This window comes from Antechinus flavipes, chromosome 3 (assembly GCF_016432865.1).
Source record: "Antechinus flavipes isolate AdamAnt ecotype Samford, QLD, Australia chromosome 3, AdamAnt_v2, whole genome shotgun sequence".
Lineage (NCBI taxonomy): Eukaryota > Metazoa > Chordata > Mammalia > Dasyuromorphia > Dasyuridae > Antechinus > Antechinus flavipes.
This window is the reverse complement of record NC_067400.1, coordinates 1,510,647-1,647,465: the sequence shown is the minus strand read 5'-3', so window position 1 is coordinate 1,647,465 and position 136,819 is coordinate 1,510,647. Positions and strand designations below refer to the sequence as shown.

Genomic DNA, 136,819 nt, shown 5'->3' with positions numbered 1-136,819 from the left:
CTCCCAGTGGAGGTAAGGGGGACGAACCATCTCTGGACACGCAGGCCCTCAAGCTGAGCTCCCGGACTTCCCTTGGGCCCTAGACCTGTAAAGCACATGTTGGGCAGGTTCTGCCATGCCAAACGACCTATCGTGTGCCCACCAGACATGCAGACTGTCGGCCGTTGGAGGGCCCGCCTAGTCCGTGCAGGGAGGCTCCGTGTCCAGCCAGGGCTTGGCTCCAGGGAGCCCCGATGGTCTCCTAAGGCAGGTTTCGGAAACTTTTTTCGCTCTCTCCTTTTGCCTGAGAAATTTTCATGTGACCCCGGGTACGTAGGTACATAAACGCACCATTTACTGAGGGATCATAATTTAGCGACCTTGACGTTCGGTAAAATACTCATTGTTTTAAATAACAATTTAAATTTAAATTAAATTTTAAAAATGTAATCTCGCCCCAGTTTAAGAAGCTGGGCCCCAAGGTATCAAGACATTAGGATCCATATCAATGAAGGGAAGACTCCCAGAAGAGGGTGTGGAAGGTGTGGAAACTGGAAGGCCAAAATCATGGGTCTCCCCTTCAAGCAAGCCCAGGAACAGCGGCAGCAGAAATACCCCGGGGGCCCGGAACCTGCCCGTTGGCAGCAATAAGAAGCCCCCCGCAAATGGGCCTCTAGCTTCTGCTTGGACCAGGCAGGGGGAGGGAACTGTTCCTCTCCCCGGGGTCCCCACTCCCCGCCCAGGCAGCTCACAAAGAGGAAGGCCCCCGGGGTCTCTGTGCGGCCGGCGGAGTCCTAACTCCCCGGGATGGTGAGGGACCAACTGGGGGCACAGCAGTCCTTCCTACCTGCCACCGTCGGGCACAAATCTGAGAGGGGCTCGGCCCCAGGGAACCTGGCAAGGTGTGACAGCTTCTGGGGCCCCCAGATACCGGCCGGGAGCTCCCTAGTTTGGACTCCTGGGCTGCCTGTGGAGATCCAAGGGGGCGGCGGAACTCTTGGGCCCCTGGAGGGCCTTCTGTGCTGTCCCGTCCTCCACCTGCTGGCTTGGGGAGCTGTCGGGGCTCTGCTTCCCTATTTCCCCGGCAACTTTTCTCAGATGGCAAGTCCTTGTCCCCGAGCCGAGGTCTCAGGGTTTACCAGACACTAGCTTACTGTGGATCACTTGCTGCCACGCCTTGTGTACCCGACCTCTTCCACCGCCATTTCCTAGGGACTCGTTTGCGTGACTGCGGGTGTGTTGGGGTTTTTTTAAACAGTTTGAGATCTAGCCCAGCTGGGCCGCTTCCCGCCACACTTCTCTTCACTGAAAAGGAAATTAATGTGGGAGAATTGTCCACTGTGCTGGCTCAGCTTACTCACAAGTAATTAATATTTCTCTGGTTGTTTAGACCTGACTTTATTGCAAGGAAACTTTTTCAAGCCCTCACTGTGTGCCAGACACTGTGCTAAGAGCCCCCCCCCAGCAGTTTAGGAGACCCCTCCCACAAAAAGGAGCTGAGTAATAGACTATGACTACTCATGGTAAAGTCAGAGAGCCAGAGGAAAATCCAGGATGGCTTTCCCGAGCCCATCCCCCAAATGGGGGCCCGAGAAGGAGCTCCCCGTGGGAGGGGGGTCAGCTTAGCTGCAGGAGGCCCTTGAGCTTGGTCACTGCCTTTGATCTTTCACCGACTGTCAGCACTGCCCCCCCCCCCCCCGCTCCCCCGGCCCGTTCCCCCCCGCCCCCCCCCGGCCCGCTCCCTGGGCCTGCTCCCCAGCTTCTCTGCTCGCCACAGTCTCTTAGCAGAACGCTTTCTCTTGGCCTGAGCAGCTGAGGACCCAGGATCTTCCGCCAACAGTGGGTCTCCTGTGGGAGCCATGGGGGCTTCTGGGTTTGCACAGTCCGGAGGCAGCGGGGGCTCGGCCCGGCCGGCAGGATCAGGTGCAGGGGGAGGCCGGTCCCCAAAGGGCTTTGCCGCCGTCCAGGCTCAGAAAAGGCCCGGGAATGTGGCCGGGCCGGACAGAAGGGCCTTGCCCCTGGGCTCCGGGAAGTGGGGAAGGCAGGGGAGGAGGGAGGCTGCAGGGAACAGCTGGTTTGGGAGGACTTTTACAGTCAGAGCAGACGCGCAGGTGGAGGCCACTCAGCCCCGTGAGGGAAAAAGTGACTGGGGCAGGGGGGACGGGGAGAGGAGGGTGGGGCCGGGGGGACGGGGTGGGGGGGACGGAGGGGGGATGGGGGGAGGGGATGAGGCAGGGGGGCGGCCCCAGCCAGAAATGGCCACCCGGAGCCACCCTTATTTGAGCCTTCTCGTCCCAATCCAACTCCCTGGTGTCCTCCGAGTGGACCCCCCCCTGAAGGCTGCCCTTTGGTGGCCGTTCTGCGGCCGGTTCCAGGCGGGGCCGGGGCTATCTGGGACCTCGGGGAAGCCTCCTCCCTTGCAGGGAGGCCCGGGCTGGGGCCCGTCCAAGGAAAACCACTTGTCCTGCCAGACACGGAGGTGATCCCGGGGGTGGGGCTCCTTCCTCTGAGTCACGCCTGGAACAACAGCCCGGGCGGCCGGGGAGCGCAGTCCCGTGGGAGGGGCCCCCGATGGGCGCCCGGACGAGCTTCACGCTGCCAGCTTGTGCTTGGGGCGGGCCGGACGGCAGACCACCGGGCGGGCCCTTTCGGAGACCCCCGACCCCGGGGAAAGCTAGAGGGGGATGGGAAGGGGCGCGTCCTCGGGGCCGGCTCGCCGATGCCCTTCTCTGGGCTGAGACCCTTGGTTGTTGGCTGTCGGGCCCACCCGCTCCTCGGGGTTGGAGTGTTCAGTTGCCAGTTGGTTTTTGGCCTGTTTCAGGGGGAGAATGAACAATGGCATGTGAGGGGAGGGGGAGGGATGAGCCGACAGGCCAGGAGGCCCCATCCAGGCCACAGCCCGCTTCGGCCCCGGGGAACAGCAGGAGCTTCGGCTCCGGTCCCGGCTTGCGGCCATCGCTGGGCGCCCTGAAGGCTCCGGAGGCCGACTCCCAGCATCTCCAGGCGTGGGCAGCAGTGAGGTGCCCCGGGCTGAGAACGTGGCGAGGGCCCTGAGGGCGGGGGCTTTGATCCCGCCACTGGGCGCTCGGCCCTCGGGCACTTCCCCGGCTGGCGCTGGCAGCCCGGCGGTCACCTGGGCAGGGACTCCGCGGTGCCCTCGCCCCTGGGGCAGGGTCAGGTAAAGGTGGATCACTAACGACCAATCCTCCCCCCAGCGTGGCCCCTCGCTCCCAGAGCCAGGGCGCAGATGGAGGCGGCTTGTGGAGGGACCCGCCGAGGGGCCGGGGCAGCCGCTGACCCTTCCTCGCTTTCCGGGAGTCCCCGCAGCCGGCGAACGGCCCGGCGGGATCGGCCCCGGCTCCCCTCTGCCAGCAGCTTCTGGGTTCTCCGCGGGGCCTCCGGCTTTTCAGGGTGCGCGCGCGCCAGCTCGTGACGTGCTCCCCCCAGCGTGTCACTGGGCCTCGTTGGCGCGCCAGAAGGTGCTCCCGCACAAATGCGCGCTTCTCAGTGCTCCCCCTCCAGGTACTTGCTGGGACACCTGCTCGTGCCCCCCCAGACTTATTTTCTGAGTCCCCGCTCGTGCCCAGCGGGCATCCCGGAGCTTCCTGCTGGCCACCCTTAGCTCTCTCCAAGGCTCGGCCCCCCCGGCGGGGGCCGCGTGCGGGCAGGGCTGTGTGCCCGGGGTCCAGCCCCGGTGCCTCGGGCAGAGCGGGTCACAGGAGGAGGCTCCCAGCTGCCCTGCCCGCGGGCCTCCTCCCACCCGCCTCGTCTGTAGGTGGAGCCGAGTCCGCGGGATCCCATTGCTGCCTCCGGCCCCTTCATCCTGCCAGGGTCAGGGCAAGGTCCACACCCCCCCCCCCCACTCTGTTTGCTCTAAGGCTAGAAGCAGATTTGCTCTGGCTGGGAATCCCAACCACGGGGGCCCAGGCTCGGTGTCCGGCCGGGGCCTGGTCTGTGGGCCCCGGACTCAGCGTGGGAGCCCCAGGCTTGGTGTCCGGCCCGGACTCGGTCTGTGGGCCCCGGACTCGGTCTGCAGGCCCCCAGGCTCGGGCTTGCCTCGTCCTTCTTACTGCCAACTTAACAGACACCGACAAAATGGCCATTTTAACACCCCACCACGAGGAGCGAGTGTGTGACGTGGGCCTGCCCGGCAGGAACCTTCCTCACCCACGTCCCTCCCGCTCCCTCTCCGGGGCCTCCTCCACAGCCGGTCACAGAAACTGGGCCCAGAGAGGTTCGACGGCTGCAGGTCCGGGCCAGGAGTCAAACCTGGGCCCTGGATCCTGCAGGGGCGCCTGCCCCCCCCCCCCCAGAATGCGTGTCTGGAGGAAAGCACGACTCCGGGCCCCTTCCTGGAAGGCGCTCGGCCTTCTGGTCCAAGCAGGGGGCCCCCAAGGCCGGCCCGACTGAGGATTTCTTACTTCGTTTTAATGGTCCCGAGGCCAAAGGGCAGTCGCATTGTGGGCCGCTTGGTGATGATTCACCTCTGCCCTTGGCTGTGCTGGCCCTGGAATAAAAGACATGGGATTGGTCACTGAACCTGAACTCGAAGCCTTCCAGCTGGTGGGACACGGGAGAGTCTCCGAACCCTGCCCGGACAAGCTCGGAGACCCCGGGTCCCTGAACCTCGTGCTCCACATCAAAAGTAGCAAGAGAAAAAGCTAATTATTTTATCTGTCCAGACATTAGGAAAACATGGAAAAATAAAATGTCAGAGACTGAGATCATCTTTATTTGCATCATAAGTACGTTGCCTTTTGAATCTGCCATCAGAACGGGAGCTCCTTGAAGATAGGGACTGCATTAACCTTTCTTTGTTCCCCAGAACTCAGCATGATGTCTGACATAGAAAATGCTTATTGATTAATTGGGGGGGGGTGATGAATATTTATTTATTACATTAAGTGTGAATAGTTTGGATTCTTCTATTTAAAAAACGTTATAAGAGAAATTTTAAATGCATTAACATTACTTTCAGGAAGTACAGGATCGAAAATAAGAATAAAAAAGAAAAATAAAATAACTAAAACTGCAAGTCGAAAGAAAAGTAGAAGCGACAGTGGCAATATCAGATAAAGTGGAATTCAAATCCTGGGAAAAGCTTCAGATGATAAAGAGGCGCCGGACACAAGGCAGCCATTCGTTATTTTTTCACAAAGGAGCTGTGATTTTGTCCACGTGGGCACTTCCTCAGCTCACGGCGGTCACGACTAATCTATGCCTTAATAGTAAGTCCTAGGGAGTTGTTTGAGACACAAAGTTAAGTCATTTGCGACTATGTGTCAGCGACAGGATTTTAACCTATTTCTTCCTGACTCCAAATTCAGCACTTTATCCATTATACAACAGTTTCTTTCTGATAAATATGGACTAATATTAAATGTATATGCACCAAACACATTAGTAGATCAATTGATGAAAAGTCAATAGCACTGCAAGGAAAAATATCTATCATAATAGACTTCAATGTTCCATTAGGAGACTATTTTAAATTTAGTAACAAAGACATCGGGTATGACAAATCGATTCTTGAGTTTTAAGTAACACATATTTGGGCCGCACAATGAAGAAGCCTCATCTTCTTGAGTTCAAATCCAGCCTGAGACACTTCCTAGCAGTGTGACCCTGAGCAAGTCACTTAACTGTTTAAAATGAACTGGAGAAGGAAACGGTAAACCACTCCACTATCTCTGCCAAGGAAAAAACAAAATAAAGAGTCAGAAATGACTGCAATGACTTCATAACAAAAACACACATTTGAGGCAATTCATTAAAAGAAGCTAGGAAAACTTTCTGAACAGAGCCCACATAACTCTTAACAGAAAGGAATTGGAGACTTGAGCAGAATGAAAACCTGGGTCAATTAAAAAAGACAGAACTGATACAATTTTTTCCAGTTAATAACGCAACAAAGCACAAAATAAACAACAGAAACAGGAGTAAAAGGTATGAGGCCGTGTTGAAGCAAAAACCAATTGAATCCGAATTCCTTTCGAGGAGACAGCAGAAAACCAAAACGGAACATGTAAAAGATAACGCTAATACCGCTTATCAGAATCTTTGGGTACAGCCAAGACCGTGTTTAGAGGAAAATGGAGAGCACAGAGACCTACTTGGACAAGAAAGAAAGGAAAAAAAAGAAAGAGAGACTTCCAAGGAATTTTGAAAGAATGTTGCACTTGCGGTCACGTAAGACATTTATTTTGGTTTGGTTTGGTGTTTTCCTTTATTAAAGCTTTTCATTTTTCAAAACGTATGCATGGACAATTATTCAACATTAGCTCTTGTAAAACCATTTAAAGACATTTTTAAAAGAACAAAGTGATAACATAAAGGATAGGAGCAACAACTGTTATAAATATTGAACCAAAAATAATTAGACCAGCCATGGAGAACACCATTACCTTGATAAACAACACCAAGTACTGTTTTTTTCAAGCAGACCAAAAGAAAGAACTAGAAAATTTAATAAACAACAGAGGACTTAGCAAAGTGAAAAAGAAAAAAGAGCACAATAACAAGTAGCAAAGAAATTCAGCCAATCCTCAGGCAGATCACACATATAAATGAGGTACTAATACCAGGGAGAACATAGATGAAGTGAACGATTAAGTGGAAAAAGAGAAATGGCTAACGTGAACACACAAAGAAATCCCAAAATTACAATTTCAGAGGAAAAAAGGAGACAAGTCATCAGAGAAATGGCCTCCCCAAGTCAGTTGCCACAATTTGGTCACCTGAGCAATGTTTCCAAAGAACAAACATTCTAAACTTGGAGTTCTTGTTAGGCAAATATGACTCGATCCTAAAAACCGGCAAGGACATGACCATCAAAGAAAATTATGGGCCAACTTCATCATTGAACATAACAATAAAATACTAAGTGGCTACCAGCAAATAATAAATCGATTCTTTTAAAAGCATCATTCATCATGACGAAATGGGATGTAAGAGGGGCTCTTACATGTAAGGAAAGCCACCAGGAAATGCGTTCAGGGTCCTGGCTTGTCCACCTCGGGGGAGATGAATGTTAAGATGGGGGTGGGGGGTTCACTTACCTATCCTATGCTGCTTTCTGTGCCTTGTAGCTTCTGCTGCCCTGTGCGTGACTATTAAAGAGCACCCGGTACCTGCTCTGAAGCTGACAAAGTACTTTGCAAATTTTATCATATTTTCTTGAATTATTTGGATGCTATTGTTATTTTCCCCCATTCTGAAGATGAGATTTGAGAAAACCAAAGCCGATTAAAGGACTTGCCTACTCTAAATCACCATTGATGATTGTTGTAATTGTTCAGTGTTTTCTAGTTGTCTGAATCTTCATGACCCCATTTGGGGTTTTTTTGGCAAGGGATGTTGGAGTGGATCGCCATTTTCTTCTCCAGCTCATTTTACAGATGAGGAAACTGAGGCAAACTTGTCTTCCAGCTGGCAAGTCTCTGAAGTCAGATTTGATTTCAGGTCTTCCTGACTCCAGAAGTGGTGCTCTACCTCCTGTGCCACGTACCTGCCCATCATATGACTAAATTGGAGATTTTGATGTGAATAAAATAGTTGCATTTTAGAGTGAATAAGAAAATGTCAGCTATCCATACAAAAAGAAAAGCGACAGATTGGGGGAAAATAAGCTCACGATGATTGACAAGAGTCTGTCTTTGAGAATCTGTCACAGACCAACATGAAATGACAAGCAATGTCTAGTTTTAGGTGGATAAAGACAAAGGAGTAGATGATGGAGAGATGGAAGGGAACAGGAATTTATGTTTGCCCAGTTCTACACAAAGCACTTTATAAGTACTCTTATTTGGTCCTCTTGATAAATCTGGAGGTAGGGGATATTACCACTCCCATTTCACAGATGAAGAAACGGAGGCAAGCAGAATCATAGAGTTAGCGACTGAGACAATAAACTCCCATCTTCCCTTCTCCAGGCCCAGCATCCTATCCATGGAGCTGCCCACTCGCCTCTGCTGATTGGTATACACTGAGATTTGGAAAGCAGAAAACAAATTATTAATAATTACTTGAAAAATTTTCCCACCATTTTGACCAAATCATGGTCAGGTGCAAAGTTACTGTTTATTGCGGGCTGTAAGTTGTGCGACTCGTCTGTCCCAATTTTCCTTCTTCCTTTCTCTTTCTTAACCAGTACAGATAGTTTTAATCTCTTGATACAGTTTAGATCCGGCAATGCTAACCCTCCTTCCTTTCCACTTTTTTTCATTATTTCTTTTGATATTCTTTATTTTTTGTTTTTCCAAGTGAATTTTATTACTTTTTCTAATTCAGTAAATTTTTTTGGTAATTTCCCTGATGGAGTTGAAGATATAAATTAGTTTGGGAAACTTGGCCATTTTAATGGCTGATTGGCCAGTTCTTCCCTGCCATCTCAGCTCCTAAGCCAGGTAGGTGGCTCCTGAGCCCCCCTCCCCATCCTCGGGCTGGGAGCAGGGAAAGGGGAAGGTGTGCCCAGAGCCCGCTGCAGACGCACATAAAAGCTGACCGCCCGCTGCGTAGCATTGAGGGCGAAAGGGCAATGGGCCCCTGGGTGCAGACAAGAGTCTGAGCAGCTGGGGGGGGGGCTGGGTTCCCCCTCCCCTGGCTCCTTCCCTGGGTCTCCCTTCCGCCTGGTTCTCCGTGGTGGTTCAGACAGAGCGTGGGCCGGGCCGGCCACTGGCTTAGGAAGCAGGCTGTGGGGGGGAGTTGACAGCTGGGGGCCGGCAGGCAGCGGGCTGGGCTACTCGTGCCCTCCCCCGAGCCAGCTCCCCAGCTCACCGTGTCCTCTGGCAGGCCCGAAGCCATGGAAACCCCGTGCGTGGCTAAGGCGATTGAATGCCCACAAGTAATCGATATCAGAGCCCGGAGAGGAGGTTGGGCCGGAGGGCAGCGGTGGGGGGGATCCCTGGTTGGGGCTACCCCCTGCCCTTCCCCTCACCGAGCCTGCTGCCTCCAGCCCGGGATGCCCCCTCCTCAGGGCAGTGGGCAGAGCCGGGCACAGGAGAGCCGCTGGCCCCCAGGAGGGAGGGCAGTGCAGGCGAGGGGCCAGCGTAAGCGATGCCTGCGCCTGGAGAGCAGGCGGGGAGCTGGCCCCACTGGTGTTGCTAAAAACAAACAGGAGGCTGGCGAGCTGGGGGGCACTCTAAGCTCATGCCGTCGGCCCAGCCACGCCAGGTGGGCAGCTTGTGCACAGGCTGCCCCTCGCAGAGAGCTGGAGAGCCACGGCCGTCGGGGCCGCGGCAGAGGAGCCCGGGTCCCAGCGTTCGGGGTCTGTGAGGACAGGGCAAGTCCTGCCCCGGCACCGCTAATCTGGGACAGCTGGGCTGGCAGGGCACCTGGGCATATCCTCTGTCACTGCGGACGCTCAGAGCCCAAGGAGCGTCCTCTCCTCCAATGTTTCCCAAGATCATTTGGCCCCAGAATCCTCCGGGGCTGGAAATCTAACAATGGACAAAAGAGGAAAAAACAAGATCTGCATGTGGAGTGTTTCCTGTTTGCCAGTGGGGTTCACGTTCTAGAGGGACCCTGGCGCCAGATGGCACCGGCAAGGTGGGTCACAGAATGACTGGCAGGGGCAGGGACCTCTATCCAGCATGGACCCGGACAAGGACCCCTCTCTGAAACCCCCAGGCCGCAGAGGGCCAGGCCTGAGCTGGGGGGCTCTGCCCCTGAGAGAGCCCCCACCCCTATTCTTAAAAATAGCTTTAAAAACAGAATCCTGTGCTGAGCCACAGAAAAGGAGAGAAAGGGGAGCTCTGCTTCTCCGGCTACAACGCCACTGGCATTACGGCCTGGGGCTCACGGTCGCAGGAAAACGTGAAGCGGAGACAGATGAATCAGTTTCTTTGAACAGATCGGGGGCTCAGAGAGCAAATCAGAGAAAAGGAGATCATTTCATCAAAGAAATAACGAGGCAAAAATACCCAGCCTCTTGGAAAGGAGTCACAGCCATCCTGGGCAAAGGGCGCAGCTTTTCATATTTTCATCAGCAAAAAAGAGAGAGGGCAGATCAATGAATGGAACTTGCAGCAGAGAAAATGAGAAAACAATGTATTTTTTTTTTAAAAACTCAGTTAAAAAATATAAATTCTGAACGTGAGCAAACAAAAAACTATGGAATGGATCAAGAAAACCAGGAACTAGATTTTCAAAGATTAAGTAAATAAACCACTAGGGAATCTTGTCTTTAAAAGGAGTCGGGGGGAACCAGTGCTTTACAGAAAAATGTGGGGGGAAGTAAATGGAATTAGAAGGAATGATTATGCCCACTTTACCCTGCAAAAGAAGGCATGGGTAGTGGGCCGGTCCCTAGAAAACATAACATCCCCTGCTATAAATTACTGGTTTGGAGGCAGCTTCTGAGGTAGAAACAAAGATGATGAGATAGACCGAGAAGTCTTTGCAGATAACCCTTAAAGCCTTCACAATCAGTCTGGGGCTAGTGCAAGAGGCCCTCACAATCAGTCTGGGGCTAGCCCACGAGGCCCTCACGATCAGTCTGGAGCTAGCCCATGAGGTCCCCACAATCAGTCTGGAGCTAGCCCACGAGGCCCTCACGATCAGTCTGGGGCTAGCCCACGAGGCCCTCACAATCAGTCTGGAGCTAGCCCACAAGGCCCTCACAATCAGTCTGGAGCTAGCCCATGAGGTCCCCACAATCAGTCTGGAGCTAGCCCACGAGGCCCTCACGATCAGTCTGGGGCTAGCCCACAAGCCTATTTGGATAGAACAGACCACAACAAGTCCGGAGGTTTAGGCAACGGTCCCCCAGCTTGTGGGCCTGATGTTTGCTGGAGATGGGTGAGTGAAAGAAGCCGTTCCCTCCAGGAGGGGCGTTGGAGGACCCCCATGGGTCAGAGCTATCCTGGACCTTCCCTAGCCCTGTGACTGTGGGAATGGGACGGGACAAGAGGGTTGTGTCAGGAGGGGCCGCCTGCTCCTGGGCTTTGGTGTCCGGGTGTGAGTGCTGCCTGGGGAGGGCTCACACCTGGCCCAAAGAGAATGAGCACATGGGGCCTGACTCACAGAGGCCACCAAGGGAGGAGTCACACTGGGCAGAACGGAGGCCCAGAGCCTCCAGGAGGCAGCTCTTTCCTTGGGCTAGCCCCCCACCCCAGGCCCCACGTGGGTTGAACAGACAGTCCTTAATAACCTCCTTGGTGGGAGGTGAGGCTGCCCTGGGAGGAGGAAGGGCTGGGGTCCTCTCTCTCACATGAAAGAGACTGAGGAACAGAGGACGGGGCCTGGCCATGGCCCAGTGGGATTGGAAGAGCCAGGCCTCCCACTCCCGGTCTAACCCCTGACCTTCTGGGCTTTCTCTTAGCCAGCTCCCACCTTGTGCAGGAAGCCTTCCCAGCCCCTGTGCAGGCCGGGCCTTCCCTCGCCCAACGAGTTCCTGTTTATCTTGTCCGGCCTGACTCTGTGTTTGCACTGTCTCCGGCCGGGAGCTCCTTCCCGGGGCCCTGCCTCTGGCCTCTCGGGGCAGCCCGGGACTTTGCCCGGAGCCGGCTGGGGGGCTTCGGTGAAGGCCGATCGCTCTGTTGGGGAGAAGGACCCAGGGCTGGGGTCGGGGGACAGAGAGTCTGATTTGGGTGATTTAGTGGAAGCCTTTCTCCCAGCCCCCAATCCGAGGGCGGCTCGGGCGGCTCGGGCGGCTCAGGGGGCGGCTCAGGGGGCGGCGCGCTCCCTTTCCGAGGGGACGAAAGCCAGCGGAGTGTCTGCTTCAGGAACGTGTTGGGTGAAGGCCGCGAGCTCTGTACCTCCCAGAAGTTTGGGCGTGCAGTGATCTGACGCTTATACGTGTCCACCGAAAGAGTAAGGTTAACTTTAAAAAATTAGTATTCCCCTCCCCCAGTTTTAAGATTTGGCTTTTAGGCTTTGGAGTCCCCAATTCTCTCCCTCCCGACTCTTCCCTCACTGAAATGGCAAATCACACGACCCATCTGCGGTCATACCCAGCACATTTCCACATCGGTCACGTTGGGGAAGAAAACACAGACCAAAAAACCATATAAATAAATGAATAAACAAACAAACAAATAAATGAAGAAAGAAAAAACAAAGGGAAAAAGCCTGCTTTGATCTGCACTCAGAGTCCATCATTCTTTCTCTGAAGTGTTTAGTATTTTTCACCCTAAGTCCTCAGCGCTGTCCCGGATCACTGCATGGCCAAGAATAATGAAGGCGTTCACGCTTTCTCGTCATCGCTATTGCTCCTGCTCCTGCTCGTTTCACTTCCTGTGAGTTCATGCAAGTTTGTCCAGGTTTTTCTGAAGCCAGCATTCCTTACAGAACAATAATATTCCATAACGTTCATATGCCACAATTTACCAGCCATTCTCCAATGGATGGGCATCCATTCATTTTCCAGTTTCTAGCCACTACAAACAGGGCTGCTACAAACATTTTGGCACATACAGGTCCCTTCCCTTCTTTAGTATCTCTTTGGGGTATAAGCCCAATAGAAACACTGCTGGATCAAAGGGGATGCACAGTTTGATAACTTTTTGAGCATAGTTCCAAATTGCTCTCCAGAATGGTTGGATCAGTTCACAGTTCCACCAACAACGTATCAGTGTCCCTGTTTTCCCACATCCCCTCCAACATTCATCACTATCTTTCCCTGTCACTCTAGCCAGTCTGACAGGGGTGTGGTGGTATCTCAGAGTCGCCTTAATTTGCATTTCTAATCAATAGTGACTTGGAGCATTTTTTTCATGTGACTATAAATAGTGTGGATTTCTTCTTCTGAAAACTGCCTATTCATATCCTTTGACTATTTATCACTTGAGGAATGGATGTTATTTTCATAATTTATTTCATTTCTATACAGATTTGAAAAATTAGACCTTTATCATAGAAACAAGCTGTAAAATTTTTTCAGTTATGATTATCGTGGATTTCCCTCCATCTTATTTCCCCCTGTTTATTCTTCTCTGTTTGTCTCTCTTTCTCCTTTCACCCTATTCTCCCTCAAAACTATTTCACTTCTGACTTTTGCCTCCCTTAATCTGTTCTCTCTTCTATTAGCCTCCCACCTTCTCTTATTTCCTCGTCCCCCTTTTCTGCAGAATGAGATAAATTTCTGTCCTCACCTGAGTGTGTGTGTGTTATACCCAAACCGAGCTAATTCTGGCAAGTGGAAGGCCCACGCGGGCCCCGTACCTTCCTCACAGACCCTTCATTGTATTTTCCCTTTTTAAGTTTGATCCCTGCCGTCTCACAGAGTCGGTAGCTTCCACTTGCCCTGCTCTACTTTTTTACAACATTATCCTTTGCACTCACTTCTGTTCTGATTTTTCCCCTTGTGATTTTCTTCAGTTAGCTTTTGCATCTCTTTTTCCATTTGGTTAATTCTACTTTTTAAGGCGTTTTCTTCAGACAATTTTTCCTCCCTTTCCCAAACCGCTGACTCTCTCACGCGTCCCTCTCGTTTCTTTTCTCGGCTTTCTGCCTCTCTCCCTTGCCTGATGAAGTCTTTTCTGAGAACTTCCAAGAGGCTCTTGGGCTCGCGACCCATCTCCCTCACTCAGATTTCTTCTGCAGACGTCCTGTCCTCGTCCGAGCGGCCGGTCTCGCTGTCGCCACGGCAGCTTTCCACGGTCAAGGTTCTTTCCTGTTTCTGGCCCGTTTTCTCTCCTTTCCTCTCTTTCACTCTGAGGGGTGAGCTCTGCTCCTGAGGTGAAGGAGGGGCTGTCCCAAGCTTCCTGGGCCCCTCCCAGCCGTGGCTCAGAGCACAGGGGCCCCTCGTGTTTCCAAGGGGTAGCTCTGCCCGCTCCGTCCAGGAAACAGCCGGTTTCTCAGAATCTGCCTCCTGAGCTGGGACTGGAGGCTCCCTGAGCTGCTCTTCGCCTTTAAAGCTGCTGAGAGGAATTGGGAGAGCCCGGGCAGACACCCCCCCCCCCCGTCCTGCGGCCCCCCCCGCGCTCTCCCGCCCCAGCCTCCCCGCGAGGTCCCTCCTGCCCGGAATCGGCAGTTGTGTGATACCGGCTGAGGCCCTGCGCGGCGCGTCCAGCCTCAGTTTCCTTGTCTATACAATGGGGGCAAGAGTGCCCATTGCGTCCACCTTCACTGAGACAGGATTGCACCCAAATGTGGTTTGAAAGCAAAGCCGGGGGTGCGGACCCGGGACGGGGCCATTAGCCCAGCCCACTTTTCTCCATCGTCCCTGGCCACATCCCTCCCACGGGCCTGAGAAAAGGCTCGGCTGTCTGACCCCTGGCAGTGGCTCCCTCACAAGCAGGGAGAGCTCCAGGAGGACGGGCCCCGGCAGGAGAACTGGGACTCAGCAGGGCCAAAGGCAGCCCACCCCACTGCTCTCCTGGGTGCCCACAGGCGGCCAAAGTGCCACGGCAAGGAGAGCCAAGGAAGTCCCGCAGGGAAAGTCCTGGAGAGCAGGGCGGGGGACAGAGAGAGGGAGGGGGGAGGGGGATAGGGAGAGGGAGGCTGGGGGGTAGGGGGGAGAGGGACAGGGAGAGGGAGGTTGGAGGGTAGGGGGGAGAGGGACAGGGAGAGGGAGGCCAGGGGGAGAGGGGGAAGGGGCCTCCCTGCCTCCCACGGCTCCTCCGTCCCCACCTCCCAGCACAGGCAGTGGGACGGCCCCTTGTCCCCAGGGCCCCTGCAGAGGAAAGTTGGAGCCCGCCCTTCACAGGCTCATGTGCTCGCTCCCCGAGGGAAGGAGGCAGCAGCGAGCTATAATGGGAACCATTAGTGAGGCTCCAGGGGCGAGCCCGTGGCTCTCACCATGGGACCATGAAGTCCCTCTCCTGGCAGGGAGGCTGGACCAACAGCCCGGGGAGGCCGGGGAGAGCTGGGAGCCCGGAGGGGGGCTTCCCGAGCAGCTTTATCCCTAGGCCTGGGACCGCTGGGGACCACAGCACCTGCCCAGCCCTCTGCTCCCTGGCACCGGGCACAAAGGGTCCCGCCCAAAGGGCCATCAGGAGAAGGGACACACCCTGGGGGCCCGTCTGCTGCCCCCCCACCCTTCAGAGGGGCCCCTCTCTCCTGCGGACCCAGGCTCGTGGCTTGCACCATGTCTGGCCCGAGGCAGCCGACCCTGCATTCTCTGGCCCCCGACCCCACCAGCACAGGGCGCTGTCCTGGCTCACAGCCCCTTCCCCCCCCAACTGTCTTCTTCCTCCGGGGCCTCGGACCCGCTCCCGGGGACCTTTCAGGGTCCAAGGGCCTTCTCAGCACTGACTTGTTCTAAGCTCCCTCCGTGTTCTGAGGTCCCTTTGGCGCCAGCGTTCTATGTCTGAAAGTTCTCTCCTCGCGCTATTTCCCAGGGTCCCTCAGACCACACGAGTGCTCCCTTCCAGGCTCCAGGTTCCACCCTCCCCGCTCTGACAGGCTGGGATCTGTGGGTTTTTTCCTGTTTATTTAACAAAATAGAAGAAGAGAAAAGCGAGAGGAAACAAAATGAAACGGACGTCGTCATGTGCCCAGCAGAACATCGGGGAAAACTCAAAATCCAGAAGAATCGCTCCCCAGCTAATGGTCAAAGCCAATAACAGACAGTTCTCAGATGAAGAAATTAAAACCATTTCTGGCCGTGAAAAAAATGCTGGCAATTGCTGTTGATCAGAGAAGTGCGAGTTTAGACAGCCCTGGGGCACAGCTCCCCCTCTCAGCACCGGCTCACTCTGCACTGAAAAGCGTTTTCCCTCTCAGACTGGCTGGGGGGCCGGGAAAAGATAGTGCCGGAGGTCGGAGGGGCTGCGGGAAAACGGGCGCTGACGTGCTGCTGGTGGAGCGTGAAGCGATCCAACCGTTCCTGAGAGCAGTTGGGCAGCAGAGCCATCACTGGGGCTGAATCCCAAGGAGATCACCAAGGAGGGAAAGGGCCACTCGGGCAAAAACGTTTGTGGCCGCTCTTTTTGGTAGCAAAGAACGGGAAGATGAGCGGGTGCCCACAGTCGGGGAATGGCTGAACGAGCTGTGGTAAAAGAAGGTCATGGAACTTCTATTAAAATGAAGAACAAACAGATTTTAAAAGGCCTGGAGAGATTCACGGGAACCGATGCTGAGTGGTCGGGGAATACGTCGTTCACAGGAACAGAAAGGTCATGAGATGATCAATCACGAACGACTCGCTTCTTCTCAGTGGTCGGTGATCCCGGGCCACCCCACTAAACTCTGGGCAGAAAACTCCGTCTGCCTCCAGAAAAAGAACAAAGAAGATGGAATGTCAACCAACACGTGCTATGGTCACTGTTTTCCCCCTTTCTCTTCTGTTTTTTCCCAACATGATTCACAAGGAAATATGTTTTAAAAGATGAATGTACATGTATAACCAGAAAAAATAAAACAACAAATTACCAATTTAAGAAAAGATATATAACAATAGAAGAAATTGAATTCCCGAGCGGCCTTCTTTTCTTTGCTTCCTCGTAGGTTGTTCTCTGCTTTGTATTTTTTTTACTTTATTCTTTTTTCCCCTTCATCCTCCCCAGCTCCCCCCAGCAAGCCATAGTGAAGCTCAGATCTATTTATATTTACATACACACATACACCCCGCCCCCATACAGACACACGCATACATATACATTCACACACACCCCAGACGAGCCCTCAGATGCATATCCGTATATACACCCACACAGAGCCACATGCACACAAAGTCAGAGCCACATACACACAGCTGCATTTCCCCATGTTAGTATGACGTAGCTTTCTCTCTTGATTGAATCTTTACCTATGACTTTGTCTAAAATCAATGCTGCATTTTTCCCCTAGTAATGTCTATCCTGATCCTTGTTACGTATTTGTGTAGATCTCTGCTCTCCTATCGCTGCCGACTCTTTCATTAATTCTGCTCCATAAGGGCCTTGCTGTTACTTACCCTTTCCCCTCCCATGGATCCCTCCCTGTCTTCTTTCTTTACTTCCCCCTTCCCCTTCCTCCCCCCTCGTTTGTTTATAGATTTCAGAGGGTGCTATATATGAAGTATTGCTATTTAACCCATTCCCAGTGTGAGTAGGTTTTCAGAACTAGGAGCCCTCCTCCCCCTCTAATACCTCTGTGTCTAGTCTTCCTCTGCCCCTCATTTGTATAATTATTATTTTTACTTAACTCTGCCCCAACATTTTTCTAATTACCCAAACGCTGATGTCAATCTTAAACACACGGTATACTTTTCCATGTAAATATATATAATTTGTCCATATTAAGTTCCTTGAAATTGATCTTTGATATTGGCTCTTATATATTAAATTTTCCATTGATTTCAGGTTTGGTTGAAAGAAAGTCTTGAAAATCTTCAAGTTTGTTGAAGATCCATTGTTTCATCCTATATTATGGATAATTTTGCTGGATTTGATATTTTTGGTGGCAGACCCAGTTCTTTTGATTGCTGGTATATATGATTCCAGGACCTGAGATCTTTTATTGTGGCTGCTGAGAAGTCTTGTACAATTCTAATTGTAGCTCCTGTGTATTGGAATCGTGTTTTTTTCCCTTGAAAAATTTGCTCTTTGATCTGGGGGTTTCAAAATTTGGTAAGAATATTCCTATGTGCTTTTCCCAAAGGTCATCTTTGAGGTTGTGATTAGTGGATTTTTTCATTTATTTATTTTTAATATACATTGTTTTGTGAATCATGCTGGGAGAGAAAAATCAGAGCAAAAGGGGAAAATCATGGGAGAGAAAAAAAACCAAAAGAAATGAACGTTGCATGTGTTGATTTCCATTCAGACTCTATGGTTCTTTTTCTGGATGCGGATGGTGTTTTCTGTCCAAAGTCTGTTGGGATTGCCTTGGATCACTGAACCACTGAGAAGAACCGAGTCTTTCATAGTTGATCATGGCACGTTCTTGCTGTTACCGTGTACAGTGTATTACTGCTTCTGCTTGTTTCACTCAGGCCTTTCTAAAATCAGCTTGTTCATCATTTTTATAGAACAGTAATATTAAATTATCTTCTTATACCACAATTTATTCAGCCATTTCCCAATTGATGGGCATCCACTCATTCTGCAACTCTGCCACCATAAAAAAGGGCTGCTACAAACACCTGCTCATATGTGATTCCTTTTCCCTCTTTTTGATTTCCTTGGGATACAGACCCAGTAATGGCACTGTTGGGTCAAAGGGGATGCACAGCTGGATAGCCCTTTGGGCATGGTTCCAGATTGCTCTCCAGAACGGCTGGATCAGTTCACAACTCCACCAACAATGCATTAATGTCCCAGTTTTCCCACATCCCCTCCAACACTCATCATTATTTTTTCCTGTCATCTTAGCCAACATGAGAGGTGTGAGGTGGTACCTCATATTGTTTTAATTAGCATTTCTCTGATCAATAAGGATGTAGTGTTGAGGCCTTTCTCACACTCAACCACTGCTAATCTATCCTGATTCCCAGGCCTGAGCAGAGAAATCTCTGGTAAATACAATATCAATCTTACCTCGGTTTTGGGGTCCCCAGAATCCTCCGGCTGCTACCATCTCATAGGGACGCAGTTTGAGCGCAACAGAGCACCCGAGAGTTTTGGCAGACAAGCTTAGACTCCTACACTACTGGCACCTCTCCCCAAGCCAAGCTCCAGGTGGAAAAAGAAAGAGAGGGCTTCCGGCTCCGAGGTTATAATGGGTCTGTGAGGTCACAGGCACAAGCTAATCGATGATGATTACCTCCCAAACGTGCCGAGATCTCAGAGTGAGATTTAGGGATTTCGTCATGGCTGGAGGTCCCACCCACGAAGGAAGTCCCTAAGTACTCAACTCCAATCACATTCGAGGACCTCGAGACCCTTGGCCCACTACTTCTCATTCCCACTTGCCTGACCTCTCTCATGGACCTTACCATATAGAGCATTTTTTTCATGACTATAGATGGATTTAATTTCATCATCTGAAAATTGTCTATTCATATCCTTACCTTTCATTCATATCCTTTACCTATCATTTGGAGAATGACTTGTATTCTTATAAATTTGATACAGTTCTCTATACATTTTAGAAATGAGACCTTTCTCAGAAACACTGGCTGTAAAGATTTGCTCCCAGCTTTGTACTTCTTCTTTAATCTTATTTTTGTTGGTTTTGTTTGTGAAAAATCGTTTTAATGATTTTTTTTTTTTTTTTTTTTGCCTTTCATGATGTTCTCTAATTCTCCTCTGGTCATAAATTCCTCCCTTTTCCAAAGATCTGATAGGTAAACGATCCCTTGCTCTTCTAATGTGATTATGGTATCAGCCCTTATGCCCAAATCATGTATCCATTTTGACCTTATTTTGGTGTGGGGTGTGACATGTAGATCTATTCCGAGTTTCTGACATATTATTTTTCAGTTTTCCCAGCAATTTTTGTCAATTACCGAGTTCTTATTCCAGAAGCCGGAGTTTGGGGGTTTATCAAATACTAGATTGCTAAAGGCCTTGACTTTGTATCATGTGGATCTAATCTAGTCCACTGATCCTCCACTCTTTACAAATGGTTTTGATTTGGTTGATTTTTTTTTCTATTTCTACTTTCCCCTCGTGTTTTATCACTTTAGGACAATTTTTTTGCATTATTTCTTGCATTATTATGTCAAGATTCTTTTTTTGGTCATGGCTTTCAGGTAGCCCAATGGTTCTTATATTTTCTCTTCTTGATTTGTTCTCTAGATCTGTTGTTTTTCTTATAAGATGTTTCACATTCTGTTCTATTTTTTCATACTTTATGTTCTTTTTGTCATTTCTTGGTCTTTTATAGCTCCACTGGCTTTCTCTTGCCCAGTTCTAATTTTCAAAGTTATTTTCATGTTTAAAACTCTGGATCTCCTTTTCTGGTTGTTGGCTTTTTCCCCATAATCTTTTTTCTCTTGGATGGTTTTGTTTTTTAATTTTTCCCCATTTTTTCCTCATTTGATTTTTATTTTTAGTTTTTGGTTTTTCTATAAATTCTTTTTAAGCAGGAAACCATTGAATGTTAGTCTTTGAGATAGAAGGTCGGTTTTTTTTTTTTTTCTACATCAATGTCCTCCTCTGAAGATGAACCTAGTCTTCCCTGTTCCCATAGTAACTTTCTATGGCTGAGGTTTTTCTTCATTGCCAGCTTATTGTTTTAAAATGAGAAGCATCAGTGTAAGCGTTTCTGATCATGGGGTGGGGGATGGTGCCTCTGGCTCCACTTCAGCTCTCCCCTCTGACCCGGAACCCCACACGGAGAGCTCCCTCTCCTGCAAGTGCCCGCGGCCCACAGCATCCCTGCCCCTGCACTCCTGGTGCGCTGGCTCCTTCTCCCTCAGGGCCCGTCTTAGCAGCCCAGCTGGGCCTGGCGTTCCTGATCAGCCCAAGTTTTCTCAGTCTGCCTGGACTCAGACCCCGAAGGGGGGGGGTCCCGCTAGCCCCCAGGCTCCCCACTCCGGCGCTAGCCCGGAGCTGTCTGCCCTTCACGTGGGTTAGTCCCCATCTGGGGTCTGTCTCCAGATCTTCCTGGGTCAGCCAGAGGGATCCCTGTTCGTCCCCAAGTCTTCTGGCTTTTTCACCAATCTATGTCCCCCGAGGCACAAATGTCTTCTGTTTGGGGGCCATCTGAAATTTACCCACCTACTAGATCTAAGTTCTAAGGCTCTGAGGTTCTTTGTCTTCAGTTTGACCCAGAGCGGTCAGTCACCGGGCAAGACAAGCTTTGATCCCTGTAAGGGGGCCGATGCTGGAAGGTCTTTCCCCACTAGTGCAGGGCGGTTTGTGTTTCTGAGCAGGTCACCAATGTTTAGGAGTCTTTATCTTGCTGGGGTGGGAGGGAGGGAGGGATACATGGATGGAGGGAGGGAGGGAAGGAGGGAGGGAGGGAGGGAGGGATGGAGGGATGGATACATGGATAGTTGATGGATACATGGATGGAGGGAGGGAGGGAAGGAGGGAGGGAGGGATACATGGATGGAGGGAGGGAGGGAAGGAGGGAGGGAGGGAGGGATGGATACATGGATAGTTGATGGATACATGGAGGGAGGGAGGGATACACGGATAGGTGGGGATATAGGTGGATGGATGGATGCATAGATAGATCAGTGGATGGGTAGATAGGCAGCCAGAGTCTTCATTAAAGCTTGTTATATGCCCCTAAATGCTGTTAAGTACAAAGACAAACAAACCAAACTGCTTTCGAGGCACTTGCATTCAATGGGGAGTTGGGGGCGGGGAATTGGGGTGGGGGCTGCAGAGTAGAGAAGGCACAGCCTCTGATAAGAGGCTGCCTAAAGGGAGGCGCCTTTGTTGCCCCAGAGCCTTCCACAGACCTGTTCGGGGAGGGGCTCTCGGGGAAGGCTCGGATCCTTTCTCCAGGACTCGGGAGAAGACCTTGGAGAGGCGCTCCCGTGGCCGCTCCGGTCCTGTCCCGCCCGGTCTGTCCATCGTTTGGGGGCCCGTGCCCGGCCCGAGTGTCTGCAGTAGCAGCCGGGCTCCCCCTAACCTGGGGCTGCAGGGGAGGAGACAGCCGGCATCCCCTTTGATCCTCCCAAAGTCCCTGTGAGACAGCCCGGGGTTGGGCGGGGGAGGGGACAGGGCAGGTGACCGAGGCCTATCTGTCATCTCTCCTCTGGCCGGACGACCTGCTGCGACCGTCTCATCACGAGCTGTCATTTCCCAACATCCCCAGGGAACCTTCTCATTCACTCTCCGAAGCAGAACAAGGGGGCCGAGGGGCGGCTCCTCCCGGACGAGCCAGGCCCTCTGCTGAGGAGCCTGAGGGCTGAGGAGGGGGCTCCTGCTCGGGGCCCTCCCCCTTGGAGGCGGACTCCCCTCCCTGGGATCCCGGCCACTTCTAAGCTGTGCTGTTCACAAGCACTGGGGGGGGGGGGGGTGAAGGGGAGGGGCTCACTCCTTCCAACTTCTGCTCCCCCATAAATGAGCTGTTGCCTCCCTGAGGGCAAGCACGAAGTCTCTAAAGCCACGTGTCCTTGTCCAGGAGCTGACCCCGAAGGGCTCAATGGTGACTTTGGTCGTTGAGTTCTGCCCCCAGAGCTCTCCTCTCCAGTCGGGCCAGGATTCTGCTCGGGCCCCCTTGCCCCCTCCCATTCTGGCTTGCTTTGGGGGGATCTAGTCCGTTCCACGCACAGGCCATGGCTGAGTGGCTCCGTTTCTGTGCTGGGGCCTCTGGCCCGCAGTGGACAGCCCCTCCTTCCCCCCCTGCAGTGGATAGCACCCCGGGCCTGCAGTGGGCAGCGGTCTCCCCACCCTAGTGGGCAGTGTCCCCCCCAGTGGACAGCCCCCCTTCCCCCCCTGCAGTGGGCAGCGCCCCCCCTCTGTCTCCGACCCCCCCCAGGCCCAGGCCCGACAGAACAAGGGAGGCCCGTTGAGTGGGATGCTCATTCCCCGGAGCTCGCCGCCCTCTCAGGACGCCCTCCCAGCCCGGCCCTTGCCGCGCTTTCTCTTGGGCGCGGGCCGCCTCACATGCGGGCGCACTCCTGCGCTGGGAGCTCTGCCCTCCCGTGGGAGTGGAGCCCCGGGCTCCCCGGGGGCGGGCTCTTGTCCGGCTGGGCCGGATTCCCCTTCTCTCCCCCGACATTCAGCCCCACGATGCTCCTGGGACCCCCCAGAGCAGCCTCAGAGCCGGTTATGGAGCAGGCCCCGGGAAAAGGGGTCCCGGTGCTGGGGGTGCTGGGGCGCCGCAGGCCCGCCTCCGCCGCCACAAGGGAGCAACTGGGGGAGTCCGCGCCTTGGGGGGCGTCTGCACTTGGGGGGTTCCTGACCATACAAAACGTTCTGCTCACGTTGCGGGCGGTCTGTGAAGCGGCCAATGGCTGCCCCGGCCGCTCGGGCGGCGGCTTCGGCAGCTCGGGGGCTCTTCGCCGGCGGAAGGACACAGGCCGGAGCCAGTCTGCCCAAAGAAGGGAGCGCCCGGCAGGGATGGCCGCGGCCAGCTTCTTCTTGGTCTCTAGTGCCCTCTGCTGGCCTTTTCCTGTTACAAAGGGGGCCAGGAAACTCACTGGGGGCGGCCCTAATTTACAGGGGGGGAAACCGAGGCCATTAAGAGGAAGGGACTCCTGCAAGGTCGCCCTGTGCCCCAGGGCCCGAGCCGGGAAGTGCCCTGACCCCAGGCCCGGCGCTCTTTCCTTTCCAAACGTGTGCTGCGAGCTTAAGAGCCACCCGAGCCTGAGCTCTGGGGGCACAGGAGGCCCTGAGCTGCCCCCGCAGGGACCCGGCGCCCGCTGCTCTGCCAGGCTCCTGGCGCGAGGGTCCGGCCAGGCGGGGCCTCCACGCGCACCTCGGGCTGGTCCAGGAAGAGCCACGGGGGGAGGGGGGGAGGCCACCCAGGAGCCAGAGTCCATGGGACACGGGGGTCTGGGGGGTACAATTCATGGGGACCGTGACCTGTGAGGTTCTGGGTCATGGAGCCCGAGGGTCCCCTCGAAAATCGGCGACCTCTCTGAAGAGCCGAGCAGAGGGTATCCGCCGGGCTGGGGCTGACCTCACGTGGCCCCCTCCCTGAAGGTCACCAGCCAACCCCTTCCTCAAGCACGGATCCCCCGCCTCGTGTTTCTCCTAGGATTGCTCCGACTCAGGGTTCCCATTAGGGTGGGCTCAGAGGGTCAGCTTGAACGGGGGGAAGGAAAGGGAGGGGAAAACAATTGCTTTAAAAATTAACAAGAAACATATAATAACATAAACATCTTCTTTGTCCCTCTTAGAACACAATGATTTTCTTTGTCCCTCTTAGTCGCCTGAGTATGAAGCAAGTCAGTCAACAGACATTTATCTTATCAAGCACCTACTGTGTCAGTCAGCAGACATTTATCAAGCGCCTACTATGTGCAAGAGCTGCTAAGCCTTTGTCTGTTGGGGGATCCTCTGCCAAAGTCGCAGCTACTTTTGGGGAGGAGACTCTGGGAGAGCCTCTTCGGGAAGAACTTTCTCCAGATGAGGGGGCGGGGCGCTGACACGCTCTAGAGCCCGTTGGGGTCACGCTGCTGCCCCGATTTTGTGTCTTGCCCCCCACTCCTGGGGAGGAGGAAATGAAGCCGCTGAGGAAGTTGGGGCGGCAGGAGGAGCGGAGGGCCCCGAGGCCAGTGCGAGGCTGGGGGATGTTTGGGCCGGGGCAGGGAAGCCTCTGGGGGGACGGCAGAGCCATGGGCCTTGTGCCCCAATGACCAGAACCAGGCGGAGGGCAGAAGGGGCTGCCTGGGCTTACGGAGGGAAGCCTCCCTAGGCATTCAAGCTCTCTAGAGGTGAAAGGGACTCCTGGGAAAGGGGGGACAAGGGGGGCTTCCCTGGGGGCTTGTGTCTGAGGGCCACCAAGCGGAAAATCCTGGAACCCCCAGCAACAACCAGCACTGTGCTCAGAACCCCTCGGGGACGCCCGGCCGGCCCAGCCGCCCAGACCGGACTGGGTGGGACTTCCTCCAGGGAATGGTGGGTGGGAGTTCCTGCAGGGAACAGCGGGTGGGAGTTCCTGCAGGGAGTGGCGGGTGGGACTTCCTGCAGCGGCGCAGGCCCGTCAGTCACTCGGCTCCCCTCAGGACGCTGCTGTCGGAAGAGCCGCCCACGTTCTGGGTGTGACGGCGCAGCCTGGGCCCTGGGGCCTCCGAGACCCCGCTCCCTGTCTGGGTGACCGCGGGCCAGTCCGGAGCTTCCCTGGGACTCGGCTTCCTAGTCTCCCTCCTGAGGGGCGGCCAGAGCCGGGAGCTTATGAGGGGGTCACCGGGCAAGGGGGGAAGTGCCAGGGGCTCGGAGCCACCTCCAGAGTGCGGGCAAGAGGGGGCTCAAGGTGCCGGCGGAGGAGGGGGAGGTGCTGGAGAACACGGGAAGCCGGGCGCCCTGCAGGTGTCCCCGGGAGGAGGAGTCAGGGAAGGCCCCGGGGAAGTTGGGGGGCCCTTGTGGGCGGGAGCAGCACAGCAGGGGGGGGGCGGCGGCATCATGGGAGGAAACAGGGAGATCAAAGAGTAAATAAACCCTCCTTAAATGGGCAGTGTGGTGGTTGTGGACGAGAGCTCAGCCCCGGTCACCTGACAGCCAAGAAGGCGGCCGGGGCCTCAGGCGGCGGGAGAGGCAGTTTCCAGGCCAAGGGAGCTAGTCCCGGGCCTGGGCGCCCCAGGAGCCGGGTTCAGGTCTCGGTGCCACCTTTGGGACGGACACTGACACTAGGGGGCGCTCGGAGGAGGGCGCTGGAGCTCGTGCCCCGAAGGAGGAGCTGGGCCCGTGTGGCCCGCGGAGGGACCCGTCAGGGGCGGCGCCAGCCCCGTTTGCACCCATGGACAAAAGTAGGAGTCGTGGGTGGAAGTCACACTGAAGCGAAGCTTAATGGAAAGGTCTCCCCCAAGCTGGGAGGGGCTCCCTCCGAAGTGGTCGGGGCTGTTCACCGGAAGGCTTCTGTTGTCTACACTGTGGGTGGAAGAGGGGCTCAGGTGCCCGCCTCCGGGTCCCCCCCCCCCCGCCTCTGGGTCCCCCCTGTAGCCTCTGGGTCCCCCCATGGTCTCTGGGTCCCCCCTGGTCCCCCCCATGGTCTCTGGTCCCCCCCATGGTCTCTGGGTCCCCCCTGGTCCCCCCTGGTCCCCCCCATGGTCTCTGGGTCCCCCTGTGGCCTCTGGGTCCCCCCCTGGTCCCCCCCATGGTCTCTGGGTCCCCCGTGGCCTCTGGGTCCCCCGATTCTGCTTCACATGCAGCTGGGTGGTGAAGGTTGGACCCCAAACCTCCCTCCTCCCCGCCCTGTCCCCATTTGCTGAGCCGAGCACTCTCGGGGAGAAGCCCCCGGACCTTGAGGGGCTTCAGTAACAAAGACCCACATCCCGCTCTTTCCCACGCACCTGGAAAGGCCCGCAGTCACTGTTCTTCCATCACCAGCCAGGAGGCGGGTGCACGGGCGACCACCAGGGGGCTCTAGACCCAAACCTTGGCTCATGGCTTCGGCAGAGCTGTCCAGGCCTGGCCCCCGGCTTGCCCTGCAGGGTCTCCCCACCGGGAGCCCGTCATTCGAGATCAGTCCGGAGCATGAAGACCGAGGACCCTCCGGGCACGAACACTCCGGCCCGGAAAGTTCCCCCCGGCGGCCCCTGGCAGTCCCCCTGGGGCGCGTTTCACTGGGAAAGAAACCGCTGCCATCGGCCTCCCAGCGCGGGCAGTGGGGGAGCGGGTGGGGGGCCGGGCCGGGCAGGGGCCCCCAAGCTGAGGCAGCTGCCACCGAGGCCCCGTCTCTGCTGCCGCTTCCATGGCCCCCGCAGTAGTGGGAGTGCCGGGCAAACAGTAAGCGCTCAGCCGTGTTCATCCTGGGCCGGGTCCTTCCCCTGACCACGGGGTCTCGGCTTTTACAGGAAGAGGCTCGGACTGATACCAGGCGCCTGTACCTGGGAGTGTCAGCTCGGGCTTGGGGGGGCGACCGCTCCGAGGGGCTCGGCCAAAGGAGGGGGGAGGGGCGACCACCCTGAGGACTTGCCCTCTGAGCCCAAGGTGGAGCAAGGGGCGCCAGGGGTCTTTAAAGCCAAGGGGACATTTGGGGACAGTTTCTGCCTCCGTTGGGACGGCAGGACCGCAGACTGGACAATTTTCCGCCTGTCCCCCACAAGGAATCCCATCCACATGACCCCTGAGGGGCAGTTCCTCATGCCTGGGAACCGGCTCTGGGTGGAAGAAATTGAGCCTCCCCATCCCCCACCACCTGGTTCTGTCCTCCGAGACCCCAGGCCCAGGCCGAGCCCCTCCCCCCATGCTGTCTGACATCAGCGTCCCAAACCCTGAGCCTTCAGCGCCCCCGACCCCAGGCCTTTGTGTTCTGGCTGCCCTCTGTCCCCCCTCCCCTCCCCCTTTCTCCCTCCCCTCCCCCTCCTGCTCCAGGACACGTGGCAGCAGAAGCGACTGGGGGGGAAGGGAGCAGAGGACCCCGGGGCCAGGTCCCAGCGCTCCAGGTATCTCTGCCCGCATACATTAAGCGCCTCTGGTGTGCCGCCCCTGCTGTGGCTCTGCTGTGGTCCAGAAGGGACGAGGGCAAGTCCCAGGCAAGGCGGGCTCGGTGCCCCCGGGGTCGTGTCTGCCCGGGGGGCGATGGGGCGCTGGGAAGGTCAGAGTGGGGGAGCGGGCCGGGGGGCGCAGGAAGCCACGCAGGGCCGACCGTTGCTGATATCGGGCCTCAGTCTTCAGAGGAAGAGACATGGGCCCGCAATGAGGAAGTCCCGGCCCCGGGGCCCCAGCTCTGCGGCCAGGTTGCTGCTCTTGAGGTGTCGGAGGCCACAGGAAGCGCCGAGGCAGGGAGGCCGCTCCGCACAGAGGGGACATGGAGAAGCCTGGCTGGGAGGAAGCCGCCCCCCTGCGAGCCCAGCCGGGGCCTCCCCTTTATGGAACAGCCGGCTCCCCGGGGGGCCCGCGGCCAGAGGGGCCCCCGGGCGTCCCCCGCTCCCGGGCCTACGGGGCTGTGGCTGTGCTCTGTTACATCAACCTGCTCAACTACATGAACTGGTCCATCATCCCAGGTCAGCCTCCGGGGGGGGGGGGGTCCGTGCCGGGCTATGCTGGGGGGGGGGTCCGTGCCGGGCTACGCTGGGGGGGGGTCCGTGCCGGGCTATGCTGGGGGGGGGGTCCGTGCCGGGCTATGCTGGGGGGGGGTCCGTGCCGGGCTACGCTGGGGGGGGGGGCACACGGCCGGCGGGAGGACACACAGAGAGCAGAATGAGGGCGGCCGTGAGGCCGAGTGAGAGCAGTGGCGGCGCTGGCAGAGGCCGGCCCGGGGGAGCCACATAAATGTGCGCTCCTGTCCCTGGCTGAACAGAGTGAATTGTGCATCTGGAGAAACAGGGCATCCGGGTGCCCAAGTGAATGGAAGCACATTTATTGAGCACTTCCTGCACACAAAGCATTGTGCACACTACGCATCCCTACTGTATACTCCGGAGCAAAGGGAGCCAGGCCCAGCTCCGGGAGCCCTGCCCTGATAAGAGGTTCCCATCAGCAGAGACGGAAAGGCCCCCAAGGCCTGCGGGGGCAGCCCCAGAGCACATGGTCAGGCCCCTTCTTCCCGCCACTTCCTAGGATACCCCCCCCGGGGCCCCAAGTCTCCGGGTCCGGCTCCTCTGGCTGGGGGCTCAAAGGCCGGACACAGAGCCTGTGACTGATGGGGGGGGACCCGGAGCCTAAAGCCTGTATGGGGTGTGTGTGAGACACAGAGAGAGAGACACAGAGACAGCCAGAGCGGAGCTGCCGCCCCCTCCTGAGGCAGAATCTCCGGGGACCCTCCGGGGCTGCCTCGGTTTCCCCAACGTCTCTTGGTTCTCAGGGGTGCTGCTGGACATTCAGAAGCATTTCCACATCAGAGACTCAGAAGCGGGCTTGCTGCAGACAGGTGAGGGGGGGGCGCCGAGGCTGGGGCAGGAGGTGGGCTCGTCTCCGTCTTTGCCTCTGCTCTCCCCCTCCCCCCGCCTTTGACCCTGCCCCCTTATCCAGCCATCCCCGGCCCCAAGCTGTGGGGATACATGACTAACTCGGGGGATGGAGAGCGAGGGCTCCCCTTCCCCACGACGGGGGCCTCCCAGACTGGGCAGGGAGCGGGCGCTGGGGCCCTCAGGGGTCCGGGGAGGGTGCAGGCGGCTGTGGCCAAGCCCCCGCAGAATCGGGAGGGGCGGCAGGGGGGCCTGCGGACCTGTCCACCTTGGAGGCCATTTCTGGCCTCAGGCCGGGAGCCCCCCGGTCCCCTCTGACTCCCTTCTCCCCCGCACCGGAGGCTCAGCTGGCAGCTGGGGGGGGGGGGCTGCTCGGTCAGGGCGAGGAGCCCACGGTCTGCTCTCCCCCGGCCCATCCCCACCAGTGGCCTCTGACCTCTGACCTCCCTGGCCACAAGGCTCAGGTCTGGAGGCTCCTCTGCCCCCTTTCCTGGGGCTCGGGGCCAGCCCGGGGATGGGCACAAAGGAGGGATGCAGGCTGAGGTCCGGGCGGGATCTGGTGCTCACTGTCCCTTTCCTGAGGGAGGGCTCTGTCCCCCCCAGCACAGGGACCCCCAGGCCGGCCACCTTCCGCCTCTTCTTTCCTGCGCTGAGGGATCTTCAGGCATGGGGGGGAGGGGCGGGCTGGCATCTGGACCCCAGTTAAGGGGAGAGCTCAAGAGCAAGAGCAGCCCAGGTGGGGGAGGGGCTGGAGTCCGAGGGAGGGGGGGCGCTGGAAGAGGAGGGGCAGAAAGTGCGGGCCGGAGGCCTTGGCTGCAGTTACTTCTTACTGAGGGACCTGGGGGGGGGGGGATGACGTCACGCTGAGGGCTTGGCGGGGGCTGAGCCCCTTAAGCCGCAGCCGTGGGGTCCAGAGCAGCAGCCGGAGGGGCGGGGCCGGCTTCCCAGGCGCGCCCCCGGGCCCTGTCCCGGCCTCAGGCCCTCGGGCTTCCTCCCCGCAGCGTTCATCTTGGGCCTGCTGCTGGCCGCTCCCCCGTTCGGCTACCTCGGGGACCGCTACAGCCGGAAGGCCATTCTGAGCGTCGGGATCGTCCTCTGGTCTAGCTGCAGCCTCGGGGGCTCCTTCCTCCCGGGCGGGGTAGGTGCCCGCGGGCGGCGGAAGCCGCGGCTGATTTCTCCACGTCGGGAGGTTGGGAAAGACTTAGCCCGTTGCTGGGCGCGCTGCCCTCTCCCCCCTCCCGCCGGGCGGACCCGGGTCACCTGTCCCTCCCCCAGCTCTCAGAGCGGCCCAGGAGACCGGGAGGCTCCTGTCGCATCTGGCAGAGAAGGAAACTGAGGCCCGGGCCCTGAGCCTTCCCCTCCTTCCCGCCCCCGCGAGCCCCAGAGGCCCCCGGGCAAAAGTGCCTCAGAGCAGAGGCTCGGGGCCAGGTCCCGGGCCAGCCCCGAGCTGCGGACGCCGCGATCCCGCCCCGGCCCCTCCCCGGAGCCCGCGGGAAGAGCTCGGCCGGCCCGGCCGGGGCCTCTGGCGGCTGCAGCCCCTGGGCCAGGAAACGCCTTTGGGCAGGAAAGGACCACGGTGGGGGGGGGGCAGAAAACTGCCTGGCGGAGGTCTTTGGGACCGGCCCTGGCACGGCGCCCCATCTGCACGCGGCTGACCTCCCCCTCCTTCCTTCCTCCCTCTGCCCCTCCCACCCCAGACCAGCGGGGACAACCGCACAGCACCAGCAGCGCCGCAGACCCCCGCCCTCCCCCCTTCTCTCCGACTTCCCCTCCCCTTCTCTTCCCCCTCCTCTTACTCTATCCCTCCCCTTCTCCCCTCCCTCTCCCTCTTCTAACCTCTGAGAAAGCTCTTACTCCCAACCCTAAGTGCGTCCCCCTCCTCTCAAAGCTTCTTTTTCAGAGCTTCTCATTTCCAGGTCACAAGCCTCGTATTGTACAGCCCTGACAATCGCCAAGCCTTCTGTTCCAATTTTCCCTCCTTCCCCCCACCCCCTCCCCCAGATGGCAGGATGACCAGGAGATGTTAAATATATTAGTTAAACTAGATGCACAATAAGTAGACAGGACCAGACCGTTATTTAGCTGCACAAAAAGAATCGGACTCTGAAATAGTGAACAATCAGCCTGTGAGGGAAGTAAAAAGTGCACGCGGACAGAAACAGAGGGACCGGGGATTCTGGGTAATGGTTCTGTCACCTCCCCGAGTTCTCTCGCTGGCGTGGCTGGTTCAGTCCATTCCTGCTCCATTGGAGCCGATTTGGTTCATCTCATTGCTGAAGAGCCACGTCCGTCAGAATTGATCATCATGTAGTATCGTTGTTGAGGTATATAATGATCTCCTGGTTCTGCTCGTTTCACTTAGCATCAGTTCCTGTCAGTCTCGCCAGTCCTCTCTGTATTCGTCCTGCTGGTCATTCCTTACAGAGCAATAATATTCCATAACATTCATATACCACAATTTACCCAGCCATTCTCCAACTGATGGGCATCCATTCATTTTCCAGTTTCTAGCCACTACAAACAGGGCTGCTACAAACATTTTGGCACATACAGGTCCCTTTCCCATCTTTAGTATTTCTTTGGGATATAAGCCCAATAGAACCACTGCTGGATCAAAGGGTATGCACAGATTGATAACTTTTTGAGCATTGTTCCAAATTGCTCTCCAGAATGGCTGGATGTGTTCACAATTCCACCCACAATGCATCAGTGTCCCTGTTTTCCCGCATCCCCTCCAACATTCCCCATTATCTCTCCCTGTCTTTCTAGCCAGTCTGACAGGTGTGGTGGTACCTCAGAGTTGTCTTAATTTGCATTTCTCTGATTAATAATGACTCGGAGCATCTTTTCATATGGCTAGAAATAGTTTCATCTTCATCTGAGAATTGTCTGTTCATATCCTCTCTCAGCGCTTCTTAGCTCCTCTCCCTCCCCTGCTCTTCCCCTTCCCTACCTACATCTCTTCCCTTTAATCCTAAGCGACCCCCAGTCCTCCCCCCAGAAGCCCCTTAGGTTCTCCTTTCCCCTCTCTTGCCCAGGGCCCCAGGAGCCACTTTATTTCTTGCCTTCTGTTCCCGATGACTTAACCAAGGTCAATTGATAACTGACAATAACTGATAGTTGTCAGCTCCCCCCCCCCCATGCTTCCCCTGTAGGGGGACTCTGAGACCTAAAAGGGTGAAGCTGAGGGGGGATGCTGGTGAGAAAGGCAGGAGTCAGGGCCCTGAGTCCCCGGCCCCGGGGGTGCCCCTGGGGACCTCGGCTCTGCAGCTGGCCACTGGCTTCACCTTCCCAGCCATGGTTCCCAGAGCCTCCTGGGGACTTAGTTTGCTGGTGACTGCTGTGCCTCCCTCCCCTCCCCCCCTTCTGACAGCAGTTCTGACTCCTCTGGGGGCTGGGCAGACGCACCTGCCCCTGTCTGGGAAGCCCCCCCCCCCTCAGGGAGCCCTCCGGCTTTGTCTTTTCCTGCCCATCCCGACCTCCGCGATCCCCGCTTCTTCCCCCTCCCCCCATCCAGGCCGATCCCCCCTCCCTCCCGTGTCCTCCGCAGTCTTCAGGCTCTGCCCTCTCCTTGCTCCGGACCTTTGGGGACCAGACGTGGCCCGGGAGGCCGCGGTGCAGGCTGGGAGGCCCCGTCCCGAGCCCTTCCGAGCCCTTGTTTCCCGCAGTATTCCTGGCTGTTCTTCCTGGCGAGGGGAGCCGTGGGCGTGGGCGTGGCCAGCTACTCCACCATCGCCCCCACCATCATCGGGGATCTCTTCGTGAAGGACCGGAGGACGTGGATGCTGTCTCTGTTCTACCTCTTCATCCCCGTGGGAAGGTGGGCGGGGCGCTTCCGAGGGGCCGGACCGAGGGGAGGGGGCTCCCCGCCCACCGTGGGCCCGTGGCTTCGGGGCTCACCGAGGGCTCTCCCTTCTCGCAGCGGCCTGGGTTACGTCCTGGGATCTGCCGTGACCAAAGCCACGGGGGAGTGGCCCTGGGCCTTCAGGGTAAGGGTCGAGGGCGCCCCTCCCCCTCCTTCCCCCCTGAGGCGCCCCCTTTATCTGGGAGGGGAGGGGAGCAAAGCGGGATGGGGGGAAATGGGGGGGGATACGGCCGCCCTGGGGCTGCAGCTGGATTCTGGGGAGGGGGGGCCAGCGGCCAGCCTGGGGCTGTCCAAAGGGGGGGCGCTGCTCCAGCCCGGCTCCCGCTCCCCCCAGGTTACGCCCTGCCTGGAAGCCGTGGCCTTGGTCCTGCTCCTCCTGCTGGTCCCAGACCCGCCCCGGGGCGCGGCGGAAGAGGGGAGCCCGGCGGTCCGGACCGGCTGGTGCGAGGACGTGCGCTCCCTGGGGCGAAAGTGAGTGCCGGGCTGGGCAGCCGGGAAGAGGCGCCTGGCTGGGCCTCAGTTTATCCCTCCGTGAAATGGGGTGGGGAGGGTCTCCTTAGCCTGGGGGGCCGTTAGCATTCCGGGAAAGGCTTCTTTGAGGGGAGCCCCCCCGAAGTTCCCGCAGCCCCGAAGAATCATGCCTGGGGCATCAGACAGGGCGGCTGGGCAGGGGAGCCCCCAATCCCAGCCTCCCTGGAGTCTGTGAGGAAGCCTGGGGGGGGTCTGTCTGATGGGGGGCTGCCCTTGTGACCCCCAGGAAGGTCCGGGACTGTTAAGGGGGCAGGCGCCGTGCAGATTCAGAAACTCTAGGCGCGGGTTGGGGGAGGGAGACTGAGGCACAAATACCGAGGTGGACAAGTAAGGGAAAGGGGTGGGGGCGAGCGGGGAGGCGCATGCCCACCAGGGGGCGCTGCGGGCTTGGGGAGATCCCGATTTTCAGCCTGAGGGAATTGGGGGGGGGGCTAGGGGAGAGTCAGGGATCTCGCACCCAGAGACCAGCGGGATAGCCGCCCCTCCTGTCACTGCCGCAGCTGGGGCAGGAGCCCTTGGGGCAGCCCCCTCCCTCTTTCAGCCTCTCCCCTGCTGTGGGGGACAAAGGGCTCCCTGGACGGCCTCATCTGTAAAATGGGCCAATAGTGCAGGCGGGCGCAGGGCTGCTGAAGGGCCCCCCACTGTCTCTGCAGCCGCAGCTTTGTGTGGTCCACTCTGGGAGTCACGGCCATGGCCTACGTGATCGGAGCCCTGGCCTTCTGGGTCCCCACGTTCCTGACCCAAATCCGAGTGCTCCAGGGCCTGCAGCCTCCCTGCCTCCGGGAGCCCTGCGACTCCTCCGACAGGTGAGGGGCCGGGCGGGGGCCGTGCCCCTGGTGATGGGGGGCGATTTCTGGGAACCTTTGGGAATCCCGGACTGCGGCGGAACTGCGGCCACCGGCCTCGGCCCTTCTCCTCCCGTGGGAGGGAGCGGGCTGGGGGACAGAAGGGAAGGGGCTCGGCGGCCCTGGGGCTTTGTGCGGCTGTGTGCTGGGAAGGGTCTCCCGAGCCCCGGCTAGCCCGGTCAGTCCTGGAAATCACGGGCCTGGCTGCTCCCGGACACGCCCCGCCCAGGGCCTCGCCAGGAGGGCACCGAAGTCTCAGACGCAGACCCAGCAAGAGCTTCCCGGCAGGGACAGTGCTCACAACCAGTCACGGTGCTCTGGGACCGGGGGAAAGCGCTCCGAGTGCGGAGGCAGAGACTGGGAAGTGAACCCGCCCCCGCACCCTCAGTTTCTCCATCTGCAAATGGGGTGGGGCTCAGGGGGGGCCCTCCTGCTCTAAATCGAGGATCCCGTCACGGGGTTGGGAGCAAGAACACACAGTCCTTGGGAGAGACGGTCTCTGACTCCCAGGCCCTATGTAAGAGCCCACGGAGCGGCCTCGGGGCTCCCTGCCTCCCTTCTCAGGGTCCCCGCTCCTCTGTCCGGGGCACAAAGCTCCCGCGCCCCTTTGGCCCATGCTGGGACTTGGGGCTTGAGGATGGCAGCAGGGGAGGAAGGCTGGAGGCTGTGGGGGGCCCAGGAGAAGGAGGGGGCCGCGGCCGGGGGGGGCCCTCCTGGGGCTCTGCAGAGGAGCTGGCTCTTAGCCGTCCCCTCTCCTAAACCTGGTCTTAGCTGGGCGCCCTCCCTCTCCCCCCTTCCAAAGCAGGGAAATTAGCTTGATTGACATCCATGCCCTTAAAGGGAGAGTGCCTCGGGCAGTAAGACCAAAGTGGGGGAGCCCCTTCCTCAGTGCCCAGGGGCCCCTTCCCCGGTGTCTGGGAGCCCCTTCCCCAGTATCTGGGAGCCCCTTCCCCGGTGTCTGGGAGCCCCTTCTCCAGTATCCGGGAGCCCCTTCCCCGGTGTCTGGGAGCCCCTTCCCTCGTGTCCGGGAGCCCCTTTCTCAGTGCCTGGACCCCCGTTCCAAGCTCCTGCCAGTCCTGAAAAGCCAGTCCTGGCCCTGGCTTGTGGGATCCGGGCTCCTGGGGATCCTGTTGCTGAGGGAGGGGTGCGATCTGGAGGCGGGGCTCCCCCGGGGCCGACTCCCGTTAGTGACCCTATTAGAGCAGAACTGGGCCATCGGCGGGCCGGGGGGGGGGCGCCCCGGCAGATGGCTATGAATAGCTCTCCCGGGATGATTAGCCTGGCGGCCTGTCACTTCTGGCTCCGTGGAACGTGAAACAATCGTGGTAATGAGCTGGGCAGGCCGGGCGCCCGGCTGCTGGTCCTCGGGGAGCGCGGGGGGCGGGGGGCGGGGGCGAGAGCCCGCTGGCCAGGACCAGGGCCGTGGCCGGTCCCAGAAGGAGTTCTTTAATGAAGAGCCAATCAAGCTAATTTCCTGCATTAGAAGAGGGGGAGGGTAGGGAGGAGCGCCCAGCCAAGATCTGGCTTAGGAGAGGGGCCACAGGGCACCCTCATGAGATGGAAGAGGAAGGAGCAAGAGGAGAAGGAGAAGAAGGAAGAAGAGGGTGAAGGAGGGAGGAGGAGGAAGGGGACGAGGAGAAGAAAGAAAGAAAGAAGAAGAGGGAAGGAAGAAAGAGAAGAAAAGACTGTCCCTCCCTTCAAGAAGCTTCTAATGAGGAAAGAACTCATAAAAGTAGACAGGGTTTGGGGGAGGAGCAGGGAACTGGGTTATGCTAGGGGTGATGTAGCCAGCCCCCCCCAAACGGAGGCCCCTTCTCCTCAGGGGAGGTCTGAGTTCCCGTGAGTGCCCCCCGTGGCTTAGAGATGTGCTCTCATCACACTCCGGCCCCTCGTGGTGACTCAGGGAAGAGCCGGCTCATTGCCCCCCAAAACCTCGGGAGCAATGATGGGCTGCGGCTGGGGGAGGGGAGAAGGCTCTGCTCCCCAGGCAGTCCTGAGCGGGTACAGTTGGGGGGGGCTGCTTCCTGGGGGGAAGTGTTAGCCTGTAATTGTAAAAGGATTTGTCTTTCCCAGGGCAGAAGAATCAGTGGAGCTTTCTGTGATGGGCGAAGGACTGGGCAGGGGGGCTGGGTCAGGGCCTAGAGCTGGGCAGGGGGGCTGGATGGGGGGACTGGGCCAGGGGCCAGGGCTGGGCGGGGGCTGGGTGGGGGCTGGGCAGGGGCTGGGTGGGGGGCGGCTCTGTGGCTGCTGGACAGAAGCCTTCTCCTCTCTCCTGGCTCTCCCAGGACAGGGGCCAGAGCCCTCGCTTGGGCTCTGTTGGGGGAGGGGGTAAAAATGCTGTCCCTGCCTCTTGTTTCTGGGTTTCTGGGAAGTCACTTGCTCAGGAGCCCACAGGAGGCCTCAGCACTGGCTCTGGGGACTGGTCCCTTTCCATGGGTCCCAGGGGCCCCCAACACCCGCGGGGGCCACGTCCTGCCCTCCCCTGACAGAGGCTCCCGTGCTTCTCCCCTCAGCCTTATTTTTGGGGCACTGACGGTCGGGACGGGGATCGTCGGGGTCCTCCTGGGTGCTGAGATAGCGAGAAGGTTCAAGAAGCTCACCCCGACGGCCGAGCCCCTGGTGTGCGCGGGGAGCCTGCTGGCTGCCGCGCCCTGCCTCTTCCTGTCCATCATCCTGGCCCAGAGGACCCTCCTGGCGGCTTATGTAAGTGGGGGCTGGGGGCGAGTCCGGAGGGAGGCGTCGAGAGCCGAGCCCCGCCCGGGGGGCCATTCGTTCCCACGCCATCCCTGGGCATCGGGGGGGGGGGGACTGCGGACGAGGAAACAGTCCCGGTGACTGAGGCCCAGGCCTGGGCCCCTCCGGCCCCACCTTCCCTGGCACCGGCTCCTGTGCCGCTCGGGCACTGCCGGGGATAAGGAAGAAGGTGACAATGAGGAGAGCTCCCGGTGCCCCGCCGGGGCTTGGAGGAGGCGCTGACAGGCACGCCTGTGATCCAGATGGGCAGGACCTCAGGGGTCCTGTGGGCAGCAGCCTCACCCCCCGGAAGGCCACCCAGGCTGGGCGCCAAGGCTTCCAGTGGGGGGGGGGGTCACCGAGGTTGGCACAAAGGCTCCCCGTGGGGGGCATTCTGCACTCCTGGACCACCTGATGGGGAGGAAGCTATTCCTGACCTGATGCCAAACCAGATTCTGCAGGGCCCCCGGGTCCCGGCCCAGCCCCAGGTGCCCGTCAGAACCAGCCGATTCTGCTCCCTTTGGCAGCCCAGCAGCGGCTCCACGTGCCCGCCTCCTTGGTCTGCTCCTCCCGGGGCATGGCTCCTTTCCCCGAACCGGCCTCCGCTCTCAGACGTGCCGGGGATGTGGGCACGAGCGCCCCTGGGCACCAGGCTCACCAGAGATCGGGAGCTCTCGGGGTGGGAGTTGGGCTGTGTCTGTTCGCCAGGTGCCAGGGCCCGTTGCACGTAGCATGTGATCAATGGGGGGCAGGGGGGGACCACGAGCTGTCCGGGCAGGGCGGGGCGGCTCCTGGGAGCTCTGGCCGTATCTTGGCTGCTCCCCCCTCCCGCCCCCCATCGTGACCTCGGAGGGCCCGGTCGCCTGCCTTGCTGGGTCCGAGCCTGGTCCTTGGGCCATGTGAGGGACTCCCGTGAGCCCTGTGGAGGCTGGAGGCTCCCTGGAGCCCAGTTCCCGCTCTGGTGCCGGGGGCCAGACCCAGCGTCCGCAGGAGACCCGAGGGTGGCCCTGCGAGCAACGGGGACGGAGAACCGAGCACGGCCCCGAGCACCCGGAGAGACTGTGCCCCGGCAGGTGCTGGACGCCTGGCCAGCCTCGGGCACCAAACAGACCGGCAGGAGCGTCTCCTGCTCACTCCCCTCGTCCCCAGTCTTGGTTTCCTTCAGCTGGGCTGGGGGCGCTGGCCGTGGTGCTGGGCTGGGGGCGCTGGCCGTGGTGCTGGGCTGGGGGCGCTGGCCGTGGTGCTGGGGAGCTCTCCTCCTGTTAGGGGCTGCCACAAGGCAATGATTACTGTGATGAACGCTCCCTCCCTCTCCCCAACAGGAAGCCCCCGCTTTCTCCCTGGGCCCCCCTCCCAAAGGGCAGTTCTCCCCCATCGGGTCCCTGTCGTTCTGGTCCTCCCCTGCCTGGGAAAAGCCCAGAGTGGCTGAGAGCCAGAGGGCCAGAGGGGGGTGCGGCTTGGACCCTCTGCCCGGTGACCGTGGCTCAGATGACGGGGATGGGTCCCCAGAAGGGGGGTGACCCTCGCAATGCACGTGTGTGTATGGTACATGTGCACGGATGTGTGCTGCGCGTTTGTGCACTCATGTATGTGCATATCAAGAAAGGCGTGTACATAAAGACAAATAGACATATATGGAATATATAGAGAGACAGAAAACGGACGGACAGATAGATGGACGGATGGACGGACAGGAACAAGCCGGCTTGGAGGCGCAGTCACAGCGCTTCTTCCCTGCTTCCATCAGGCTGAGGTGGGGGTGGGAGCGCAGCCAGGGGGACGCTGTCTTCGGAGGCAGGGAGAGGGGATGAGGACCCAGGGCAGACTCCAGAGTGTGGCAACGAGGGGGAGGGGGTGGCAGAGTGGGCACTAGCCGGGCAGAGGGTCCGGGATGAGCTGCCCTGAGGAAGGAAAGGCTGGGGGCACAGCAAAACCCGGTGGCAAAGGGTGGGATCCAAGGATGCCTCTCTCTGAAACAAGGCAGGAGGAGGGGGAACGTGACAGGGAGGCCCTGGCCAAGGGCCAAGGGCAGGCCGTGGTCTTGGTGCTCTCCAAGATCTGAGGTCACCTGTTGTAAGCAGGTTTGTCTGGGTGGGGGTGGGGGTGGGAGAGGGCAGAGCGCTGGGGGATATGAGAGAGAGAGGCAAGAATAGAGACAAGAGAAACAGGGAAAGAGAGACAAAGAGATGGAGAGAAGAGGAGAAGGAGGAGAAGAAAAGAAGAGAAAAGAGGAGGAGGAAGAAGAAAAGAGGAGAGAGAAGAGGAGGAGGAGGAAGAAAACAGGAAAAAGAAGGAGAAAAAGAGAAAGAAGGTGAGGAAGAAAGGAGGGAGGAGAGGAAGAGGAGGAGGAAGAAGAAGAAAAGAGGAGAAAGAAGATGAAGAGGATAAAGAAGGAGAAGAGGAAGAAAAGGAGAAAAGGAGGAGGAAGAAGAAAAGAGGAGAGAGAAGAGGAAGAAAAGGAGGAAGATAAGAAAAAAGAGGAAGAGGAAGAAAAGAAAGGAGGAAGAGGAGAAGAAAGAAAGGAAGAGAAAAGAGGTAGTAAAAGAGGAAGAGGAAGAAAAAGGAAGCAGAAGAGAAAGTAAGAAAACCAACAGGAGGAGGAAGAAGAGAAAGAAGAAAAAGGATGAGGAAGAAGGGGAGGAAGAAATGAAGACAAGACAGAGGAAGATGAGGAAAAGAGAAATAGAGAGAGGGAGAACGGGGGAGGGGGAATGCCTGAAAGGATCTGTGTGAGAGGTGGCTTAGGGGCCAAAAGAAGGCCCACCTCCCCAGCACTGCCAGGCCCACCCAGCTGACTTCCTGTCTGGCCCCCCAGCCAGTTCTCTGGAACCAGCTCTTGGGAAGGGTCTCCTCCGGTGTTTGGGTCACAAAAAATGACAGACCCTGTCCTCAGTGAAGGGGAACACAGACAAAATGGGGGGCCCGGGAGAAAGGCCTCCCTCCCGGGAAGGTGATGTCTGAGCAGACTTGACCCGAGGGGGGGAGGATCGGGGGGGGCATGCCAGGCAGGGGGCCCAGTGTACGCAAAGGTGCCCAGATGGGAGCTGGAGCTGGCACGAGGAGATGGAGGGGAGAGGGTAGGAAGGGGGTCCTGGCTGCAGAGGCTTCCTGTGGGCCGTGGGCTAGATCTCCTCCCTGGGGGACTGTGTCGGGGGGGCAGTGGGCAGGAGATGCCAGGACAGCCCCCCTCCCATACATAGCTCTTGGCTTATGCTTGGGGGTGTACAAGGCTGAGTGCTGCCCTGGCCCCCATGCCCACCCCAGCCTCCTGCCCACCTCCCTGGCTCGCTGCCAGGCAGTGAGAAGGCCTTTGGCCACCTGGAAGTCTTCTTTGGGGCCTTTGCCTGGGAACCGGGAGGAAAGCGGCGGCTTTGGGCTGTTGTCCATTTGTGACTCAGTGCCGGGGCAGCTGTCTCCGAGGTGGACAGCCTGGCTGGTCTGGCAGGCCCTGCCAACAGCTCTAAGTGTGAAGCCGCGCACACAGTAGGTGCCTAATAGAGGTGAGCTAAATTGAATTAAGCTCATTAGGCCGAGGCAGATCGCAGTCCCTGGCGCCTTGGGCCCTGTTGGAGCTGCCAGCTTGGCGGGCACTGGTGGAGGGACAGCCTGGACACGCGGGGGTGCCATGCTGGGCTGGTGGCGGCCACAGCTTTGTGGCCGCGAGCTTGTCATCACCCCTACCCCAGCCTCTGCCCCCTCGGGGGCTCTGATGCCTCCCTGTGCTCCTCCATCCCTCACCAGTAGCCCCTGGGGGCTGCTTCCCCCCGTTGGTACCCACTCACCCCCAGCCTCCCAATGGTGCCTTTCTGGGGGGATTTAAAGGGGATCCAAGCCTTGAGTGAAAGGAATGCAGAGACTGGGGGAGGGCTTAGGGGTCCTGAAGTCACCTGACATGGGGGGGTCCCAGTCCCGAGACAGCCGAGGAGGGCGACTTTTTTCAGTGATGCTCCTTCCCTGAGAGGGGGAGCAGAACTCCAGCCTCACCCCACGGCAGTGACGGCTTCAGAGGGGGCTTCTGTGGCCCTGGCCCGGCACCCGGCTGCTTTCTGATGAATGGGGAGGCCGGGGAGCCGGCACACACCTGCCCCCTTACATGTCCGCCCCAAACCGGGAAGGCAGATCTGAGCCCCATGCAAGGGGACGTTGGCCCAGGCATCCCTCAGGCCGGACTCAGAAAACCAGCTGGGAGTCGTCCCTCTTGGGCCCTCTCGGGCCTCCTGGTGGCAGTTGCTCTGAGCCCGTGGCCATACTCCCCAGTCGTTGTCCTTTGGCCCGTTTGTCCCTCCTGCCCCTGCCCGCTCCTGGTCAGCTTAACATTTATGACCTTCCTACAGTGGGACAGCCAGAATGGAGCCCAAGGGTCCAGCTCGGTTAGGCAGAGCTCCCCTGCTCCCATTTCTCCAACTTGAATGCAAGGGTCACAGAGAGCAGCCCTGTCCCAGAGCCTTTCTTCAGCACATCAGTCCGCACCGGGGGGCGTTGCCCCGGGCACCGGGGTAGGGGCAGGGTGGGCCAGATGGCTGCCGGGTGCCTTCTCCCTCTGCAGCCCGATGCTGCTCACGGGTGGGGTCACTCGAGCCCACTCAGATTCCCAGGTCACCGATTTCCCCAGGAAGTGAGACGTGGCCCAGCCCCCTCCCGGTTTTATCTGTGAAGCAGACTGAGGCCGAAGGAGGCGCTTGATCCTTATGGTACTAAATGTCCTCAGATTTCCAGCCCTCCGAGATGGCTTAAACCTTTATGGAAGCTTTCATTTATGCGGTACCTTGGCTTCCCCAAATATCCTTCCCCTTCTCCCCCAGAGAGTCAGCTCATGCGAAAGACAAGAAACACAGCACCACGGAATGAGACCTCAATTCCCCACCCGTGCAGAACTGGGGGGCTTCTTGGGGGCTAACCAGCAATATCTTTCTGGATCCTAACTTGGACACAGCCCATGTCAACATCCCACTATTCTTAGTGTCCCCCGCAAAGGTGACCCCCATGCCATTTATGCTCTCCCTCTCTCTGACCATTCCTCCTCTGCTTCCTTTGAGGAATCGTCCCTCTTGGGCCCTCTCGGGCCTCCTGGTGGCAGTTGCTCTGAGCCCGTGGCCATACTCCCCAGTCGTTGTCCTTTGGCCCGTTTGTCCCTCCTGCCCCTGCCCGCTCCTGGTCAGCTTAACATTTATGACCTTCCTACAGTGGGACAGCCAGAATGGAGCCCAAGGGTCCAGCTCAGTTGGGCAGAGCTCCCCTGCTCCCATTTCTCCAACTTGAATGCAAGGGTCACAGAGAGCAGCCCTGTCCCAGAGCCTTTCTTCAGCACATCAGTCCGCACCGGGGGGCATTGCCCCGGGCACCGGGGTAGGGGCAGGGTGGGCCAGATGGCTGCCGGGTGCCTTCTCCCTCTGCAGCCCGATGCTGCTCACGGGTGGGGTCGCTCGAGCCCACTCAGATTCCCAGGTCACCGATTTCCCCAGGAAGTGGGACGTGGCCCAGCCCCGTCCCGGTTTTATCTGTGAAGCAGACTGAGGCCGAAGGAGGCGCTTGACCCTTATGGTACTAAATGTCCTCAGATTTCCAGCCCTCCGAGATGGCTTAAACCTTTATGGAAGCTTTCATTTATGCGGTACCTTGGCTTCCCCAAATATCCTTCCCCTTCTCCCCCAGAGAGTCAGCTCATGCGAAAGACAAGAAACACAGCACCACGGAATGAGACCTCAATTCCCCACCCGTGCAGAACTGGGGGGCTTCTTGGGGGCTAACCAGCAATATCTTTCTGGATCCTAACTTGGACACAGCCCATGTCAACATCCCACTATTCTTAGTGTCCCCCGCAAAGGTGACCCCCATGCCATTTATGCTCTCCCTCTCTCTGACCATTCCTCCTCTGCTTCCTTTGAGGAATCGTCCCCAAATTCCAACCTTTGTCCACAGGGGACCCCAGGGCCCTGGCCAGTCTCCTCTTCTCTCTTTTCCTTTGTTGTCTTGGTAATCTTACTAGTTCTATAGATTTAATTACCATTTTGATGCTAATGATTTTCTCTTTTTTTCATTTTATAAATTTTTATTTGAATAGTATTTTATTTTTCCAAATACATGCAAAGATAATTTTCAAAATTCATCTTTGCAAAACATTGTTTCTGAATTTTTTCTCTCTTCCTTCTCCCCACTCCTCCTCCCCAAGACAGCAAACAATCTTATATAGGTTAAACATATGCAGTTCTTCTAAACATAGTTCCATATTTGTCATGCTGGGCAAAATAAAATCAGATCAAAAGGAAAAAAAAAACTGAGAATGAAAAAATAAGTAAACAAACAACAAAAAGGCGAAAATACTACGCTTTGATCCATATTCAGTCTCCATTGCTTTCTCTCTGGATGTGGAAGGCACTTTCCATGATATATCTATTGGAACTGTCTTGAATCACTTCATTGTTGAAAAAAGCCAAGCCCATCACAGTTGAGATGATTTTCTCTTTGAAAAAAATCAAGTTTTATTTTATTTCCATTCTAATTTTTTTTCTATCCTATTCCTTCTTCCTTACCCACGGAGAAGGTAAGAAATTAAAAAAAAAAAAACTCATTACAAAGATGTATATTCACACAAAACAAATTTCCACAAAACATTTTTCCCAATAAATTTATTTGTTTTTAATACACATTACTTTATGAATCATGTTGGGAGAGAAAAATCAGAGCAAAAGGGAAAAACCATGAGAGATTAAAAAAAAAAAATAGAAAAAGAAGTGAACATAGCATGTGTTAATTTACATTCAGTCTCCATAGTTCTTTTTCTGGATGCAGATGGCATTTTCTGTCCAAAATCTATTCCTGGATCAAAATTATTCATTTTTCTCATATGAACCTCTCTGTATCTTGTTTGGTCATGAATTCTTCCCTTATCCATAGATCTGACGGGCAATTTTTTCCATACTCCACCAATTTGCTTACAGTATCATCCTTTATATCTAAATCATGTTCTCGATCCAATAGCTGGGATCTGTGGGCTTATCAAACACTGGATTATGGTGCTCCTTTGCTTCTGAATATTTTATGCTTAAATCTGTTCCGCTGACCACTCTATTTCTCAACTGAGCCGAAACTATTTTGATGATTACAGCTTTGTAGTACAGTTTGAGATCTGGTACTGCAGATCTCCCTTCCTTTTCATTTTGTTTTATTTATTTCCTTGATATTATTGACCTTTTGTTTCTCCAGATGGAATTTTGTATTATTTTTTCTAACTCTATAAAGAAATTCTTTGGGGGTTTGATTGGTATGTCCTTGAATAAGTTAATTAATTTAGGTAGAATTGTCATTTTTATTATATTGGCTCAGCCTAACCATAGGCAATTAATATTTCTCCAATTGTTTAGCTCGGTCTTTATTTGTGTGAAGAGTGTTTTGTACTTGTATTCCTATAGTTTTTTTTGTTGTTGTTGTTCTTTCTGAAAGGTAGACTCTTAAGTATTTTATACAGTCTGCAGTTATTTTAAGTAAAAAAAAATTTTTGTATCTTTTCCTACTGAGTTTGGTTGGTAATGTATAGAAATACTGATGATTTGTGTGGGTTTATTTTATATCTTGTAAGTATTAAAGTTGTTAGTTGTTTTGATTAGATTTTTAGTTGAAAAAAAATTACCCTGGCATGGATTCTGTCAATATAAAGTAATTATTAAATAAAAATTTAAAAAAAAGAAAAAAAAGATTTCAAAAAGTAGAAATGGGAAGGAGTGTATACTAGGCATAATAGGTATAGGGGAGGGACTACTAACACAATTGTGAAGAGAATACTCAGAATGAATTTGGGGAATTATAAGAAATCTGGAATACTGAGTATGGAAAGGAAATTAGTGTGAAATGTTTGATAAATTGTAGAATCACTAAATAACAAGTTTGTATTTAATCCAAAAAAAAAAAAGATTTTTAGTTGACTTCATAGCATTTTCTAAGAAAATCATCATATCATATGCAAAAAGTGATAGTTTTGTTTCTGCGTTGCCTGTGCTTATTCCTATTTTTTTCTTGCCTTATTGCTGTGGCTAGCATTTCTAGTGTATTATTGAATAGTAACAAAGATAATAGACATCCTTGGTTCTCATCAATCTTATTGGAAAGACTTCTGGTTTTTCTCCATTACAGATAATTCTTGCTCTTGATTTTAAATATATTCTCATCATCATTTTAAGGAAATACCTATTTTGGGGGGAGGCTTTCTAATTTTTTAAGAGGCTTTGTATTTGGTCAAAAGATTTTTCTTTATCTGTTGAAATAATCATATGATTTTCATTGTTTTTGCATTTAATGTGGTCAATTATACTTATAATTGTCCTAATGTTGAATCATCCCTGCATTCCTGTTATAAATTCCGACTGGTCTTTAGTGTATAATCATTGTGACCTATTGCTGTAATCTCCTTGCTAATGTTTTATTTAAAAATTTTGCATCAAAATTCATTAGGGAAGTTGGTTTGTAGTTTTCTTTTTTTATTTTGACTCTCCATGGTTTGGGTTTCAAGACTATATTGGTGTCAAAGAAAAAAAAATTGTAGGATGCCTTTTTTAACCTATTTTTTTGAGTTAACATATAATGAAATGTTTTTTAAATGTTTGGTAGAATTTTCCTGTAAATTCACCAGGTCTTTGGAGTAGGGATGGGGATGGGATTAAGGAATTAATTTATGGCTTTTTCTTTTTCTCTCATCATTTCTTTATGTAAGATAAGGTTATTTAAATATTCTATTTCCTATTCTATTAATATGGACAATTTATAATTTTGTAGGTATTCCTCCATTGCATTTACATTTTCAGTTTTTATTGGTACATAGTTGGGCAAAAGAGTTCCTTAAGTGAAAGCTTAGTTTACCTTTTTTTCAATTTTGATACTGGCAATACTGGTTTTCTTCTTTTTAAAAATCTAATTACAAAAGGTTTGTCTAATTTATTGTGTGCTTTTAAAAAAACAGTTTCTAGTTATATTTATCAGTAAAACTTTTTTATTTTCAATTTTGTTTATTTTTTTCTTTGATTTTCAGAATTTCTATTTTGGTGTTTAATTGGCTGTTTTAAATTTGTTCATTTTATAATTTATTTAGTTGCGTGCCTGTTTATTGATATGCTCTTTCTCTCCTTGATTTATATAAGCATTTAGAGACTTAATTTTTCCCCTATGTTCTGCTTTGATTGCATCCCACAGATTTTGGTATTTTGTCTTGTTGTGGTCACAATTTTTAAATGAAATAATTGGTTGTTCTAAGATTATTCTTTTTGCCTACTCATTCTTTAGGAATAAGCTATTAGTTTCCATTTAATTTTTAATTTAGACTTCAAAGGCCTTTAGTCAGAATATATGCATTTAATATTTTTGCTTTTCTACATTTTCTGAGGTTTTTATGTATTTTTTAATGTAAATAGTATACTCCTTTCTATTCCCATTCAGTATTCTTCAGATCCAAGTTTTCATATCATATCTATTTATCTTCATATCTATCATAGCTACATTTTCTAAAATTTAATTTAGCTCCTTAACTTCTTTCTCGTTTATTTTCTGTTTAGATTTATGTGGATCTGAAAGAGGTAAATTGATGTTTTCACTATTATAGTTTTACTAGTTCCTCCTGTAACTCACTTAACTCTTCCTTTATGAATTTAGATAGTATTCCATTTGTTGAATATATATAACCAATTCTGATCTTAATTGTCTATGGTACCTACTAATAATATATAGTTTCCTTGTATTTTTCTTAATTGGGTCTATTTTCCCTTTTTGCTTTATCTGAGATCATGATTATTTTCTCTGCCTTTTTTGCTTTAACCAAGGCTTAACAGATTCTGCTCCAACCCCTTATTTAATATACTGTTTCACGCATATTTCTCGTAAACAACACATTGTTTGATTCTGGTTTCCAATCCATTTTTCCATTATATGACTGAATGCATCCCATTCAGATTCAGTTATGACTGCTAACCGTATTTATGTCCATCCTATTCTTCTATGCTTTACCCTGTTCCCTCTTTAAATATCTGTTTTGCTTCTGACCACTGCCTCCTTTAATTTTTGCTATCGTTTGGTAGTTGTGGTTGTATCTGACTCTCAGTTATCTCATTCGGGGTTTTCTTGGCAAAGATACTGGAGTGGTTTGCCATTTTCTTCTCCAATGGATCGATTTTGTTAGATCATCAGAGGTTAAATGACCTGTCCAGATTCACACAGCCAGGAAGTGCCTGAGATTGGATTGAACTCAATTCTTCCCAACTCCAAGGCCAGCGCTCTATCCACTGAGCCATTGACTGCCTTTATTCCTTCAGCTACTATATAAACTCTTGCAAATCCCATTTATATAATGTATTTTTCCTCATTATTCCTCTCCCTTATGTACTCAATTAGCACATCCCTCTTTCTCATCCTCATGTTTTTCTTTTGAGATCATCCAAACATAATAGAATCACACCCAGGCTTTTTGTCTAATTAGATTCTCTTCTAGACTGCTGGTAATAGCAAAGTTCTGAGGGGTTAGATGTTATCTACTCATATGAGACCATAAACACTTATGCCTTATTTGGTCCTTTGAGAATTTTCACTTTGCTTACCTTTTCAGATTTCTCTTGAGTCTTATGTTTGAATATCTTTTCTATTCAGCTCTGCTTTTTTCATCAGGGATGCTTCAAAGTCCTCTATTTCATTAAATATCCATTTTCTCCTTGAAGGATTATACCCGTGTTGCTGGGCAAGCTATTTTTGGTTGTGATCATAGTTCCTTTGCTTTCTGGAATACTATATTACAAACTTATCTTCCTGTATAATGGTGGCTGCTAAATCTTGTATGATCCTGAATTGTTTCTTTTTGGCTGTTTGCATCATTTTTTCCTTGACCTGAGAGTTCTGAATTTTGTCTGTAATATTCTTGGAAGCTTTAATTTTCCTTTTATGAAGTGACCAGTATATTTTTTTTCATCCTATTTTTCTCCCTGGTTCTAAAATAGCAGGGCAGTTTTCCTCTATAATTTCTTGAAATAGGATATCTAGGCTCTATTTTTGTTCATAGGTTTTAGGTAGTTCTTATTCCTTGAGGTATTTTCCAGCTTATTTTCTTTCTATGAAATATTTCATTTCTCCTATAATTTTAAGTTTTGGACTTTTAAAAAAAGTCCACCAAAAATGATGTTTCATGAAGCCCATATATTGCAGTTGGCCAGTTCTCATTTTCAAGGACTTATTTTCTTTAGTGGGCCTTTTTACTTCCTTTTTTACTAAGCTGTTGTTAATTATTATTAAATCTATTAAGATTTCTTTTGTAATTAATGTTTGGTTTTTTAAATCATTTAACTCCTTTGTTAGTTCTTTCTTTAACTCTAGGAATTCTTTTTAGGCTCATGTCCAGGCAATTTTTCTTTGAGAGTTTATTTGTAGATATTCTTGAGTCATTTTCTTCTTCGTGTTTATGTCTTGAGCTTCCGTGTCATCATAATAGCTCTTTGTGGGTTAGGTTATTTTTGTGTTTGCTCATTCTTTCAGCCTATTTCTTGACTCTGGACTTTAGTATTAGGAGCAGCTAACTTCCGGGGAGGAAGGGGATGTCTGGTCTGAGCTGTTTTCAGCTCAGTTTGGAGGTCTGCAGCTTTCAGAGTTTTCAAAGGGTGTGATCTGGAGAGGGAACTGTTCCTCCCATTCCTGCTCTGAGCTCTCTGCAAGCTGGCTCCAATGACATGTGGAAAGTCACTCAGTCACTCAGGAGGTTCTGCAGGCTCAGCTTTCCTGAAGTGCCAGCTCCCGTGGTCTCGGTTCCCTGCCTTGTCACTCCACTGCAGGCATGTGTGGGGCCAAAGGCCGGTACTGAGGCGCTGCTCTGCTCCGGGGCTCCCAGCTGCTTAGCTGAGTTTCTGGAACTTGGTCTGTATTCAGGACTTAGCTGGGCCCTCTTCTTCCTCACAACCACCCCTACCCACTCTGTGTCCGTGACCTGGACCTGGGCAAAGGAGGACAAAGCTGCCAGATGGCATTTGTTCCTGCTCCCACTGCTAGCTCAGGGTCTCTTGGGTTCTCTTCTAGCCCCAGTGCTTCTTAATGTTCGGTCTCATTGGCCAAGTTCTTGTTTCCTCTGTGTATTTTTGTCTCTTTGTCTCTGTCTTTCTGTATCTCTGTCACTGTCTCTCTGTCTTTTTCTCTGTCTTTCTCTCTCTGTCTCTTCTCCTCTTCTCTCCTCTGTTTTTGTCTTTCTGTCTCTCACTGTTTCTGTCTCCTCCTGTCACTCTCTGTCTGTCTGTCTCTGACTCTGTTTTGGCTTTTCTATGCAGAATTTGGACTAGAGGATTTTCTAGGTTGTTGTGAAAGAGATGTGCTGGGGGGCAGCTAGGTGGCACAGTGGTTAGGGCATTAGCTCTGAAGTCAGGAGGACCTGTCGGGGGTGGGGGGGGAGAGAGAGAGAGAGAGAGAGAGAGAGAGAGAGAGAGAGAGAGAGAGAAAAGAAAGAAAGAGGAAGGAAGGAAGGAAGGAAGAAAGGAAGAAAAAAGGAAGGAAGAAAGGAAGAAAGAAAAGAAAAGAAAAGAAAGAAAGAAAAAGAAGTGCACTGGGCAAGCTAGAGAAAAATACTTCCTCTTACTCTGCCATGTTGGATCCATCAACGCTGATGATTCCTGCCTCTCCACTGACTTCCAGTCTCCCATGTCTGCCTGTCTTTCTGACATCTCAGAATGGATGTCCAGCAGGCCCCTGACCCTCAGGAGGTCCAATATAGAACTCTTTCTCTTTCCCCACAAACCCTTGCTCCCTCCAGCCTTCCCTCACCTCACCCCTGGAGCTTGGCAATAACTGCTGCTGGGTCCACCTGCCTCCATTTCCACTTCAGTCCATCCTCCATTCGTCCTGGGTGATTTTCATAAAGCACAGTCCCCTCCTCAATAAGCTGCAGAGGCTCCCTGTTGCCTCCAGGATCAAATATATAAAATTTGACATTCAGAGCCCTTCCCACCCTGTCTTCCACCTTACCTGCTTTTCCGCACTCCTCTTCAGTGCAGCAATCCCAGCCTCCCGGCTGTCCCACAGACAGGTCACTCAGCCCCGGGCATCCTCAGTGGCCGTCCCCAGGCCTAGAACGCTTACCCTCTTCCACTCCAGCCCCCGGCCTCCCTGGCTTCCCTCAGGTCCCAGCAGAATCGCACTTTCTGCAGAAACCCTCCCTCGTTCCCTCTTCATTCTTCTGCCTTCCCTCCTTTAATTGCTTTCTATTTATCCTGCATGTAACTTTGAGGGTACATATATGCAAGCTGCCTCCCTTTGGGGGTACACATGTGTGAGCTGCCTCCCTTTGGGGGTGAAGATGTGTGAGCTGCCTCCCTTTGGGGGTGCACACGAGCGAGCTGCCTCCCTTTGGGGGTGCACACGAGCGAGCTGCCTCCCTTTGGGGATGCACACGAGTGAGCTGCCTCCCTTTGGGGGTGCACATGTGCAAGCTGTCTCCATCACTAGGCCACAGGTTCTTTGAGAGTGAGAATGGCTCTTAGCTCTTTCTGCATTCCCAGTACTTAGCACAGCACCTGGCACATAGTAACTTTATTGGCTGAGGTCCCAGAGAAGGGGATTGAATGCCGTGGGGCGGGGGCCGACTCCTGGGCCGCCCCCCCGGAGACCTCCTGCCGAATTTCTGCCTGCATCTCGGGCCTGCTCGTCCGCCGGGGCCAAACCTCAACAACGGTGCGATGGGCGAGCCCGGGGGAATCACACTCCCGCAGAGATCGGCCGCAGAAGCTCGCCCAGAGTCTTGGGGCGCTCACTTACTGGCCACAAACCGCGTGGGGCAATGCTGCCTGCGCTCCCCCGTTATCTTGCTCCACATTCCCCGCCCGCACTTTCATCTGGCTCTGGCAGAATCTGCCCTCTTGCCCGGCTCCGTCTTGACCATGAGCAAGGCCATGATGTGGCCCTATTAGTGGCTGAAGTCTGAGCCTCTGAGCTCTTGGACACGCCCCCCTGCACTGACCCGTCCTGGGGCTGGTGTTAGGGGATCCTGCCCCACAAATGCTCGTGGCCCCTAAAGGGTTACTGACCCCGGAGCAGGGGCAGCACGACTCAGGCTGTCCCACTGCGGGGCCAGGGGCTACAAAGGGGCCCTCATTGTGTTCTCAGAGCCACCACCCCAAAGCCCAAAGTGGGGAATCGGGGGGCAAAGTACTATGTAAGGGATGCCCCAAAAGAAGTCCTCCCCATGTACCTGTTGGGGTTTTGTATTTGAATGTCCCCCGGGAATCTGGGGGTGGCTGTTTGTTGGTTTGGGGCTGGAAGCCCTTTGCATAAAAGCCTGGCGTCCGGTAGGGGATCCCCTGGGGGCTTCTGCCCTTGGATGGGCTGCCAGATTGGGGCAGGACAGCTGCAGAGTGGGGCAGAGTCCTTCCCTGCCCCCCCCCGGTGGGGCTAGCACCGAGAGGACCCAGAGCTGGCTGGGGGGTCATCAGGGCAGATTCGGGACTAGGAGGACTTTGGGGACCAAGGACCAAGCCCCCCTCACTTAACTGAGGGAAAGCCTGGAGGAAGAGGTCGGTGGGGGCCCTGAGTGAGGAGCTGGGCTGTGAGGTGCCGGATCAGCACTCTGGACAGGGCCCCTGGGGCTGCAGGTACTTGCTCACTGCCCACCCCCGGGGGCTCGGCTTTGGGGAGCCCTCCCTCATCAGGGCCTCTGCTCAGGGTGGAGGTCAGGCCCCCCGCAGGAGGCTGGGGGGCAGGTGGAGACCTGGGGGTGGGGCCAGGGGATGCTGGGGGCACTGGGAGGCAGCTGGCTCGGGAGGGCCTGCAGTTCTGCGTCCCAGGCCAGGGGAGACAGCTTGCATGACCTTGGGGAGTGACTGCCCTGCTCTGGGCCTTGGTTCCTTGTTGGACCAATGCGTCCTTCCAAGGCCACTTCCTCTCAGCCTCAGTTTTCCTCTCTGTAAATGGGACTAAGAATGCCAGAGTCCCCACCTACCAGGGTTATTCAGAAGGAGACAGTAAAATTGTCGCAGGCTAGAGACTGGTGCTCCAGGATGAGAAGGAGAATTCAGTTAATGCCGAGCCAAACCCCCCATTCTCGGGCTGGAGGCTGGCACGGAGCCGTGCTGTGCCCTTGACTTGCTTGGCACCCGCTCCCTCAATTAGGAGCTGTGGGCAGGCCTGGCAACGGCCTGGCATCCTCTGCCCTCATCCATTCACCGGCTCCCCAGGAGCCGTGTGGGCACCTGGGCCCGCGGCAGTGCCAGCTGACAGAGGAAATGAGCTGTTGGAGGGAGGATGGGGCTCGTCGTCTGCCCGTCTCTCCTGGCCCAGCCTCTCCTTCAGTCCCACAGTCCCCGAGAGACGGGACTGGTTTTCTGCAGCAGATTTCAGGGCGGAAGAGACTCTTATTTTGTTTTTCCCGGGTGGTGCCCGTCAGAGGGGAAGAGCGGGGACAGAGCCGAGGTGGTTGGGTGCCGCTGCCGGGCCTGCACAGGCTGGTCACGACTCCCCCCGTTGGGCATCCTGCTTTCTTTCTTGGCAGCTGGGGCACAGTGGATGGGAACACGAGTTTCAATCCAGCCCTGGCCCCTGACAGCTGTGTGGCCCTTGGCAAGCCATTTCAGCACATTTGCCTCAGTTTCCTCATCTGTAAAATAGGGATAATAATAGCACCTACCTCCCAAAATTAGAAAGATCAAATGGGACGAATCTGCAAAGACCGGCACAGGCAGGCGCCACAGAAATCTGCTGTAATGTCTCCCCCGCCTCCTCCTGGCATCGGCGGCTGAATGCTCTGGACTTTCTCCGTCCGAGGATGAGCAGCAGCTGGGCCTGGGTCCCAGCCTTTGGAGACTTAACACTCCCAGTGATGGGGCCTGACGGCAGCAAAATGAAGAACAGCGTGCAACCTGGGCATGGCTGGGAAAGAGGGCCATGTGGCCCCCGAGAAAGCGGCCCCTCGTGGCCCCTGCGGCCCCTTGTGGCTCCCGAGAAAGCGGCCCCTCATGGCCCGCAAGAAAGTGGCCCCTTGTGGCCCCCGAGAAAGCGGCCCCTCGTGGCCCGCAAGAAAGTGGCCCCTTGTGGCCCCTGCGGCCCCTTGTGGCTCCTGAGAAAGCAGCCCCATTGCAACAGTGACTCAGACTCCTTGGGGAGAGGGGGGACGTGGTCAGAGAGGTCAGAGCCCCCCAGGCCTTGGGGAAAAGGCTTCAAGAAGACATGCGGGTGCCTGAGATGACACGGGTGAGCCCAGCCATGTGGGGCACTGTGCCTGGTGGGGGGGGCAGAAAATGGGCACCCCAGGCTGCCCCATGGAGGGGGGACCACAGCCTCCACCCCTGGAAGTCCTCCCGGCCCTCCATTTCCCCCCAGGAGGCTCAGCTCTGGTCCCGGGGATGCTGCAACACTCGGATGTTTGTCCAAGACCCACCTTAGTCCCGCGGCCGAGAAGGGCCTGGAAAACTCGTCCTGTCACTTCAGGGCCTCGCCCATCCTGTGTTGGCCAAGACCGGGCTCTCGGTGACAAGAGCCCGGCTGTTCTGGAAAAGCGAGTCCGCCCCCGAGGGCAGAGGACAAAGGCTCCCGCCTCTGTGGCTACTGGGAGGAATGTGCCGGGGCCCCTCCCGTCGCATGACCGAGGAAGAGCCCCAGCCCCGACCTTGGCTAAGGGGCTCGCTGCGGCCTCGGGGAGCTCATCCCTAAAGGGGGATAACGGCGGCTTCCACCTCCTGAGCTGGTTGGGGAGGCCAAGTGAGACTGTGAAGCGCTTGTAGCCCCCGCGGGCTCTGTGAGTGCGCTAGAAACACTAACCACCAATCCTCCTCTGGGCAGGGGGGAAACCGGCCGACCTCTGACCCCTCCCGGCCCGAGGGGCGCGGCAGGGGGAGGCAGGACTTTCTGGGGCGGCCGCTCAGAGCCTTCCCACAAATGGACAAGGAAATAACTTGCTTTTTAGGGGAGGAACGGGGGGAGAGTCCCAGGCATGTGGGGTGGGAGTGTCTGGGAAACCTCAGTGGGACCAAGGAAGTGGTGGAGGGGGCGGGAGGGGCCAGGGTTGGGGGCTCTCAGGAGGTGGGCAGCAGGGGCTCGCTCCCTGCTTTCTCACAGGGTTGGAGGTGCAGGGAAGCGGGAGGCCTCCGAGGCTCCGAGTTAGGATCCTGGCCTAGGATGGCCGAAGTTTCCTCCAGAACCCGAGGGGGCTCAGAGCGGGCTGGAGCGGGCGGGGCCTGTCCAAGGTGCCCCAGTCTGTGCCAGTGAGGGCGTCCTCTGGGGGCCCAAGACACCCAAGGGCCTGTGGAGAAAGGGCTGAAATGATGGTAGCTTTTCCCTCTGCAGGCCTTCCTCGCCCTCGGGGAGCTCCTTCTCTCTTTCAACTGGGCCATTGTCACGGACATCCTGCTGGTAAGTCAGCCAGGGGCTTCAGGGGCTGGGCCCGGGGAGGAAAGAGCAGCCAGGGAGCGGCTGGCTCCCCAGGGGATGGGGTGGCTCCCCCAGGGCCCCGGGCTGGCTCCCCCCAGGGGCTTGCCACATGCTGGCCCTGGGTCGGGCATGTTGGGGAGGGCAGTTCCTCGGCTGCTCCCATTCTCCCCCATCGAGGGCCCGTTTCTCACACGAGGGGAGGGGGAGCAGCGCTGGACGCAGCCCTGACTGGGCACAGGCGGGCAGGAGCTCCGAGTCCTCCTTGCTGTGACGGAGGCCGGGTGTGGGGTACAGGGGTGTTGAACCCCAAATATCGGGGGGCTCCGGGACGCTCCCTGTCTGGGCCAATGTTGGGGCACACGATTGGGTTTGGGGCCAGTTTCACGGCGTCTCAAAGCAATCTGAGGGCTCCGACCTCCCCAAATCAAGAGGCAGCGGCGGCGCGATTGTGCTGTGGATTGGCAGCCAAGTCCCGAGGCGCGGCCATCGTGGGCTCAGCCAATGGGCTCCCTGGAAGGAGTCATGGGGGGGGGGGCGGTACGGGGGCTCCTTCTCAGGACGGAAACGGCCCTGGGCTGGCTCTCGTGCCTCGGCCTGGCGGGTCCCGATAATTCCGGTAATTCCACAACGCCAGGAATTCCCCAAGCCACTGGGCCAGCCCCGGAGCACAAAGGTCCCAGGCGAGCCCGTGGGCTCCGCCCCCGCCTGGCTCCGCCCCCGCCTGGCTCCGCCCCCGCTTGGCTCCCCCCCCCCCATTTGGACTAATTGAGGCCTTCGCGGGGAGGGCCCTCCCGGTGGTCCCGAAGCCACCAGGAATCTGGGGTCTTAGTCACCCTCAGTGCCACGAGGGGCTCCCCCCGGGGAGGAGGGCCAGGGGAGGCGGGGCTAGCCAGGCCCCGGCTGGTTTCTGAAGCCCACCCCTCCTCGGGAAGAGCCAGGGGAGGGGGCGAGCAGCGCTTTGGGCCCGCTCCCGGATGAGTGCAGGGCGGCTGGAACCCGGGGCTGGAGGAGGCCCAGAATCTCCGCGTCCCAGCCAGCGGGGGCCCAACCGTGGGGCGTGGCCAGTGCGCGCAGCGGCCCGGCCGCCATCTGCTCGCTCGAGGACAGCCGGGTCTCCTTCCGAGCTCTCATCGCCGGCTCACCAGGGGCCGCCAGTCTTCCCCGGGAAGGGGGGGCCCGATTCTCGGGCCGGGAGGCTCGCCACTCGCTGAGAGCCGCAGGCTTGGGCTTGGTTCCCCCTCGGGGCGCAGGCCCTCAGACCTGCTCCCCACCACAGGGGGTCTCCAGCGGGTAGGCGGCCCCCCTTGGCGGCCGGGCTCAGCCCCTCCCGGGACGCCTTTGTCAGCCCCATGGGAGACCGTTCCAGCAGCCGTGGCCCCCACTCCCTCCGGGCTGTGTAGTAGAGGAGCAGGCGGCTAGCTCCCATCTGGGGAGAGCCCTGGGGGGCTTCCAGGGGGACAAGGAGAGAGGCAGGCCCTGCAGGGACTGAGAATGCCAGAGGGGGCAAGCCCGAAGCCCCCAGCCAGCGGGCAGCAGGAGTGGCCGGCCGGCCGGCTCTGCTCTCTGTCCCTGGCCTTCCGTCCCTGGTCCTCCTCCCCGGGCCCTCCTCCCCTGGCCCTCCTCCCCTGGTCCTCCTCCCCAGGCCCTCCTCCCCGGGCCCTCCTCCCCTGGCCCTCCTCCCCCGGCCTGGCCCAGGTGTAGTGCTTCTATTTTAGGCAGGCTGGCGGGCTGGCACGCCTGGGAGGAGGAAGGGAGCCTGCTGGAGGACAGCTGCTCTCGATGCCATCTTGGCAGGGGAGCAAGTCCTTGAGAGGGCAGGGAGAGAGGCGGGGAGTGGGGGGGGGGAGCCGGGTCACTGAGGGAGGAGCCTGGGGCCAGGGACTGCTCTCTGAGGCTGGGGGAAGGGGAAGGTCACTGGGTATGGAGGAGCCAGCCACGTTCTCCAGAAGGAGGAGGCAGGAGGCTCTGCTCTGGGTGATGGGGCGGCTGCGGGCGCCGGAGCTGGATCAGCCCCTGAAGAGGCTGAGGAGTGCAGGGAACAGATTGTTGGCCAGCCAGAGGGCCCCGCGGAGAGCGTGTGCAGTTATGGGCTGTCAGCGGGGTTTATGATCCCCTCTAACAAACACAGATGCTCAGGAGGAGCCGGGGCCCAATGGGAGGGCCAGGCAAGGCCAAAATCATCGGGGGCCGAGGGCCGGAAGGCGCGACCGCTGTCTCAGGGCCTCTCACAGACCGGACATTCAAGGACCACTGAGTGACTCCTCGACCGGGGTGCAGAGGAGGGGCGTCCTTGGCCAGCGTGGCGAGCGCCAGCATGGGCCGGTGCCTTAGGGCGGACCCAAGGAGTGCGATGGCCCGAAGGCCTCTGAAGAAGCTGGAGATGGATGAGTTCTTAGAGGCCATTGGGTTCATATCACCAAATGGAGACCATTCCAAGCCCAGAGAGACAATGGAACAAGCCCATGTTGCCAATGGAAACAGGATGGGAACGACAGGACTCTTCCCTTAAGTGGGGCTGGGCTTGCCCTCACTAGGGAGAAGGACATCCATGTAGCAAATGTCATAACAGAATGATTGACAAGTGCCCAGAGGTGTCTCAGGGACGGCCAGCCCTCCCCAGACTGCGTCGTAGGGACTGGAAAGCCTTCCGGGGTGGGGGGGAGCCCGTGGCCCCGACGGTGTCCTGCTGCTTAAGAAGAACCCCAGAAGTCAGAGGGAGCATCTTCCAATGGCGGGAAGCTGGAAGCCAGACTCGTCTTGACTGGTGGGCCATAACCCCCAGGGGTCTTGATAAGCTAAGATGATTGTCTGAATCTATAAATAAAAGAGGTTTTTAATAAATCCTAGACATGAATTAAAAAAATCAACTGCCCTCTGCTTGGGGAGGGGGAAGGGCGGCTGGATTCACAAAGAAGCTCTTGTTGAGAATCCAGTGAGACAATTAAGAAAGTCGGGGGTCTTTATTCTAGAATTAGTCTGGAAAAGGGGGAACTGTGTGCCCTGTGCAGGGTCTTCAGCGGCGCTCCGGAACGAAGGGTCAGGCGTAGAAGGCACGTGTCAGTGCCAGCAGCACCCAAGCTCTATGATTCCCTTGTGACGGTCCTTCCTGGTCCGACAGGTGTCCCCGAGATTGTTAGACCAGTACGTCCAAGGAGGAAGGTTGATCTGGGGGCATTGGGAATTTGGGGTAAAGTGTTCGCATGGTTGGCAGTTGTTTGGGAATTTTGCTCAGAGAAAGCTCGGCCTCTGGTGTTTGGCCCCGTTGCTCAATAAAGCTCTGACACCATCGCCGACGGTTCATTGAGAGCCGGCGTAGAAGTCACGGCAGTGCTCCCGGGAGCACAAATTCACTTTCAGAGACTGACGGGCGGGCGTTGTCACGTGCTTTCAGATCGATTCCACGGCTGAATGTTTTTCTTGACTTTGTTCATGTGTTTGCACATTGGGGATAAAACCTTGGCTTTGGTCTGTATATCGCAAGACAGTTTCTGCTCCCTCTCCAGGCAGCCCTCCCCAGGGCCGGTGAAGCTCCCAGAGCCGGATGAGTGTAAGGGGGGCTCACCTGAGGGCCGGCTGTTGAAGTCGTGTCCCTCCCAGGTCCTGGACCCTTATCTGGCCTGGATTTTCATCCTCCCGATAAGTCATTTTTCCCAGATGCACCAGCCTCATGGTCAAGGTAACAAAGGACGTTTCCTTCTCTCTCTAACGGCCCCTGCAGGAGGCTGCCTCCTCCTGGTCCTGGCACTCGCGAGCCCATCATTTGCTCTGCATCTCTCTTCTGGCACCCCTAATTATAGCTCTGATCCGATGCTTGCTGCCCCAATCAGAGCACATCTGGAGAACACTCGGGCCCACAGTTTTGCTTCCATCTTCTTTATTATTAAAGCTTTTTATTTTCAAAACAAATGCATGGACAATTTCTCCACATTGATCCTTGCATGGCTTGTGTTCCAAATCTTCTCCTCCTTCCCCCACCCCCTCCTCTAGATGTGGGTACACATATTTGCACAATTCTCTTGCTGCATAAGAAAAATCGGATCAAAAAGGAGAGAAAATGAGTAAAAAAGTCACCAAAATGCAAGTGAGCATCATCAAAAAGAGTGAGAACGTTATGTTGGGATCCACATTGAGTTCCCACAGGCCTCTCTCTGGGTGCAGATGGCTCTCTCCATCACAAGATCATTAGAAATGGCCTCAGTCATCTCACTGTTGACGATGGCCATGTCCATCAGAACCGATGATCTCCTGGTCCCGCTCATCTCACTCAGCATCGGTTCCTGTCGGTCTCTCCAGGCCTCTGAAATCCTCCCGCTGCTCGTTTCTTACAGAACAAGGATCTTCCATACCCTTCACAAGCCAGGACTTGTTCAGCCATTCCCCACTGGTGGGCAGCCACTCCATTTCCAGTTTCTCGCGGGGCCCCATCTTAGGAAGGTCATTCTGAGCTGAAATACGTCCCAAGGAGAAGGCCCTGGATGCTGGAGGGACTTAAAACGTGTCATGGGAAGAATAAGGAACTAAGGTTTTTTCCAGAGAAAGAAGGTCCAGGGGCCTTGGAGGGGTCGGAACTCTGTTTGAGACCCACTTGAGAATGCTGTTTGTCTGGCTGTGGGAAGGACTGTTCCAAAGAAGAACCAGCTTGGACCATTTGGCTCCGGAAGGCCGAACCGGGAGCAAAGGAGAAGCAGCAGAGGCCACCTGAGACTTCTGATCAGGAAAATCTTCCCAGTGGCCCCCAAGGGGAACAGGTGTGGGGCAGGGATGGGCTCTCCTCCTGCCGGAGCCATCTTGGGCCTTTCTGGCCCTTTAAGGAGGACAAAGGGAGCACACAATGATTTTATTGGTCCTCCCAGCTACTTTGAGATGCTCCGGGCCCCACTGTCCGTTTTCCCCGTGAGGAAACATGGGTTCGGGCGGTGATCGGTCCAGGGTCACACCTGGCTGGCAGGGAGGCCGTGGAGGGGACTCTCGCTCCGGGCTGCCCACGCCTTGGTGACCCCCTCGGTCCTCGGGTGCCGAGAGTTCCCGACAGACTCGGCTCTTGTGGACGCGGTTCTAGCCCCGGCCGCCTTCCCAAATGGCCCAGCGCCCCCCTGCGGCACATCCCAGAAGCGGCGGCGGAACTTGCCGGCATATTTTAGCACAGAATTAACACCTTTAACAATTTGGCGGGACTTTAACACTACATTAGCGCCATTAACAACTCGCAGCCATTAGCGTCTGAGCTGTGAGGCGGCGCTCGCGGAGTTAGTGATCCGTCCTTTCCATCCGTCCTCGCCGGTGCCGACTGGCTCAGTCTGGGCGGGGCGCGTCAGGGCTGCGTTTCGGGGACCGAGAGTCACGGGGTCACAGGGTGGGGAACCGCGGGGCCTAGAACTTAAACCGCAGGGAGCCACGGGACGGTGGGGCTCCGGGATTAGAACCTGGGATTCTGGGACTCCACAGTTCAGGGAGGACGATGCTGAGGCTCGGAAAGGATACTTTGCCCGGGACCCCCCAGAAGGTTAGAGACGCGGCCAATGACCCCCGGGCCAGCGGGGAGCTTGTGGCCGGGCGGGGGCGGAAAGCCGAGCTTCCAGCGCAGGGAACACGCGGACTTTGGCGGGAGGAGAGGAGAGGTGGAAAATCAGGAAGCCGGGATTTGGCCTGGAGCCTGTCCTGGGCACTGGTGGGGAGGGGCTGGACCAGTGATCTCATTGGCCGACTCCCCCTCTCCCACCAGCCTGACCCTGACTCTGTTTGTGACTTGGAGCACTGTCCGTGGTGCTGAGAGCGGAGCGACTTTCGGGGTCGCACGTTCGGGTTCCATCAGCTGGGACTGGAGCCAGACTCCTAGGACTGAGCTCCCGCCCTTTGGGGGGGGGCACGAGGGCTGTGCTGGGGGGATTCCCCTTGGGGGGGGCACGAGGGCTGTGCTGGGGGGATTCCCCCTGGGGGGGCACGAGGGCTGTGCTGGGGGGATTCCCCTTGGGGAGGGGCACGAGGGCTGTAGGGGGGGGGATTCCTCCTTACCCTTCTAAGTTGGGATGAGCGGATAAGCTTTGATCTCCCCGGAGCCCGTTCTGACAGCGCCAGGCAGATCTCCCTCGCGGCGCCGAGAATTGGGGAGGGGCTGGGTTTCTCCTCAGTCCCCCGTACGGCGCCCGGCAGGCAGCGGATGCTTGACACGCATTTGTTGGTTTGTTGCTGCAGCTTCTGTCGGTGGGAGGGGAGCCGGGAAGGCCGTCCACAGGTGGGGGGGGGCACATTCTTCTCCCGGACTGGGCTGACCCGAGTCACCCTGGCTGAGTCATTCCGCCCCGGGCGGGTCAGTTTCCGCATGTGTGGAGTGGGTTCGACCGCGCTCACGCCCCTGCTTCGGGGAATGCCGGGAGCCACGTCAGGCTTAAAGCAGCTGCAGGTGTCCCGTGGAGGGGATGAATAAAGCTCCCCGGCAGGGCCGGAATTTCCTGTGTCCCACAGAGTCTCCCCCGCTCGGGCTCAGGCACGCGTGGGGTGCTCACTGTGCGCGAGACTGCGGAGGCCGGGATCCGGGCTCTGCCCGAGGGCAGGGGCAGCCTGCAGATAACACACGGGGGGCCGCACTACTGGGGCCGCTGGGGAAGGCAGGATTTGAGGCAAGTTTCCAAGGAGACCAGGATGCTCAGAGGCACCTTTCCTCCGGGCCTGCATCGTCCTGGGCAGGTCGGAGACAGGGACAGAACAGGCCTTGAGGATCCTCCTCCTCCAGTCTGTAAATCTGTGTCCAGCCTTTAGCCCAGAAATAACATCATGCCAGGCCTCCGGCCAAAGAGGTTCCCAGAAAAGGAGGGAGAGGATTGTGCCCATAAGTACTGGCAGCGGCTTTCTGTGGCGGTGAGGAATTGGAAACTGAGGAAACTCCCGTCAGCTGGGGCCGGGCCGGGGGTGGGGCGCTTCTGCGCTGGAAGAGACGCTGGCAGGCTGGTGTTCTAGAAAATCCTGGGAAGACTTACATGGACTGATGCAAAGTGAGGTAAATAGAACCGGAAGGACGTTTCTGGAGCGAGTCACGTTGTGCAAAGATGGGCCGTGAGCACATGGTCGGAGGCAGTCCCGGGACTCCTGGGAAAGGGCGCCGTCTGCCCCAGAGAAAGCCCCGATGAAGTTCCTGCAGATCTCAGCAGACCCGTGCTGTGGCTCCTTGTTTTCCTTTCTTTTTTGGGTCCGTGTTTTCCTTCACGACGTGACTGATGTGAAGTGTTCTGTGCACAGACTGATCAGACGGCTCGCCTTCTCAGTGAGGACAGAGGGAGGGAGGGAACGCTTACAGAGCAAGACTAAGGACAGTGTCGGGTAATTGGGAAAAGCCCAAATTGTTTGACACAAAGAAAAGAAAGTGATGGTTCCGGGCAGGTTCTGAGGGAAAGGCTCTGGCGCCAGGTCATCTGAGAAGCGAAGGAGGCGGGTTTCATCTGGAGAAGATCGAGGGCCCATCACAGGCGGCTTTGGGTACTGGAAAGGCTCTCAATGAAGAGGAGGGATCAGCCTTATTTATTCTGCCGTCCCCAGAGGCCAGAATCAATGGGGGAAGTGAAGGGAGGAAGGACTCCCAGAACATCAGGAGAACTTCCTGACCGGCCTCCGTGTAGACCAGGAAGAGGCTGCTTCAGGAGGCTCAAGCCCAACCAGCGGAAGTCTTCAAGGGCTAGAGATCGGGAATAAGCAGGAGGGAATCTTGTAAAGTTACCCGGGCACACAGCTTGGAAATAAAAAGCTACGATCCAAAAAAGTGAATCTTGCTCAGTTACGTCTGGACTGGGCGTCACCAAGGTCTCTTCAGATGCTGAGAGTCACTTAAATCACTTGACCTCGGTGTCCTCGGCAGTAAAACCATGATTTTGGCGCCGCTTCATGTCGTGTTGGAGGGATTGTTCCTGTAAACTTGCTCCAGAACTTGGAGTTTCTAACAATTATCCTCTAAAAGGGGGGCAAAGTGACCAAGGAAGGGCTCTCTCGCCTCTGGGAGTCATGTTCTCTCCTCTCCGGAGACCCGCCTCCCTCCCAGCTGTCACCCTCCCCACCAAAGCCCTTCCGTCCGGGTTGGCTCACACCCCCCCTACCTCAGTACCCCACCTGGTGCCAGGCTGCGGCCCACCCACTCCACCCTTGGAATCAGCCAGGGGACAACGCCGACGAGTTACCCGGGGGAAGCTGAGGCGAGTGGGGGAGGAAGTGCTGAAAGTGGACCTCCCGGCCTGGTCCCCCGACGGTCTCCCCCTAGGCCAGAGCACGGCTCTCCAGTTCTTGGCCCGAGCTTTTGGCTCCGGGTCCACTTGTAGGGAGAGACTGACTGAGCCCTTTCACAAAGAATCCGCAGCGTTGTCACCCGTAAGGTGGAGGTGCTGGGTCACGTGGCCTCCGAGGTCCCCCTCGCTTCCAGCTCTGAACCCCCAGCGCCAGCATTCCGCCCGGAGCCCCCGCGGTTCCCCTTAATTACCACCCCAGGGGACGGGCTTCCCGTCACTTTGCTCTGGGAAGCAGCTCTGGCTCGGGAGGCCGTGTGAGTGACTGTGACGGCGTCTCTGGGCTCTGAGGGAGCCCTTTCGGGGCGCTCCCCGTGGCTAGCGGGGAGCCAACTATGCGCACAGAACACTCCGTGCCCGTGGGCAGAGCCGCCATCCGGGAGGCAGCAAGACTCCGCTTCTTCAAACCCACGTAATTATCCCCGCCGTGTTCCGTTCCCCACTCAGCGCACACCTTGTTTCTTCAACCTGTTATTTTGGGGCCGTGTAATTAGCCTCCATCTGCTGGCGACGGGAATGGGCTGCGGTGTCTGAGGCGGAGACACAGCTTAACCCCTTCCCGGGGGGCTGAGCCCGAGAGTGGGGAGGGGGCCCTGAGCTCCCCCTCCTGCGCACTGAGACGCAAGCTTTGGGCGGGCAGCCTCTGACGAGGGGGTTCTCAGCAGACGGGGGCCCGAGCAGGGGGAACTTCCCCCATTGATTCTGGCCTCTGGGGACGGCAGGAGCTTCCTTCTCCACGAAGGTTCTGGCCCCCCTGGAGCCCCAGTGGGAAGAGGTTCAGGCAGATCTCTCTGTGAAGTCCCGGAGCGGGATGAGCTCGGGGCTGCTAAGTCCAGCTGCAAAGCCCCCAGATCTCCTCCTGGCCGGGCATGGAGAGAACCAGACTTCCTGACTCCCAGCTCCTCTTCCTCTTCCTCTCTTGGCCAACCCCTCTTAGTGTGCCCCACCCCCCCAGACTAGAGCCTATGGTGACTCCCCGTTGCCATCGGGGCTTCTTTCCTAAACTTCAAGGTGTGCCCCCATCCTGCTCTACTTTGCCACGGCCCCGTTAATCTGCCCCCCCTTCCACGGCCCCGTTAATCTGTCCCCCCTTCCACGGCCCCGTTAATCTGTCCCCCCTTCCACGGCCCCGTTAATCTGCCCCCCCTTCCTCGGCCCCGTTAATCTGCCCCCCCTTCCTCGGCCCCACCAGTCTGGTTCCTCCCTTAAGCGTGGCCAGCGGTTGGGGAGCCCTCTGAGCTTTGCTGCCATCTTCATCCCGCCCTTGCACACGGACATCTCAGTTGTTCAGGGCCGGGCTCTGATTCCTCCGTCCAAGTCCTGCTTGCCCAGAGGCCGAGGCCTTCCCACTCCCTCTCCGCTCTGCCCTCCACTGAGGGCGGCCACGGCAGGCCACGTGGGCGCCGACCTGAGGGGGGCGGGGAGCGGGGGAGGCTCCACGGATGCCCCCAACGGACGGCTGCCCCCCCTCTGCCCCTCAGTCCGTGGTCGCCCCCAGCCGACGAGGGACGGCGGAAGCCCTGCAGATCTCCGTGAGCCACATCCTGGGAGACGCCGGCAGCCCCTACATCACCGGACTGGTGAGGATTCGGGAACGGGCGGGGCTCCCTTCCTGCCGCCATGTTTCTCCAAGTAGGGGCAGAGACCCCGCCAGGCGAAGGGCGACCAAGGGCGCAGCGGGGCCCTCACGGTGGGCGGGACTGGGAGGGGGGAGGCAGGGGGGGCAAGGAGCTGCTTTGGATGTTGGGTAAGAGACAAACAAGCGATACCCGCGGGACCGCCTGAGCTGTGGTGCCGGGGCCTGGAGTCCTCTGCCTAAAGATGCAGGTGGGCCCAAGGGAAAAGACCCCCCCCCGAGAAATAACAGGCAGAAGAGGAGGGGCCCAGGGCCGAGCTGAGGGGGTTCCTGCGGCTGAGCGGCTGGAGAAGGGTCTGGGAGAGGAAGCCAAGAAGCAGCGGCCAGGCCTGGGGGAGACAGACCAGGCCGGAGAGAGCCAGACCAGGGCAGAGAGAGACAGGCCGGGCTGAAGCCTTTGGGCTGTGGCCTTTGCCGGCCGGACCTTGGCCGGAGGCCGCCTCCTAATGGGTCCAAAGCTGGTGGCGGACTGTGGGCGCCCCCCAGCCGGGGCGACAGATCGAGGTGGGGAGGCCGGCGTGGGCAGGAAGTCAGCAGGGCTCCTTCTCTTGGGCAGGTGGCCAGCGCCCTCCAGGCAGTGCACGGGGACTCCTTCCTGGGGCTCTTCCGCAGTCTGCAGTACAGCTTCCTCGTCTGCGCCTTCGTGGGCGCGCTGGGCGGGGGCTGCTTCCTGGTGACCGCCCTGCACATGGAGCGCGACCGGCCCCGGGCCCCAGGTCCTTCCCCTCCCTCCCCTTCTGGCTCCAACGTCCCGCCCCTGGGGCTCCCCAAGGCCTCCTGCCCCCACAGCCCCCCTCACTTTACAAAGGAGGAAGCCGAGGAAGGCTGGAAATAAGGGGGGCTCCTAGACCCCAGCGAGGGGAGGGGGCCTGAGCTTCTGCTCTTGCTGTTCACTCCCCACCCCGCCCCCCAGGGGCCCTTAGGGAAGATGGGCTGGCGGGGTGAGGCTGGGGGTCTCCCCTCCCCGGAACGTCCCCTGCGGTCCTCAGCTGCCTCCTCCCCACCCTGAGGGCAACCTCTCTGTCCCCACAGCTGCCCAAGAGGCCTGGGAGCCCCGAGCGTGACGGTCCGGCCTCCTGCCGCCTTCACTGCTCTCTGGCCCCTGCCCGGACAGGACCCTCGGAGACCCACGAGTGAGCAGCAGCTGGCCGGGAGCTGTCCTTGGTGCTGACTGGCCAGGGCCCCTTGGGGGCGGGTGGGGGAGGGGGCAGCCCCTGGCAGGGCCTGTCTGGGCATCAGGAGCCCTTGAGAGAGAATAAACAGGCTTGGCTTCAGTTCTGAGTGGGCCTCCCTGGGGGCGCAGGGGGGGCATGTGGGACCCCCAGCCAGCGCCCCCGGGCTTCCTCGATGGGGTTGTGAGCTCTGTGCACCCGGCAGCCCTGGGAGCAGGTGGGAGCCGCTCGCTGGGGAAGGGGCTGCTGTGGGTGGGGGAGGGATGAGCCATCTCTGGTCCGACTCCGCGGGAGCCCAGGGAAGGGAGCGGCTGCTCCCGCTGCGCCTTGGGGCTCTTTGCCCCCTCTAGCCTGGGAAGTGTGGGGGCTAATCCCCCAGCCCAGGCAGAGTCTGGAGCCTCCTTCCACACAGAAAGGCCCCGTCAGCCTCCCAGAGGGTCCCCCTGTCTCTGACCCCAGAGGAGCACCTTGTAGTGGCTCCCCAGAGGAGTGTCCTTCCCTGGTTCTCCCTGAGGGGGAGGGCTCTCCCTGGGGGGGAATGGCTCTGGGGGGGAGGGCTCTCCCTGTCTCCTTGCCTGGAGACCCCCAGAATCGAGGAGGGCTTGCCATCTCCTGGCACCTCTGGCGCCTCTCTCCATGTGACCTACGATGGCTCTCACTTTCCTGCCTGCCCCGTCCCACCGCTGGCTCTCTGAGGCTTCCCGTCCTCTCCCTGCGTCCCCCAGATCCTTTGCACAACAACCGGTGTCTGTTCACACCTCCCCGGCCTCGTTAGACAGAATGCGGAAGGAGCCCGAACTGGGAGGCCGGGGCCCGAGTTGGCTACGTTGGAACATTCTGTCACCCTGGGTCTGGTTCCCCTCTGTGAGCCTCCGTTTCCTCACAGGGACCCTCCTCTCAGCCCCCGCCCCTGTCCATGGAAGGTTGCTGGGAAGACCTACGTGGCCCTTAGGAAGCGTCCTAGACCTTCCCCAACCCAGGGCCGCTCCCTGGCCCCCTGCCAGCGATGGCGGAACTCGGGCTCTGCCTTGTGCTCTCCAGCCACTGGGGATGTTCTTGGTGCCAGACCTTGGACTTTGGGCACTCTCTCTGGGGGGTGGGGGGTGGGGGGATTCATGGCAGCGCCTGGGTAATTTTTCGGTATTCACGCTTACAAAATCTTCTTTCCCAAATTTTCCCCTCCCTCCCTCCCTCCCTCCTTTTCTTCCTTCCCTCCCTCCCTCCCTCCTTCCTTCCCTCCCTCCCTCCCTCCTCCTTCCTTCCTTCCCTCCCTCCCTCCTTCCCTCCCTCCCTCCCTCCCTCCTTTTCTTCCCTCCTTCCCTCCCTCCCTCCTTTTCTTCCCTCCCTCCCTCCTCCTTCCCTCCCTCCCTCCTTCCTTCCTTCCCTCCCTCCCTCCCTCCTTTTCTTCCCTCCCTGCTTCCTTCCCTCCCTCCCTCCCTCCCTCCTTTTCTTCCCTCCCTCCTCCCTCCCTCCTTCCCTCCCTCCCTCCTCCTTCCCTCCCTCCCTCCCTCCCTCCTTTTCTTCCCTCCCTCCCTCCTTCCTTCCCTCCCTCCCTCCTTCCTTCCCTCCCTCCCTCCCTCCCTCCTTCCTCCCTCCCTCCTTCCTTCCAGAAGTGGTCTTCTCTGCTTCTGCCTACTTGACCTTGCTCTTGGTACTTTGGGGCAGGGGAGGCAGGAGGAGAGTTTCTGCCTTTGCCCTGATTGGGAAGCCCGGGGCCACAGATGAGGCAGGTCTAGGACACCCCCCCAGGAGTGCAGAGAAGCGCCCCCGCCCCCACCGCGTACACTGTCAGGTTCCCTCGTGTCCCCTCCCAGGGTGCTGAGGGGCTGGCGGCGCTCCCACCGGGAGGGGCTGCTGCTGTCCAGGGGCTTCTGGCCATGGGCTGGAGGGCGGGGCCCTCTCTGCCTCTGCCATAAGGGCACCGGGGACAGTTTCCCGGCGCTGGCAGGGGGTCACACGCCGGGGACGGGCGGCCTGGCACTTGGCCCCTGGGGCTGCCCTTCAAGCCCACTGCCTTCCACGACTTCCCGCCTCATGGCAGATGCTGCACTAATAGCGTCTTCCTTTCCTGAGGCACGGCCTGCAGCCCAGGGGCCCAGAGAGCTCTGTGAGCCGGCTGTGCCCGAGGAGACGAGGTTGGAGCCGGGAAGCATTTGCCATCTGTGTCTCCTGCCGCGGGCACTTGGCACTGCCAGCTTGGGGGATTTCCCCGGGCTCTGGCCGGACTTCTGCCTCCCTGCCTGGCAGCCTCCCCGTCCCCCTCCCCGCCCCAAGGGCAGGGTCCGTGAGGGCTCGTGGTCAGGGGGACCGGGGCGGGAACGGGAGCAGAGGCTCCCCCTGTGCCAGCAGGACGCAGTCAGGGCCGCTCTGGGCTGCCGTCTTTGGCTGAGGGAAGAGCCGGCCCAGGAGCGGGGGAAGGGATGGAGACCTCACGGTGCCCCCGTCTCCTTGGCTCTTCGCCTGCCTAGAACTCAAGGCCCCCTGGCCTTGGGAACGAGCTCCCTGCGGTCTGCAAAGCACTGAGGGGCTGCCCGGCCCGCGGGGTCCTCCCAGCTGTTATCCCCATTCTACAGACGAGCGAACCGAGGCTCCCCGGGCTGACTCCTTCGGGGCCCAGGACCAGTGAGAGTCTGAGGCGGGACTGCAACTCAGAACCCAGGGCATTACCAGCCGGCCTCTAAGTGCAGGCGCAGGTTTGGTTTTTTACCCACTAAGTTCCTGAGCTCCACCTTCTGGCCCTTCCTCCCTCTCAATGACAAGGCCAGAAGTTTGATATCGGTTCCACAGTCACACAAAACGTTCCCTCGTTCTCCCTGAGGTGAAAGAAAACGGACAGTGCCCCCCCCCCCCGAAACCAAAGCTTCCCTCGGACTCCATCAGTTCCTTCCAGGGAGGCCGAGGCCTGGGAACCAGCGCCATCCAGAGCCCTCCGGGGCGGGAGCCGCGTCACTGCGCAGAATCCTCCCGCCTGCTCGCTTCATCCTGCACCAGCTCTCGTAACTCGGGGATTTTTGGAGACGCGGACGCTCCGTCACAGTCAGATTTTCTCCCTCTTCTCTCTCCCCCGTTCTGATTTTTAGAACTCTTTTTGAGCGCTTCCTGGAATCCTGTCGGGGCTTGGGACGAGTCCCCCTTTCAGGCTTTGCCTGGAGCGGTTTTGAGATTTGGGCCTTCTTCTGGGCCGGCGCTTTTACCCTCCCTGTCGCTATAGTAATTTTCTGTGGTCCCTTTGCTCATTTTTCTAGCCTTTGGGATGCGCTCCCAGAGGCGGGCCCTGAGCGGGGGGTCCCCTTGACCAGCAGGCCCCCTTCAAACGCCGCTAGAAGGCCTGGGATCAGTGAGAAGAGAGCTGGGAAGGAAAAGGGCAAATGGAGAGGTCAAGGTCACACCAGAAGGAACAAAGAATTAGCTGATTGGATTTAATCAATTAGCCCTCGGAGCGAAGGCCTGTCTGCCAGGCGAAGTTGAGAGACCCTCCCCCCGCTCCCCGTGGCAGGACGCATCCGGGATCAATGGCAGGATGGGGGGTGGGGGGAGTTGCTTGGATTCCATCCCGTGTCCTGTCTGATTCTAGCCCCCCAACGCACCCCTCCCCCCCCTCCCCCCCTCCCCCCGTGCTCTGTGCAGCGCATCCGTTCCAAACGGCCACGGGATCTGAATCCCACGGCAAACTGGGAAGGGAGCGACCACCCGGGGCTGAGGGATCCTCAATGGACCAGCGCGCATTTATGAAGCTCCTGTGTGCGCTGGGGGCGAACGAACCCAGTCCCTGCCCCTAAGAAGAGCCACTTCTGAAGTGGGGGGCCACGTGCAAAGAGCCCCACAACGTAGCGGAGGCGATTTTAGAGGGAAGGCACTAAAGGGGGCTCAGGTCATAGGGAAAGCACTAAAGGGGGCTCAGGGCCAGGGAAGGCACTAAAGGGGGCGCAGGGCCAGGAAGGCACTAAAGGGGGCTCAGGTCGTAGGGAAAGCACTAAAGGGGCCTCAGGGCCAGGGAAGGCACTAAAGGGGGCTCGGGACCAGGGAAGGCACTGAAGGGGGCTCGGAGCCAGGGAAGGCACTGAAGGGGGCTCGGGGCCAGGAAGGCACTAACGGGGGCTCGGGGCCAGGGAAGGCACTAAAGGGGGCTCGGGACCAGGGAAGGCACTAAAAGGGGTGCGGGACCAGGGAAGGCACTAAAAGGGGTGCGGGACCATGGAAGGCACTAAAGGAGCTCAGGGCCAGGGAAGGCACTAAAGGGGACTCGGGACCAGGGAAAGCACTAAAGGGAGCTCAGGGCCAGGGAAGGCACTAAAGGGGGCTCGGGACCAGGGAAGGCACTAAAGGGGGCTCGGGACCAGGGAAGGCACTAAAGGGGGCTCGGGACCAGGGAAGGCACTAAAAGGGGTGCGGGACCATGGAAGGCACTAAAGGGAGCTCAGGGCCAGGGAAGGCACTAAAGGGGACTCGGGACCAGGGAAAGCACTAAAGGGAGCTCAGGGCCAGGGAAGGCACTAAAGGGGACTCGGGACCAGGGAAAGCACTAAAGGGGGCTCAGGTCATAGGGAAAGCACTAAAGGGGGCTCAGGTCATAGGGAAGGCACTAAAGGGGGCTCGGGACCAGGGAAGGCACTAAAGGGGGGTCGGAGCCAGGGAAGGCACTAAAGGGGGGTCGGAGCCAGGGAAGGCACTAAAGGGGGGTCGGAGCCAGGAAGGCACTAAAGGGGGGTCGGAGCCAGGGAAGGCACTAAAGGGGGCTCGGACCAGGGAAGGCACTAAAGGGGGCTCGGGACCAGGGAAGGCACTAAAGGGGGCTCGGGACCAGGGAAGGCACTAAAGGGGGCTCGGGGCCAGGGAAGGCACTAAAGGGGGCTCGGGACCAGGGAAGGCACTAAAGGGGGCGCGGGGCCAGGGAAGGCCTCCTGCCGAGGCAGAGATTGGGGATGGGGCCTGAAGGCAGCCCTAGGCGGCTTTGGCGAAGGCGAGTTGGGGGGGGGGCAGCTCCCAGGGGACGCCGCCATGTCTGAAAGGTGGGGATGCCGGACCTGGGGGCAGTGCGAGGGAGTGCCGGGTCACCGGCCCGGGGCAGTCACGGGGATGACGAAGCTCTGCCGGGCCGGGGGCCACGAGGGGCTTCTGGGACCTCCAAAGGGAGACGCTGCAGGGGGCTCGGGGAGGAGGGGGCTGCATAGCGAGCCCCGGGATGACGCAGCCCACACTGGGAGGAGGCGCCCAGGAAGGAGACGGGACTGGGTAGGATGTGGCTTAGGATTTAGCAGGAGCCCCTGGAAGGAGCCCCGTAGGAAGAGAAATGGGACCGTGGTGTCCCCCAGATAGGGACTGTTATTACTGATTTTAATATTAAAGAGAATGACTATTAATACAACAAATTATATATTATAGAAAACACACGTGTTATTATGTTAATATTAATTAGTAAATAACAATATACTCATAGGACTAATATTGAGAAGGATTAATGCTAGCATAACATCAGTTGTAGAAAATATGTAATAGGAATTGAATTCACGTTAAGGAGAAGACAGAAGGACGGGCCGAGGCCGCAGAGAAGCCCCTCGGTGACCGGCTCCTTCCTCGGGGAGCCCCCGGCTCCGTACCTGTCCCAGCCTTGCCCTGCTCGGGCCAGACGTCGGCCGGACTCCCCGGGGTGTGGGACGGTCCTGGAGCCGGAGGCCCGTTGTCTGGGTGGGGCGTGGGGGAGGGGGCCGGGCGGGCACACCTCAAGCCTGGGAAGGGCCTCCGGGCTCCACCGGGGCCGGGGCAGGACCCAGGAAACTGCCGGCAAGTTCAAAGGAGGCAGACAATCACCCAGTTATGCCCGTAATTATCCCGGGCACCGGGCCCGCCGGGACGGCCTGAATGGGCCGCCTGTCTCTGGGCCACGGCGGGGGGCGGGGGGTGCCCGGCCCCGGGGCCCAGCCTGGTCGGAACGCGCCCCGGCCCCGGGGATTTCGCTGGGCGGGGTGGAGGGGGGCGGGGGGCAGGGGAGGCTGGGAGTGCCCGGGCTGGGGCACTGAGCTCATGCTCTCCTCTCAGGGCTGGGAGCTCCCTGGGCATCCCGGCCCAGTGCCTCTGCCAGCGGCCCCCGGGCCTGGGGACGGGCCCTCGGGGAGTCTGAGGAGGGCCAGGGCCTGGAGAGCCGGGGTGTGCGTGCGTGTAAGTGTGTGTGAGTGTGCAAGTGTGTGTGTGTAAGTGTGAGTGTGCAAATAAGTGTGAGTGTGCAAGTGTGTGTGAGTGTGCAAGCATGCGTGCAAGTGTGTGAGTATGCGAGTGTGTGAGTGTGCAACTGTGTGCGAGTGTGCGTGTGCGGGGCGGGCACGTAGAGTCAGAAGCGTGAGAAATCCACCTCCGCAGCTGCTCTTTGAGACCCAGGCACTGCCCCTGGCGGGCAGAGGTCCCAGGTCGCTTTAGAGCTGGGGGAGGGGCCGGAGCCCTCGGAGGCCTGACCCCGAGGTGTAACTGGGAGAGCCCAGAGCCCCCCAGTGCAGCCCGTCCGTGGCCCCCTCAGTAACAAGAAGCAAGGACCCGGAGCCACTTCTGACAAGAGCCCCCTGCCCTTGGCCCAAGCTTTCTTAAACCCCTCCGGAGGAACTAAAATCTCAAAGGACCTCAGGGTTTTCTGGAGGCCGGGCCCAGGCCCTCCGCGTTGTCAGTGGTGGCCGGAAGGGCCAGGAGCCCCCGCAGGGCGGGTGGGATGGGGGCGCTGTCTGCCCCCAGGGGGTGCCACTGGGCAATGTCGGGACCAGGAGCAGCCCAAGCAGGGCCGTTGGCTCCCCCGTCCGGCTCGTGGCAGCCGCGCTGGGGCAGCTGGAGGTTAGCACGGGGCAACCCCCGGAAGCCCAAACCCACGGGGCCCTCGGGTATCCGTCTGAAGTCAAACCGGGCCCCCAGACTTAACCGGGGAGTGCAGGAAAGGGCAGGGGTCAAGGCGAAGAAGCCCCTCCCTCTCTCATGGCTGCTGCTTTTGTGGGGGCCCCGGGGGCCTTCCAGGCTTTTTGCGGTGGGTGGGCTCCCGCCCTCCTGTGGTAGAGAGTCCCCCAGGCCCCAGGTGACATCCCGCGCCTCCTGCCCCAGAAACCCGCACTTCTCACGGCCCCCGCCCCGGGAGGCCCAGGAAATTGGGGTGATTGCCCCCCTTACGGGGCCCAGGGCCTCGGCTCCCTTGGATGGCCCTTGCCCCACCACAGCCTCCCTTTTCCAAAGCTCCCGACCCCCTTCTGTCCCCCATGGCAGCTGGGCCAGGTCCCAGAGCCGGCTTGTGGTTCTGACCTTCTTGGGGGTGAATCGATGGCTGGAAGCCGCTTGGGGCAGACACAGACCCAGGGGAGAGAGGCGGGGGGGGGGGCGCAGGGGCACAAAGGGATGTCCCAGCTCCTGTGCCCTGGCTCCCCCTAACCCCCAGCCCCCGGCCCTGATACAGAACACATTTGGCTCAACGTGGACTCCAAACAGCATGGATGAAGAGGAAAGACCGAGAGTGGCCAGGAAGGGCCCGGCTACCTGGAGGCTATGGGAACACAAACGGTGTGGGGAGGGGGGGAGGGAGGGGGATACAGATGCCTCCGGCCATGTCTACCTTTCTCTGACTCTGCTGTCTGTCTCTCTCTCTGTCTCGGTCTCTGTCTCTCCCTCTCTCCTCTCTCTCTGTGTCTCTCTCTGTCTCTCTCTGTGTCTCTCTCTGTCTCTGTCTGTCTCTCTGTCTCTCCCTTTCTGTCTCTGTCTCTCTGTCTCTCTCTCTGTCTCTCCCTCTCTCCTCTCTCTCTCTCCCTCTCTCCTCTCTCTCTCTGTCTCTATCTCTCTCTGTCTCTCTCTGTCTCTGTCTCTCCCTCTCTCCTCTCTCTCTGTCTCTCTCTGTCTCTCTCTATCTCTCTCTGTCTCTCCTCTCTCCTCTCTCTCTGTCTCTCTCTCTCTCTCTATCTATCTCTCTCTGTCTCTCTCTGTCTCTGTCTCTCTCTCTCTCTCCCTCTCTCTGTCTCTCTCTGTCTCTATCTCTCTCTGTCTCTGTCTCTCCCTCTCTCCTCTCTCTCTGTCTCTGTCTCTCTCTCTCTCTGTCTCTCTCTTTGTCTCTGTCTCTCTGTCTCTCTCTGTCTCTCTCTCTCTCTCTGTCTCTCTCTGTCTCTGTCTCTCTCCTCTCTCCTCTCTCTCTGTCTCTCTCTGTCTCTCTCTGTCTCTGTCTCTCTGTCTCTCTCTGTCTCTCCCTCTCTCTGTCTCTCTCTGTCTCTATCTCTCTCTCTCTTTCTCTCTGTCTCTCTGTCTCACTCTGTCTCTCTCTCTCTCTGTCTCTCTCTGTCTCTCTCTGTCTCTGTCTCCATCTGCCTTCCCTTCCCCCTCTCCGGGTCTCCCTTTTCCCCCTCTTCTTTCTCTCCCTCCCGAGTGCAGGGAAGGGCCCCCAGGCACAGGCAGGATGGGGGGATCCTTTCCCTTCCGTGGGCACCAGCCTGGTCCTGGTTCCGGTTTCGGGGAGGATTTCACTCCAGGCACAACCTCGGGCTGGGGGGGGGGGTTCCCTGGAAGGGCCCACGGAGCCTCTTGACCATCTGAGTGCTTGGGGCAGGCTGGACAGCGGCCAGAAGGACGTGGAGCCCCCTCGGGGAGGAGGCCGGACCTCGTCCTGCAGGGCCCCAGAGGTCGCACAGGAAGCCCCAGGGAAGGGGCGCAGAAGTGTCTCCTAACCCGGGCCCCGGCCGGGGACCATCCGGCCTCTGGTACTTCCTGGCTGGGCGAGCCTGGGCCGTCCACCTCCGGGTCCTCATCGGTAAAGTGGGGACAAATAGGGCGCCTCCTGCCCAGGGTTATTGTGAGGCTCAGACGAGGTGGGATCTGCCGCCTGGGGGGCCCTTTGCGGGGCTCCGCAGCCCCCTCTGTCTGTCCCCGACGGCCCCCGGGGCGCCGCTGCCTCTGACCGCCGGGAAGTCCGCCTTGGGGACGCCCCCGCGCAGCTCCGGGCTCAGGGATTCTGGCCTAACCTGGTTTCGGCTCGGCCCGGCCCGCGCCAGGTATCCCGCTGGCGCCCGCCCAGAATGACTCAGGCGCCGCCCAGACCTCGGCCTAATCCCTGCGGAATGCGGTAATTACTCAGAAACTCCGGCCTCTCACACAGACAAAGTGGCCGGGGGGTGGGGGGGGGGGGGGGGGGGGGGGGAGTGCCCGGGGGGGGCCGCGGACCCCAAGGTGGGCGGAGCCAGAAGCCATCCGGCCCGGAGATGCTCCGCCCCCTGACCCCAGCCCCGCCCCGGACAATGTCGGGGTCTCTGGGGGCTTCTCGAGAAAAGCTCGCCAGGCTCAGAGGCTCCGCAGGTTAGCTCCCAGTCACCCCCGAGCCTGAGCCTTCAGCCTCAGTCGGAGGACGCGTTACTTCGAGTAAAAGGCGTTTAATAGCACAGGAAAGGAAGCGGCAAAAATGGGGCATCCATGAGGAACCCCCGAAGCGGGCACATGCCCCCCGAGAGGGCACAGGCTAGAGAGCGCCCGTGGCCCAGCCACCTGGTCAGGGCTCAGGAGGGGGCACGGGCGGCCCTTAGCCCCCGAAGCCTCCCCTGGCCTCCTCCAGACCTGGCCAGGGTCCCTCTCCAGGGTCCTGGAGCCGCCCTTCCCAGACCGGCTCCGCGGGCCACCTCTCCAGGCCTCCGAAGCCCTCCATGCCGGGCTGCCTGTGGGGAGACCCCCCCAGATATGCCCCCTTCCCCCCACCAACCGGGAGGTGCCTCAAGGTCCCCTCTGTCCCTCCCGGCTTTGCCGCTGCCCCCGCGGCTGCTCAGGACTGGGCTGCTTCCCCCAGCTGCCCATTCCTTCCAATTCCCCTGTGCCCTGGCCCTGTGGGGGGGAGTGTCCGGCATTTGCCCTGCCCCCCCTCCTTCTGGGACCCCACCTCTGGTACTCCTGCCCCCCCAGCACCCAGCGGCGGTTTGCCCAGCGGCGCGTCTGGGATCAGAGCGGCATTTCCGGTGTCCTGGGCAGGCGGGCACCGTGTCTGCAGGGGCTGTGATCTGCCCGCCGGCCCCCGCAGGGCCCTCCGCTCACAGGCAACCCCGCCGGGCAGGAGCTGCCGGGGAGACGCCCCATGCCAGTCGTGGCTGCTGGGAATCCCAGCATTCCTGGGGGACGCTCTGCCCGCCACCGGCTGGTGCCACAGGCAGGGAGCATCCCCTGCCGCCCTTTGAAGCGATGCCCCAAAGCGGGTGCAGGTGGCACCAGGGCAGCCCCTGCCTGTGGGTGGCACTGGGCCCGATGGGGCCGAGGTTCTGCTGGACCCCCTGCAGCGCCCTTCCCTCCAGGAGAGCCAGCTTGCCCTGCACCTCTCCCGCCCGGCTTCCCCAGGTCGGGACAACCTCGCACTTGGTGTCAGGGGATCTGAGCGTCCCTCCTCCTCGGGCCTCCGTTAGTGCTCCCGATGGGCTGAGTCCTCCAGGGTCCCCCAAAGCTCTTACTTCTGAGGAACAGCCTCTCTTCCAGCCTCCCCAGGAGTTCCTCTCTCTGGGGAGGGAAAGCACCCACCTCGCCCCCCTCCCCCCCACTGGGACTGGGGACCTGCCCCCCCAGGACTGGGGACCTGCCCCCCCACTGGGACTGGGGACCTGCCCCCCCAGGACTGGGGACCTGCCCCTCCACTGGGACTGGGGACCTGCCCCCCCAGGACTGGGGACCTGCCCCCCCACTGGGACTGGGGACCTGCCCCCCCAGGACTGGGGACCTGCCGCACCCCCCCCAGCACTGGGGACCTGATACACCCTCCTCCCCACTGGAGACCTGCCCCCCCACTGGGACTGGGGACCTGCCCCCCCAGGACTGGGGACCTGCCCCCCCACTGGGACTGGGGACCTGTCCCTCCACTGGGACTGGGGACCTGCCCCCCCCAGGACTGGGAACCTGCCCCTACACTGGGACTGGGGACCTGCCCCCCCCACCCCCGGACTGGGAGATTACTCCGTGCCCCTGGTTTTTCTGCCCTGCTAGCAGTGCCCCTAGGGCTGGGTCCCCGCTGACTTTGCTGCTTGGTTTCCCCTATTGTTTTCCATGATTCTGGGGGGTTGGGGGGTCCGGATTCTCTTTGCTCACAGCATCCGGGTGGGCCAGGCTGTGTCTGCCTCAGCTGGTCAGGGAGGGAAAGGTGGCTCCTTCTGTGTGAGAGGGAGGATCCTTCCGGACTTTTCCCGGGGTCCGAGGGGGAAGTAAGAGCCGCCAGCCCGCCGGGTCTCCCGAACAACCTTCCCGCACCCTAGCGATCCACAGAGAGGTGACCGGGGCCTGGAGAAGAATTTGTTCCACTCCAGGAAAACGGTCGCGGGCAGGAGTGACAATGGCCTTAAAGAGCCTGCGGTCGGCGGCTGGTGTCCGGGGGAGGCAGCACTTAGGCCTGGGGTCAGGAAGACTGGCTTCCTGGGAGGAAATCCCGCTCGGACACCTCCTGGCTGTGGGGCTTGGGAAGAATCGGTTTTTTTTTGCTTTTTTTTTTTTTTCATCAGTAAAATGAGCTGGAGAGGGAAATAACAAACCACTCCAGCAGCTTTCCCGAGGAAGCCCCTCATGGGGTCACGGCGTTACAAACAACTGAACAGCAGCGACTTTTCCCAATAATCAGACGCTTATTTTTTTCTCCCTCCACTCTCCAGCCAACCCCGCTGGGTGAGGGATGGGCAGGAGCGGAAGCCTTCCCGGGCCCGGGCCCCCTGCCCTGCCTCGAGCTAATAAATGACGCTTTGGAGGGTGGGAATCCCAGGGTAAGAAATGATCGTGCCGGTGATTTCCGAGAAACCGCATATGAACTGATGCATAAGGGGCCAGAGGGTCCCAAGAACAAGTCACACAGGAGCAAGAGCAGCAGAAAGACAAACAGCTTCGAGGGACTGAACAACTCTGAGCTTCTCTCACCCCACACAGGCTCCCACTCCTCACCCGAAGGATCCAGCAGAAAAGAGGAGCCGGAGTTCCTCTAACTCAGTGACAGTCTGGAGGGCTCCTTCCTCTTCATGGCAAGGCAAGCAAACCGAAAACAAAACCGCGAGACCACCGAACACCACGTGGGGCTGCTTCAGTAAATATTGGGCTAGCCGCCTCCCCCCACCTTCAAAAAGAACACATCAGTGAACTGGGCCTACAACTAAGAAGAAAATCAATAAATTACCTCTCTCCTCCCAAAGAAGAATTTATGAAATTCAAAAAAAAGATGAACAAAACAAAACAAGCTGCTCAGTTGGTAAGTAAAATTATGTTTTAAAATTAATTATTATAGAAGTCATATAATAATATTTCCTTAACTTGTTTTTTGAAAAGAAAGAAAAAACTTGTCAATATGAAAAAATAATGGGAAATTTCATAAAAAACAAGAGAAAATAAAGAAAATTGTGCGAAATTGTTTTAAATCCAATAAAACAAATAAATGAAATGGATGCATATTTACAAAAATATAATGTACTCAAATGGAAAGAATAAGAAATAGAAAATTGAAATAACCCAATCTCAGAACCAAAGAGATTCCCAAGTGAATTTTTTCAAGTACTCAAAGAATGAGTAACTTCAATATTATATAAACTCTTTGCAAAAATTGAAAAAAAAAAGAAATCCTAAATATTCCTTCTATGATACAAATATGGTCTTGATACCAAAACTAGGGACAGACAAGGCAAAGAAAGAAACCTAGTGAGTAAAAATCCTAATGAATAACAAGGCAAAAAGTTGAATAAAATATTAGCAAAGGCATTAAAGTGATATCTTTAAAAATTATAAATTATGACCATGTTATATTTATTCTGAGAAGGCAGAATTGGTTCAATAAAGGAAAACAATAAGCATAACAGACTATATTAATAATGAAAACCACATGATCGTTGCAATGCAGAAAAAGGCTTTTGACAAAATACAGTACCCATTCCGTATTTTAGAAAATATAAGAATAAATTTACCTTTCCTTAATATGGTAAATAGTATTTATGTAAAAACAAGAGCCAGAAGTATATGTGCTGGAGAATTACTAGGGGGCCTTTCTAAAAACATCCAAGGTAAAGCAAGAATATCCATTATTACCATTATTTGGTAGTTGTAGCAATAAGACAAGAAAAAGAAATTGGAAGAAAAGGAATAGACAAAGAAATAATATGGTGACTTTTTGTATATGATTTAATGGCTTCCTTATAGAACCCCCAGAGAGTCAACTTAATAATTAATTGAAGCAATAACCTCAGCAAATTAGCAAAACATATATATATGTGTATGCATGATTGTAGGTATAGGTATATGTATTTAAAACATGTCATCAGTCTTTTTGTATATTGTCAGCAATATCCCAAGTCAGAAAAAGAAAAAGAAAGTTGGTTCAAAATAACCTTGAAATGTACAGAATATTTGGGAGTTCATCTACATAAGAACTATACTCTTTTTACAGAAACATAGATCTAAATAATGGGGGATGTATTCAGCGTTCATGGGTGGGCTTGTTAATATATAAAAATTATATTACTATCGAAGTGAATGTATTTATTGAGTGCTGTGCTAATTAAACCAACAAGAGATTACTCTAAAAAAGAAGGAAATCATCTGGAGGAACAAAAAGTTAAGAATGTCAAGAGAAATAATGAACCAAAAAAGCAAGAAGAGGATCTCATAATGGCAGATTTTGAACTGTATCACCAAGCAATATTTATCCGAACTATTTGGTAATGATTAAAATTTAAAATGGATTAATGAGACCGATCGCATGTGGAACAGATGCAGGTGAATATGCTTATTAGTAATATTAGTACAAATTGCTGTTGGATCATTTCAGTCTAGTTCTTCATGACCTCATTAGGTTGGGTTGGGTTTGCAGAGGCACAGGAGATGCTGGAGTGGTTTGCCGTTGCCTTCTGTGGCTCATTTTACAGATGGGGAAACTGAGGCAAACAGGGTTCAGGGACTTGCTTAGGGTCACACAGAGTGTCTAAGGGCAGATTTGAACTCAACTCCAAACCCAGTGCTCCAGCCCCTGCTCCACCCGGTCACCACTGAACTAGTTTAATAAATTCAAAGAGCCTTGCTACTGGGGTAAGGATTTGGGGACAAAATTTGCTGGAAAACTGGAAAGCAACTGGGCAGAAACTGGGTTTAGACCAGTATCTAAAGCTGTAAAAATAATCAGCTTCAAATACATTAGGATCTAAATATAAAACGTCACCTCATAAACAGAGCAATGGTGCTAGGGGCTGGTGCTGGGGGGTCACAGATTATTAAAATGCAACCATTTTTGCCCATTGATGTCGTGGAAGTTAGAAGGGAAACGGTGAACGGGGCAGGATGGGGGAGGGGGCGCCCATCCCAAGTTTCCCTCTGAAGATGGGATATTCCATGGCACCGATTCACCTGCGGCAGCCCAAGGCCTGTTCCCGGGGAGAGAAATGGTCGGGGTGGGGGGGGAGAGTTGTCCACAAGCATATTTTTAAAAGCGTGCTACAAAAATGGCGCAGACGAAACCCCTCTAAGGGTCCCCACTGCGCCCATCAGACGGACAGAGCTGACAAAACCGACTGTGCTGAATGAGACCCACCGGCAAGGCTTGGGGAAACAGGCCGGGCCGCTGCAGGGGAGTGGTCCGGCCAATCCGGAAAGCCTTTGGGGGTCCGGCCCGGAGCCGCCGAACCAGCGGTGCCGTCAGGGGCCACAGACCCCCAGGAGACCAAGGCGGGCGGGCGGCCTGGCCAAGAACCGCGACCCTGGCAGCAGCAGATCCTCTCCGCCCGAAGGCCAGTCCCTGGGGAAGGGCCAAGGGATTGAGGGATGTTTATGACATTGTAAAAGGTGATCAAAGGAAGGCTCAGAGAACGCTGAGGGGCCTTCCATCCCAAGCGCTGGGGCCCGAGTAACTGCTCCGAGGTAGTGGTTCTGGCCTCTCCCTCCTGAGGCCCAATGGCTCCCCCAGCCTCCTCCTTGTGGGTCTGGGGGCTCCCTGAAGGACACGCCCCCAGTGCCCACTGGAGTGGCCCAAGGGAGCATTTCCAGGGGATCCTCATTTGGGCGAGAATGGGGGGGGCACTCTGTGCTCTGGCATTGGGAGGGACACAAAGCAAAGTTAGAGCCAGCACCGCCCCCAGGAGCTCCCATCAGGGGGACGCCATGCGGGAGACCGTCACCACAGGGAGGCGCTAGATTTAAGGGCTTCTGGGAAAGACTTCCAGGAGAAGGTGGGATGTTAGCTGGGAGCCAGGGAGCAATGAGGAGGGAGGGCTTCGGGGAGGGCCGGAGAGAATGCCCAGCCCCGGCCCGGGGCAGCAGCCTCTAGACACGCTAGCAAGGTGGCAGCTGTGCGGGATCCCCGAGCCACCAGCCTTGGCTCCCACAGACTGGGGGAAGGAGAAAAGCGGCCTCGCAGTTGCCGCAGGCCCTGGGGGCGCTCTGCCCACCTGGGCCCCGGGAGGGCCCTTTCTGCCCCCCCCAGGGGCTGCCTTTCCATTCATGGCCCTGCCCGGCTGCTCTATATTTAGTCCTCACACCATTGAAATGCACTGTGAAGGTGCCAGGATGAGCTTCATTGAAAAGAGCAGTTCGGGGCTGTGAGCCCATTGCCCGCCAGCCCATCGTCCCCCTCCCCTCCCCCCCCCCCCCCCCGCCAACCCATCCCCCGCCAGCCCATCGCCCCCCTCCCCCCCGCCAGCCCATTGTCCGCCCCTCATCGCCCCCCCACCAGCCCATCGCCCCCCCCCCCCCCCCCCCCCGCCAGCCCATCCCCCGCCCGCCAGCCCATCTCACGCCCACAACTCCACGTGTCAGGGATGGTTTCAGGCCGAGATATGGGGGCTTGGAGGGCTCCCCCCCCCAGGCTCTGTAGCTTTCAGCCTGGGGGCCACCATCCCACAGGCCTTGAGCCTCTGCCCCTGCGAGGTTTACAATGGGACTGAAGGGCAGCCGGGGAAGGGCCTCGGAGAAGCGGAGGGAGAATGCCTCAGCCCTCCCCCTGCAGCAGGACACCTCTGGGAGCCGGGCCAGCGGGCACGACAGACTGTGGCTCCGAGGACCATTTCCCGCCCCTCCCCCTTCATATCCTGAGCGCCAGCAGGTGCCCCCCCCCAGGACTACCCGCTTCCTGCGTCTCCCTCCCCGCCAGTTTTGGTCCCAAGCCCCGCCTGCTGCGGCCAGACCCCCGGGGGGGGGGTCCTGGCCGCGTGGGTGCGGGTTCCACTTCCAAGGGTAGTGATGGCGCTGAGAGAGTGTCCGAAACACCGCAGGTGAATCTGGGGCTGAACAAGGGCTAGAGAGCGGGGCGGCCGCGCCGCTTCGGGCTCTCTACCACTAGGGGCAGTGTGGCGCGGGGCCGGCCACTGGCCCGCGCGCCGGGAAGCCCTTCTGTTTACTCGGAGCTGCGAGGTCCGGGGCGGCTTCAGCTCGGGCCCGGGCGCCTCCCCGGCCATCCTGGGGAGCTCCGGGCTGAGGAAATCTGAGCTCTCGTGTTTAACGTCTTTGTGAAGCGAGACCTTGCGAGCTCGGGCCGCCGGGCGGCTTCCTGCCTGGGGAGCCCCGTGGGAAGAAGGGGCCCCTGAGCTCCTTGGCTCCCGTGGCTCCGCAGACGGTCGCGGAGCTGTTCCTTCTCTCTGCCGCCAGGCCATAGCCGGCCCAGCGCGGAGGGCTCCGTTAAGGGGGGGCCGCCGGCTACGGGCTGGCTTGGCGCCCTCCGCAGGAGGAAACAGCCCAATGACCGCCTGGGGCTGCCCCCGAGGGCTTTGCTGGGGAAGCGCCAGGGTGTGCCGGGTTCCGTCGGCCCTGGCAGCCAGCGGCTCCTGCCCGGAGCAGCATGTTTTCCCAGACCTTAACCGACACATACAGGAAGCTATAGAACCCCTAGGAGGCCTAGGGCCTGTCCATGGTCCCCTGGCCCAGCCAGCAGGAGTCTCCCCTGTGCAGCTTTGGGCTGGGCCCGAGACCAGGACGGCTACAGGGAGGGGGGGCATGTGCCCGGCGGGCCTCGCGGGGGGCTGCTGGCCTTGGGAGGGGAGCCAGCCAAGGGGCTGCACGTGCGGCTCCATTCCAGGAGCCCAGAGTCTGCTTCTCGTAACCTTGAGAATGAATGAATAAATGGAAGGTGATTGCAGGTCCTGACCGGACAGGCGCCGGAGGGAGAGGGCCTCGTCGGGGTCCTGCTGTCCGGTGTCGGGGAAAGGCAGCCATGGATACAGGTGCTGGGACGTTGCGGGGCCTTCCACCCCGAAACCGGGGGCATGTGGGGGGTTCAGAGGCCCCCTCGGCGGGCTGCAGACCGTGCTTTCTGCCCTGCGCAGCCGCCCCCCTTTGAGCCCCGGGCGCTGCTACGGATTAGGGGGATCTGGCAACAGGGTGCGCCTGGGCGCGCTGCCGCCGCTGGGAGCCAGAGAGCAGTGCCGCCCCGCCTTCCTGCTCTCCCCCTCCCCCTCCCTCTCCCGCCCGGGCCGAGAGGGGCGGGGCGGCACGTGGGGGCGGGGGATGGGGCGGGATGGGGACACCGGGCCTGGCGCTCATTGGCCGCCGTGAGCGTAAGGGGAAGGCCTGACCGTCGTCTAAGCCCCGCCCCCGGCCGCCCCCCCAGCCGCCTTCCCAGCTTTCGGGCTCCGGGAGCAGACTGAAGTCCGCTGGCGGACGAGCGGACCGGAGGACGGGCGGACCGGAGGACGGGAGGACGGCCGGCCGGCCAAAGTGCGAGAGAGGACGGACGGAGCTAGGATCGCGGGGCTCCGCGGAGCAGGGCCCGGGCGGCATGCCGCTGCCGCTGCCTTCGCCGCCGCCGCCGGGGCTCCGGCAGCCCGAGCAGCGCTGAGCCCGCCCGGGCCCCGACGTCCTCGGCCGCGGCCGCCTTGCCCCGTCGAGCTCCCGGCCGGCTTCCCTGCCCTCCCCGCGCCTCCGGGCCTTCTGCCTCCGGGCGTCCTGCCGGCCCCGTACCTCCTGCCCCCCGCCCGACGGCCCCCGCGACCCCCGCGGCCGGGCATGATGTGCCTGGAGGGCGGCTCGGCGGCGGGCAGCGGCGGGGCGGCGGGCTGCGCGGAGGAGGAGGAGGAGGACGCGGCCGTAGCCGTGGCGACCGGGCCGGACCCGGAGCAGCATCGCCGCGGCCGCGGCCGCGGCCGAGGCCGGGGCTGGGCCGGCGGGGGACCGGGCCGGGGCCGGCATTGCGGCGGGGCCGGGACTGGGCCCAGGGTCGGGGGCGGCCGCTGGCCCCACGACGAGGTGCAGACGCTGTCAGGCAGCGTGCAGCGGGCGCCCCCCGGGCCGGGGCCCACCGCAGTCCCCGCCTGCCCCGAAGTCGGGGCCCCGACGTCCTCCAAGGGCCCGGCCCCGGGAGGCCCGCAGCCCAAGCCGGGGGCCCGCCTAGGCCGTGCGCGAGTGGCCGCCGCCGCCATCCTCAGCGTGGGCAACGTCCTCAACTACCTGGACAGGTACACCGTGGCAGGTGAGATGCAGTCCGCTCCCCTCCCATCCTCCCCCCGCCCCGCCTCGGCCGCTTCCTTGCACCCCCCCCCCCGCCCCGCATCCCCTACTCCCCGCCTCTGTCTGTCTGGGTCTAGGCCCACTTCCCCTTTCTCTTCTCCCCCAAGAACCTCTCAGCCCCCCATACCCCCCCTCGTCTCTCTCCTCCGAGTCCAGAAGCCGCTGCCCGCCCCGCTTCCCCGCGGGTGCCGGCCTAGGCTCTGGCCCTGGTCCTGGCGGTCTCCATCCCCCTCCCCCACCCCCACCGCGCCGGGAGCAAAGGAGCTGGGATGCAGCTGTGCTGGGATGCTCACGGGGCGCGCGCGCGCGTGTGAGTGTGTCTGCGCGTGTGAACACGAACGTGGCTGTGGATATGGATGTGCGCGCGCCTGCGTGAGTGTGAGTGCGAGTGCCGGGTGTGCGCGGGGCTGACAAAAGGATCGCCCGGGCTGCAGATGCGGGGAGAGGGGTGGGGTCTGCCGCCGCCGCCGCTGCCGCCGCCTCGTGAGCCCCCCGCCCCCAGCCTCTGCCTCCGGTCCCCGCCACCGTCTCGGTCCGCAGCGCCCTCCCCCCCTCCCCCGCACCCCCTCCGCAATCGATACCCGCACACAGAAACACAGAGGGGGCGCGCGTGCACACGCAGGCACACGCAAACCTCTCGGCGCCCACACCGGGATGGGAGGGGGCTGCCCCACAGCCCCCCCTCCCCGCGACCACCCCCATCCGCCCCCTCCTCCCCGGAAGGAGAGGATGGACAATCCAGGATGGGGATGGGGCCCAGCCCGCGGAGGCTGATGGGGGAGGGGGCCGTTTGTTTCCGCATGGGGGCCGAGGCCGGCTCCTGGTCGGCTTGCGGGATCGATCAGACGCCAGCGGAGCTCCTGGGGCCGGGCCTGGGCCCGCTGGCTCCCCGCTGCCCTGTCCTGCTTCCCCTTGTCAGTGAGCCGCAGCGGTGACCTGGAGAGCGGGCCCTGCCTGGGCTGGAGGGGCCCGGAGGGGCAGGGCAGGCGCCTCCCGCGGAGTGGACTTTGTGCCCTTCTGTTTGCCTGGCACGGGAGGAGCCGCTTCCTGCTGGTGCTGCTGCTGGCTGAGAGAGGGGGTGTGTGAGGGAGCGTGTGTGAGTGAGTGTGAGTGTGAGTGAGCGTGTGTGAGTGTGAGTGAGTGTGAGCGTGTGTGTATGAGTGTATGAGTGTGTGTGAGTGTGAGCGAGTGAGTGTGTGTATGCGTGAGCGTGTGTGAGTGTGAGTGAGTGTGAGTGAGAGTGTGTGTGAGCGAGTGTGTGTGAGCGTGTGTGAGTGTGAGTGAGCGTGTGTGAGTGTGAGCGAGTGTGTGTGTATGCGTGTGTGTGAGTGTGTGTGTGTGTGAGTGTGAGCGAGTGTGAGTGTGAGTGAGCGTGTGTGTGTATGCGTGTGTGTGAGTGTGTGTGTGTGTGAGCGTGAGCGTGTGTGAGTGAGAGTGTGAGTGAGCGTGTGTGTGTGAGCGTGTGTGAGTGTGAGTGAGCGTGCGCACGGTGTGCTCGCATCCACCCGTAGGTCACCCAAAGCGTTCTGGGGGGCTGGGGGGCTGGGAATTGCCGGAGGTTGGCAGGGCCCTGGCCAGACGGCATCTGGGGCTCAGGTGAGACACAAGTCCCTGAGTTTTGGGGGCCCGTCTCTGGGTCTCCCTGGGGGGAAGCTGGCCAGCCTCTAACATCCCTCCAGGCTGTCCGGGCGGTGACGCGGTGTCCCAGAGGAGGGAAGCCGCTGAATGGGGGGACACTGTCCGCAGCCCCCTCCCCAGGGACGAGAAGGGCCCAGCCTCCCTCCCAAGAGGCTGTTCTTGGATCTGTGCTGAGTAAATGTTTGGGGGAGGCCCCTGAGAGGCAGGTCCGGGAGCCCCCGGGGAAGCGGCCTCTGTCGGGGGCATGAGGGGCCCGGGCAGTGGGAAGGGCCCCGCCCCCACCTGGGAGCTGCCTGGCACACTCAGTCCCTGGGAGACTCTTAATTGAATCCTGTCAAGCAGGGAGCAATTAGTGCAGGCCTTGTAATTGGGAGAAGCCGGGCCTGGCAGGGGAGGAGCAGGAGGGGATGAGGGAGCCTCAGGCCTGGCTCCGCTTGGCCCCAAACTGCCCGAGCCTGTGCCCGGGGGCGGAGGAGGAGGTCGCCCTCAGCTGCCGGCTCCCACCCCCCTCCCCCCGCAGTAGTGGCCGCTGGGACCCGGGCTGGAGGGCACAGGGAGGGATCACGGGAGGCCAGCTCGGCACAGAAGGGAGGGCGACGGGGGCACTCCGCGGGTGCCCCCTGTTCAAGGCGCGCCTTCTCAGCTGCCAGGGCTGCCCCGTGGGCACCGGGGCCCGGTCACGGGGCTGCCAGCCTTCAGGTCGGGGCGAGGGCTCCCTCCGTCCGCGGCCCCTCTGGGCCGGCAGCTGCCTTCGTCTCCCTCCCGGGCTGCGGCTGGCTGGCACAGAGCAGGCCCGCGGGGGGCACGGGGGCGAGCGTGTTTACACGTGTGTGGGAGAGTGATTGTGTCTGTGTGTGAGTGTGTGTGGCTGAAGCTCCCGGCCCCCTCGGCCCGAGCAGGGACGCCGTCCTCGAGCGGGACCCTCTGGGCCCTGTAGCATCCACCTGGGCATGAGCCGCTGCCTCCGGGGCCTCTGCTTCACATGCCTGTCCTGGCTGGGGGCTCCTCCCCTCTGGTGGGGGCTCCTCCCCTCGGGTGGGGGCTCCTCCCCTCGGGTGGGGGCTCCTCCCGCCTGGCTCAGGGCTCCCCTGGCCCCCACCGAGCAGGGACAGCCCCGGGGCTGCACGTTTTCCCACCCAGGCCTGGGTCCCTCTGACTCTGGGAGCCTGGAGGACTTTCCGGGCCTGCTCTGGAGGCAGTTTTGCCAACTCCTCTCGCTGCCCCGGCCGGCGGTGACTCAGTTGCCCCAGGCCTCAGTTTCCTTAGCCTGTAAAACGAGACAACAGGAGGCCTAATTGGGGACCGGGGCCTGCTGGGAGGGGCCTCAGCAACCGCAGCTCTGAGGGAGGGGCAGGGCTGGGGGGGGGCAGGGCTGGGGGGGCAGGGCTGGGGGGGAGGGGGGAGGGGGGCAGGGCTGAGGGGGGGAGGGGGAGGGCTGAGGGGGGCAGGGCTGGGGAGGGGGCCCAGCTTGGGGCTTCTTCCCAGCTGAGGAGGAAGGGGCCCAGTTCCTGGGCCCAGTGAGCTGACTGCTTCCCTTCCTCCAGGGAGCCCGGTTGGGGGTGGGGGCGCGGGGGGAGCGTCGCCTGCTTGACGCTGGCTGTGACTCAGAGCGGCCTGCGGAGGGCAGGGGGCCTGTGCCCGGGATGGGCACCTCGTGGGTGCCAGGGAAGCCTGCAGGGCCAGGAGCCCCTCCAGGCAGCAGCCACCCTCAGGCTGCCCCCAGCTGGGAGAGAGGACCCGCCCGGGCCAGGCCCTCGCGGTGACGCTGGGACCCCCAGCATAGTGTCTGCTCCCCACTCCTGGCAGGTACATCCAAAGCTCCCCCCGGCCCCGCTCGCTGCCTTGGGCTCTCCGGGGTGGGCTGGGCCGGCCCCCGGGGCCTGAGCTGCTGCCCGGCCGGTGGCCCTGGGGAGCCCCTGGGGAGCCCGGCCTCCTTCCCGGCCCGGCCCCCGGGCACAGCCCCCTCTCCGGGAGGCTGCGGCTAGGCCGGGGAGCGGAGCCCAGAGGGGCCCGCGTGGTTCCAAGGGTTCCCGGTTCCAGGAAGCTTAGCCCCAAATGATATGTTGTAACCACAGGCGGCTCTGCCGAGAATGGCAGCGCGCCCCTGCCCCAGCCCCCGCCCCCCTGGCCCTGCCCCCACCCCAGCCCCCCCCGGCCCTACCCCCAGCCCCCCCCGGCCCTGCCCCCACCCTCAGCCCCCCCCCTGGCCCTGCCCCCACCCCAGCCCCCCCCGGCCCTGCCCCCACCCCAGCCCCCCCCGGCCCTGCCCCCGTGGGCATGTCTGCTCCGGCCCCCCCAGAGGCTTGGTCATGGGCCATGAGTCAGGGCCCGGGGAAGTGGGTCCGGGCCGGGGAGCCAGCCTTCTGGGCCCAGGGAGCGAGGGGGCGGGGGCAGAGGGAGCCGGGCTGGGCCCTGGCTCCCCCCTCTCCTGTCCCCTTTCCCTGCCCCTCCTCCTCCCCTGGGGCGCTCCCACTCTGAGAGGGTCTTTCAGGACCCAGCGCTGGGGGGGGGCTGTGCCTGGGGACCCCTGACCCGGCCCCCTTTGGGGTTTCTCCTGCGCTCTGTGCTTCCAGGGACACCCCCGGGAGCGCTCCTCGGCCCTCTCAGAGTTTCCAGGGAAATGGGCAGCTTCCTCCATTGTTCCTTGGGGGATGGGGCGAGCCAGCCCGGGGCCCCCCAACTTCCAGAGGCCAGGACGGACCCCCGGGCGCCTCCCCGCAGCCGCTCCCTGGGCCCGCGGTGCCCTCCCTCCCCCCTCCGCCTTGGGCCTTCCAGGCCCCCCCCCCCCCCGTGCCCGGCACCCAGGAGGGGCCCAGCCGCCGCGCCCTGTGGTCTCCCTGCCCTCCAGGGTGGGGCTGGCCGGCCCGGCTGTAATTTGCCCGTGGGCTTGGCAGCCGCCTCGGGGCCCTGCTGGGTGGGGGAGGAGCTTCCCGGGTCTCTGGGCCCGGGGGCTGGGGTGTCCCCCTCCCCCGGCCGGTGGGTGCCGGGCTGCCTCGGTTGCCCTGACGTGTGTCTGAATGTCCGTTTCCTCTTCCCTTCCCCCAGGCGTCCTCCTGGACATCCAGCAGCACTTCGGGGTCAAGGACCGCGGGGCCGGCTTGCTGCAGTCAGGTGAGACCCCGATCCCCTTCGCCGAATCTCCGGGCTTGGGGAGCCCCTCGGGCTGTCCCGGAGGAGGGGGAGGGGCGGCGGCGGGCCTGGGGCCGAGGGCGCTCGTGGGCAGCGAGCCGAGGGCAGGAATGCGGGGAAACAGGTTTGGCCGGGGCGGCTCGGGAGGGCGGGGCGGGGCCTCGGGGCCGGACCCCGGCCGGGCCAGCCTCAGTTTCCTGATCTGTAAAGCGGCAGCCCTGGGCCCTCCGGCAGCGTCGGGGGGGGGGGGCTCCCAGTTTTCTGGCCCAGGCCTTGGGAGGGAGGGAACGGGACGGGAAAACCCAGGCTCCCTCAGCTGTGTCAGGGAAACCCCGGGGGGACGATGGGCGCACCGGCCCAGGAGCCCAGCTGAGGTCCCGCCCCTCCCCCTGTGGCCCGTGTGGGCCCCGGGAGCCTCCGTCCTGCGGGGAGGGGGCTGGAGGCTGGGGAGGGGGGGGCTAGCAGGCGCCTGCCTCCGGACCCCCACGGCTCACCCTGGCGGCTGCTTCTCATAGACCGGGGGGCGGCAATCGGGGCCCCTGCCCGGGGCACCCCGGCCTCTGCTCCCAGGCGGGCCCTTCGCTGGTCACGAGCTGGCTGGGGGCACTCGGCGGGGCTGCTCTTCCCAGTGGAGGGCGCCTCTTCCAGATGCATGGGGGGCCCAGGGCAGAGCACGGGGGGTCGGGGGGCCCAGGCCGGAGCACGGGGAGTCGGGGGGCCCAGGGTGGAGCACAGGGGGTCGGGGGGCCCAGGGTGGGTCACGGGGGGTTGGGGGGCCCAGGGCGGAGCACGGGGGGTCGGGGGGCCCAGGCCAGGTCACGGGGGGTCGGGGGGCCCAGGGTGGGTCACGGGGGGTTGGGGGGCCCAGGCCGGGGCGCAGAGGGCGGGGGGGTGGCTCGGCCCCGGGCTTGCTTGCCACCAGCTAGCCCTTGGATGGGAGGGGCCGACAAGAGGGTCCCCAAGACCCCGAGCCGGGCCCTTGTTCTGGGGTCGGGCGGGCGGCCGGGAGGGAGGCTGCTCAGGTGGGAACCGCGCCGGGGCCGCCCTCCCCCGCAGCTGGGAGCGGGCCAGCAGCCTGCCTGGCAGGTTCCGGAGCGAGCGGCCCGCCTGACCCCGGGGCTGGGGCCGTGACCGTGGGACTGTCCGGCCTCTGGCCACGCTGGGAGGAAGCCCGGGCCCCGGGGCAGGGGGAGACCGGGCGCCGAGAGGGGTCCGGAAAGCCCCCAAGGCCGCAGGGCCAGATGGGAGGGGACTCAGGAAGCCCTGAGCGAGGCTCGAGGTGGGGAGGGGGCGGCCCCGGCATTTCCGGAGCAGCGAGGACAGCGACCCCCCAACGACTGCCCGTGTTTGTGTGGCCGTTCCCAGGGAGGGCTCGGCCTGTGGCCCCGGGTGGGGCAGCGGCCACTTAGGTAACATCTGTGGGCCCCCGGCTCCGGGCTCAGGGCAGAGAAGCAGGCGGGGGTCCTGCCCTCGGGGGGGGGGGGTCCTGGCCTCGGGGGGGGTCCTGGCCTCGGGGGGGGTCCTGGCCTCGGGGGGGGGGGGTCCTGGCCTCGGGGGGGGTCCTGGCCTCGGGGGGGGTCCTGGCCTCGGGGGGGGGGCTGGAGCTTTCTGTGACTTCTACTGGCAGGCTGCGGGGCTCTGCTGTCCCCCCCTTCCCTCCCTCCCTCCCTCTCTCCTCCCTTTTCTTTCTTTTTCTCTGTCTTCCCCCATTTCTTCTCGCTGTCTCTCTCTCCCTTTCTGTTCCTCCTCTCTCTGCCTCTCTTTCCCCACATCCTTTTTTCTGGAGTCAGTCTCAGAACACTTATCGGCAGGAGAGGGGAGGACCTTGTAGACAAGTGGGGGTCTTTGGGCTCAGCTGGCCGGGACATGGGGGGGCCGACCGCTGGGCAGCAGGGGCCGGCCTCCTCTCCTGCCCCCGGCCTCCTGGGATTTGAGGGAGAGGGGATGTCCAAGGGCAGCTCCGGTGAGGAAGCCCCCAAGGACACCCGCGGCTCCTGTGGCAGAGGAGCCTCCCTCAAGCTCCGGGCCAGGAGATGTGCCCTTGGGGCGGGGGCGGCTCCCGGGGATCAGAAGGGGCTCCGCGGGGGCTTTGAGCCTGTAGAAATGGGTCCTTGGGGGCGGTGAGTAGGAGGCGCGAGGGCCGAGGGGAGGCCGAGCGGGGGGTCCTTAAGGAGGAAGGTGGGCTGCGCGCCCCTCTGGGGGCCTCCAAGGCGAGGACAGTGGGAGGCCCCCGCGGGAGGCCGGGGATCCCCTTCAAGCCTCTGGGGGCCTGGTAGGGTCTAAGGGCTCGGGCGCCAGCCAAGGTTGCCCACGCCCAGATCAAAGGGCTTTCCCAAGTTGGCAGCTGCGGGCGGGGGGGCTGAGCCGCCTCTGCCCGCTGTGCCAGGGGCTCCTTTCCCCTCCCAGGGCCAGCCTCGGGGTGTGTTCGGAGGCCCAGCTGTCCCCACGCTCGGCCTCTGGGTGGGGCAGGAAAGGGCCGCCACCTCAGGCGGGAGGGAAGGGCGGGCCGGACGCCCTCTGCCCAGGAACGCGGGGCTCTAGGACCCTGTGGCCCCCGCGGCTCCGGCCTCCCCATCCCACCACGCCGGCCGGCTCCGGGCCGGGGGTCCCCCTGCGAGTCACTCCCCCCCGGTGGGGCCGGTGGAGCTGGGGAGGGGGCAGGGAGCGGAGGGCTCTGATAGGCCGTGGCCGCCATCGCCTGGGTGCCCGTGGGCATCTCTGCTCAGCCCGGCGGTGGGGGCCTCGGTGAGGGGGCCCGCTCCCAGCCCACCCACCCCCCACGGGCTCCTCAGCAGCTCCGACGCCCAGAGGAGGTGGGGAAGGCAGTGGCCGGAGCAGCCGCGGGGCGTGGGGGGGCAGCGAACTATGGGCAGAGCCCCTGGACTGTGGCCCTCCTCCCCTTGCTCCTCCCCCTCCTCCACCTGCTCTTCCCTATCCAGAGGGTAAGAAAAGGGGGCCCTCAGGTACCCCCCTCCCCACACCTTCATGCCAGTCCTGACTGCGGCCGGAGCCCCCGGGCCCTCGGAGCCGCCTCTGAGCCGGGCCCGGCCTGGAGGCCCAAGGCCCTTCCTGCAGCCTCGGAGCCGGGGAAGTGAGAGCCCGGGTCCTCCCCCGCTGACGCTGCCGCTCTCCCCCCAGTGTTCATCTGCAGCTTCATGGTGGCGGCCCCCATCTTCGGCTACCTGGGGGACCGCTTCAACAGGAAGGTCATCCTGAGCTGCGGCATCTTCTTCTGGTCGGCCGTCACCTTCTCCAGCTCCTTCATCACCCAGCAGGTGAGGGGGCGGGTGTCCCATGCTGGGGGGAGCTGGGGGGCTGGGGGCCGGGGGCCGTGGGGATGAGGGACTGGGGGGCTGGGGGGATGGAGGGCCGTGGAGCTGGGGGCCGGGGAGTGGGGGGGCCGGGGGGGACAGGACTGCTTCCAGGCCCCAGGGCCCCCTGCCAGGGACTCCCCTGGCCAAGCTAAGGGGGGTTCCCGTCCCCTGGGGAGCAGGGCCTGGAGGGAGCCCAGGCTGGGAGAGAGGGGGCAGGTAAGTGGGTCTGGGGGCCCCCAGCTAGTAGTGGGCCCCTGACTTCCCGAGGCTGGCCTCCTGCCCCAGGCTCCGGCTCGGGGATTTCCTGAGCCCAGACTCCGGACGCAGCCATGACTCCTGCCCACATTCCTCCTCAGTCCCTCTGCCCCCGGCTGCCTCCCCCGGCCCGATGTCAGCAGGAAGGGGAGGACGGACCAGAAGTAGGGGGGATGGGGGAAGAATCCCAGGGGGGAGAGGGGAGAAAGGGCCAGTTCCCAGGCCCCAGAGCCCCGGACACGGCCCTCTCTCCTGGGATGGTGAGCCCAGGGGGGCTGTAGAGCCCTGGGTCCGGCCCTGCACAGAGGGCTCCCCTTCCTTCTCTCCTCCTTCCCCTCCTCCTCCCTTTCCCCTCCCTCCCCTCCTCCCCTTCTTTTCTTCCCCTCTTCTTCCTCCTCCTCTTCTTCCTCCTCTTCCTCCTCTTCCTCTCCCTCCCTCCTCCTGGAAGTGGCTACTCAGGGCTCCCCCTGCACACCCGGGCAACAGTTAGTCTGGAGGGGTTGAGCAGAGAGAGTCCGGAGGGGGGGCTGGAGGTCCAGGAGCAAAGGGGGAGGCCATCGGAGGCAGGGCCGGGACCCCCGGTGTGAGCAGTCCCAGGCCTCGGGGCGCCCCCCGCCCCCTCCCGACGCCTCCCATTTTTAGAACCTGCCAGTTTCCCCGGGCTCGGTTCACACGCGGCGTCCCGTGAGGGTGGGAGGCTGACGATGACGTCAGTGCCGGGGGAGCTGTGAGCGCCGAGTGGGGGCCGCGGGCAGTCGGGGGTGGGCTGTGGCAGCAGCTCTTGGGGCTCGGGGTCTTTCCCGCCCCCTACAACTGCTAGAGGGACTTTCCGAAATCCCGGCTCCTCCCGGCCGAGCTCCCCTCGGGGGCAAACCCTGATCCCGACTTTGGCAGGGAAGCTGCAGGGTCCGGGCCAAGCCGGCCGTGCGCTGCCCCCCCCCCACTGCCTCCTGCTGGGAAAGCTCCCCCAGCGCCGCCCGGGCTCCCTCCTCCTCAGGGCCCGGCTCCTTCCCACCAGCTCTCAGTGCCGGGGCAGGAACTGTCCGGGGGGGGGGGTGCTGACTCCCGAGCCCACCGGAGCCAGAGCGGGAGGCCCGAGGGCCCTTCTCTGTCCCTGTCTCTGGGCCCCCCCTCCCTTCCCCCCTCGCCCGCTGCTCGCCTGCCTCAAGGGCCCACCTGCTTTTGGCTCCGGTGCAAGGACAACGGCCTCATTAGGTCCCCCCCTTCCCGCAGAGTTGGGGTGCTCCCCGGGAGGCGGCTGGGGGGATGGGCCGAGCCGCGGCAGCGGGCCCCGAGTGCCCGGCTCGGGCGGCAGGGACCCCGAAGGCCGCGGTCTGTCTCCCAGTCTAAGGGGGGCCCCCGCAGCCAGCCCCCCACTCGGTCCCGGGCAGAGGGGGCGCTGCGGACACCGGCCGGCCCTGTGACCCAGGGCAGCCTGCCTCAGTTTCCTCACATGGGAAATGGGAAAGCCACAGCATCTCCTCCTGAGGGACGGGGGGGCCGGGGCCCAGCTCGAGTCTCCGTCCCTCCCTCTGCCCCCAGTACTTCTGGCTCCTGGTGCTCTCGCGGGGCTTGGTCGGGATAGGAGAAGCCAGCTACTCCACCATCGCGCCCACCATCATCGGCGACCTCTTCAACAAGAACACCCGCACCCTCATGCTCTCCATCTTCTACTTTGCCATCCCCCTGGGAAGGTAGGGAGGCCCAGCCGTGGGGGAGGGGGTCCCGTGGGCTGTGGGGGGGGTGGGGGCTGAGAATGGACAGGAGCCTGGGCCGGGACAGGCTTGTACCTCCCAGGGAGCAGGGGCTTCCCCCAATAGGCTCCAGGAGCACTGGGGTACCACTTCTATAGCGAAGGCCTGCACCTCATTCTCTGGGCCGTAATTTGGGGTCAAAGCAGGCCCAGATTTTCCTTCCCTCTCGGTGGGGTCCGGCCGGTGTTCGGTGGCTCCGGGAGCTCGGTGGGAGACTCACTCTGGTCTTAATTGTGGACTGGTGTCTCCCCCCTCCCCCTCCCTCCTCCCCTGCTCCCCCAATCTCCTCTTCCAGTGGCCTGGGCTACATCACTGGGTCCAGTGTGAAGCAGGTGGCCGGAGACTGGCATTGGGCCCTGCGGGTAAGTGGCGTCCCCTCCCCCGGTGGCCTTGCCCTTCCCGCCCGCTCCTGTTGCTCCCCGTGACCAGGACCCCCTACTCATTCAGCCCATTTCACAGATGAGGAGACAGGCCGCAGGAGCCCAGGAGCGCCCTCAGGGTGGGGGAGGACATCCTGGAGAGGAGGGAGCTAGGAGGGAGGTGCCCCGGGGGCTGGGCACTGGCGGCTTGGCCCCCGGCTCTGAGAGCCCGAGACTTGGGGAGGCTCCTGGCCCGGGAAGGATGCACTGGGCCTGGGCGCGAATCCCGGCCTTGCCACGTCCTAGAGGAGCCTCACGGCTGGGCGGTGCCCACTGGGCCTCCGTTTCCCGGCCTAGGCTCGGACGCCCAGCTCGAGGCCGGAAGCACACCGGGCAGCGGGGCATCCCTTCTCTCCATTCCCGGCCACACTGAGCCTGCCGGGCCCTCGCTGCTGTCAAGGAGCTCTGGGGCTCGGGGGGCTTCCTGCTTTGAGGAAAAAACCCTTTGTCTGCTGCTTCCTCTCTGAGGGGGCCCGAGACACGGGCTTCCTGTAATTCTACCCTCCCAGGACCGCGGCCCCCTCCCTCCCCGCACGAGCTGGAAGGAGGAAGGGCCCCTCAGCCTCCTGCCTCCGCCCCACAGGTGTCTCCAGTCATGGGCATGATCACGGGCACGCTCATCCTCCTCTTCGTGCCGGCCGCGAGGAGGGGGCACGCGGAGCAGCTCGGGGGGCAGCTGAAGGCCCGCACCTCCTGGCTCCGGGACATGAGGGCGCTGATCCGAAAGTAAGCCGGCTCCTTCCCTGCGCGCGCAGGCACGCCCAGAATCTCCGCGCCCCCGTGGGCCAGTCGCCCGCCTTGGGTTCCTTTGGGTGCCCTTGGTTCCGACCCCTCCCCTGGCTGGCCGCTGCCCCTTCCCTCCTTCACAGCCTCAGAGAAGTCCCCCTTCCCCAGGGAGGGCACGCGGTCCCAGGCAGCAGCCCCAGAGCCCACTTAGCCAGAAAAGCTTCACTTCCATGAACCGGCCGAGTTCTGTTCGGGGAGGAGACCCCAGCGGGCAGCCTTGTGGCCCCCCGCCTCCCCCAGAGGCTCTCGCCGCTGTCATCCACCCACATCCCTGGAGGCGCAGACCTCCTGCGGATCACCTCAAACCTCCCCTCCCCGCCTCGGCCAGGGGTTAGGTCAGGGGGGCCTGAATTCTAATCCAGCCTCAGATACTGACTCGCTGTGAGACTCTGGAGGAGAGAGGGAAGGAGATTCACAGATAGAGACAGAGACAGAGAGAGACAGAAAGAGACAGAGACAGAGAGGGACAGAGAGAGAGAGACAGAGACAGAGAGAGAGACAGAGAGAGAGAGACAGAGACAGAGAGAGAGAGACAGAAAGAGACAGAGACAGAGAGAGACAGAGACAGAGAGACAGAGACAGAGAGAGACAGAGACAGAGAGAGAGAGAGAGACAGAGACAGAGAGAGAGACAGAGACAGAGAGGGACAGAGAGAGAGAGACAGAGACAGAGAGACAGAGACAGAGAGGGACAGAGACAGAGAGACAGAGACAGAGACAGACAGAGACAGAGAGACAGAAAGAGACAGAGACAGAGAGACAGAAAGAGACAGAGACAGACACAGAGACAGAGAGACAGAAAGAGACAGAGAGAGAGAGACACACACACACACAGATACAGAGACACAGTCAGAAACAGAAACGCACAGAGAGATCTAGGAGGAGCTCTGAATTCGAAGGGGGTTCCAAAGGAACCCCAGTGTAGACAGCTGCTGGAAGTCGGGCTCCTGGCCAGGCGGTGATCAGTCCCCTCTCCGCACAGTCGCAGCTACGTCTTCTCCTCGCTGGCCACTTCGGCCGTCTCCTTCGCCACGGGAGCCCTGGGCATGTGGATCCCCCTGTACTTACACCGGGCCCAGGTGGTGCAGAAGACCACCGAGACCTGCACCAACCAGCCCTGTGAGAGCCGGGACAGGTGAGGCCCTGGGAAGCGAGAGGAGGCCGGCCTTGGAAGCCCTCCCCTCCCCCTCGGAAGCCCTCCCCCCTCCCCTCGGAAGCCCTCCCCCTCCCCCCTCGGAAGCCCCACCCCTCGGAAGCCCCCCCCCCGCTCCCCCCCTCCGCCCAGTGGCCTCAGGACTCGCTCTCTCCCGCAGCCTCATCTTCGGCGCCATCACGTGCTTCACGGGCTTCCTGGGGGTGATCACGGGGGCCGGAGCCACCAAGTGCTGCCGCCTGAGGACGCAGCGGGCCGACCCCTTGGTGTGCGCCGTGGGCATGCTGGGCTCCGCCATCTTCATCTGCCTCATCTTCGTGGCGGCCAAGACCAGCATCCTGGGCGCCTACGTGAGTCCTGGGGGGGAGGGGGCACCCAGGCCCTCCGCACTCAGCACCATGGACAGGGGCTCCCGGGGGCCAGGTGTGGCGGCGTTGCTGGAGGCGGGGGCGGAGGGAGGGAGGTGCCCGTAGTCCGAGGTGCCCGCGCCTGTTCCACCCCCGGCTCAGGCCTCTCCCGGCCCCCCTGCCGGCCAAGGACCTCCCTTGGGGCCCTGGGTGCCCTCCCGGGCAGCTCCCTTCACCAGGCCCTGCCCACCTCTTCAGCCTCTCTGCAGCCTGGGTCCCACCTTCCCCGTGCTGCCCCCAGGGCATCCCTCCCACCTGCACACCTGCGCTCCCCCCCCCCTTCCATCCAGATTCTGCTTGAGCCCAGCTGCCAGTGCCTCCCCCCCCCCCCCCCCCCCAGTGCCTTCCGATGACATTGATAGTGTGCGTCTGCGGACACTGGTGTCTGCACAGTCTGGAAGTGGGATGATTTCTTTTCTTCTTTCCTCTCCTCCTTCCTTTCTTCCCTCCCTCCCTCCCTCTCTCCCCCTCCTCCCTCCCTCCCTTCCTCTCTCCCTCTCTCCCCCTCCTCCCTCCCTCCTTTCCTCTCTCCCCCTCCTCCCTCCCTCCTTTCCTCTCTCCCCCTCCTCCCTCCCTCCCTCCTCTCTCCCCCTCCTCCCTCCCTCCCTCTCTCCCCCTCCTCCCTCCCTCCCTTCCTCTCTCCCCCTCCTCCCTCCCTCCCTCCTCCTCCTCCTCCTCCCCCCCTCCTCCCTCTCTCCCCCTCCTCCCTCCCTCCCTCCCTCTCTCCCCCTCCTCCCTCTCTCCCTTCCTCTCTCCCCCTCCTCCCTCCCTCCCCCTCTCTCCCCCTCCTCCCTCCCTTCCTTCCTCTCTCTCCTCCTCCTCCCTCCCTGCCTTCCTCTCTCCCCCTCCTCCTTCCCTCCCCCTCCTCCCTCCCTCTCTCCCCCTCCTCCCTCCCTGCCTTCCTCTCTCCCCCTCCTCCTTCCCTCCCCCTCCTCCCTCCCTCTCTCCCCCTCCTCCCTCCCTGCCTTCCTCTCTCCCCCTCCTCCTTCCCTCCCTTCCTCTCTCCCTCCCTCCCCCTTCCTCTCTCCCTCTCTCTCCCTTCTCTTTCCTCCCTCCCTCTCTTTTTGCTTCCTTCCTTTCTTCCTTTTCCTTTTTTCCCAGCACCTTGGACAGTGTCTAGCACTTTGAGGGCCTTAGTGATTGTTTATCTGTCTCAATCTTCAAACAGCCCCAGGTCATGAATCCAAGGCCCTTTTGCTGGCTCTGCCCCAGACCCTCTGACAAATCATCACCCTTCCTCAAATATGGCCGAGCTGGCACCGGCTCCCTTTCCCTGGGACTCCGCCCCCCCCCAATTCGGCCTTAGCCCTCCTTAGCTTTCCCAGTGACCGTAGCCGGGGACTGGAGTAGCCGGGGAAGCTGCCCAGTCCCTTCGCCAGCGGGTCCCGAGGCCTCCTGAGCTTGTGAAGGCTGCGTTTGCAGCTCCAGGAGAACCTTGCCTCGACCCCCTGTTGAGCGCGACATTTTTCCTGCATGGCGGCTCCCGGCCTGTCCTTGATCAGTGCAGATAATTAGTGGCCTCCCAGGGCCTTCCTGCCAGGCCTGACTGGACTGGGCCCAGGGGGCATCTTCTGTCCCCTCGTGGAGACAGGAACAGTTTACTCAGCCTGGTGGGAACCGCCCTGCCCGGGCCCCTGCGCCTTTGTCTGGTCCCCCCCCCCTTTATTTTGCCCTCTCTGGGGGGGTTGGGCTATCTCAGAAGTCTGAGGTCCCTCCCATCCCCAACGTTGGAGCAGGAACCCCATTCCCCAGGCTTTCTCAGAAGCGTGGTCATGGTCACACCTTCTGGTTTGGGGGAGTCCCAGGAAGCCACTCGCACCTCCCTTCCTTCTCTCCCTCTCTCTCCTTCCTTCAGTCCTTTCTTCCTTCCCTTCTTTCCCCCTTCCTCTCTTCATTCCCACCTAATTGCCCAAGGCAGGGTTACCCATCTTGCCCCCTCCCCCCATTCAGGGGCAACCTCCCAGAGCAGGAGCAGCTGAGTGTTGAGGACCCCAGGCAGTGCTTCACCTTTGGCTTGGGCTCGTTGGGGAAGGGGGGGAGCCGGTCAGGACCCTGGTCCCTTGGCTGCCCCTGCCCCTCCCTGCCCCTCCCGCTCCCCTGGCCTGGGATAACCGTCCCTCCCTCAAGCCAGCACATTCCTGGCCGGGTGGGGACCATCCCCTCCCCAGCCTCTGGCCCTTGGTCAGTTCGGGGGGAGCTTCCTGAGCGGGGGAGGGGTGCCGCCGGGTCTCCAGGGAGGAGGTGGAGGGCTGGGGGCCCTCGGGCTGGGCCTCTGCCTTTCGGAGCCTTGTGTTCCTGGCTAGAGCATCCCTGGCCCACCTTTCTCCCAGGGCCCTTGGTGGGGAGATCTATCTGTGGGGAGGAGGCTGGCAGGGTCTTGGGAAGCCCTGGGACCAGCCCCCCAGAAACAGCAGCAGAGGGCGACCTGGCTGCAGCAGCTGGGGGGGGCTGCCTTGCTCCCAAAGCTGCATGGGAGTGCTTCCCCCCTCCCGCCCGCCCCCCTGCAGACGGTCTAAGGGCGCCCTCCCCTCCTCCTTCTGGCTCCCCCAGATTTGCATCTTCATTGGCGAGACCCTGCTCTTCTCCAACTGGGCCATCACGGCAGACATCCTGATGGTGAGTGACCCAGCTCAGCCCGGGCTGGCCAGGACCCTGCCGGACCCAGGGGTGGGCTGGGGGTGGGGCACCTGCTATGGTGAGCCTTGAATGCCACCTAAAGGAACCTGAACTTTCCTCCAAAGTCAGCTGGAGACCCTGGGAAAGCTCAGGCAGCGAGTGTAGACTGGCCTGGAGAGGGGGTGGGGGAGACAGATTCGCCAGCGGGTCCCAGGCCGGGCCGCCGGGCGTCCCTCTGTCCTGGGGCCCCATCACCTCCATGACCGGCGGAGCCTCAGAGCGGGCTCGGGCCGGGGCCGGCGGTGCCAGCTGGGGGTTTGTGTCGTTGGCAGCTCTGTCACAGGCTGTTTACAGGGAGGGTGGCAACAGACACCGGCCGGGGCCCAGCTGGGCCGGCGCGGACAAAGCGGCTCAGTCCCGGAGCCTTGGGGGGGGGCGCGGGGCTCAGCGCAGGGGCCCGAGCCTGGGGGGGGGCGCCCGGGGCTCAGTGCGGGGGCCCGAGCCTGGGGGGGGGCGTGGCCCCGCCCTCTGCCCCCCCCCCTTGTCCTGTGGCTGGAGGACATTCAGGGTTAGAGTCGCAGTAGGGGAGGGGGCCCCCAAGGCTTGGCCCCAAGGAATGTAGGTGTGGCCGAAGAAGGCCCGGGGGATGGGGGGATGGGGTGGGGGAGGGGAGGAGGGCTGCGGGGGACAATGGGAGGAAGGAAGCCCCGGGGGCTGCTGCATTCCTGGGGAGGGGGCAGCTTCCTGCCGGGCAGCGCAGCTCAGCCTGTCCACCCCCCCCACCCCCGCGGGGATCAGCCCCGTTGCCCCATCCTGGCGCACAGTCAGCCGTTTCTGGGCTCCCAGATGGGGGTCTTGGGGCTCAGGCGGGAGGAGGAGGCCTTGAAGTCCGCCCCGCCCCTGCCGGAGGTCCCCGAACACGCTCCCCCCACCTAGTCTTTCCCCACCAGTCGCTCCCCTCCCCCCGCCCCCCCGCAGGGCTTTCTATGGAAAGAGGAAAGCGGGTCATCCCTTTCCCGGCAGAAGGTCCTGGGGGCCTGAGTCAGCTTCCTCTGCCTCGGGCGGGGCTGGGGGGCGGCCCCGCGGGCCTCAGCCAGGTGTCTAGCGCTGCAGGGGGCCGGGATGTCCGAGGGGGACAGAAGTGGGGGTCCCGGGGCGGCGGCCACAAGGTCCCCACAGCCCCGGCTGACGCGGCCTCCCCGCCTCCCCGCAGTACGTGGTCATCCCCACTCGCCGAGCCACGGCCGTGGCTCTCCAGAGCTTCACCTCTCACCTCCTGGGAGACGCGGGCAGCCCCTATCTCATTGGCTTCGTGAGTACCGCCCCGGGGCCGGGGGCGCATCTTGGGGGGTCTCCCTGGGCCCCTCCCCGACCCGCGCCCACCCGAGGGCAGCCCCCCCACGCCGCACAAGGCCCTCGGGCGGGAGGGGGGCAGAGGGGCTCGTTCGGGGGATCCTGACCGGGAGAGAGCTCCGCGCGGGAGTGGGGGGGCTGGGGCCGAGGGGGCGCCCTAGGTGGGGCCGTTGCAAGGCTGGGCTTAGGGGGGAGGGCTCCCGCGCGGGAGGGGGGGGGGACAGACATGGAGGTGGGAGGCGCAGGAGGCGGGCAGTGCTGAGGAGGGGCAGGTGTGCGCATGTGGGCGCCGTGCCCACGTGATCTGTGCGTGTGCACGTGCCGAGCGGGCTGTGGGAGCATGGGCGCGCCCATGTGATGTCTGCGTGTGCCTGGTGTGCCCACGTGACGTGCATGGGTGTGAGTGACAGGTCCTGGGGGGTGTGCACGGGCGCGTGCCCATGTGACCTGCGTGCAGGTGCGCAACGTGCTGTCCCACTGAGGACTCTGGGGGGAGCCCCGGAAGGCCCCTGCTCTCCCCGTGGGGGGCGGATCCGGGAGGGGGCGCTGCAGGCTGGGGTGCGAGCCCCGCCCCTGACCCCGCCTCCGCCCGCCCCAGATCTCGGACCTGATCCGCCAGAGCACGCGGGAATCGGCCCTCTGGGAGTTCCTGAGCCTGGGCTACGCCCTCATGCTCTGTCCCTTCGTGGTGGTCCTGGGCGGGATGTTCTTCCTCGCCACGGCCCTCTTCTTCCTCAGCGACCGGGCCAAAGCCGAGCAACAGTGAGTGGCTGGGGGGTAGGGGAGGGCGCGAGGGGGGAGAAAGGGGGGGAGGAGGCGGGGAGCCCGAGGCTCTGAGGTCAGAACCCCACATGGATGCGGGCCTCGTGAGGGGGACGTTGGGCGTCCCGGGGGGCGGGCCCAGGAGGAACCCGGAAGAGGACAGCTCCCTAGGGCCCCGAGCTCTGGCCAGCAGCTCTTCCCAGAAGCCCCCGGGGCCTGGCCCTGAGCACGCCCGAAGGCACATCGCGGGGGGAGGGGGGGGCACGAGGACAGGCTGTCTGTGATGACCCGGGCACCTGGGGGCCAGGGCTGATGGTTTCCTGGGGGAGGTTGGAAAGGGGAGCCCTGGAGGGGCAAAAGAGGGCGGGGCAGGGGACAGCCGCCTTTAGGGGGGCCTTTGGGAACGGGGAGCCGCCTGGGGGGGGGCTGGCCGGCAGGGTCCGAGGGCGCTTCCCACACGAGGTCCAGCGCTGTCTCTGGTGTCCCCAGAAGAGCAAGAACCTGAACCGGGGTTGGCTGGGGGAGGGCCTGGGGGTGTAGGGGCTGCCGGGGGATTGACCGGGGTTGGAGGGAGCGCCGGGGGCGGGGAGGGCCCCCTCATGCCGTGCTCTCCCCCGCAGGGGCCCTCGGGCGTTAGCGAGCTGAGTGGGGGCCGGGGCCCCTGCTGCCGCCGGGGGCGGTGTCCAGGTAACGGGCAGCTTCGCTTCTCCGAGGGCTGCTTGGCTCTCCTAGGCTCCGCCTTGGGACCGCTGGCCCGGACCCTGCCCGGGCCCCCTGGCCCCCGCCGCCGGCTGCCCTGGCACGGGCTGGTTAGAGCAGCTGGGGGGGGGGGGGGGCTTGGCAGGACGGAGCAGGGGCGGGGCTGCGGCCGGCATGCTGGACAGCAGGAGGGGGGAGGAGGATCTCTGCACGTGGAGGACGCGGTGGCGGGGCGGCCTCAGTCTCTCCATCTTCAGAATGGGGACGACAGCCCCCAGACTTGTGGGGAGTGGATGAGCCCGTTTCATGGCCCCGTGGGGGGGATCAGGAAGGCTGGGGCTGCTGGTCCCTGCCCGCTCCCCTATCCCCCTTGCTCCCTTTTCCTGGGGGTTGGAGAGGATTCTGACATACCCTCCCCCCCTCCTGCGGTGAGCCTTCGGGCCCTCCCCAGGCCCCCCTCAGTGAGCTCCCCCCTTGCTCCCACACTGCTGAGCCCCCCAGGCCAGAGACACCAGGTGGGTCCCCAAAGGGTGTCCCTGCCCCCCCAGCTGCTGGGCAGCTCTGGGCCCCAGGCTCAGGCCTTGGGGCCGAGGGCGGCTCAGTGCCAGGGCAGGAACGGAGCTCGGGCCCCTGACGCCCCCTCCTTCTCCCCAGGGTCAACCAGCTGATGATGCCCCCAGCTGCTGTGAAGGTCTGAAGGGGTAAGTGGGGGGAGCCAGGCCCGCTGGGGGCGCCACCGGGCACTGTAACAGGAGCGGGTTTCCCTGGGCTGTTGGGAGGGGCTGTGCAGGGAGCACTGAGGCAGGGATGAGCCCTGGCCCCGGGTGGAGGCCGCCCCGTTCCTGCAGGACTTGGGGCCCCTCAGGGGACAGGGGCCCAGGCGCTTGGGGAAAAGCAGCGAGAGCCTCCCTGGCCCAGCCCTGGGCCCTCCTTGCCGGCCCCCCAGCCTGCCGCCTCTGGCTTCTCCCTTAGGTCCCCCAGCCGAGCTCAGGGCAAAGCCTTGGGCGTTCTCAGGCCATTTCCCAGGTCCGCGGGCTCTTCCCCCCCCCACCTCCTCCCTTTCCTCTCTCCAGGTGTCCTGGGAGCAAGAGTCTGAACCCCGGGCCGTGGAGGGCAGGGGCCAGGATCTACCCCGCACAGCAGGGGGGCAGCCCGGAGGAGGAGCCGCGCGAGGGACGGGACGAGGCCGAGGGGGCTCGGGGCTTCAGACATGGAGCTTTCAGAGGAAGCCCCCCCTTCCGGGCCTTTGCCTGGCGGGAGACACTGCTGACCGAGGGGGCGGGGCTTTAACCCTGATGGAGGCTGGGAAGGTAGAGGGGCCCTTCTCCAGAGGTCGGCCCATCCCCCACCGTTTCATGGCTCAGCATCTCAGCCTGGATCCCATGGCCCTCCCGGGGCCCCTCCCGTCCCAGTTTTGGGGAGCCGCCTTGTCCCAGGTCCCACAACTGCTAGAGCTGGTTCGGAGCCTGGAATCCAGGCCTCCTGCTTACAAAGTAGGCCGCCGCTCCCCTCCTCCCCAGCGGGGCCGTCCTTGGCCCACTACCCACTTGCCCTTCTGGGAAGTAGATCAGGTGCCCCCTCTCCACTCCTGGTGGGGGAGGGGGCTGGCAAGAAGTCTCTGGCGCCCCAGCTTGTCCTGGGGCCAGCCCCGGCTTTGGGCTCCTGAGGGGTGGCTCCGCCGGCTGGTTCGGGCGACCCGCTCTCTGAGCCTCAGAAGCCAGTCCGGGCTCCAGGTGTGGGCGCCGCCTCTCTCCCCCCCCCCCCCCCCCAGCCCAGTCCTTCGACAGGCTTTCCAGGGGATTTAAATCAAGAGTACCTGGGGCTCCTGGAGCGCCCCCAGGGGGAAGCACAGGCAGGGCTCAGTGCCCGGGGCCCATCCTGCAAACCAGCTCTGCTTTCCGGGGGGGAGGGGGGGGCACAAAGCTGAGCGGGGACCATCAGGCTGTCAAGTTTGTGACCCCCCCCCTCCCAGCGGCAAACTGCACAATCCTAGAGACCCCGGCCGCAGTGCAGTGGGGGAGGCTCCCCAAACCAAATCGAGGCCAGTCAGAAAGGGGGGCTACCCTCAGACCCAGCCCCTGCTCATTAGTTCCCCGGATGTCGGTAGAACCAAAGACAGTGAACCGGCCGGACACGGAGCTCGTTCCTTCCCTGGAGGGGGCGTGATCACGTGTGCGGGCACCCCATCCTCCCCGGGCAGGAGGCCCCCCCCACCGGTTTTGGGGGGATAAGCAGAGACAAGTTACCCTGAGCCTGACAAGCCCGGGACTTCTGGGAGCACGCCCCGCCCTCCCCCAGGACCCCAGACCGGAGATGCCCACTCTAGCTCCTGCCAGACAAGCCCGCGGGGAGGGCGGAGCCAGTGGGGGCGGGGCCAGCCGAGGGCCGCCCCGCCCCCAGGACCAAGCTTTCTTGTCGTACAAGAGCCGGCGTCCCGGCTCCCGCCTCTCTCAGGCTCTTTGATTTTGCAGAGCAGCCGGGCCGGGGCCGCGTGGGCGCCACGTCACGTCCGCTAATAAACGTATTTAAGGCCAGGTTCGGGTCAGCGTGGCTTCCTTGGGGAACGGGGTGGGGGGAGAGCGCCACAAACCCCCCCCTCCCCCAGCGTGCCAGAACCTAGCTGCAGTTCGGGCGGGGAGGGGCCACCCCTCCTCCCTTCCCAAACCAGTGGCCCGGAACCCCAACGCCCCCTTCCCGCTGTGCCCGTGAAGCCGGAGTCGGGGGCAGGAGGGTGCTGGTTTTATTGGATCTGAGTGCAAAAATAGACTGTCTCTGGAGGGCCCCAAGAGCCCGCTGCCCCTTCTGCTCACTTGCCGCCACCCTCGGGCCCCAGCTTCTTGCGCCGGGCCTTGGGGCCGCTCGGGGTCCCTGGGGGGGGCAGTCTGGCCTTTTTCTGCAGGGGGGTGGCCGCGGGAGCCGCTTCCAGCCCGTTTTTCCTCTTCTCGCCCCGGAGCTTCCTCTTGGGCCCCGCGGAGCCGGGCATCGGGCTCTGGGCGTCCCCGTTCACCACAGCCTTGGGTTCAGGGTCCTTGGTCTGGCTGGCGCGTGGGGGAGGGGTCTCCGAGGGGGGCCGGGAGCCCTGCTTGGTGCCGTTCACCCCGGGCCCCGGGGGCGGCTGCTGCTGCTTGGCCCTCTTCTTCCTCTTCCGCTTCCTCTTGGCGCCCTGCGCGGCGTCACCGGGGTCCTCGCCATCCGCGGGGGCCGCCAGTTCCCCCAGCCGCCTCTTGCTGCGCTTCTTGGTGTCCGGGAGGAAGCCCTTCTTGCGCTTGCGACTCCGCGGCTCCTCGGGGGCGCCTTTGTTCTCAGCGACCTTGACCTTCTCCTCCTTGGGGCGCCTGCGGACAAGCTGGGTCAGGGCCCACAGAGCCGGAAGGGAGCCCCGCCCCCCACCCCAAACCCCAGCTACTCACGGGACACCCAGCAGCTTCAGGGCCTGCCAGGTGAGGTCCGAGAGGCGGCCCGTGGTGCCCAGGTGGTCGCTCTGCCGCAGGGTCTGCAGCATGGCCAGGGGGGCTTCCAGGCTTGTGGGCAGCTCCTGTGGAGGCGAGGAATGGGCCGTGGCTGCCCGGCGGGGGCAGAGTGGGGAGCCCCTTCCCCCAGGCAGAACAGGCACAATGGGGGGCCCTCCCCATCTCAGAGAAGGGAGCCCCAGAATGCCCCCAAACCCCACTCGAGAGGCTTCCTCACCTCCTCCTTCACAGTCTTGATGAGAAAGACCAGAAGCTCCAGGGCCTTGAACATTTTGAGGTGGGCGCTCTTGTTCACAGCCTTGCCCACGGCTCTCAGACTCTGGGGGGACACGGAGAAGCACATGGGGTCTCCAGGGGCCATGAAGGGGTCACACGGCCTCCTGGGGAGCTAAGAGTGCCGGTGGGGGCCACAGAGGGGAACACGCTATGACCCGGGGGGCCCCGGGCAGGCTCACTCACCTCGGTGGTCTGCCTGAGGCTGTCCCCAATCAGCTCCTGCCAGGCCGGGCCCTCCAGGGCCTGCTTCAGCTCCCGCATCTGCAGGGCCTTCAGCAGCAACAAGCAAGCCTGAGCCTGAAAGGGGGTTCAAAGAGCCGTGATGGCCCCCCCGTCCCGAGTGCTCCCTCCCGCCCCGGGGTCTGTCTCCCAGCCGGGCCCGAATGTCCTGCCCATCTGGTGCCCGCAGCCCTGGCTACGAGCCCCTCGATGTGGAGCCACGGGTCCCTTCCTCGATGGGCACAGCCGCTCACAAGCAGAGCCCCCCGGCCCCCCCCCACTTGCCTGGTGATAGGGCCGGGCTCCGGTTGTGACGAACGGGAGGACGACGGGCATCAGCTGCTGACAGATCACCTGCGGGCAGAAGCGCCGCCCCACCTTGAGCAGCCCTGCCTGGGCCAGGACCCCCAGCCCCACCCCAGGGAGCCCGGCAGGCCCCGAATCCCCCTGCGCCCACACTCACGGGGTGCCGGGTGAAGAGATCCACAAACATGGCGGCCGTGAAAGGGCTGTTGCGTTTGGACAGGAAGCCGGTCAGCGCCTCGGCGTAGAGCCGCGTCACCCGGGCCAGGTCCAGGCAGCTGGAGCCCTGTGGGGGCGGAGGAGAGTGAGGGGGGGGGGCCCAGACCCCCGGGGAGCTCCCCGGGGCCCCAGGAGAGGGCAGCGGGGGGACCCACCTGCGCCTGCATGGGGGCGCCGACCTTGCGCTGCTTCTTCGGGGACAGGGGAGCCGGCGGCTTGGGCGCGTTGCCCTTCAGGACGCGGAGCAGGTACAGGGAGGCACTGCGGGGAGGGAGCGACAGCTGGGGTCCCCGACTCCGGGCGGAGCGGGCACGGACCCCCCACCCCCGGGAGCCGCGCCCCCTCACCTGAAGTGGTACAGGGCCACGGCGGAGTCGGCCTGGCGTCCGGCCCGCTCCACCAGCCTCTCCAGCGCCACGTGGAGCTCCTCGGCCCGGTCGGCCACGCTGCGGCAGTACTGCCTGGCGCGGCACAGCTGGTTCCTGCGGGGGAGCCGAGGGTCACCCGGGGACGCGAGTGCCGCCGGTGCCAGGGACCCCCCCAGCCCGGGGCCCCGCTCACGTGAAGATGTCGGCCGTCTTGCGCAGGAAGTCCTGCTCCTGCTTGGCGGAGTCGCGGCTCATGCTGCGCTCGATGACGGCCAGCAGGGGCTCCACCAGCTCCAGAACCAGCGGGTTCTCCGGCTGCTTGGTCAGGAAGCCCTCCACCAGGTCCAGGACCTGCAAGACACAGCCGGTGGCACGCTGCCCTCCCCGGGATGGAGCCCTCCCAGCCCCCCCAGGTCCCCGACGCCCCCCACCTTGATCTTGAAGTCGCAGCGCAGGCTCTTCTCCTTGCGCGCCTGGTCCTTCTCCCGCCTCCGGGCCTGAGCGCGCAGCTTCTGCTCCGCAAAGAGACTGGCCAGGCGCGCGTCCAGGGCCAGCATGGCGTCGTCGTCCAGCTCCTCCTCGCTGCTCTGGCCCTCGGTGTCCTGGGGGAGGAGCCGAGGCTGGGTGCTGCCCCCACCCCACGGGCCCTCCCAGCCCCGGCCCCCCCGCCCCTGCCCACCCTGCTCACCAGCGCCTTCCCGGCCTGAAGCACGGACATGAGCCGCTGCCGGAAGCCGCTGTCCACCTCCCCGTCGCTGCCCTCGTCCAGGGAGTCCTCCTCACTGCCCTCGCTGTCCTCCTCACTGCCCGACTCCTCGCTCGAGTCCTGCCACACAGAGCGGGATCAGCGCAGACCCTGCCCTCCCCCTCCAACTGGGGGAAAGGCCGGGCCTCCCTCCCTCCCAGCCTCCCTCCCGCGCTCCCCTGGCCTCCCTCCCTCCTGGGCCCCCCACCCACGCCCCCCGGACCCCCCACCGCCCCCAGCTTCCCTCCTGCGCCCCAGATCTCCCTCCCCCCCAGTCCCTCCCTCCCCCCCGCCTCCCTCCCCCCTGGCCTCCCTCCCCCCTCCCCCCCAGCCTCCCCCACCTCGGTGGCCGCCCCCTTCTTCCTGCCAGGCTCCTCGGTGACCACCACGGCCCCGTCCTCCTCCTGATCGGGGTCCAGCACCTGCAGACCCAATGGGGGAAGGGGTGACTCCGTGGGCAGGGCACCGCCCCCCCCCACCCCCCCGGCCTGGCGCACTCACGTCCAGGATCAGCTGCAGGGCGCGCCGGTTGAGGTGCGGGCAGACGCGGGCGAAGACGCTGCGGCAGACCTGACGCAGGAGGCGGCTGGGCTGCGCCAGCAGAGACAGCAGGATCTCCACCATCACCTCCACCCACTGCGGCTCCTCGGCTCCTGCCAGGGGAGGCGGTCCAGGGTCGAGGGGGCGCTGGGCCTCCCCCATGCACTGGGGGTCCCGCTGCCCGCTCCCCTCCCCCCCAGGGCTCCTCTGGGACCCGGCCCCCCTCGCTCGGGGCCCACCTGCGGGCGCCTTCTTGACCTTCTTGTCCAGGGCTTTCTCGATGCAGTTCTGCAGGTCGTTCAGCACGTCCACGCACTCGCCAGGAGCCTGGGGGGAGCACAGGGGGGTCCTGGGGGGGTCTGGGGCGCTTTCCTCCCGCCCAGGACGGGGTGAGTCGGGGAGACCCGGTGCCCTCTGCCCCGCCCCCCCACACACCTTGAAGAGGTGGAGGCCCACCAGGAGCAGCAGCTGCTGGAAGGCCGTGGTCTCGGCCAGGCGGGCGTCCTTGGCGCGCTGCTGCAAGCGGTCCACGGACTGCAGCATCCTGAGGGGAGGGGGCGGTCAGCGGCGCCCCCCACCCCCACCGCCCCCTCCCCCCTCCCGCAGGACGGGCTCACCTCTCCCAGGCCGCCTTCTCCTCGGCCGCGAAGGGCCGGACGGGCCGCACGTGCTTGCCGTGGGACAGCAGCAGGGCCGCGTACTGCACCAGGTGCTGGGCCCAGAGCCGGCCGTCGGCCGTCACGCCGTGGCTCGCCTTCCCTCGCGGGGGGCCGGGCACCGTCTTGGGGGCTTCCCCCAGCAAGGGCAGGGAGTTCAGCGTCTGCAGCAGACTGGCGGGGCAGAGCCGGGTCAGCCGGACGCCCGCGGGCAGAGCCGCCCGCCCAGGGGAGGCCCCAGGGAGCCTCCCGTGTCCTTAGGAAAAGGGGGAGGGCCCCCGGGAAAGCCCGGGCCGGGTCGGGCGGCCAAGCAGGACCCCGCCGGGAAGGGCCGGCTCCCAGAGGGCAACGCTTCGAGGCTGGCCCCGGTGGCTGCCCCCCCCCCCCCCGGGACCCCCCCAGGGCCCACCTGAAGAAGGTGTTGCCGGCAGTCTCTCTGGTCTCGCTGTCCAGGGGAACCAAGACCTGCTGCTCCGACTCGGGGATGTCCTTAGAAGGTTTCTTTGTCTCGAAGAACGAATGGAAGAAGCAGAACCTGGAGAAGCAGGAAACGAGGTCACAGGGCACACCCCGCTCTGGCCCACCCGGGCCCCCCTCCCAGACTGGTAGTCAAGCCCCCTGCTGCCCGGCCCAGGGAGGGCAGAGCCCGAACGCAGAAGCTTGGCCCTGCCCACGGAAGCCCTCGCCCCCGTGCCCACCTCCCGGGCTGCACGGCGAGTACTCGAGGGCTCCCCCCTCGTGCCGGGACGTCACTACCCTCGGCCAAGGGGGGGAGGGGAGAGCCTCTGAGCCAGAAACCCCGAGGGCAGCCCCGACCTTGCCAGGTCATGAGGGGCACTAACCCGCCACAGAGAGCGCCCACTCGGGGGTTCCCGGACCATCCCCACCTCAGAGAGGGGAAGGCCACAGGGTCCTGGATTAAAACCGGGCCTTGGGGCTGCTCCGGAACGCGGCTTCACAAACCCGGTTCCTCCCTGAGCGCGTTTTGCCCGAGACCCTCTGTTTGCCCCCAAAGGTCGGGCTTCAGCTACCACGAAGGGCGGTCCCGTGACCTCAGGGAGCAGCGAGAGGAGGGGGCCGGAGTCCGGCCCAAAGCCCCCTACCTGGCTATGCCCATGACGAAGGCCTCGTCCTTTGCCACCTGGGCGTTCTCCACGATGCTGCTCAGTCTCTGAATGAGCCACTTGCGGAAGCGAAACACGGACTTCTCGGGCCTGCGGGGGGAGACAGACGGTGGGCGGCGGCCCGGGCTCCCCAATGCGGGGGTAGTGCCCGGGGGCGGCCGGACGGGGTCGGGGCCCAGGCCCGGCACTCACGTGGCCGCGTGCCTGCTGCCGTCCTCGGCCGCGGTTTTCTTCTGCCGGCTGGTGCTGAATTCGAGGCAGCGGCCGAGGTCAGGCCGGAGGAACATGTCCCGCAGCCACCTGCAGTAGCGCTCCAGGGCCTCGGGCTGCAGGTGCCTCACCACGGGCCACAGGCTGGGCACCACGGGGTAGCCCTGGTTGGTGAGGGACGAGAAGGCCACGAGCACGGCCAGCTGCTTCTCGGGGTCCGGGCAGCCCTCCAGGAAGGAGCCCACGTACTTCTCCATCTCTGGCGCAAACTTGAACCTCGAGGGAAGCTGCGGGGAGAAGCCCGTCAACGAGGGCCCGCCCTCACTCTCGGGGCCCCCGCGCCCCCCGCGCCCGAGCCGCGCCTACCTGGGCCGAGAGCACGTGGTCGCCGTAGCGACGCATCACCTCTCCCCGGAGGACCACCTGGAGCTGCTCCAGAGACAGCAGGGGCAGGGCGCTGCCCAGCAGGCGGAAGGCCGTGTAACTGCGCAGGGACAAGGCGCCGCTGAGTGCCCGGGGCCCCCCAAGCCCAGCCAGGCTCGCTCGGCCCCCAAGCCCCACCCCCACGGCCCCGGCTGTACCTGCCAGGCCCAGAGTGCTCCTCGAGGAGCCCCTTCTCCACCACGCCCTTCCAGAAGAGCTCAAAAGCGCCCTCCTGCAGGGCCACGCGCACGAGGTCCAGCCCCACGGGGGGCAGCACCTTCTCCTTCTTCACAGACTTCGCCGCCGCCTGCAGGACTTCCACCAGCCTGGAAAAGCGCGTCAATGAGAACGAGCCCGGGTGGGGGTCCCGGTCCTGGGCCAAGCCATCATCGGACCCCGACAAAGGCCCCGCGTGGCCAGTGCCAGGGTTCTGCACGGGGGGAACCCGAGACCCCGGGGCAGGAGAACCCCTCAGAGCCCAGCAGGGCCGGACGCAGCTGTTCTTCCTGCACTCCCTCAAGTCCGTAACACTGCGGCCGGCAGCGTAAGGCCCGGGCGTCTCCCACGGCGAGGAAGCCAGAAAACACCCGCCCTGGGTCCCCCATTACCACATTCCCCCCGGCCGCCGTGGCCCCTTCCCCTCCTCCCCCCGGCCGCCGTGGCCCCTTCCCCCCCCTCTCCCCGGCCGCCGTGGCCCCTTCCCCCCCCCCCTCCCCCGGCCGCCGTGGCCCCTTCCCTCCCTCCCCCCCGCAGGCCCCCCAGACACAGGCCAGCACGGTGAATGCTCCACACCTGGGCACGGTCTCCTTGGTGACCACAGTAGCCGAGCCCAGCAGCTTCTTCAGCTTCTTGGGCTGCAGGACCCCGGGGAACTTCTGGAGCCCCACCAGGAGGAGCTGGAGCTGTTCGGGGGTGCTGAAGGCCGCGGCCAAGTCGGCCTGGAGGACGCCCAGCAGGACCTCCTCGAACACAGGCTCTGGGATCTGCGTGGGGAGAGGAGCGGCGGGAAGGGGCTGCTCCCGGGGGCCGGCACCTCCTGAGCCCCCGCCCCGAGTCCCGGGCTGCCCCCCAGCGCTCCCCCGGGGCCTACCTCCGAGAGGATGTCCACCAGCGTGCGGCGGGGCAGGTCCTGCAGGTGGTTCCGGTGCTGAGCCAGGCTCTGCAGCAGCTGGACGGAGGCCACGAGCGCCTTGGGGTCCTGGGGGGGGGGGGGGGGGGGCAGTGAGAGAAAGGGCAGGGCTTTCCCTGAAGCCCACAGCCCGTAACGGGGAGTCAGCAGGAAGAGGCCCCCATAACCCACCGCGCTGCTTCCCTGCTGGAGAACCAAGGGGGAGCCCCTCGGAGGAGCCCAGACTTACCTTTACCAGGCGGCCGGACTGAAACAAGGCTAAGACCCCAAAGAAGTTCCCGAAGGCGGCGCTCCGTAAGAGCTTCTGAAAAGGCATTCGACTGGTCACGAGCCTCCCTGACCCCCGGCTCTCCCGAGAAACTCCCCAGCCTGCTTCGGGCACCAACCCCACCCACCCAGGAGCCTCAGTTTCCACATCTCTAAGATGGAGCAAGAGCTGTAAGGGCTAATGAGCCCCCCCCCCCCCATGACTAGGAGGCCCTCCCTGGCCCTTGCCCAAAGCCCCTCCAGGCGGGGGCAGCCCCAGTTCTGCTCCAGGGCTGAGGCCCCCGGGGGGGCCTGTGCTCACCTTCTTCTGCAGGTCATGCTTCTCTTTGATTTGCTCCAAGACTCTCTGCAAAGGGACGTCCTCCAAGCCCTGCAGCACCTGGGGCAGAGGCGAGACCACCAGCCTCAGCAGGGCCCCCCCCCCACCCCGTGCCCAGCGGCCCTCCTCTGCCCCCCCCCCCCGGACCCCGTGCCCAGCGGCCCTCCTCTGCCCCCCCCCCCCGGACCCCGTGCCCAGCGGCCCTCCTCTGCCCCCCCCCCCGACCCCGTGCCCAGCGGCCCTCCTCTGCCCCCCCCCACCCCATGCCCAGCGGCCCTCCTCTGCCCCCCCCCCCGGACCCCGTGCCCAGCGGCCCTCCTCTGCCCCCCCCCCCGGACCCCGTGCCCAGCGGCCCTCCTCTGCCCTCCCCCCCCCGACCCCATGCCCAGCGGCCCTCCTCTGCCCCCCCCCCCGGACCCCGTGCCCAGCGGCCCTCCTCTGCTCCCCTCCCCCCTCCTGGCTCAGACCACTGACAGCTCGGCTCCCTCCTCACCTGGCTCAGGGCCAGGCTGAAGCCCGGCCTGGCGGCCTCCCGGGTGGCTCCCAGGCCCTCAATGAGCCGCTTCAGCGCGTACTGGAGCTCGGCCTCCTGCGGGAAGAGGAAGGGGTGAGGGGCTCCGCGATGCCGCGCACCCAGCCCTCCCCCCGGGGGAAGGACCCCCACCGCGCACGTGGGACGAGGAAAGCCCCCCTCCCCCACGCACCTGAGGGCGCTCCCGCAGCCGCGTCACCAGCGCCGCCGTGGCCGCCAGTCGCGCGTCCTGGTCCGGCTTGGCGATGCCCCAGAAGAGGTCCAGGAATTCCCGGCTCTGCTGCAGCAGCGGCGCCGGCGCCGAGGAGGCGGCCCGCTCCTCCGTCCCCGCGGCCTCCCCGGGCTCGCCCGCCCTCGCCGCCGCCGCCTCCTCCTCCTCCTCCTCCTCCGTCGTCTCCTCCGCCACCTCGGCGGGCTCCAGCTCAGCCTCCACTACTGCCCGCGATCCCCGCGTGCCCCGCGTGCCCCGCGTGCTCCGCGAGCTCCGAGTCCCCGCCATGCTGCGCCGCGCTCCCAAATGTCCCACGTGCTTCCGCAGAGCCGGCTTCGCCACACTGCTTCCGGGCCACGGCACCGTTGCGCCTGCGCGCTAAAAATGGAAGGCCGGGGCCGAACTGCGGCCGCGCGTTAAGAACGGGGCGGAGCCGGTTCCGCGCCTGTGCGGCCGAGATGGGCGGGGTCTTTCACTTTTTTTCTTCTTGCCCTGCTCTTCTTCCGGCCTGGGACTCGGGTGGGGAGGAGCACTGGGGGCTCGCGGGAAGGGTTCAGAGGCAAGAATCCGGGTTCAAGCCTCAGTGTCTCCTTCCATAAGATGGGGACGGGAGCGCCCCTGGGCGAGTCCCAGAGAGAAGCGATCTGCACCAGCGGAGGGAGCGCGCCCTGCCGGGAATAAGGATAAGAGCTGAGGACTTGGCAGAGAGCCCTTCTGGGGACGCGGGTGCTGGGATCCCTTACAGTGGAGGAGACCGAGGCAAGACGCGAGTGCAGGGGCCTGGGCCCCCCCCCCACAGGGGGATCCTTTGAGAAGGGCCAGAGCCCGAGACCCCCCCCCTCCCGCCCCCCCTGCTGCGGAGGAGGCTCGTGGCCAGGCTGGGGAAGGCGGCTCTGGTCATTGCATCTCCTTCCGGCGCCCCGCCGGCCACGGGCTCTGGTCGTTCCGACTCCGAGGGGGTCTCCCCCTCACTCCGTCCCTCCTTTGGAAGAGGAAAGCGGGGGTCTCGGCCGGTGGTCACCAAGACCGTCCGGTGCCCTGGGCCCAGCCCGCAGTCCTCCCGGGGAGCAGCCTCTGTTAGCGTCTCGGGAACTTGGCGCTGCCGGGATCCTCCTGGGAGAGCCGCGGCTGCCCTGTCCGTGGTGCTTATGGTCCCGCTGTCCGTGGTGCTGAAGGCCAGGCCTCCCCTGGGGACAGCCAGGGGTTAATTCCGACGTCCTCTCCGGTAGCCCCAGAACCACAGTGAGATGGGGGGAGGGGAGCAGGAAGCGCTGCTCTCGTTTGCCAGCACTACATCTCTCAGGGGTGTGGCCGGTTAGTGAGGCCGTCCTAGCGCCCCAGGACAGATGCAGGTCCAGTCTAGGCGAGTTCTTGACTTGAAGGAAATGAGCCTCCATTAGAGCTTGGGGCAGCCCAGCTCATGGGGGAGAAAGCCAATCGCGATCTGCTTGGAGATGAAATTGCTGTGGGGGCCTGAGTCTTATGTTCAAACCACATCCTTCAGTGGCTTCTAGCCAATCTCATTAAACGTCCATCGAGCGAGATTGATTTTCAGCTGTCAAGGGAATTCCTTTCAGAGATTATTAAAGCTTTCAGGTTCTCCATATCGTTACTCTTTGGTTGCCAAGAGAAACCATTTACCATCAGTTTATTGATTATTAGCTAACCTAATTAATAAGGTGATTGTTAATTCGCCAGAAACCCTGTTTCTCCAATCTTTTCATTCTTAACAATAGGGAAGAAAGATTTCCTACATCCTTGATTGGACTCTGTGCCCTCACTGGGGCTCACTGGTCTTCTCTACCAAGCACACAGACCAGTCACTGAGGCCTTTTTCACCTCTGAGGTTCTGGAACTTCTTGATTCATTTTAGGGAGTAGAGGTGGGGGTGGGGATTCTGGCTGTGTATTCTAGGGGAGTGAACTCAAGGAGTTCTGCCTGCTTTTCAGTCTAGGTTTGCAATAGCGAGTTGGAGTTCTGTGACTTTGAACAGGGCCTTCTCGCTTCCAGGCCTTTGCTTTCTCTTCTGCAAATTGGGGGCTTTGGACTAAATGGTATCTGTGGTATCTCCCGACCCTGGATCTCTGGCCCCGTGAGGAGAGACTGGTGGCTGGACTCGGTGAGCATCTACAAAGTGCTGGCCTCTGGAGGGCCAGTCTACCACGGGGAGTCCAAGCTGGGAGGCTCTGTAGACAGTGAGCCAGTCCTTGTAACGATAGTATTTTTAGAAAGGAAAATAAAACCCATCACAACGGATTGCTCCAGGGAACAAGCCCAAAAGCATGGAAGATTGGGTGGCCCTTGTGTGCCTCCTCCTCAGCAAAGGGTGGGCTGGGAGTGTCTCCTAGCTCTTCATCCAACTAATTGCTTCTTGAACTCTAGAGTTCAGCTCCGGGTACCTTTGATTTGTTGGTGTGCCATGTTTCTTTTCCTTTACCTTGCTTTAGTTACTGTATAGATTGTTTTTTGACTGCTTGATGAGATGCAGCTCCTAGGCACAAGGGGAGGAGCCCTAAGGCCACCCAGACTTGGGAGTGCCACAAACAATAGTTAGTCAGGAGGGGGTAGACCTCAACAATGGGAGCTGCTCCACCTCTATCAGTCCCTTTCAAGAAGCCATAGAATTCAGTAATGAGTGCAACCCCACCCCTACCACTCCTCAAGTGTGCCTCTAAGCCAGAAAATTAGCATCACTTGAACCTAGATTTTGTTTCTCTTGCTTCTGGCTCTTGGCTAAATTTCTTTGGAAGTTAGCCCTCTTCAACTGGCATTACAATTATAATAAACCTCACTCCTTGACTTGAAGATGGGTCCAAGCCAGCAAATTATTTTGAGACACCTTGCAACAGTGGTCTGGAATCCCAACATTTTGGGGGTCTCCTTTGAACCCCAGTATGCTTACTTCATTTCTCCTCAATTCATGTAGCTTTTTCCTTGTTTCTCTGTACTTATCATGTACTTCATTTCTTGCAGTATAGTAATGTTCTGTTACTTTTTTTGAGCCAGAAGACACCCCAATAAAATTAGGGTCCCCAAGTCAATGTCGTGGATTTGGCGAAAGAATTGGCACATTCAGTCTCCAAGTTAAGGGGCAAAGATTTATTGAAGGTGTTACAATGCTAGTCAACTTTTCCCCTTGACTTGGAGATGGGTTCAATCTGGCAAATTCTTTTGAGATACCTCGTGACACCAGTCTGAATCCCAAACTTTTGAGGTCTCCTTTGAACCACAACAGGGGAATAGCTTTAAAACCTTCAATATATTAGTGGAGACCTCAGAGTAAGGACCCAAGATTTTCCTTAATCTGGGAAATAGCTGACATTAAAAAGGGCATATGCATCCTGAAAGTCCATCCTGGAAGTCTGCTAACAACCACCACAAAAAGAAAGCTACTTCCCTTCCTCTCCAGTAGGTTAGAATGGAGGTGACTTCTCCCATCTTTGCCACAAGCCTTCGAATTCCTAGTCCTATAGTGCCTCACCTCTGCTGGTGTCCGGGATGGGGAAGGGAGGAAGGAGGGCGGTGAAATGGTGGCAAAGGTTCTTTGGTTGAGAAGGAACTTTGCTGAGAAAGGCAATTCCAAGTCTAGGCATCCCCAGTCAAGGAAAATTTGCAGAGTGTGGGACTCATAAAATTTGGGGCCCCATGTTGAGAAGTCACCAAGTCACTGTTGTGAATTGGGTGAAAGAATTCACACACTCAGTCTCCAAGTTAAGGGCCAAAGAGCTATTATAATATAATGCCAATTGAAGTGGGTTAAAGTTACAAGGGAATTAGCGAAGAGCCAGAAGTAAGAAGATATTAAGCCCTTGACAGCAGACTAATTTTCAAGGGAATTTGGCAAAGGGCCAGAAACAAGACGAGTTTATAGGAAAGAAGTCATTGATAAGCTAAATCCTTGGCCCAGAGGTACGACTGAGGAGCAGCTCCCATCACTGAATTCTACGGCTTACAGTCCAACAGATTGATGTCTGACAGCCAGCCTTGTTTGTGGCCCTCCCAGCATTTCTCAGGAATTGCTACATTCTCATGTCTCATCATATTCACATATCACACTTTGTTTAGTCATTCCTGAACTGATGGACATCTACTTTTTTTAATGATGGAGTGTGATAACTTATGAAATAATCTACATGAACTGATGCAGTATCACAAAAAAAAAGACAACAACAACTATGTATTATGATGACAATAATGTAAATGGCAAGAGCAGCCACAAGAATATCCCAAGTAAATGTTGCAAAATTATAAAGAATAAGAATGGCTTTCAAAAAAGATATAGAAAAAAATCCTTACTCTTACTCCTTGCAAAAGGGGTACAATACACAGATTTCCAGATTTTTTTTTGCTGTTATAATATGGTTTACTTACATCATATACACAATGTATACAATTTTTCAACAGTGTTGAAAAAAAGTTGACCGATGTCACATTGTACAGAACGTACTGGTTACATGTTGCTCTTAGATTTAGTATTCCTTAAAACTCCACTCCATTCCATTCCCCAAATCATGCCTCAGGAATAGTTGGGGTTTTTTAAATAAAGCTTTTTATTTTAAGAATATATTCATAGATAATTTTCAACATTCACCCTTGCAAAACCTTGTGTTCCAAATTTTCCTCCCTTCCCCTCAAAAAACTCCCCTAGATGGCAAGTAATTCATTATATGTTGATCATGTGCAATTCTTCTATACATATTTCCACAATTACCATGCTGCACAGCATGCACAAGAAAAAATCAAATCAAAAGGGGAAAAATTAGAAAACAAAATGTCAGCAAACAAAAACAAAAAAGTGAAAATACTATATTGTGATCCACACTTAGTCCCCACTGTCTCTCTCTGCGTGCAGAGGGCTCTCTCCATCACAAGATCATTGGAACTGGCCTGAGTCACCTCGCTGTTGAAAACAGCCACGTCCATCAGAGTGGATCAATCTCCTGGTCCTGCTCGTTTCACTCAGCATCGGTTCATGGAAGTCTCTCGAGGCGTCTCTGAAACCATCCTGCTGATTGTTTCTTATAGAACAATAATATTCCCTAGCATTCATATCCCATAACTCTTTCTGCCATTCTTCAACTGATGGGCAGTCACTCAGTTTCCAGTTACTTGTCACTACAAAAAGGTTTTTGTTTCCCATTCTTAGCTATTACACAAAGAGCTACTATAAATATTTTGGAGTATATAGGGAACTTTTTTCCTTACCCATTGCTTTGTAAGACCCAACCCCATATTCATGACAATGCAATTGCTACTTGCAGGAAAACACCATCATCATTAAAGTCTATGCTCCCACTATGATGAACTCTGGTGAAACAACAACAACAACAAAAATATGAAAACCTGGAGACCCTCAACATCAATGTGCTGAAAAAGGACAAGCTTGTCATTCTGGGTGACTAGCACCTGTGTGATCCAGGCACAGGCTATCAGACATGGCTGGGAGTTGGAAACAGCAGCAGGAAGGGTCACTTACTACTGAAGACGTGTGCTTCTCATGACCTCATCACCAACAGTCTTCTGTTTACCTAAATGCAATAAAACTTCATGGCTGCTCGCCTGCAGCAAACATTGGTATTTATTAAATCATGTCATTGTAAGGAGAGGAGATAGGATGTGAGAATAACGAAGGCACCATGTGGTTCAGAGTGCTGGACTAATCATAGACTTATCCTGTCCAAGCTAAGCAACTGTGTTTAATAAAAGCAGCAGGCCCAAGACAAGATCAGAAGACTTAATGTCAGCAAATTAGATCACTTCTCCAAGCATTAATATTTTGTTATTAATTTGGAGGGAAAGCTGAGACAGCACAGATGGAGCAGAAAAGAAATGGGCAGCTTTCAGAGATTTGCTGTACAACCCTATATTTACACATGTGGCACAGAACACTCACAAACATTGATTTGAGTGGATGCAATTAAGGGGAAATTGAGAAAGTGCTAAATGAAAAACACAAACTCTTCAGAGTTAGCAGGATAGTTCATCTGTCTCTAAAGAGGTAAAGTTTAACTCCAACAAAAGTGGAGTGCAAGTGAAGCTTGAGAGATGGAAGAAGACAGATGGAATTCAATTTTATGTTGATAGTAATAATCCAAAGTACTTTTATGATGCCCTGGGGGCTATTGGTAAGCCAAAGATGTATGGTGTATCTCAACCACTCAGCAATGATGGAGTCACACTGATTAATGATAAGGACAGGATCCTAGAGAAATGGGCTGAACATTTTCATCGTATTCTCAAGAGACTATCATTAGTCAATGCTGAAGCCACTGACCACATATCTCGTTGAACTCAATCCTTCTAGTTAAACTTCCAACTGGAGAAGAGGTTTTGAATGCCATTGCACTCTTCTCATGGAGCAAAGTGCCCAATACTGATTCTATTCCAGCTGAGATTTACAAGGGAGGGGGCATATACTCATAAAAAAAAACCTGAATGAAATCTCCCAAGTTATACAGCAAGCGGAGGTTATTTCCCAGAAGTTCAAGTATTCCTCTATTGTCCATCTCAATAAAAGAAAGAGAAATAGGTTGTCCTCTAAAATCATGGTGGGGGAAGAAGGTTATGCTCTAATAACCTTGTCACTACGTCAAGGTACTTTAAAGCCTCCCAAACACTGAACTAGTTCTGGCAATACGTGTATTAATTTTGTTATCAACGTGTACATCCCTGGAAAGTGTACTGCCAAGGTGAGTGAATTTATCCACAGAATTCAAAATTTCTCCATTTGCTGTAACTGGTGGTTACACATATGAATGGCTAATATCCCTGTGTGTGTGTGTGTGTCTTGGATATATACCCTTATCAGGGCAGCAAGGTGGTGAAGTGGATAGAGTATCTGCCTGGAATCAGGAGGAGTGAGTTCAAATTCAGCCTCAGACACTTAACACTTACCAACCGTGTGACCCTAGGCAAATTATTTAATCCCAACTGCCTTGCAGAAAACAATAACCCCTCTCTTCCCCCCCCCAAAAAAAAAATCCTTATAGGAGAAATTTGATACAAAGACTTTTTTCCATTCAACCATTTCCCTTTTTATCCAAGATGCCTTAATATAGTCTGTGCAGACATGTTCAATCATGTGGAACCAAAGATATCTATTTGATCATTTATAATTGCCTGTCTGTCTTGTTTGCTTAAGAAAAACATCCTTGCCCATAGCTGTGAGAGGTGAGAGGAGATCTTTCTCTCAGATTTCAGTATAATGTTTCAGTATAATGAACTTTAATATTAAGGTTACATCCATTCAGAATGTATTCTGGACTGTGATGTAAGGTCCTGATCTAAGGATAATTTCTCCCAGACCACTTTCCAGTTTTTCCAGCAGTTTTTATCAGATAGGGAGTTTTGCCCCGGGGAATTTACACTTTTCACTTTATTAAACATTAGGCAATTGAACTCTATTGTTTCTGACTCTTCATTATCTAGACTATTCCACTGATAGAGCTCTCTCTTTAACCAATACCAGATGGTTTTGAAGACTGCTGCTTTAAAATACAGCTTTGGGCGGGGGGGATATATATATTTATATATATATAGCTTTGAGTCTGGAAATGTTATTCCCTTTTATCCTTCCTTCTTTTCATCATTTTCCTTCATAGTCCACATCTTTTGTTTTTCCAAATCAGTTTTGTTATCATATAAGCTCTGTACAGTATCATCTTGGTAATTAAATTGATATACTATTGAAAGTGTAAATTTAGCTGTTTTGCCACTTTTATTAGATTGGATATTGATTGTTGTTGGTTATTGAATAATTTCAGTCATATTTAACCCTCCATGATACTACTTGGAGATTTCTTGGCAAAGTTACTAGAGTGGTTTGCCATTTCCTTCTCTGCCCCTGAGGCAAACAGGGTGAAATGACTTGTTCAGGTTCATACAGCTAGTAAGCATCTGAGGTCAGATATGAATTCAGGTCTTCCTTACTCCAGGGCCTGCATTCTATGGACTCTGCCAAGTTGACCCTGATTGTACATAGAAGCAGAGCATATCATTGAGCACAACATATCTCTCCAATTTTTTAGAGTATTCTTTATTTTTTAAGGACTAATTTGTAATTAAATCTATGCCAATCTTTTGTGTACTTTGAGAGGTCAGTCCCAAAGATCATTTTATGCTTTTTTACAATTATTTGGAATGAGATTTTCCTTTCTATTGCTTCTTATGTTTTATTATTGTCATATAGAAATACAGTTGATTTTTGAGGATATATTTTGTAGCCTACAACTTTGCTAAAGTTATTGATCGCCTTATTTAGTATCTTTGATCGTGTTGTGCCACAGTTCCCTTTTATTGTCCTGCCTAAGTTTCCCTAATTGTCCTGACTCAATTCCCCTAAATGGTCCTGCCTCAGTTTTCCTTAATTGTTCTGTCTCAGTTCCTTGAATTGTTCTGCTTCAATGCCCCCGGTTGCAACCCCCCTTTTCTGTTCATTAGGACTGAGATCTGATATTCTAGAAGATAAGACTCCAGATGTCCTAGCTCAGATACCTAATTGGCATTTTCTATATCTCTAACTTTCAGACTTTCTGGCTCTAGTTGGATACCTCCTAAGTCCTCCCAATTTGTAAGAATTTATGGTCCTATCCTCCAACCTGTCCGAACCAGATTGATGGTCCCCTTCTTGGAAATTCCTGCTCACCAGAGTTTGGACTCTAATCCCCCTACTTTTGTCTACCCCAAACTTAGAGCCACGTGTATATATGCTTCATGGGAACTCACATTCTCTGCTGCATTTCTTGAGATGAAAGTCTGATTCATCCCTGAGATTAAAAAATGGATCCTTTTGGTCCCAGAAATTATCTCCCTCTCAGAAATCCAAATAAAATATTAAAAACTCTGTGATTTCTATCTTGCCTCAGTTTCTCTGGCATTACTTGAAATGTACCCTAGAGTTTTTCAAATAAGTCATATCATCAGCAAACAAGAATACATTTATGTCTTCTTTTCCAACCTTTATTCTTTTTTGTTATTTTATTACTATTAACAGAATCTCCACGATTGCATCAAATAATGACAGAGAGTGCTTATCCTTGTTTCACTCTTGAATTTGTTGGAAAAAGTAGTAGTGTATCCCCATTGTATATGAGGCCTGTATATGAGGTTTTAGAGAGATGCTTCTTTCACATATATATATCTTATCTTTGTGTCTGTAATTTGTAGGGATTTTAGGATAAAAGAATTGTTCTTTGTCTTTTTATGCATCTATTAAGATGATTGTGTGGTTTGGGATGCTTTGGTTTCTAATATGATTAATTATGTTTATTGTTTTCCTAATGCTGAACCAGCCCTGCATCTCTGGTTTAAATCCCACTCTATCATAATAAATGATTTCTTGGATAAATCACTATAGTCTGCTTGATAAGATTTTATTTAAAAATTTTCAATATTCAATAATGATATTAGTCTAGAGTTTTCTTTCTGCATTTTATCCTTCTCTGATTTAGGTATTAGGACTATATTTGTTTTATGAAAAGATTCTGGTAGGAAAATTTCTTTTCCAATTTTTGAGAATAATTTGTGAAGGAGTTGATGTCATAGTAAATGGGATACTGAGCCGGAGTCAGGAAGACATCTTCCCGAATTCAAATCTGTCCTCAGATACTTCCTAGCTGTGTGATCCTGACCAAGTCACTAAGCCCTGTTTGCCTCATTTCTTCATCTGTAAAATAAGCTGTAGGAGGAAATGGCAAACCAGTCCGATGTTATTGCCAAGAAGGCTCCAAATGAGGTCATGGAGAGTTGGACACAGCTGAAAGATGACTTAATGAGTTTGACATGACATTCTTCTGTGACTCCATCAGGAGGATTATCCCTCTCCTTTGGTAGTCTGTTTCCTCACCTGAGATTGGGTTATTTAAGCTCATTATCTGGTCTTCTGATACATTAGATATATTGTATTTTTGAACACATTCCTGTTTATTAGTATTTACCAGTGAATATGTCCAGGTTTTGTTGTGATTTCACCTTCCTCATTTCCTATTTTATCGACTTGATTTTTTTTTTTTTTTGCTTTCTTCTCTTTAATCAGATTAATGAAAAGTTAGTCAAATTAACTTTCCCCTCCCTTCCTCCCCAGAGAATCAGTTTTATTTTTATCCTGTCAGGTTTTTTTTTTTTCTTTCAATTTCTCTTTCTCTTTAATTTTTAATATTTCCTCTTTTGTGCTGACTTTTTTTTTGTGCTGGTTTATTTATTTGTTAACTTAGTACTTTAAAAAATCCATATTCAATTCACTAATCCTCTTTTTTTCTATTTTGTTTATGAATATCTGTAAGGATATGATTTTTCCCCTGAGGACTAATTTAGCCACAGAAATTTTGGTTTGTTGTTTCATCATCATTTTCTTTTACATAGTTATTTCTTTAACCCACTAATTATTTAGGGTTCCATTTTTAAGTCTCCATTTCAGTCTTTATTTTTTGTTTGTGTACCCTGAATCAATGACCATTTTATTGCATTAAGAGGTGTAAAGGCACTACGTCTGCCTTATTGCTTTTGTTTGCACTATCTTTGTGCTCTAATATATGATGAATGTTTATAAAAGATGAGCTAGTATTGAGGAATACGAATATTCTTTTACAATCCTATTTAGAAGCTATCATAAGTCTTTTAACTAATTTCTTCAGCAATTTGTTCAGTTCCCCATTTTCTTTTCTGCTAATCTTTCAGTTAGTTATCCAAACCTGAAAGATATTGAAGTCTCCTGCCATTATCTCTGTCTCGTTTTATTTCAGATGTTTCTTTTATGTATTTGAATGCTAAGGAATTGGGGGCGTCTATGATTCCTCTCAGTACAATACAGTTTCTTATATTTTGAATGTTTGTTTTTGCTTTGTCAGATAACATGACAACTTCTGCTTTGGGGAATTCACTTTGTTGAAGTGGAAGACACCCCAGTGAAATTAGGGTCTCCAGGTCAGGGTTGTAGGTATGACAAAAGAATCTGAAAACTATCTCCAAGAGTCAAAGATTTATTAAGTGGCTGACAATGGGCTAAGCTCCAAGAGAATTTAACAAAGAGTCAGAAGCAAGAAGATAATTTTATGGGAAAGAGAAACAAAGATCAGTTTCAAGTCATTGATATGCTAATTTTAAGACTTAGAGGTACAATTAAGGAGTGGTAGGGGTGGGATTGAAGCCATAATTGAATTCTGTGGCTACTTGAAGAGTATTGAATAGAGGTAGAACAGCTCCCATCTTTGAATTCTATGGCTTACTGACCAACAGATTGTCCTCTGACAGCCAGAATTGTTTGTGACATCCCCAAGGCTTAGTAGCCTTAAGGTTTCTCAGAAATTGCTACATTTCTCCTTAGGGGCTACATCTCATCAGTTTGTTTCCCTCCATCTCACCAATTTTATTTCTTGTATTTTTAAAAAATATTTCTTGTAAGCAACAGATTGTAGGGGTCGTTTTATTATATAATCTATTACTCATTTTTTTGTTTTATTGGATTGTTTAATTCATCCATACATTTTCATGTATTCATACATTCACTTATAAATTTATGAGACCTAAGTTTATATTATAAATTATAAAATAATTTTATTATTATTTAGGGGGGAGGTAATGGGGATTATGGAATTTGCCCAGGGTCACAGAGCAAATAGTTATCCAAGGGCGGATTTGAAGTAAGATCTTTCCAATTCCAAGGCCAATGCTCTGTCCATTGCACCACCTAGCTGCCGCTGATATTATTTTTTTCAAGTTATGATTACCTCTCACATAGTTCTGCAGTAAACAGGGTACTGATGAGGTCCTGGGTCACTAGGTTGGCCGAGAGAGCCTTAAGTACTAATAAAATTACTGAGGCTAGCAGGGAAGGGCACTGATGGGACAAGTTTAACCTTATAGTCCCCCCCTCTGTGGATGGAGGTGGTGGGGACCCTTACCTTGCTATGTCCAGTCAGAAATCCAAGTTATGGCAAATCTGTGAGGTTAAACTTCCCCTACAAGTCTTTCCCTAGTGCACAGCATCTTTGCTGAATCCCTTTGGATTAAGCCCGCCGCCTCGCTGTGTCTTTCTCCTTCTGGTAGCCAAATAACTCTTTTAGGCTGCTAACTCCCTCTATGGCTCTGTCAGTTAAGGGCACGCTCCCACCTCATGGAATATTCCCTTTCTTTCAGTAAACAGTGAGTTCCACTGGGAACTTGCCTTTTCCATTGTTAATTGTTAAAACTATTTTCCTGCCTAACTATATCTCTTCCAACTTTAAGAAACAGAAGCTCTTACCAAGAACTCCACTGACTCACAGATCAATGCAGGAAAGATTTATTTCACATTCTTACAAGATTGGGTGTCTAGGTGAATAGACAGAGCTTTAGGACTCCCAAGGTAGCATTGTATTTCTATCCTAAAACACAAGTCCCTCCCCATTCCCCATTAATTGGATAATCAGAAGGAATGAATCTCCACCCCTCATTATATAGCCAGTCCCTGCTCCCTAGGAGCCTCCATTCTAGAACGGGAAGGCAGCAGAGGAGAGCTAAGGGCAAAGGCCAAAAGATTCTTTTCAAATCTCACACTACCATCCCTGATCACAAAAGTCAGCCCCTGCCCCCCAGGAGATAACTTCTACCCTTGATTATTCCTTGATGTTCTTGTGGATTTCAGTTTTCTAATTTAATTTTCATAACTGTGGACAACAAATATCGATCTATTTTTCACAAACTGTCCTATTTCTTCATTTCATCTGTAAACTTTTCTCATAAATAAATCCACAATGGTCTTTGTGGATTCTTCACACGAATGAACTCCAACATTTGGTGCCTACAATCTCGTCATTTAATGTTAAACACTAAACACATGATTTGGAACTGGAAATTGCTCTTCTCGATCACATCATTTGGTGCTTCTGAACCTCAATCACATCAATAGGGCCTCTCCTCCTCCATGTTCCTGATTATCCAGCCCACTACTGATTTATAAACTCTTTTGATGACCTTTTTGTCCCCGTCAGCCTCAAAATTTCTCCCACAGGCCCATGCCTTTTCATTTCTTCAGGTGCAAGTTGTCCCCAGGGATTCTAGCTCCCCACCTCCTGAATTTCCCAAATTCCCCCAGATCTTACACAACCCAAAGCCTTCCCAGATTGTCTTTTCACTTATAGGAACATCCATCAGTACAACCTCCTCCCAGCACCAAAGCCAGGCTTCTTTCTTCCCCCTTCCCTATTCAGTCCCCCCCTCCCCCTTCTCACTGATTTCATGTGTTCTCTTTCTGAGATCACAGAGGTCACCTTCCCCCCACTGTATTGATTTGACCCAGATACCGCACACATTCATCTTCCCTCCACATACTCTTATTTTGTAATTAAATCCCATCAAAAAAAATGTTGACTTACCTGTAAATAAGGTATCTCCCAGTTCTGTCCATAATGCCCACCTCTTCCCAGTTCTTTCCATTGGACTTCTGCCTTTACTCCTGGAGTGGTAAAAGGGCAACAGAAGCATTAATAGGAAATCGATTTGGGAGAACATAATTGTAAGAGAATATTATAAAAATAGTATCATAGAGATTCAGTTATGGTTCAGTCAACCTGAAGAAACCAAGTCAGGTAAAAGATTTTGCTGTTTATTCCATGAAATAGCTTCATGGGCTTAAGCAAATACAACGCAGTCAAAAATGAATAAGTGATTTGCTTCTGGGGGAAGACAATTTTTAAATCTCAGGGGAGCAGAGGCAAGATCTAGGGAGTAAGGGGAGGAACCAAGGAAGAGTCAGGGAGAAATCATGGAGGAGCCAGGTGGAATCCACCTGTCTTTAAAAATGTTAATTAGACAGTCTGGGAGACTGACCTGATTGTGATTCTCATTTTAGCAATTCCTGAGAATAAGCCGGTTTAGGGTTTGTAGCACCCCTGTCTCCGTGTGTTCATTTAAAAAGAATTTTCTGTTATTCTCTGTTATACTGTGACTATCCTTACCTGCTGTACTTGTTCATTTCTGTACTTCTATTGTTTAGGTGTTTTAAAGGCAAATAATCTTTCCACTTCTGGTTTGCTTTCTAAAAATATTTCAAATGCCTCTTTATAATTGAATGTTCCATCTTCTTTGATGTGTAGTCAGGCTCAGATTTGCCCAACAGGGCATCCCTTGAGTTCCACTGCTCTTCAGAAAGTATTATTCCAACCCCGCCAGCATTTCCTGATGAATGCAGAATAATCTTGTATTATTCAAATGCCCTTTTCTCAACAGTGAAGGCCTTTCTCCTAATCACTCGCATAACTTGTTTCCCAATTGAATTGTTAAATTGAATAGCTATGTGTGCAGGAGTTCTCAGTCTTGTGTTATTGGGTTTCCCCCCTCTTTAGAAGTGATTTTTGAACTGTTTTGATGGATATTTCATTTTCTCTGTTCAGAAGTTCTGGGCGGTTACTTCCTATTATTTCCTGGATTATGATGTGAAGGTTTTTTGTCCTGTCATGTTCTCGTGGGAGACCCATATCCCTTAGGTTGCCTCTGCATGTCCTGTCTTTCATTGCTGCGTGTTTTAGAGTAAACAGATTTTTTTTAGATGTCCTTGTGTTTTTTTTTCCTTCTCTTTGTTTTTCACGCCTGTGCTCTTGCACTCCTGATCTATTATTCTCTCTTTTGTTTCCTTGGTGAGACTTGCCATCACAGATTCCAGTTTTCCTTTTCTGCTCATTATTTTTGTCGGGCTGCCAGTAACTCCCGCTCGTCTCATTCTCATTTCTCTTGAACTGCTCAGGGTCAGCATGTTGTGTTTCCATGGTCAGCTCACATTCCATAGGATCCTTTGGCAAGTCAAGTGCTGGATCGTTTTCTTTTGTTTTCCAGTTTTTGTTCAGAGCTGCCTGAACTCAGATCTGGAGGCCACATTTCCTTCTGTTGTTAGTGTTTCCTGTTGATTTATCTGCTTCTGTCCAAGACATTTCAGTTTTGTTTTTCCTGAGATCTAAGATAATTTCAGCCTTTCCCCTGTCTGATTTTCCCCTAATTGCTTTCTGACTTATCTCAGCATTCTGTCCTGTCATATTGGGCAATTTATGGTTCACAAGGTCTGTCCCAAGTGATTTTTGGGTGGTCAGAGCTAGCCCCAGCTGGATGTTTCAGGGAGTCGAGGATAGAAAAGCACAGGGTCCTTCACACACACTCACATACACACACACACACACACACACACACACACTCATACTCACACATACACACACTTACACATACTCTCACTCACACTCACACTCACACTCACACACACTGTCAGGTCCTGCTGTTCTGCCAGGTCCCTGTGTTCCTTAGTCTTCCAGCCTGGGCCTGACAGCTCAGAGGACAGATGAGTTGTTGGTAGGGGCTTGTAGGACCTTGAACCAGTCCTGTTGGCAATTGTCAAACCCAGAAGCAGCAATTCGGAGCGATGCAGAGCAGCGCCATGCTTAGGGAGTGTCTGCTCAGGAGTGGGCTTTCTATCTCACATATTAGCAGGCTTTTAGTCCCAAAGGGATCTAGAGCAACCTTCTGCAGTCTGGAATTGGGGGTTTCATGGCATTGAAAAGAGAGGGGAATCTGGGGGTGGCTTGGGTTGTGTTGTAAGCTGGTGCGTTTGGGTCTGCTAATGTCTTCCCGGCTGCTGGCCTGGTGAGGGAGCAGGGGGCCAGCGAGTTCAGAAATAGGGCTTGAATTTTTTTCTCCACCTTCTTTTGGCTTCTGGATGTCCTGGATCACAGAGAGCTGCAGTTACCTTATCTTCAGTGCATGATTCCTACTTTGGAAAGGCTCCAGGTCATGAGCATCAGAGAAAATAGTTAGTTCACTCTCTTGTTGATCACGTGGCCCAATAATCCATTTCTTTTTTGAAAATAAGTTTTCAATTGATGTCTTTTAAAAATATTATCTTAGTTTCTCTGTTTTTCTCTTCTTCCCCTTCCAGAAATCCATCTCATATAACAAGTATTATTATTTTTTTATTATAGCTTTTTATATACAAAACATATGCACGGGTAATTTTTCAACATTGACCTTTGCAAAAACTCCTATAACAAGTATGCTGTAAAGACAAAAAGGTGGGAAATCAGAATAATTGATCAATATGTTGGAAAAAACATGGACATTACAGTTTTGCAGAGTACTATGTCCATCATTTCTTACAGCAGAGTAAAATACCAGCACGTTCATGCATCATAATCAATGGACATTTCCTTTGTCTCTAGGCACTTGTTATCATAAAAAGTGCCGCTATTCATATTTTGATGTGCTTGGGGACTTTTTTCTGATCACCGACCTCCTTGAGATAAATGCCTAGTAGTGGAACCTCTGGGTCAAAGAGTAGACTCATTTTAGACTCATTTTTTCCATTTAATTCGCGTGAGTCCATATTGCTTCCTGGAAAGACTGTCCCACTTCATATATTCACCAACGATGACTAGAGTGCCTGTCTCCCCACAATCCCTCTGATATTGATTATTCTCCCCTTTGATCATCTTGAACATTTTCTGTAAGAGAAATCTGGAGATTTCTCTTGATGGTGAATCCTTGACAATTCTTTGCAGCATTGTACCCTTTGACCTCCCTCAAGTGGGGAATAGGGAATACATACATATATAATGCACGCATATATGTCAGTTGTTTCTGTGTCTTGGTCACCAAAGAGAAATTTGGTACAAAGATTTTTCCCCTTCATCTTTACTCGTTGTGTTTGTGCGATACGTTTTAGATCTCATGCCATCAAACTCACTTATTTTCTCTTTTGTAATTGTGTCTCGCGCCTGTTTGGTTCAGGATCCATCTGTTACCTATAGCTCTGAGTCAGATATAGAGTTTCTTTCCTATTTTTTGGTCACGTGATCTTTACCGTGCAGAACATACATCCCTTGGAGTGTCTCATGGAATCTAGTGGAGGATACCTGGCCACTTGCAATGACCAAGGATTCCTTAAGTATCTCCTCTAGGCCGGGCCATGTACTGGGCTACAGAGAGAGAAATTTAAAGAATAAAATGATTCCTCCCCCAATGAGCTTTCTTTTTAATAAGGAGACAGCAAGTTCACATAGAACACGTACAATGTTGGGCAGATGGTGAGTCGTATTTGAGAAAGAGAGAACAGTTTAGTTGCATTGTAGTGTGTGTGGGGGGGAAGCGGGAGCCGGGCCCACCGAACCTGCACATGGAAGTTGGGGTCAGGTTGTGTAGGACCTTGAAAGTCAATTAGAGCGATCTTAGAAGCCACTGAAGTTGGTTGAGCAGGTGAAGGAAATGGCCTGTGCTTAAGGAAAATTACTTTGACAACGGTGTGTAGAATGGACAAGAGTGATGAGAGCCCCATTAGGAGGCCACTGAAAGCACCAAGGGGAAAGAGCTAGGGTTAGCAGTAGATGGGGCAGGGGGAGAAGCAGTTGGACACAGGAACTATAGAGGGAACAGTGGCAATTGTCTGGCTTTTAAAAAAATTATTATTATAGCTTTTTATTTACAAGTTCTATGCATGGGTAATTTTTCAGCATTGACAGTTGCCAAAACTTTTGTTCCATTTTTTCCCTCCTTCCCCCATCCCCTCCCCCCGTGGTTGACCAATGCATGTGAAACATGTTAAAGTGTAAGTTAAATACAATATATGTATGCATGTCCGTAGTTATTTTGCTGTACAAAAAGAATCAGACTTTGAAATAGTGTCCAATTAGCCTGTGAAGGAAATCAAAAATGCAGGTGGGCAAAAATAGAGGGACTGGGGATTCTATGTAGTGCTTCATAGTCGTCTCCCAGAGTTCCTTCCCTGGGCGTGGCTGGTTCAGTCCATTACTGCTCTATTGGAACTGATTTGGTTCATCTCATTGCTGGGGATGGCCAGATCCGGCAGAATTGATCATCATACAATATTGTTGTTGAAGTAAATAATGATCTCCTGGCCCTGCTCGTTTCCCTCAGCATCAGTTCCTGTCAGTCTCTCCAGGTCTCTCTGAAATCCTCCTGCTGGTCATTTCTTACAGAACAATAATATTCTATAACTTTCATCTCCCACAACTTATTCACATAATTTCTCCCACTGATGGGCATCCCCTCAGTTCCTAGTCCCTGGCCGCCACAGACATTTGTGCACATGTGGGTCCCTTTCCCTTCTGTAAGATCTCTCTGGGATACAAGCCCAGCAGTAGCACCCCTGCCTAGTTCCCTTTCAGACTCCAGGGCATCTCCTTAGAAAGGCCCAAAAGGCAAATGCTAAATTCCTGGAGAAAATGGTTTCCAGTTGATGGAAGCCTTGGCTTCAGACCCGCTGCATTCTGGGCTAATCCCATCATTCCAATGTTCTCTCCAAAGTTACTGAAGATGCTTTTGCAGACAAGAAAAAATCCATCTCCTTTCTAGCTCTGAATCCTGTCTTCTCTTTCCCTTCCCTCCATTGACAAAGCAAGAAAAACTAAAGCTGTCACAGAACGGGCCTGTCATTGGGCCCACAGGAAGGAAAGGAACCGTTTCAATTGTGCTAAATGCCGACCCTTGGGGCAAAGGGGACCTCCCTGCCCCTGGCCGCTCCATGTCCCCCCCAGCTCCCTGCCCCTGGCCAGCTCCATGTCCCCCTTCCCCCGGCCAGCTCCCTGCCCCCCCAGCTTCCTGCCCCGGCCCCTTGCCAGCTCCACCCCCCCCTGCCAGTTCGCTGCCCCTTTTGTTTGTCCCCCGCAAGCCCCTGCAGACTTCCCTCCCCCAGACTTCCAGGCCACTCTCCTGCCCCCCGTTTGTCGCTGCCTTTTCCTTGGGGTCTTCAGCTGACAACAGCCGCGGCTCCGCCCCGGACCGGCTTCTCCTGGAGGTCTCGGCGGCCGGCGAGCCGGTGCTGCTGGTTCTCCACTCCTGCCCTCCTCCCTCCCCGACCTTCCAGCCTCCCCAGGACGCGTGGATGTCCTCAGGGAGCCCAAGCGTCCCCTGTCCCGTTCCAGGGCCCTCCTCCGGTCCTGGCTCTCGAGCTCTCCCCAAGGCCTCCCTCAGCACCCCTAGGGGTCACCTCCTTCCCGCCTCCACAGGGAGACCAAGTCCCACCCCCTCCGGGACTGCTGGGGGGGGGAGGGGGCAGGGTCCGCCCGCTCCGAGTCTCGGCCACCAGAGGCTTCTTCTAGAACCTGCGGCGGCTTTGGGGATGAATGTGAACTGCTCCGCTGGGCGTTCGAGGCCCTTCCAACCCGGCCCCCTTGACCTTTCCCGGGTTTCTACACCTACTCCCCTCCCAAGTTCTCTGCCGTCCAGGGCCGCCGGCCTCCGACTCCTGGCTCCGCAGCCTCCGTAGGAGGTCTCTGTGACCACTGGAATTTCAAAAAAAAAGCCGCCCCCGCCCCCCCCACAGTTGCCAAGCTTCCAGGGCCACCCTGCCAGTGCGGAGGCTCCCTGGCCCGCGGACCGCATCGCCCCCTGGTGGGGCCAAAGCTGCCCCTCTGCGTGCGAAGCTCGAACCGGGAGCCGGGCGCAGAGACGGCGGCAGAGAGGATCCATGGCGGGGACCGGAGGGGGTTTCTCCCCATTGACCCCCATCCAGGCCCCTTGGCTTGCCTGCGCCGCGTGAATGAGACCCCCCGACCCCTTCTGGGGCTGGGGGGTGGGGAGGGTGTGTGTGTGGGGGTTGCATGGCCGACGGCCGGAGCCCGGGCTCCTGGCAGCCCTCAGCCGGAGCTCCGGGGCCCCCTCCCCTCGCGGAGGCGGGTCCGGGGGCGGCCTCAGCAGCCCCGCCCCGCGGGCCCCCGCCCCTCCACGCGCGCGCGGGCGGCCGCCGCAGCCGCCGCCGCCGCCGCCACAGCCGCCAGCATCGCTGGGACCGCAGCTCCCGCCGCCGCCACCGCCGCCGCCGCCCCGCATCCGTCCGCCCGCCGGTCGGTCCGAGCGTCTGAGGCCGGGGCCGGGGCGGGGGCCCGGCGGGGGGCGGGGCGGGGGCGGCGGGGCCCGAGCCCACCATGCCGCGCGGCGTGGGCGTGGGGGGCTTCTGGGCGCTGCTGTCTTGCGGCCTCGCGGCTCTGTGCGCCCTGGGCCTGCTGTCGCCGGCGTGGATCGTGCCGCCCGCTCCCCGCGGCTCCCTGGCGGCCCCCCCGCCGCCCCTGGGCCTGCTGGGCCCCTGCCTGGCCCCCGCCCCGCGGCCCTGCGCCCCCTTCGCCCTCGGGGGCCTGCGGAGCTTCGGCGACATCCCGGCCGGCGCCTGGCAGGTAAGCCGCGCCGTGTTCAGGCCGGGGGGCCTCCGCCCTGGCCCGGCGCCCCCTGACAGCGCCCGCAGCGCCGGCCCACGGAGCCGCTCCCCTCCCCTCCCCCGCGATCCCACAGCGCACACACACGTGCGCGTACTCACACATGCGCATCCCGGTTCAGCTCGTGGGGCGCTGGGGGTGCTGGGCTCTCCGGCGGGCACGGAGCGGCCCCCCCAGGGAAGCGGGAGCACCCACGGAGCCGGGAGAGCTGGGGGCCCCCTCCCCCCTCCCGTGGCCGCTGCCTCCTGGAGATAGCTCGTGCCCTGGCCTGCCTCAGTTTCCCCTCTCTGCCGCCCGCGGGGACAGGTCTTTTCCTTTGAGGGGAGGGGCGATGCTGGCCAAAAAAGAGGCTCCTATGCGGGAGAGACCAGGGCCGGCGCAGGGTCTGTGCCATTAGGGGAGTTGAGGCAAAGCCCGGGCTCCTTGGGCTAAGGGAGGCTTCCTTTCGGGGCAGGGCTGAGCCTCAGGGGAGCGGAGTGCGGGTGCCCCGGTGCTGGGTGGGAGTGGGACATTCAGGCCGAGTTTGCACCTTGAGCTCTTCCCCTGGGCTGTGAGCCTGTTGGCTACCACGGGAAGCCTGCCCCCTCCCCCAGGAGCCTGCCCCCTCCCCCCAGGAACCTGCTTCCCCCAAGAGCCTGCCCCACCAGGAGCCAGCTCCCCCCCACAGGAGCCTCCCCCCCAGCCTGCCCCCTCCCCCCAAGAGCCTGCCCCCCCAGGAGCCAGCTCCCCCCCACAGGAGCCTGCCCCCTCCCCCAGGAGCCTCCCCCCCCCAGCCTGCCCCCTCCCCCCAAGAGCCTGCCCCCCCAGGAGCCAGCTCTCCCCCCAGGAGCCTGACCACTAAGGATACTTTTCCTGAATGGGGGCTGGGGGAGAGTCTTCAGCAGTGGAATGGGAAGAAATGGTCCCCTGCAGGGAGGGGAAGGGGAAGAGCCTGGGGGGAGAGACGGGGGACAGACGTTCCCTGGGGAAGCTCTGGGTCTAGCCAGATAATCTTAAGGGGGATGGAGGACACCAGAGCTGGGCTGGGCTCCAGAACTCCCGGAGCCCATTGTTTGAAGAGCCCCCTTTTTCTGCTGGGGGGGGGCGCCGGGGAGGGGAGCAGGACTGAGGCAGTTCTGGGGAAGCGGGGGAGCTGTTCACCAGGGCCAGTGCTGCCGGGATAGAGGCTCCAGGCGGCCCCTCGGGGTGCGGGAGAGGAGGTTCTGGGTCACATGCGAGTGGGGCTCCGGGCCCTTGGGTCCCTGTTCTCCAGAGCCCTGGGCCTGCACTGAGTCCCCGCCCTGCCCAGCTGCCCCCCCCCACTTCCTCTCCTGGAGTTATCCTCTGGCCTGGTGCCTTCCCTTCCTGCCCCTGCCCCATCCCGGCCCCTTGGCACAGCTGGGCCAAGGGGTGCCCCCCCCAGGCTGCCCCCCCTCCCCCGGCCTTCCTCTGCCTCGCCTCCAGGGGCACCCGAAGGCTTCCCGGTCCCTGCCCCCTCCCAGCCCCTCCTCCCCCTCCTCGGCAGCCTCCTTTCCCAGGTTTCCGATGTGGTCCTGAGGCTGCAGAGGGGGCTCCGGGCCCCCACACCCCCGCTCCATACCCCCAGACACTCAGGGGTTTCCCTTCCCTCTTCCTCCCACCCCCAGCTCCTGGGACTGATGGAGACCCAAGGCCCCGCAGCCGGGGCTTGGGCTGTCTCCTCCCCTTGGATCTCTCCCCCTTTCCCCACATGGACTCCCCTCATTCCCTGAGGAGCCATCAGTGTGGTCCTCCTTGGGCGGGGTCTCTCCCTCTTCTGCTCTAAAACCTGGGCTGGATCCTCTGCCTCGAGGCAAGTTCGGACTTCTGGCGTGGAAGGTCCCAGGGCCTGGCCCCCTCCCTGCCTCCCGCTGCCCGCCTCGCTCCGGCCCCACATTCTCGGCTCGAATTCGGCCCCTCTGCGCCCGCTCCCTCCCCCACCCCGGGCGGTCTCGCTGTCCTTTCAAGCCTCCGGTTCCTCCACCAGCATCTGTGTGGCAGCTCCTTGAGGGCAGGGACTGAGTGCCCTCTCCCTGGCCCCGCCCTCCCCTCTGGGCCCTCTCCCGGCCCCGCCCTCCCCTCTGGGCCCTCTCCCGGCCCCTCCCTCCCCTCTGGGCCCTCTCCCGGCCCCTCCCTCCCCTCTGGGCCCTCTCCCTGGCCCCGCCCTCTCCCCGGCCCCGCCCTCCCTCCGGCCCTCCACCAGCATCTGTGTGGCAGCTCCTTGAGGGTAGGGACTGAGTGCCCTCTCCCCGGCCCCGCCCTCCCCTCTGGGCCCTCTCTCCGGCCCCTCCCTCCCCTATGGATCCTCCACCAGCATCTGTGTGGCAGCTCCTTGAGGGCAGGGACGAGTGCCCTCTCCCTGGCCCCGCCCTCCCTACCCCAGCCCCTCCCTCCCCTCCGGCCCTCGCCCCGGCCCCTCCCTCCAGGCCCTCTCCCTGGCTCCGCCCTCCCCTCAGGCCCTCTCCCTGGCCCCACCCTCCCCTCCGGGCCCTCCCTCCCCCACCCCGGCCCCTCCCTCCGGGCCCTCCCTTCCCTCCGGGCCCTCTCCCTGGCCCCGCCCTCCCTCCCCTCTGGGCCCTCTCTCCGGCCCCTCCCTCCCCTATGGATCCTCCACCAGCATCTGTGTGGCAGCTCCTTGAGGGCAGGGACCGAGTGCCCTCTCCCTGGCCCCGCCCTCCCCACCCCAGCCCGGCCCCTCCCTCCGGGCCCTCCACCAGCATCTGTGTGGCAGCTCCTTGAGGGCAGGGACTGAGTGCCCTCTCCCCGGCCCCGCCCTCCCCTCCGGGCCCTCCCTCCGGGCCCTCCCTTCCCTCCGGGCCCTCTCCCTGGCCCCGCCCTCCCTCCCCTCTGGGCCCTCTCTCCGGCCCCTCCCTCCCCTATGGATCCTCCACCAGCATCTGTGTGGCAGCTCCTTGAGGGCAGGGACCGAGTGCCCTCTCCCTGGCCCCGCCCTCCCTATCCCAGCCCCTCCCTCCCCTCCGGGCCCTCGCCCCGCCCTCCCTCCAGGCCCTCTCCCTGGCCCCGCCCTCTCCCCGGCCCCACCCTCGCCCCGGCCCCTCCCTCTTCCCCAGAAAGGAGTCCCACCGAAGCTCGAAGCTCGGAGCTCTGCTTTCCCTTCAGGTTCCTTCCCAGCTCTAAAAATAGCCGGGGAGCCGGAGTATTTTTGCTGCAGAAACAGGACACCGCGGGCCCTGCTGCTCAGGCGGCACGTGCCCGCCCACAGGGAGCCGGGGAGGGGGCCGCGCCGCAGGCACGTTCGGGCCCCTCCCCGGGGTCTCTGGGCCGGGCGCCCCCTGCGGGCTTGGGGGCACCGCCAGGAGGGCAGAAGTGCAGGGCGACCCTGACCGTGGGTCCCTCCCCCGGCCTCCGGGGCTGCAGCTCAGTGGCCCAGCCTGGCTCGGGAAACCTGGGCTCCCCCAGCTCCGGAGCTGCAGCCAGCCGGACCTCACTGTCCTGTGCCCGGGGAGGGGGCGACTCCGACGGCAGACCCCGCCAAGTACTTCCCTCTCTGGGCTCTCAGCCCCTTCCCCTGCACACCCGGGGCCGCCCCTCCGAGAAAGGAGCTGTCTGGGGGCAGGCTCTGAAGCCGGGCTTCCGCCCTCCCCCCACCCTGGGGCGCATCCCAGGGCAGGGGCGGCCTGGCTTCCCGCTGGGCCCCGAGCCTCATTCCGCGCCCGGCCTCCTCAGCCAGAGGCTCCTTCCCTCCCGGAGGGGCGGCTTGGGGGGAAGCCCTGTTGGTCTCCTCCCCTCTCCTGCATCCCGCCCACCCCTGCCAGTTTCTTCCCGGCTTCCTCCCCCGGGCTCCGCTTAGGGAACCCCCAGCCCACCCCGGCCCCTCCCTCCGGGCCCTCCCTTCCCTCCGGGCCCTCTCCCTGGCCCCGCCCTCCCTCCCCTCTGGGCCCTCTCTCCGGCCCCTCCCTCCCCTATGGATCCTCCACCAGCATCTGTGTGGCAGCTCCTTGAGGGCAGGGACCGAGTGCCCTCTCCCTGGCCCCGCCCTCCCTACCCCAGCCCCTCCCTCCCCTCCGGGCCCTCGCCCCGGCCCCTCCCTCCAGGCCCTCTCCCTGGCCCCGCCCTCTCCCCGGCCCCACCCTCGCCCCGGCCCCTCCCTCTTCCCCAGAAAGGAGTCCCACCGAAGCTCGAAGCTCGGAGCTCTGCTTTCCCTTCAGGTTCCTTCCCAGCTCTAAAAATAGCCGGGGAGCCGGAGTATTTTTGCTGCAGAAACAGGACACCGCGGGTCCTGCTGCTCAGGCGGCACGTGCCCG

At 58.9% G+C, this 136,819-nt stretch overlaps 4 protein-coding genes across 4 annotated transcripts in view; 3 read left to right on the top strand and 1 right to left on the bottom strand.

Moving 5' to 3' along the window:
- The first annotated feature begins 27,064 nt into the window (after positions 1-27,064).
- SPNS3 (SPNS lysolipid transporter 3, sphingosine-1-phosphate (putative)) lies at positions 27,065-64,770 on the top strand. The gene is made up of 12 exons (XM_051991541.1): positions 27,065-27,358; positions 28,159-28,224; positions 29,263-29,399; positions 31,930-32,081; positions 32,184-32,250; positions 32,461-32,597; positions 33,311-33,463; positions 36,016-36,205; positions 53,513-53,578; positions 63,342-63,440; positions 64,053-64,212; positions 64,529-64,770. Exons 1-12 carry the CDS (start codon positions 27,163-27,165, stop codon positions 64,558-64,560), a joined length of 1,455 nt encoding a protein of 484 aa, XP_051847501.1. The 5' UTR covers positions 27,065-27,162; the 3' UTR covers positions 64,561-64,770.
- Positions 64,771-81,845: 17,075 nt separating this feature from the next.
- SPNS2 (SPNS lysolipid transporter 2, sphingosine-1-phosphate) lies at positions 81,846-102,541 on the top strand. Its single transcript, XM_051984975.1, has 14 exons — positions 81,846-81,960; positions 82,190-83,047; positions 87,769-87,834; positions 90,991-91,127; positions 92,964-93,115; positions 93,471-93,537; positions 94,178-94,320; positions 95,362-95,514; positions 95,693-95,882; positions 98,490-98,555; positions 99,769-99,867; positions 100,507-100,670; positions 102,024-102,070; positions 102,443-102,541. Exons 1-13 carry the CDS (start codon positions 81,846-81,848, stop codon positions 102,064-102,066), a joined length of 2,253 nt encoding a protein of 750 aa, XP_051840935.1. The 3' UTR covers positions 102,067-102,070; positions 102,443-102,541.
- A 1,545-nt stretch (positions 102,542-104,086) lies between these two features.
- On the bottom strand, positions 104,087-112,683 carry MYBBP1A (MYB binding protein 1a). The gene is made up of 27 exons (XM_051991537.1): positions 112,342-112,683; positions 112,131-112,226; positions 111,620-111,697; positions 111,281-111,355; positions 111,013-111,120; positions 110,715-110,905; positions 110,081-110,248; positions 109,866-109,983; positions 109,482-109,786; positions 109,269-109,379; positions 108,575-108,700; positions 108,127-108,339; positions 107,945-108,053; positions 107,749-107,836; positions 107,471-107,622; positions 107,311-107,391; positions 106,913-107,050; positions 106,656-106,826; positions 106,418-106,575; positions 106,204-106,338; positions 106,012-106,117; positions 105,798-105,923; positions 105,620-105,688; positions 105,299-105,412; positions 105,057-105,158; positions 104,780-104,904; positions 104,087-104,704 (listed from the first exon to the last, which is right to left on the bottom strand). Exons 1-27 carry the CDS (start codon positions 112,666-112,668, stop codon positions 104,176-104,178), a joined length of 4,119 nt encoding a protein of 1,372 aa, XP_051847497.1. The 5' UTR covers positions 112,669-112,683; the 3' UTR covers positions 104,087-104,175.
- Positions 112,684-132,261: 19,578 nt separating this feature from the next.
- LOC127558282 (LHFPL tetraspan subfamily member 7 protein-like) overlaps positions 132,262-136,819 on the top strand; it is a 14,164-nt gene continuing 9,606 nt past the window's right edge. Inside the window, exon 1 of the mRNA XM_051991540.1 lies at positions 132,262-132,518. Within this exon, the coding sequence (XP_051847500.1) occupies positions 132,273-132,518 (246 nt within the window). The 5' untranslated portion in view covers positions 132,262-132,272. The remainder of the gene's footprint in view (positions 132,519-136,819) is intronic.

Coding starts and splice junctions, on each gene's coding strand:
- SPNS3 (XM_051991541.1), top strand. CDS start 27,163: ATGGAGAAGCCTGGCTGGGAGGAAGCCGCCCCCCTGCGAGCCCAGCCG. Junction 28,225..29,262: donor AGCGGGCTTGCTGCAGACAG/GTGAGGGGGGGG, acceptor TCCTCCCCGCAG/CGTTCATCTTGGGCCTGCTG. Junction 29,400..31,929: donor GCTCCTTCCTCCCGGGCGGG/GTAGGTGCCCGC, acceptor TGTTTCCCGCAG/TATTCCTGGCTGTTCTTCCT.
- SPNS2 (XM_051984975.1), top strand. CDS start 81,846: ATGTGGGGGGTTCAGAGGCCCCCTCGGCGGGCTGCAGACCGTGCTTTC. Junction 93,538..94,177: donor ACTGGCATTGGGCCCTGCGG/GTAAGTGGCGTC, acceptor TCCGCCCCACAG/GTGTCTCCAGTCATGGGCAT. Junction 94,321..95,361: donor ATGAGGGCGCTGATCCGAAA/GTAAGCCGGCTC, acceptor CTCTCCGCACAG/TCGCAGCTACGTCTTCTCCT.
- MYBBP1A (XM_051991537.1), bottom strand. CDS start 112,668: ATGGCGGGGACTCGGAGCTCGCGGAGCACGCGGGGCACGCGGGGCACG. Junction 108,054..108,126: donor GAGAAGGCGGCCTGGGAGAG/GTGAGCCCGTCC, acceptor CCCTCCCCTCAG/GATGCTGCAGTCCGTGGACC. Junction 106,339..106,417: donor AAGACGGCCGACATCTTCAC/GTGAGCGGGGCC, acceptor GCTCCCCCGCAG/GAACCAGCTGTGCCGCGCCA.